The sequence below is a fragment of the Amblyraja radiata genome, chromosome 8 (assembly GCF_010909765.2).
Source record: "Amblyraja radiata isolate CabotCenter1 chromosome 8, sAmbRad1.1.pri, whole genome shotgun sequence".
In the NCBI taxonomy this organism is placed as follows: domain Eukaryota; kingdom Metazoa; phylum Chordata; class Chondrichthyes; order Rajiformes; family Rajidae; genus Amblyraja; species Amblyraja radiata.
The window spans coordinates 31,107,393-31,251,571 of NC_045963.1; the positions used below are offsets into that span (position 1 = coordinate 31,107,393).

Genomic DNA, 144,179 nt, shown 5'->3' on the forward strand with positions numbered 1-144,179 from the left:
AGACTTCCAAAAGGCATTTGATGAGGTACCTCATAAGATTAAAACCTGTGAAATGACAGGGCCCCCGGCAATAGTAGATAGAAAATTAGCTGCGGGCAGGAAACAATGTGGGCAAAAAATGTTTTCCTCATTCTGCCTTTCATCTTTGCCAGTCCATTTCTCTGTTGGGTACCAACATTCACATGAATTTCAAGAACGATACATTTCCCATCATGGGCTGTGCTCTTTAATGTTGTTTCGAGTGACCTAGAGAAGCTTATAACCTCTACCTTGGCCCACATTTACTGAAGATACAAGGGGGAAGTTCCCTACAAAGAGGTTGTGTCTGTTCAGTGCCTTTGCAATAAAACAACACTCTCATGTGTTTAATCAGGGTAAATCGTTATAATATGTTTTGTGATCCGCAGCACTAAATAGCAGGTGATCTTTTTCATACGTTTATGTTTATCACAGGTTGTCAGCAAATTATGGTGACCATGGTTCAGAATACCCGATGTGTGATGTCATCAATAATAAAGACTAGACCAAGTGCACCCCAACGCAAGATGCCACCACTCACCCATTCCCCAAACGCAAGCCGTTCCCCCAATGCAATATTGCACCACTCACGCATAGTCCCCAATAGCGCAGGCACGGCTCATTTCACCTCATCCCCCAGCACTCCCTCCTCCTCCTCTTCAACCTCCAGTTCAATCCCTAGAAAGGGAGGGGGGTAGAGAGGGAGGGGAGGTAGAGAGGGAGGGGGTAGAGAGGGTGGGAATGAGGGTAGATAGGGAGGGGGCATCTCCCTCCTCCGTTCCTCCCCATCTCCCTCCTCCACAACCCACCATCCCCCTCTAGCACCCACTTCCCACCCCATCTCCCTCCTCCTCATTTCCTTCATCCTCCTCCCCTCACTCCCATTCCCTGCCTCAGGACCTACCGAGATCGTAGAGCAGCGCCAGGGCCTGGAACTAGGCCTGGTTCTCGTACTTGGCCCGGCCCAGGCTGTAGACTCCAGCCATCAGCTCGGCCACCACCTGGGCTCCACTGCAGGCACCAAATTCATCTCCGGGCTCGTCTCTGACCCCGGGCCCAGGCTCGTCATTGGTTCCAGTAGTGGCTTCTATTTTATCCCCGGTCATGGCCCCATCCCAAGCCTCGGGCTCGGCCCTCACTCCAGCTCCAGCACCACCCTCCCCACCGGGCATCGGGCGCTGGCAGCTGCCGCCACGCGAGCGCTGTAGTGCCCCTCCCTCACGGAGTGTCCTGTACTGCCTTGCGAGTGCATTGTGACGTCACTCGGGTTTTTTTCCCAAAATGGGTGAGTTTTCGGGCTGTTTTTAAAACTTTAAACGATTAAAAAGTTCGGAAATATAGGTGGGAATGCAACGGGAAGATGTTTATCACCCCAACGGGAAAAAATGTCAGTAGGATGTGGGAAAATGGGAAGGCCGTGGCGTAGCGTTTGGATGAAAATAGGAAAATAGGAAAATTAACCAGATTGACACACAGCCACAAACAAGACGAAGAGTTTTAGTATTATATAGATAATATCAATGAACCTTAATACAATGATGATTAAAAACTATACAGGAGAATAATAATATAATGATATAATGTGAACATCCATACCAACTGAAATTGTACAGGGATTCTGGGTGAAAGGGAGCATGTTCACCCAAGATACTTTCCTGCACATTTGTTGGAAGGATCCTTTTCTCCCACTAGTGTAGAACCAACCACTGCAAATACAAAGCAAGGGAGAAATTTTAATGTTTGTCTTTTGCAGTAACTATACAATTAAATGATTAATAAAAATGAAGGTATTTTTTCTCATAGTTAAAACAGCTCCTGTACATTTAGATCCAGATTGTCAACCATATTCCCTGGTGCAATTATTCTGATGTTATTTATGTTTCCCCCGATTTATTTTGTGGATCCAAATGTCCCATCACTAACTATTGGGCCAAATGGACTAATTCTGCTCCTATAAGTTATGAACTATTGAACTCCGATAACAAATTGTATGTATGCGGGTATCTGACACTGCAAGTCCTGCAGTTTTGCTGTTTCTATGATTGACTTTTAATAATCTCAACTGTCCCTGATTTTCATCTTTAAGGTTTCACAATCTTCAATGTATGTTCCAATTAAATTCCATCTTTTGTAGACCGTATAGGAACAAAAGCGATAGCACACAATTCTTGGTCTGAGAGAGGATGTAGGCAGACGGACATGCAACAATCCTATTCACAATCTCTGCTCAAAATACATAAATGGAACCCGAAATTAACCCATTGCACGGATTTAGTACACAACACTAGTCTGATCAGTTTTAACTAGCGCATGTATCTGTGTTGGAATGCAAATGGCACAACACGGAGGCACAAATTCAAGTCAACGCTCATGTAAATGTGAAGGAGAGGAGAAAATATCTCCTGGATATTTTTATATAGAGATAAAAGAACTATGTGATTCTTGCTACTTTTGAAGTTTGCAGCCTTATTTATTTTAGGAAGACTTTGCCATCTGTACAATGATGCATGTTTGGCATTATAACTTTGAAGATGTAAACTGTCAATGCCTTTATTCCTTTCTAATTAGAATCTGTTCAGTGAGCAGGATGAGTGCTGCGTCTCTCATTTTGCATCAGACAATCCAGTGTGTTTGTAATTAACAAAAAAATCAAACCAGGAATTGAATATTTTTTTATACATGCTTTTTTTCTTCCCCTCTACCTGACGAGATGAAGAGTAAGAATATTAACTGTTGACAAAGAAGGCAAGCTCTGTACTCTGGTTCAGCTTTTGTGTTGACAAAAGGTTTCAAGCCTTATCGAAAGCAAACTGTCCCAGCTATTGCCCGCATTTCTATTTTTTTTGCATTTGCAAAATGTATTTCCATTGATTGCAATGGATTGGAACAAGCGATGTGCGTGTTTTTCTCCAAGAAATAAAACTACAGGAGGCTGCATCAGTTGTACTATTTACGAGTGACTTGGGGTGAACTGCAAGAGTGGTGTGTGCTATTTTCTAAGGGGTAATGTGCTTGCATCTTGCTGCACCACTGAATGCAAAATGATTTCTTGTTGCAAGTTGCACATTTATACCAATGATTGTACTTTTATAATTCAATAAAGTCCAAATTGGAGTTTTGATGGTGAATGCTAAAGGATTTCTCAAACGATCTCTCTGAGTCATAGTTTGTCGGTGGTATTTACGTATGAGCGGTTCACGCCACAAGTTTGAATGGACATCAAAACAGTCTGAAATGGGAAACATTTATATTTGAACTTTTTAAAAGCTATTCTAAGTGTCGATTGCTGGGGGTGGCTCGGATGCTCGCTGCTGGAGGAAGGAAGTTCCGAACAGCCGACCTGGTATCTGCCGGCTCGCCCTGCTGCTGCACACGGGTGTTTTGGAACCGTGGACTCGTCCACTGATGGGGCAAGAAGCGGAGGAAGGGGTATACAATTGGGTAAGATGTAACTTAGTGAAGCCCTACCGCTACTTACAAGGGGTAACCATGTGCTCCCAAATGAATGCCTCGTGATTCTCAAAACCTGTCTCGAGAGCGCTTCCATTTTGAGCGGACTTGGGCCAGATGTGATTTACCCAGATTAGGGGAATTGAGAACCAGAGGACATAGGTTTAAGGTGAGAGGGGAAAGATTAAATAGGAACCTGAGGGGCAGCTTTTTCACACAAGAGGGTGGAAGGTTATGGAATGAGCTGCCAAAGGAGGTGGTTGAGGCAGAAACTGTAATGTGTAAAAGACATTTGGACAGGTACACACATAGAGTCAAGAGTGTTTTATTGTCATATGTCCCAGATAGGACAATGAAATTCTTGCTTGCTGCAGCACAACAGAATATGTAAACATAGTACATAATGGGAGAAGAAAACAAGTTCAGTGCATGTATATATATGCACACATACTCAATCTCAATAAATAACGTATATAGTACAATAATGATAATCTGTTGTCTGTTGTAGTTCAGAGCTTATTTGTTGTCGTGTTTAATAGCCTGATGGCTGTAGGGAAGAAGCTGTTCCTGAACCTGACGTTACAGTTTTCAGGCTCCTCCTGTACCTTCTTCCCAATGGCAGTGGTGAAATGAATGTGTGGCCAGGATGGTGTGGGTCTCTGATGATGTTGGCTGTCTTTTTGAGGCAGTGACTACGATAGATCCCTTCGATGGTGGGGAGGTCAAAGCGGTGATGCACTGGGCAGTGGTCACAACGTTTTGCAGTCTTTTCCGCTCCTGGACATTCAAGTTGCCGAACCAGGCAACGATGCAACCAGTCAGTATGCTCTCTACTGTGCATCTGTAGATGTTAAGCAGAACCCTCTTTGACATACCGAATATCCGTAATCTTCTCAGGAAGTAGAGTTGCTGATGTGCCTTCTTTATAAGTGGGCTGGGTCCAGGAAAGAGCTTCGGAAATATGCACGCCCTGGAATTTGAAGTTTTTGACCCTCTCCACCATTGTTCCATTGATGTAAGCAGGATTGTGGGTCCTCATCCTTCCCCTACCAAAGTCCACAATCAGTTCCTTGGTTTTACTGATGTTGAGAGCCAGGTTGTTGTGCTGGCACCATTTGGTCAATCGGTCGATCTCACTTCTATACTCTGACTCATCACCATCTCTGATTCGTCCAACAACAGTGGTGTCATCGGCGAACTTGATGATAGAGTTCGCACTATGTCCGGCTACGCTGTCATAGGTATTGAGGAAAGGTTCAGAGGGATTTGTTCGGAACACAAACAGATGGAACTGATGTAGACAATAGACAATAGGTGCAGGAGTAGGCCATTCGGCCCTTCGAGCTAGCACTGCCATTCAATATGATCATGGCTGATCATCCCCAATCAGTACCCTATTCCTGCCTTCTCCCCATATCCCCTGACCCCGCTATCTTTAAGAGCCCTATCTAGCTCTCTCTTGAAAGTATCCAGAGAACCGGACTCCACCGCCTTTGAAGCAGAGAATTCCATAGACTCACAACTCTCTGTGAGAAAAAGTGTGTCCTCATCGCCGTTCTAAATGGCTTACCCCTTATTCTTATACTGTGGCCCCTGGTTCTGGACTCCCCCTACATCAGTCAGCATGGGGAAACTGGGCTGAAGGGCCTGCATCTGTGCTGTATGACTCTATGAACCAGTGGGGGGGGTTTCATTTCTTTAAGGAAGCTTGAGAACAAAAATAAATAAAATCAGGAGTATAGTATTTTGAGTTTGTTTGCCATTCAATTCAAGCATGGCAAATCATTCAAATTCATTATCCTGTTCCAGTTTTCTTTTTGTACCCTTTGATAATTTAAATCATAAAATTTATATCTAATTATATCCAACACCTTAAAGATATTAATTGATGTGACTTTAACTGCACTCTGTGGTAGAAAATTCCACAGGTTCATCACTCTCTGGGTAAAAAAAAACACCCTTCACCTGAACATACGATTGTGGTTAAGGAGGAACTGCAGATGCTGGAAAATCGAAGGTAGACAAAAATGCTGGTGAAACTCAGCGGGTGAGGCAGCATCTATGGAGCGAAGGAAATCGGCAACGTTTGTGGTCCTTGGTCTTGGGCTCCCCACCATCGGAAACTCCCCACCATTGGTCTTGGGCTCCCCACCGTCGGAAATACCTTCCTGCATCTAGTCTGTGTAGTTCTACAAGAATTTTATCGGTTTCCATGAGATCCATTCTTATTCTTCTAAACCCTAGTGAATATACTGTAAGCCTAATCTTTCCAATTTTTCTCTTCATATTATTGAATCTTTGTCGCTGTCTGCCTGATAAACTTCTCCCATGACCGTGCTTCTGTCATTCACATTGTTCTGTTATCAGGGCTGCTGAGAACAATTGTACCATCCCACCAACTCGGCTGAGACCAGCTAACGCAACATGGCCTACAATCAAATCCATGGCCCTTGTGACTTTGATTGGTTACATCCACGCTCCATACTCACTGCTCAACACTGGGAGAGATTTCTAATCTTTCAATTTTTTAAAAAATCTTCCATTCCAGTGTTTAACTTGGAGCTTGTATCTCTCAATTGTCATGAGCCAGTGTGATTCGCTAACGTTGCAGCATCACGCTAGTCCATTGGTGGTTTTATCCTCTATTGTTTAGGATGCGCTTTCACGGTATAATTAAATACATTCAACCGTTTTGTCACTTCAGTTTCAAAAGTGGAGCTGACAATGGCTAATGAAAAATGTAGCACGTATTCAGTGGCGGACTGGCCAGGGTGTCAGCTTGCCCGATGGCAAGTGGGCCCCTGATGAAGTGATAGCAAGTGATGGCAAGTGGGCCCTTGTTAAATGATAGCCTTGTAGTTGTGGGTGGGCCCCCTTTGTCTCCTGGCAACCAATATTTTTAGACCCAGTCCGCCACTGCACGTATTGCTAAAAAATTGAAACATTTTTTTTAAATCTTGGATTGCTTGGTTCAGGTATGATTCCGTGTGAGTGAAGTAATGGGAAAAAAAACATTTGAGAGCATCAGAGGTTGAGGGAAAACTTGATTAAAGTATATAAGATTATGAAAGGCATTGAACAGTCAGAACCTTTCTCCAAGGGCAGGAATGTCCAAAACTAGAATGCATAGCATTAAGATGATGGGAGCAAAGTGTAAAGCAGATGTGTGGGGCAAGTTTTTTGCAGAGAGAGTGGTGGATGCCTGTAACATGCTGCCAGGGGTAGTGGAGAAAGCAAATACAATAGCAGGGTTTAAGAGGCTTTTGGATAGACACATGGATGTGAAGGGAATGAAAGGATATGGATCATGTGCAGGAAGAGGAGGTTACTTTAACTTGGTATCATGTTCGGCAAGGATATTGTGGGCTGAAGGGCCTGATCCAATGCTGTACATTTCATTCTATGATAGCATTGAGAGATGAGCTCAGATTCATACTCTGTTGCAGAAGGTTGATGATGAATCAGGTGAAGGTAACTACTAATTTACAGCATTTTGTCAGTAAATAAACTCACAAAATGATGTTTAAACTGATGACAGATGTTAATAATAAACAATGTCTTCCTCGTGTAGATTATAAGAAAACCCCAGTTTTTGTCAGTGATATCTCATTGCTGTTGTGAACAGATCCATCTATAACAAGCACTGCAAAAGTTCCAATAACGAGAATCAACTTAAAATAAAAGCAAAATTGTGTTATTGGAATAGCAGAAAGACACGCTGCAATAACATCAAAACAATCCATCCTAATTAAATTGTGCCCTTTAATAGTGTGGCATGTTTTCTTACTGTTCTCTCACTGTTTTCATCATTGCAAGCAATGAATCACACTGGTATATAATTGCATAGGAAGAGAGAACCTCCAGTTCTCAATTACTCAGTGGTAAAAACAACACACAATAATACTCACTGTACGCAGATCTATCTATCTATCTATCTATCTATCTATCTATCTATCTATCTATCTATCTATCTATCTATCTATCTATCTATCTATCTATCTATCTATCTATCTATCTATCTATCTATCTATCTATCTATCTATCTATCTATCTATCTATCTATCTATCTTCCCTAAAACTCTGATCATGTGCCCTTCCGGTTTGCGCAGTTTTAATATTTGCACAAAAACGCTACGAGATACCTCTACAAATTATTTTTGCCAGGTTACTCATTGTTCTCCTGTGCTGCGAGTGCAACAAGTTTCGTTCCGATCTGTGGTATATTGTAAAAGTTATCGAGGTTTAAAAATCTTTAAAACCGCACGTGTGCAGATGCTTCGGGGGGGGGGGGGGGCGGGGGTTCAGTGGAGGCCCATCTTACTCTCCCTCATCACTCACCCCTCTCCCCCGCCCGCCGTCTGCGGCAATGGTGGTCCCGTCTAACCCGTCCCCCCGGGTCCGTCTCCTCCGCCGCCGTCGATGCGGTAACTCACCCTCACGACCCTCTCGGAGGAGAACTTCTCCACCAGCTCATCGAAACTCATGGTGCCTAACGAGACGGACATCGACTCCATTCCCCCCCCCCTACCCCCGCGGCCCGGCAGCAGCAACGAGCAGGCAGGCAGTTAGGCAGGTGGCCAGGGCGGGGATGGGCTGAGCGGCAGCAGCGGGCGGGCAGGCAGGGCGGGGATGGGCCGAGTGGCAGCAGCGGGCGATTGGACAGGACGAGGATGGGCCGAGCGGCGGCTGAGCCGGAGTGGGTAGAGGGAGGGACGGAGAGTCGGGTTGCAGGGTGGCCGAGCAGTTTGTGCGGAGTTTGAGTAACACACACACACACTCACACACACTCACACACACACACACACACACACACACACACACACACACACACACACACACACACACACACACACACACACACACACACACACACACACACACACACACACACAATGCCAACAGGTCCAATCGTCACGTCAACGGGATCTAAACCACAGCTATCAATGAATGACCTGTGGAGGAAGGAACTGCAGATGTTGCTTTTTATGGATGGAGGGAGTGACTGAGGGTAGGGGAAAGGAGAGGGAGGGAGTGGTGAGGGAGGGATTGGGGGAGCAGAGGAGGAGAGGAGAAAGATCCTGGGGAGGTGAGGAGGGAGGGTGGGAGGATTGAGGGAGAGGAAGGGGTAGGGAGGGAGAGGGGGAAAGTGGGGGAGGTGAGGAGAGTGGGGGAGGAAGGGAATAGAGGTAGGGAGTGGGGAATAGAGGGCGAGGAGGGTAGTGGGGGAGGTCAGGAGGGATAGTGGGGAGGATAGGGGAAAGTGAGGAGTGGGGGACAGATGGATAGAAGGGGGGTGGCTGGAGGAGTTAGGGAGGGAGGGAGGGAGGGAGGGAGGGAGGGAGGGAGGGAGGGAGAGACAGGGTAGGGGAAAGGAGAGGGAGGGATTGGGGAGGGGAGGAGGAGAGGGGAAAGAAGAGGGTGGGTGAAGAGGAGGGGGAGGGAGTGCTGGGGATGAGGGGAAATGAGCCGCGCCTGCGCAGTTGGGGGCTAAGCGTGAGTGGTGCAATATTGTGTTGGGGGAACGGGTGAGTGGTGGAATATTGCATTGGGGAATGGGTTGCGTTGGGGAACCAGGCCTGTGTGTCAGGGACCCAACGGTTCCCACTTAATCTAATATCCCTCTAAACCTGTCCTACCCATGTACCTGTCTAAATGTTTCTTACAGGCTGTGATAGTACCTGCCTCAACTACTTCCGCCGGCAGTCGTTCCAGATACCTACCACCCTATGTGTAGAGAGGTTGCCCCTCAGGTTCCTGTTAAATCTCTCCCCCCCCCCTCACCTTAAACATTTGCCCTTTGGTTCTCGATGCCTCTACTCTGTGTAAACGACTCTGTGCTTTTAACCTATCTATTCCTCTCATGATCTTCTACACCTCTATAAATCACCCCACATCCTCCTGCACTCTAAGGAATGCCTGCGCGGAACATGATGCCAGGCCCAACTCTTATCTGCCTGCACTCAATCCATATCCCTCCATTACTAAAGCACCTAACAAAAAGCTTCTTAAATGCCTTTGAAGCAAAGTGTACAAAATGGGGACCAAATTGAGCTGTACAGATAGTTTACCACCAATGATATTGGCAAAGACCATATCAATGTCTTGTAACAGGTGTTAGGACATTTTCAAAGTCAGGGAGCAGCCCTATACAAGTGGAATTTCTTTCCACAACTGCACTGTTCTGAATGCAGCAGATGTCAGGCCTGTTACATTCAGCATCACCATGTATATCATGGCTAATGCTGATGTGTAGGAAGGAACTGCAGATGCTGGTTAAAACCGAAGATAGACACAAAAAGCTGTAATAACTCAGCGGGACTGGTGGCATCTTTGGAGAGAAGGAATGGGTGATGTTTCGGGTCAAGAGTGTTTTGATGTCATATGTCCCAGATAGAACAATGAAATTCTTACTTGCTGCAGCACAACAGAATATGTAAACATAGTACACTGGAAACAATATGATATCGAGAGAGAGAGAAAAAAGTTCAGTGTGTATATACAGTGCATTCCGAAAGTATTCAGATCCCTTCACTTTTTCCACATTTTGTTATGTTACAGCCTTATTTTAAATTGGTTAAAATTCTTTTTTTGTATCATCAATCTACACACAATACCCCAGATTGAAAAATCGAAAACAGGTGTTTAGAAATTTTTGCAAAGTAAATAAAAATAAATAACTGAAATATCACATTTACATAAGTATTCAGACCGTTTGCTATGACACTCAAAATGGAGCTTAGGTTCATCCTGTTTCCATTGATTATCCTTGAGATGTTCCTACAACTTGATTGGAGTCCACCAGTGATAAATTAAATTGATTGGACACGATTTGGAAAGGCACACACCTGTCTATATAAGGTCCCACAGTTGACAGTGCATGTCAGAGCAAAAACCAAGTCATGAAGACGAAGGAATTGTCCGTAGACCTCCGAGACAGGATTGTGTCGAGACACAGATCTGGGGAAGGGTATAAAACAATTTTTGCAGCATTGCAGGTCCAGAAGAGCACAGTGGCCTCCGTCATTCTTAAATGGAAGACCTTTGGAACCACCAGGACTCTTCATAGAGCTGGCCGCCCGGCCAAACTGAGCAATCGGGGGAGAAGGGCCTTGGTTAGGGAGGTGACCAAGAACCCGATGGTCACTCTGACAGAGCTCCAGAATTCCTCTGTGGAGATGGGAGAGCCTTCCAGAAGGACAACTATATCTGCAGCACTCACAATCAGGCCTTTATGGTAGAGTGGCCAGATAGAAGCCACTCCTCAGTAAAAGGCACATGACAGCCCGCTTGGAGTTTGCAAAAAGGCATGAGAAACAAGATTCTCTGGTCTGAAAAAACCAAGATTGAACTCTTTGGCCTAAATGCCAAGCATCATGTCTGGAGGAAACCAGGCACCACTCATCACCTGGCCAATACCATGCGTACGGTGAAGCATGGTGGTGGCAGCATCATGCTGTGGGGATGTTTTTCAGCGACAGGAACTGGGAGACTAGTCAGGATCGAGGGAAAGATGAATGGAGCAAAGTACAGAGAGATCGTTGATGAAAACCTGCTCCGGAGCGTTCCGGACCTCATACTGGGGCAGAGGTTCACCTTCCAACAGGACAATGACCCTAAGCACACAGCCAAGACAATGCAGGAGTGGCTTCGTGACAAGTCTGTGAATGTCCTTGAGTGGCCCAGCCAGAGCCCGGACTTGAACCCGATCGAACATCTTTGGAGGGACCTGAAAATAGCTGTGCATCGACGCTCCCCATCCAACCTGACAGAGCTTGAGAGGATCTGCAGAGAAAAATGAGATAAATTACCCAAATACAGGTGTGCCAAGCTTGTAGATAAATAGATCCTTTATTGTCATTCAGACCTTTCGGTCTGAACGAAATTATGTTGCCTGCAGTCATACACAGAATCAATAATAACAAAACATACAATAAACACAAATTAAACATCCACCACAGTGAGTTCACCAAGCACATCCTCACTGTGATGGAGGCAAAGTCTTAGTCTCCGTCTCTTCCCTCCTTGTTCTCCCTCTACGCTGAGGCGATCGATCCAGGCCGAAGATGTCGCTCTCCAGTCCAGCGGACCTCCGTGGTGATGTCGCCGCCGCCGAAAGCCGGAACGCCGTCTCCACTCCGAGACGGCCCGCCACAGCATCAGCTCCGGGCCGCCACCCCAGCTCCGGGCCGCCGCCCCCGCTCCAGGCCGCCGCCCCAGCTCCGGGTCCCGCAGTCTCCGCTCCAGGCCGCCGCCCCAGCTCCGGGCCGCCGCCCCAGCTCCAGGCCGCCGCCCCAGCTCCGGGTCCCGCAGTCTCCGCTCCGGGCCGCCGCCCCAGCTCCGGTCAGCCGCCCCAGCTCCAGGCCGCTGCCCCAGCTCCGGGTCCCGCAGTCTCAGTTCCGAGCCCCGCTGCATCAGCTCCAGGCCGCCGCCGAAAGCCAGAACGCCGCACCAGCAAGTCGGGCCACCGCTGCCTTAGCCCCGAAGACGGCCAGCCTCTCGTTGGTAAGTCCTGGCTGGCTCTGCCTCCGGAGCCTCGGGGTCGGTCGCAGGTTCGAGGCCGCCAGCTCCGCCATTAGGCCTCAGCGCAGACGGAGGCAGAGAAGGGGGATACGACACGAAAAAGTCGCATTCCCCTGAAGGAAGAGACAGAGAACATGTTTCACCCCCTCTAACACAACCCAACAAACTAAAACTTAACCAAAACAACTGTAGCGTTATACCAAGAAGACTTGAGGCTGTAATTGTTGCCAAAGGTGCCTCAACAAAGCACTGTTTAAGAAAGAACTGCAGATGCTGGAAAAATCAAAGGTAGACGAAAAAGCTGGAGGAACTCAGCGGGTGAGGCAGCATCTATGGAGCGATGGAGTAGGTGACGTTTCGGATCGAGACACTTCTTCAAGGGTCTCGCCCCAAAACGTCGCCTATTCCTTCGCTCCATAGATGCTGCCTCACCCGTTGACTTTCTCCAGCTTTTTGTCTACCTTCAATAAAGTACTGAGTACTTATGTAAATGTGATATTTCAGTTATTTATTTTTAATTACTTTGCACCTGTTTTTGCTTTTTTAAATTATGGGGTATTGTGTAGATTGATGAAATTTTGTTTTAATCCATTTTAGAATAAGGCTGTAACGTAACAAAATGTGGAAAAGGTGAAGGGGTCTGAAAACTTTCTGAATGCACTGTATACACATGCTCACAAGTACACACACACACACATACACACACACACACACACACACACACAATATGTATATATACACATACTCAAAAAACAAACAATAGTAGTGCAATAATAATAATAATAATTTATTGTAGTTCAGAGCTTATTTGAGATTGCAGTTTTTAATAGCCTGATGGCTGTAGGGAAGAAGCTGAACCTGAACGTTCCAGTTTTCAGGCTCCTGTACATTCTTTCCGATGGCAGTGGTATGATGAGTGTGTGGCTAGGATAGTGTGGGCCTCTGATGCTGGCTGCCTTTTTGAGGCAGCGACTCTGATAAAACGAGTGAGAGCTCGTGGCTTTAGATGGTGCTGGCAATCTTTAGTTGCCAGATACGTTTTACTTGTACTACACAGTACGGCCATTGTACACTAATGGTGGGTGGGGGGGGGGGGGGGGGGGGGGGGGGGGGTGGGAGGGAGACTTTTTAATCTCTTCCCTGTATGGGGACCCGACCTTTTCCCTGTCGGGTCTCCGTTGTCGTTGGGCCTAACATCGTGGAGCCGGCGGCCTCCAACCGGAACCGAGCTGAGGAGCCTGTGGACTCACTATCGCGGAGCTGGCCGACTTCGGAGCGTGGAGAGCTGTAGTGGTGCGCGGCTGTGACTTAGCTTCGGAGGCTCCGGCTGCAGGCCCTGTGGACGGTGACATCGGGAGCTCGCAGGTCCCTGGTGGGAGACCGCTTTTCAGAGCTCCCGCAACGGCAACTTCTGCTGCCCGAATTGCGGGGTCAAAACGACCCAGAGCAGGGCCTTACATCGCCCGCCGGGGGCTTTAACATTGGGAGCCCTGGTCGCCTTGGGAGAAGAATAAAGAACAGGGAAGAGACTAGAGTGACAAAACTTTTACCTTCCATCACAGTGAGGAGGGTGTTTGGAGACTCACTGCGATTAGATTTAGATTTACTTTATTAGATTAGATTAGATTAGATTAGATTAGATTTACTTTATTAATCCCCTTATTCAGGGGAAATTCAGATGTCCTTGCAGCACACTAATAAAAATACAACATAGCATTCAAGAAGTTCAACACCAAAACACAAAAACATCCCCCCACGGCACAAAGTCCAGTCCCCATCCTCTTGTCCACCCAGAGTCGGGCCTATTGAGGCCTCCACAGTCGCCGCCACGGCGCCCGATGTTCTCGCCGGGTGATGGTGCTCCGGCGTCGGGAGAACCCTCAGCGGCTTGGGGTGCCAGGAACGGCCGCCTTCTTACCGGAGACCGCGGCTTCCAAGCCAACAGACCGCGTTTGACGGAGCTCCACACACTGGCGATCTCGGCGAGAGATCCCAGGCTCCGGGATGTAAAGTTCAGCGCCACAGCTGGCCGCTCCACAGAACCGCGGCTCCACAATGTTTTCATCGGCGGTCCCAGCATACTGGAGTTCCAACGCGGCGACCCAGGAAAGGCATCGCCCGCTCTGCAATAGCGCTCCAGCGCTGTGCCGCCGCGAAAGCCGAGGTTCTGGCCAGGTCCCCTCAGGAAACGTCGCTCCAGGACCCGCTGGTAGGCCGCGAGGACAGGTCGAAGGTGCTGCTCGGAGGAAGGCAGCCTCTCCGACCAGGTAGGGACTTGAAAAAGCAGTTTCCCCCTTCGATGGATGTTTATGTAAATTTTGTTAATTTGTGTAAAATGTGAGGTTATCCACTTTGGTAGCAAAAACAGGAAGGCAGATTACTATCTAAATGGCGTCAAGTTGGGAAAAGGGGAAGTACAACAGGATCTGGGAGTCCTTGTACATCAGTCTATGAAAGAAGGCATGCAGGTACAGCAGGCAGTGAAGAAAGCGAATGGCATGTTGGCCTTTATAACAAGAGGAATCGAATATAGGAGCAAAGAGGTCCTTCTGCAGTTGTACAGAACCCTAGTGAGACCACACCTGGAGTATTGTGTGCAGTTTTGGTCCCCTAATTTGAGGAAGGACATTCTTGCTATTGAGGGAGTGCTGCGTAGGTTTACAAGGTTAATTCCCGGGATGGCGGGACTGTCATATGCTGAGAGAATGGAGCAGCTGGGCTTGTAAGCTCTGGAGATTAGAAGGATGAGAGGCTATCTCATTGAAACATATAAGATTGTTAAGGGTTTGGACACGCTAGAGGCAGGAAACATGTTCCCGATGTTGGGGGAGTCCAGAATCAGGGGCCACAGTTTAAGAGTAAGGAGTAAGCCATTCAGAACGGAGACGAGGAAACACTTTTTCTCACAGAGAGTGGTGAGTGTGGAATTCTCTGCCTCAGAGGGTGGTGGAGGCAGGTTCTCTGGATTCTTTCAAGAGAGAGCTAGATAGGGCTCTTAAAAATAGTGGAGCCAGCGGATATGGGGAGAAGGCAGGAACGGGGTAATAATAATAATAATGATAATAATACATTTTATTTATTGGGCGCCTTTCAGACATCTCAAGGACACCTTACATAGGTTAACAGGAATATAAACATATAATCAGAATAAAATAAATAATAAAGACATCACAGAAACACAAATTAAAAACAGAATTCAGTCCAAAAACAAAAATCAAAAACACAATGTGAAGAGAGAGCAGCGGCAGCTAAAGCGCGCCAGCGTCCACTCTCCCTTCACGGCAGCCATCTTGGACAAAGACTAACAGGATTACCTTACAGACAAAAAATCATCCCCCCACAATGGACACCACTGTGGGGGAAGGCACAATGTCCAGTCCCTATCCCAAGTTCACCCCAAAGTCAGGCCTATTGAGGCCACCGCAATTGCCTCTACGGAGGCCCGATGTTCCTGGCCGTTCTCACCGGGTGGTCTTGCCCCGGCGTCGGGAGAGTCCTCTCAGCGGCTGGGCCACCTGGAACGGCTGCTATCTAGCTGGAGACCGCGGCTTCCGAAGCCGACAAGGCCGCGCCGGTTTGGAGCTCCCAGGCTCCCGATGTTGAAATCGGCGCTGCCCGCTCCGCTCCGCAGACCCGCTGCCCGGAGGTGTTGAACACGGCGGTCTCAGCTCACCAGAGCTCCAGCGCGTCGATCCAGCGCGGCGACCCAGGCAAGGCATCGCTCGCTCCGCTCCGCGATAACGCTCCAGCGCTGTGCCGCCACCGAGGCCGAGGTGCTGGGCGGTCCCCGCCAGGAAACGGCGCTCCAAGCCCGCTGGTAGGCCACGAGGACGGGCCGACGGGCAGCCCGGAGAAAAAGCTGCCTCACCGACCAGGTAGGGACCTAGAAGTAAGATTGACCCCTACCCCCCACATTAAAAAGTCCATATCTCCAACGGACAAAAAACAGGACTCACTAAAAACTTTTTAAAAAGCGAATTAAACGGACGGCTGCTGGCTAGCAGCCGTTCCCCAAGATGGCTCCTCCTCCATTGATTGGGGTACTGATTGGGGATGATCAGCCATGATCACATTGAATGGCGGTGCTGGCTCGAAGGACCGAATGGCCTACTCCTGCACCTATTATCTATTGTCTGTTGTCTAATTATGTGTCTTGTTTTTTTTTATGTTAGGACAGCAGGAACAAAATTTCGTACGAACCATGTCTGTTTGTATGACAATAAATGGTGGTATTATTATTATATTATTATTCAGGTAAGTGGAAAGAATTCAATCGCACTTCTGGTTTATGCCTTGTAGATGGTGGAAAGGCCTTGGGGTGTCAGAAAATGAGTTATTTGCTGCAGTATAACTAGTTTCTGTTCTTCTTATTCTTTCGTGTCCATCTTCCATGTTTCAAATGTTGACTTGGCTGTCATCGTCCGTCCTGAAAAGGACGCAAGCTTCCGGCGACAATCAGTGGAAGCCATCACTTGTTGCAGTAGATGATGGTGATAGCAGAATTAGCTCGGGATACTTCCAGTTTCCAGCCCCGCGACGTGGACGCTTCTGCTTTGGAGCCACTAGTTTCTGTTACAAGCATGTTATTTATGTGGTTGATCCAGTTGAGTTTCTATTCAATGGTGACCTCCAGGATGTTAATGGTGGTGTACCTGGCGATGATAATGTAATTGAATACAAATGTTAATCTCTATCGTTGGTCATAATTACTGTATTCTGATAAAACATCCATGGAAATATTTGTGATTATTTAGATGTTTAATGTCAAAAGTGAAATGCTCAGGATAAAACTATTTTTATATATAAAGAGTTTAATCCTGAGCATTTCACTTTTGACATTAAACATCTAAATATTCACAAATATTTCCATGGATGTTTTATCAGAATAAAGTAAATGGCAGGGGGATGGGAGCATGAGCAGAGAGACAGAGGGGTGTAAAATGAAGGTAGAAGAAATAGGTAGCAAGGTGAAAAGTAAAAGTGGCAGGCAAACAAATCCAGGGCAAAAATCAAAAAGGGCCACTTTTCAACATCATTGTATAAGGGGTAAGAGTGTTGTAAAAACAAACCTGAAGGCTTTGTGTCTCAATGCAAGGAGCATTCGTAATAAGGTGGATGAGTTGAATGTGCAGATACTTATTAATGAATATGATATAGTTGGGATCACGGAGACATGGCTCCAGGGTGACCAAGGCTGGGAGCTGAACATCCAGAGATATTCAATATTCAGGAGGAATAGACAGAAAGGAAAAGGAGGTGGGGTAGCGTTGCTGGTTAGAGAGGAGATTAACACAAATAGAAAGGAAGGACATTAGCTTGGAGGATGTGGAATCGATATGGGTAGAGCTGCGAAACACTAAGGGGCAGAAAACGTTAGTGGGAGTTGTGAACAGGTCACCTAACAGTAGTAGTGGAGTTGGGGATGTCATCAAACAGGAAATTAGAAATGCATGCAACAAAGGTAAAACAGTTATAATGGATGACTTCAATCTACATATAGATTGGGTGAATCAAATTGGCAGGGGTGCTGAGGAAGAGGATTTCTTGGAATGTATGCGGGATAGTTTTCTAAACCAACATGTAGAGGAACCAACGAGAGAGCCGGCTATTCTAGACTGAGTATTGAGTAATGAGGAAGGGTTAGTTAGCAGTCTTGTTGTGCGTGGCCCCTTGGGCAAGAGTGACCATAATATGGTTGAGTTCTTCATTAGGATGTAGAGTGACATAGTTAATTCAGAAACAAGGTGTTCTGAACTTAAAGAAAGGTAACTTTGAGGGTATGATACGTGAATTGGCCAAGATAGACTGGCAATTGATTCTTAAATGGTTGACGGTGGATATGCAATGGAAGGCATTTAAAGACTGCATGGTTGAACTACAAAAATTGTTCATGCCAGTTTGGCAAAAGAATAAATCAGGGAAGGTAGTACATCCGTGGATAACAAGGGAAATCAGGGATAGTATCAAAACAAAAGATGAAGCATACAAATTAGCCAGAAAAAGCAGTCTACCAGAGGACTGGGAGAAATTCAGTCCAGCAGAGGAGGACAAAGGGCTTAATTAGGAAAGGGAAAATAGATTATAAAAGAAAACTGGCAGGGAACATAAAAACTGACTGCAAAAGTTTTTATAGATATGTGAAGAGAAAAAGATTAGCTAAAACAAATGTAGGTCTCTTGCAGTCAGAAACAGGTGAATTGATCATGGGGAACAAGGACATGGCTAACCAATTGAATAACTACTTTGGTTCTGTCTTCACTAAGGAAGACATAAATAATCCGCCGGAAATAGCAGGGGACCGGGGGTCAAATGAGATGGAGGAACTAAGTGAAATCCAGGTTAGTCGGGAAGTGGTGTTAGGTAAATTGAATGGATTAGAGGCCGATAAATCCCCAGGGCCAGATAGGCTGCATCCCAGAGTACTTAAGGAAGTAGCCCCAGAAATAGTGGATGCATTAGTGATAATTTTTCAAAACTCTTAATATTCTGGAGTAGTTCCTGAGGATTGGAGGGTAGTTAATGTAACCCCACTTTTTAAAAAGGGAGGGAGAGAGAAAACGGGGAATTACAGACCAGTTAGTCTAACATCGGTAGTGGGGAAAATGCTAGAGTCAGTTATTAAAGATGGGATAGCAGCACATTTGGAAAGTGGTGAAATCATTGGACAAAGTCAGCATGGATTTATGAAAGGTAAATCATGTCTGACGAATCTTATAGAATTTTTCGAGGATGTAACTGGTAGAGTGGATAAGGGAGAACCAGTGGATGTGTTATATCTGGACTTTCAGAAGGCTTTCGACAATGTCCCACATAAGAGATTAGTATGCAAACTTAAAGCACTTAAGGTATTGGGGATTCAGTATTGATGTGGATAGAGAACTGGCTGGCAGACAGGAAGCAAAGAGTAGGAGTAAACGGGTCCTTTTCAGAATGGCAGGCAGTGACTAGTGGGGTACCGTAAGGCTCAGTGCTGGGACCCCAGCTATTTACAATATATATTAATGATTTGGACAAGGGAATTGAATGCAACATCTCCAAGTTTGCGGATGACACGAAGCTGGGGGGCAGTGTTAACTGTGAGGAGGATGCTAGGAGGCTGCAAGGTGACTTGGATAGGTTGGATGAGTGGGAAAATGCATGGCAGATGGAGTATAATGTGGATAAATGTGAGGTTATCCACTTTGGTGGCAAGAACAGGAAAGTGGACTATTATCTGAATGGTGGCCGATTAGGAAAAGGGGAGATGCAACGAGGCCTGGGTGTCATGGTACACCAATCATTGAAAGTAGGCATGCAGGTGCAGCAGGCAGTGAAGAAAGCGAATGGTATGTTAGCATTCATAGCAAAAGGATTTGAGTATAGGAGCAGAGAGGTTCTACTGCAGATGTACAGGGCCTTGGTGAGACCACACCTGGAGTAGTGTGTACAGTTTTGGTCTCCTAATCTGAGGAAAGACATTCTTGCCATAGAGGGAGTACAGAGAAGGTTCACCAGACTGATTCCTGGGATGTCAACACTTCCTTATGAAGAAAGATTGGATAGACTCGGCTTGTACTCGCAAGAATTTAGAAGATTGAGGGGGGATTTTATAGAAACTTACAAAATTCTGAAGGGGTTGGACAGGCTAGATGCAGGAAGATTGTTCCCGATGTTGGAGAAGTCCAGAACAAGGGGTCACAGTTTAAGGATAAGGGAGAAGTCTTTTTGGACCGAGATGAGAAAAACATTTTTCACACAGAGTGGTGAATCTGTGGAATTCTCTGCCACAGAAGGTAGTTGAGGCCAGTTCATTGGCTATATTTAAGAGGGAGTTAGATGTGGCCCTTGTGGCTAAAGGGATCAGGGGGTATGGAGAGAAGGCAGGATACTGAGTTGGATGATCAGCCATGATCATATTGAATGGCGGTGTAGGCTCGAAGGGCCAAACGGCCTACTCCTGCACCTATTTTCTATGTTTCTATGTTTCTATATATACACACACATACATATACATATATATGTGTATGTATATGTGTGTATATATGTGTGTGTGTGTATATGTGTGTGTGTGTGTGTGTATATATATATGTGTGCGTGTGTATATATATGTGTGTGTGTATCTATATGTGTGTGTATATATATATATATATATATATATATATATATAAACATAGAAAATAGGTGCAGGAGTAGGCCATTCGGGATTGATCCTGACTACGGGTGCTGTCTGTACAGAGTTTGCACGTTCTCCCTGTGACCATGTGGGTTTTCTCCGGGTCCCTTCCACATTTCAAAGACATGCAACTCATCAGGATTGTCATCACCCTTTAGTCAGAGGGTGGTGAATCTGTGGAATTCATTGCCTGTGGAGGCCAAGTCAATGCATATTTTTAATGAACTTTAATGAATTTATGAACTTATATACTTATGTAATGCATACAAGACTCAACCATGCCTGCAAAGAATATTTATAATACTCCAACAATAATGAAAAATTGACTTCTTAGAAGAGAAAGTGGCCTTGGTGGACCATAAGACATAGGAGCAGAATTAAGCCATTCGGCCCGTCAAGTCTCCTATACCAATCAACCATGGCTGATCTATCTTTCCCTCTCAACCCCATTCTCCTGCCTGCTCCCTATAAACTTTGGCATTGTTGCTAATCACAAACCTATCAATTTCCACTTTAGGGGAATGACCAGACTATGAACCACAGAAACCCTAGCCTGGACCTCAAAGAGCCTCTGATAGTTTATCGCACTTGACACCCAAGACATTGTGCACAGTCAATCATGTCACAGAAGGCAGTGGGGTGATCGTGTGGAGGAGTATGAAATCATGACGGGAATAGATAGGGTAGATGCACAGAGTCTTTTTACCCAGAGTAGGGGAATCAAGAACTAGATGGCATAGTTCTAAGTTCAGAGGCGATAGATTTAATAGGAACCTTCAAGGTCCACACAGATGGTGGTCGGTATATGGAATGAGCTGCTGGAGGTGGTAGTTGAGGCTTTGATGGGGCAATTGGTGGGATATGGACTTTAGAGATACAGCATAAAACTAGGCCCTTCAGCCCAGCAAGTCTGTGCCGACCAATGATTATCCTATACTAACAATATCCTACACACTATGGACAATTTTACATTTTTTACTGAAGCCAATTAACCTTTAAGTCTATACATCTTTGGCAGATAACATTAGAATTTCTTGGTATCATGTTCGGCGCAGACATTGTGAGCCAAAGGGGTAAATTAGTTTAGTTTAGAAATACAGAGAGGAAACAGATCCTTCGGCCCACCGAGTCCATGCCGACCAGCAATCCCCATACACCAGCACCATCCTACAGACTGGGGACAATTACCGAGTCCAAGCCGACCAGCAATCCCCACACACCAGCACCATCCTACAGACTGGGGACAATTTACAATTTTACCAAAGCCAATTTACCTACAAACCTGTATGCCTTTGTAATGTGGGAGGAAACCGGAGCTCCCAGAGAAAAATTACATGATCACAGGGAGAATGTACAAACTACATACAGACAGCATCCATAGCCAGGATCGAACCCAGGTCTCTGGCGCAAAAAAAAGGCAGCAACTCTACCGCTCGACCACTGTGCTGCCCCATTACGTGCAGGCAAATAACATTAGAATATCTTGGTATCATTTTCGGCACAGACATTGTGAGCCAAAGTGCCTGTTTCGTTTAGTTTTGAGATACAGAGCAGAAACAGGCCCTTCGACCCATCGGGTCCATGCTGACCAGCAATCCTTGTACACCAGCACCATCCTAAACACCAGGGACAATTTACAATTCTTACCAAAGCCAATTTACCAACAAACCTGTACGCCTTTGGAATGTGGGAGGACACCGGAGCACCCAGAGAAAAACCACGCGGTCACGGGAGAATGTACAAACTCCATACAGACAGCATCCATAGTCAGGATCGAACCCAGGTCTGTGGCGCTGTGAGGCAGCAACTTTACCATTGCGCCACTGTGCTACCCTTTCTGTGCTATCCTGTTCAATATTCTATCACCTGATCTGCACTGCACTAACCCATCTCAATCTGACCACTCCTTCTTTCTAACCCACCACAGTGCAGTTGCAAAGACTGCCAGTCATGATACACAGTTTTAATACCAAAATGAGGAAAATATGAAACCTAAATAAAAAGCCTGACATTTGTCACAATCAGGAAAAAAATAATTTAAAGGTGTTCAAAGCAAGAAAGCATTTACAACTACTGCTGGCAAGATGGAAAATACAATTAAACAGCATTTCTTGGGCTCTGCAGTTTTACGGGTTGTTTGCAGTATAATTATTTAATGCACGGGAGCTGAAATCCTATTTAAAAAGTAATGCTTGTTGGATAAAGGAGGTAGTGAAAAGGTTGGCAACTCGTCAAACCTTGAACCATAAAGAGATTAGTAGGGTTTTGATACAATCCTGAAATCTATTTCAAGGCATATTATTCACCCATTGCAATTCTAATCATTTCAGTTAATTACTGTACTCCCACTCCAATCTCACTGCTGCTTCAATAATCCCAATTATTATCCTCCCACTGCTTAGCATTGCAAAATAATAATCTGTAACATGTACTTCTTATTGATACAAAGCACTGAAATAAGTGAGATGCTTTGGTTAATAAAAAGAAGCCCAGACTATAGCATGAGAAAAATTCTATATATTTTGAGAAGCATAGAAACATAGTAAATAGGTGCAGGAGTAGGCCATTCGGCCCTTTGAGCAAGCACCGCCATTCAATATGATCATGGTTGATCATCCAGAATCAGTAACCTGTTCCTGCTTTCTCCACATATCCCGGTTCCGTTAGCCCGAAGAGCTACCGGTATATCTAACTCTTTGAAAACATCCTGTGAATTGGCCTCCACTGCCTTCTGTGGCAGAGAATTTCACAGATTCATAACTCTGACTGAAAAATGTCTTTCCTCATCTCAGTCCTAATTGTGCATTCTAATCCCCAAATTATATTTCACAGAGAAATACAGCATGGAGACAGGCCCTTTGTCCCACTGAGCCCACACTGACCATTAACCAACCATTAATACTAATCCTGTATTAATCTAGTCAAAGTTTTTATTCTCCCAATATTGTCATCAACTCCCCACAGATTGCACAGTCCAAGCTGCAGCTGACCATAAAGGCTTGTTGCAGCCATCACTTCATTCAGATCGCCAGCTGGCCTCTCCTCTCTGAGCCTTCAGCCTTGGTGTCTTTGTTGAAACTCAGTTGGCAACGCATTTATTGATGAAACCTATGAAGGCTGAGGAACGCTCATTCTGGCATGATGAAGTGGTCCTGACCATATTCCGGTCCACCGACTCAAGGCAGTACTGAAGTGGACCCTTGGCCCCCTGTTCTACATGCTGTAGTACTCAATGTCAATGGTTGCATTTCAGTCACAATCTGTAAGCCGACAGAACCAACACTGACACACTGGCCAACATGAGGGTGAGGGATGGAGTGATTATGCACACATGATCTTGGCGTGACAATGATCAATACCCAATGTGAGACAGGAGACAAAGATTTGCCCATGAATCTTGCCTCACTTGCAAAGGCTGTTTAGGTCCCAGGATGATGGTGATGGAAGAGGTGTAACAACAAGTGTTGTACCTCCTGCGGTTGCAGGGGAAAGGGCCAGGAATTAGGGTGAGGTGGATGTTGGGGGGGGGGGATGAACGGGCCAGTGGGGGAAGTGGTCCCTGTGGAAGGCGGAAAGGCGGAAATGTGGTTGGTGGTGGGAGTCTGTTGCATCGAGCGGAAATGATGAAGGAATTTGAACTCAATTTTAGCTGCAAGCAGTTAATGAGGCATATGCCGTCATTTATTTAATTATGATTAACCAAACGGTCTGATGGGAACATGGGAGGATGATGAGATGGATCAAGGATAGACAATTAAGCTGCTCCAGGCTGTGATCGCGTTTCCTTAGACAACGATTGCTTAAATGCTCAATTTTGTCTAACTACCTTTGATCCACACTGTACAAAACTAATCAATACCATTTTTTTAAAATTGTCAGTTTTGTCTCAGCCTCCATTTCATTTTATGAGAGTTCCATAAAACTACAAGTGTTCGTGTGGAAATAGTGATTTCTATACAACTTTTATATTATTGATTATGCACTCTTATTCCAATTCCATCTCTGAATGAAATTACGTGCGTACATTTATTACCAATTCACTTCTTCATTTTAAAGTGAAATATTTAATAGGATCAGTCCTCAACCTTGCTAATTTGAAGGACTGGGACCCCATTCCGGTTGGGACAAACGCCCGCAATTCAGATGAGATTAACACCTACTATTGACAGGAATTGTAGGCAGGGATCAGAGCTACAGTTCCGAGGCACTGCATGGTGACATATCTACCCAATCCCCATGGCCTGACCTTGTCTGGGCTACTTAGCGCAATTGAATATCCAGGTCCTATTTCACACATACCCAAATATTATGAAACTCTGTCACAAAGAATTGCATAAAGAAAATATGTCTATCCTGGTATATAATGTGGATTTTTTTCCAAAATAATATTTGAGAGCGCTATTTAATAGTCAGAATCCCTGAATATCGACCAGTCCACTGACTCAAAGCAGTCTTGCAGGATGTAATCCATGTCCGCCAACCAGCATTGTACGACTTTCTGTACTGAGTCCTCTGCTTCAGTGCTGCCAGGGGTGATGATTGAGGCAGATAGTTGTGGCATTAAAGAGGCTTTTGTCCCTTATTTTTGTCCCTGTGGGAGGCATTTGGGGAAGGGAGGTAGGGAGACTGAAACATAGGAAGGCATTGGGGTGTGAGGCCAGGGGGAACCAAGGAAAAGTTGTGGTCCGGGTCCACAAGGGCCACATCTAACTCCCTCTTAAATATAGCCAATGAGCTGGCCTCAACTACTTTCTGTGGCAGAGAATTCCACAGATTCACCACTCTCTGTGTGAAAAAAAAATGTTCTCATCTCGGTCCTAAAAGATTTTCCCCTTACCCTTAAACTGTGACTCCTTCTTCTGGACTTCCCCAACATCGGGAACAATCTTCCTGCATCTAGCCTGTCCAACCCCTTAAGAATTTTGTAAGTTTCTATAAGATCCCCCCTCAATCTTCTAAATTCTAGCAAGTACAAGCCGAGTCTATCCAGTCTTTCTTCATATGAAAGTCCCGCCATCCCATGAATCAGTCTGGTGAACCTTCTCTGTACTCCCTCTATGGCAAGAATGTCTTTCCTCAGATTAGGAGACCAAAACTGTACGCAATACTCCAGGTATGGTCTCACCAAGGCCCCGTACAACTGCAGTAGAACCTCTCTGCTCCTATACTCAAATCCTTTTGCTATGAATGCTAACATACCATTCGCTTTCTTCACTGCCTGCTGCACCTGCATGCCTACTTTCAATGACTGTTGTACCATGACACCCAGGTCTCGTTGCATCTCCCCTTTTCCTAATCGGCCACCATTCAGATAATAGTCTACTTTCCTGTTCTTGCCACCAGTGGATAACCCCACACTTATCCACATTATACTGCATCTGCCATGCATTTGCCCACTCACCCAACCTATCCATGTCACCTTGCAGCCTCCTAGCATCCTCCTCACAGCTAACACTGCCCCCCAGCTTCGTGTCATCCGCAAACTTGGAGATGTTGCATTCAATTCCCTCGTCCAAATCATTAATATATATTGTAAATAGCTGGGGTCCCAGCACTGAGCCTTGCGGTACCCCACTAGTCACTGCCTGCCATTCTGAAAAGGACCCGTTTACTCCTACTCTTTGCTTCCTGTCTGCCAGCCAGTTCTCTATCCACATCAATACTGAATCCCCAATACCTTAAGTGCTTTAATTTTGCATACTAATCTCTTATGTGGGATCTTGTCTGAAAGTCCAGATATAATACATCCACTGGTTCTCCCTTATCCACTCTACTAGTTACATCCTCGAAAAATTCTATAAGATTCGTCAGACATGATTTACCTTTCATAAATCCATGCTGACTTTGTCCAATGATTTCACCACTTTCCAAATGTGCTGCTATCCCATCTTTAATAACTGACTAGCATTTTCCCCACTACCGATGTTAGATTAACTGGTCTTTAATTCCCCGTCTTCTCTCTCCCTCCTCTTTTTAAAAAGTGGGGTCACATTAGCTACCCTCCAATCCTCAGGAACTACTCCAGAATCTAAAGAGTTTTGAAAAATTATCACCAATGCATCCACTATTTCTGCGGCTACTTCCTTAAGTACTCTGGGATGCAGCCTATCTGGCCCTGGGGATTTATCGCCCTTTAATCCATTCAATTTACCTAACACCACTTCCCGGATAACCTGGATTTCACTCAGTTCCTCCATCTCATTTGACCCCCGGTCCCCTGCTATTTCCGACAGATTATTTATGTCTTCCTTAGTGAAGACAGAACCAAATTAGTTATTCAATTGGTCTGCCATGTCCTTGTTCCCCATGATCAATTCACCTGTTTCTGACTGCAAGGGACCTACATTTGTTTTAACTAATCTTTATCTCTTCACATATCTATAAAAGCTTTTGCAGTCAGTTTTTATGTTCCCTGCCAGTTTTCTTTCATAATCTATTTTCCTTTTCCTAATTAAGCCCTTTGTCCTCTTCTGCTGGACTCTGAATTTCTCCCAGTCCTCTGGTAGGCTGCTTTTTCTAGCTAATTTGTATTCTTAATCTTTTGTTTTGATACTATCCCTGATTTCCCTTGTTATCCATGGATGCACTACCTTCCCTGATTTATTATTTTGCCAAACTGGGATGAACAATTGTTGTAGTTCATCCATGCAGTCTTTAAATGCCTTCCATTGCATATCCACCGTCAACCCTTTAAGAAACAATTGCCAGTCTATCTTGGCCAATTCACGTCTCATACCCTCAAAGTTACCTTTCTTTAAGTTCAGAGGGGGGGGGGGGGGGGGGGGGGGGGGAGATGGAAGAAAGGAGGCCAGGGCAAAAGCTGGCAGGTAATAAGCAGATACAAGTGGTGGGCATTTGTGACAGGCAAATGTTTGCACAAAGACCAGAGATGAAAAGGCAGGTGGTGTGAGACAACAGGATTGAAGAGTTGCGAAATGTGCAGCTAGAGGAAGGATTGTAGATGGAAGTTAAGGGGGAGGAGAGAAATAGATGCAAGTCCAGATGGGGCACAGGGAAGGGGGTTGTGGGGGGTGGGGGGAGAGAAAGGAGAGGAAAGGTTAGGGGGAAGAAGGGAGAGGGGGAGGGATTTGTAGTTACCTAAAATTGGAGAATTTCTTTTGTCAGGAAAGATAACTATTATCAAATTTCTGACCTGCAAACTCTCCAGGCTAGCACCATAAATGAATTGCAATTGCATTCTATGCTGAGAATTGTTGTGAGAAAAATGGAAATGCATTCATTTCAACACCACTGTAGAAACATATAAAACAATCAAAACACTCTTGCGAATTGGGCCATTGAGATAATGGGATGAGGCAGTACAAGAAACACATTGCAATATCCTTATTGCAATATCCACCATTGCAATAAAAAACTGCTTACAATGGTGCATATAACTTGATATACCAATAGATTAAAGTACCTACCAATTCGACTAATACCTTGAATGGATAGGTTGTCTGATGAAGAAAGGTGGATAGGTTATGCCTGTGTCCACTAGAGGTGGACAAGGTGAGAAGGGACTTGTATTGAATCATATAAGTTCCTCGTACATTGAACAAGGACATTCAGTCCATCAAGTCAATGGCAATTCCCAGAACCTATTTATTTTCCTCTAACCTATTCTTTTGACTAAACACTGTTACTCACCAGTAGGGTTGCCAACTTTCTCACTCCCAAATAAGGGACAAAAGGTAAAAATAATGGACAACTTCCCTACGGCAATTCGTTGACTGACTCGGCCGTGACTGGGAGAATGATGAGGTGGCCCGGGTGCTGGACTGCACACAAAGCCCAGCCGGCGGGCCAGCTGAGGAGATTTGGCCCAGGCGCGGGACATTGATCGTGATGTCCCGCACCCCTTCCAACTCATGAACCGATGATCGGCCAATAAGAAGGATTGGTGGTGGTGTCGGCGATAAGCGAAGGTCCGAAGGTCGGACAGCTGGGCAGGCTGCCGACCGACGGGGCCACGGGCGAGGCGCTGCTGCTGTACTCCATCGGGACGGGTGAGGCAGGGCCGGACGAGGGGCTCCGACCAGACGGCCCCCTCGACCCGAGTAGTAGCAGTCAAATACGGGACAAGGGCAGTCCTGTAAGGGACAAACCAATTTAGCCCAATACACAATGGCAACCCTACTCACCAGTGATTATTCAACCAACACCTTTCACTAACTTGCCAGCATGTGTTTGGGAGTGTGAGGGGGAAACCAGAACTGTGTGGCAGCAGCTGCACCTTTCTGTTGCCCCATGATGCCTAGACGGGGTGAAAATGCCTCAAGACAGCCACAATCATCCCTGTGCCAAAACAATCAGCCATCAGGTCCCTCAACGACTATCGGCCAGTGGCGCTGACTCCGGTGGTGATGAAGTGCTTCGAACGTCTGGTACTGGGACACTTGAAGAACAGCATCCCCCCCCTCCTTAGACCACCACCAATTTGCCTATAGGGCAAACCGGTCGACGGAGGACGCAGTGTCACTGGCCCTCCACTCCACCCTGACACACCTTGACCAGCGGGACAGTTATGTGCGGATGCTATTCATAGATTATAGCTCCGCCTTTAACACCATCCCCCCCCCATAAACTAGTCACCAATCTGGACCACCTGGGCCTCAACACACACCTGAGCAGCTGGGTCCAGGACTTTCTCACCGGCCGACCACAGACTGTGCGCATGGGGAGGCAGGTCTCCTCCAGCATCACCCTGAACATCGGTGCACCACAGGGCTGTGTGTTGAGCCCCTTCCTCTTCTCCCTCTACACTCTCGACTGCAAACCCACCCACGAGGCCAAAACCATATTAAAGTTTGCAGATGACACCATCGTGGTAGGCAGGATCACGAGTAACAACGAGGCCGCCTACAGGACAGAGGTAGAGAACCTGGTGAGCTGGAGCCGTGAGAACAACCTGATCCTCAACGCAGCAAAAACAAAGGAGATGATCCTGGACTTCAGGAGGAGACCGAAGACCTTCGTCCATCAGCCCATCACCATTAACGGCGAGACAGTGGAGGCTGTGCAGAACATCAGGTACCTCGGGGTCAACATCAGCCACGACCTGACCTGGACCGTCAACATCACGGCGACGGTCAAGAAAGGACTTCAAAGGCTTCACTTCCTGAGGTGCTTGAAGAGGGCACGTCTCCCACAACAGCTGCTGGTGAGCTTCTACAGGTCAGCCATCGAGTCAGTTCTCACATACTGCATCACAGTATGGTACTCTGGCTGCACCGCAGAGAACAGGAAAGCTCTCCAACGCGTCATTAAGACTGCTGAGAGGATCACTGGCACCCAGCTCCTCAGACTGGAGGACATCTACCGGACCCGCTGCATCCGGAGGGTCAAGGGCATCATTAGAGACAGCACACACCCTGGACACTGCCTCTTCACCCCCCTGCCCTCAGGAAGACGATACAGGACACTGAGCGCCCGCACGACAAGACTAAAAAACAGCTTCTACCATAGAGCTGTGACACTACTGAACTCTATCCCCCTCTCTCTCACACACCCGCCCATACTCCTATATGTTTATAGTCTAATTTTTTAATAGTTCTTTTTTAAACGTATTTTTATACTCGTATTCCTGTGCAGCTGGAGGACTGCTCCAACAATATGTCGTTGTCTTGTACAATGACAATAAAGATTATTATTATTATTATTATTATTAATGGCAAAGATGTTTGTTCTAGTGGGAGATTCTGGAACGAGAGGGCCGAGATGCCAGGTGGCGGGTCCCCGCTGACAGACTCGGGGTCGGAGCCAGGGAGCCATCAGGAGTAACCCGGCGGCAGTCAAGGAAGGGGCCGGCAGTCAATATAGATGGCCGGCGGTCGTGGAAAGGCCCACTTGAGTGCCAGAGGTCAGATGGGTCCATGTGGGTGCCGGACACACTGCAAGAGGACAAAGGAGGAACCAGCTTGGGGGGGGGGGGGGGGGGGGGGGGGTGTGGGGTTGCATCGAACCAAGGGGGATCCAGCGTGGGATGGACCGTCTGGAACAAAGGAGGAACCAGCGTGGGGGGCATCGGGAACAAAGGGAGAACCATAGACAATAGGTGTAGGAGTAGGCCATTCGGCCCTTCAAGCCAGCACCGCCATTCAATGTGATCATGGCTGATCATCCACAATCAGTACCCCGTTCCTGCCTTCCCCCCATATCCCCTGACTCCACTATCTTCAAAAGCCCTATCTAGCTCTCTCTTTAAAGTTTCCAGAGAACCGGCCTCTGAGGCAGATAATTCCATACTCACAACTATGTGTGAAAGGTGCAGCAGTTAGTGCTGCTGCCACACAGCTCTGGTTTCCCCCTCACACTCCCAAGCACATGCTGGCAAGTTACTGATGGTCTCTGTGGGACCATTGGAGATTCAAGAGATTCATGAGAGTTTATTGTCCAGTGTCCCAGATAGGACAATGAAATTCTTGCTTTGCTTCAGCACAACAGAATATAGTAGGCATGAATACAGAACAGATCAGTGACAATAGACAAAAGACAATAGGTGCAGGATTAGGCCATTCGGCCCTTCGAGCCAGCACCGCCATACAATGTGATCATGGCTGAACATCCCCAATATACCAGTGTGTCCATATACCATTATATAAATATATACACACATGAATAAATAAACAGATAAAGTGTAAATAAACAGATAATGGGCTATTAATGTTCAGAGTTTTGTTTGAGTTGAGTTTAATAGCCTGATGGCTGTGGGGAAGTAGGTATTCCTGAACCTGGACGTTGCAGTCTTCAGGCTCCTGTACCTTCTACCTGAAGGTAGCGGAGAGATGAGTGTGTGGCCAGGATGGTGTGGGTCCTTGATGATGCTGCCTGCCTTTTGAGGCAGCGACTGCGATAGATCCCCTCCAGATTGCAAACATCATCTAACTAAACCTGTAAGAACATAGGGCAGCTGGCATTTTCATCTGGAACAAAGGGGGACCATTTTAGGACTAAATGGAATACTTTGCAACTTTGTCGGTGCCCTATATGTGGCTGCTCTTTGCATACGTGTATGCAAAACAAAGAATCTCACTGTAACATGTCACATTCATTCATTTATTTATTTACTTACATTGTGCAGTCTGGTACTAAATTATTTCTGAATGTTCAGACCTTGAGATTACTTTATATCCATGGTATGGTGTTAAGTTTGAGGTGGAGAAGAGGACAGGATTTTTTTGACGTTCCTTACGCTCTCCCACGTCGGAAACATTTTTTTCAAATGCAGGTGGGAGGTGACCACATAACCGTTGGAATCGATTGGGAAAATCCTTTGTGATTATATTTGGATTCAACGTTGCCCTCTGGTGCTCAGCAAAAACAAATGCAGCATAAGGGGCTTACTGTTCTGAGGTAAGGAATCAATGGAAATGCCAGCTGCCCTATGTTCTTACAGGTTTAGTTAGAGGATGTTTGCAATCATTTTGATTCCTCAATTTTATTCCACAGTCCAAAATGTATTTTTATTGATAACAAACAGGTGATCATGAAGTATTCAATTATTTTTGTTATACAATTATCATTTAAACAATTGCTAAAATAATTTTAATATTAAATAATTATAAAAAAGCAATATTTTATTTGAAGTCACATTAACAGTCATGGACATGCCTTCAAATCACACATAAAACTCACATTTAACCATCAGAGTTTTTTTTCATAATTTGTACATAATTAGATGGCCTTTTATTGATACAATATTTTAATATAACCAAAAAAACTATACTTCCATGTTATTTTGACTAATCTTTGACTGCATACTCTTCCTGGCTTTTAGCTCATTTAAATATACATCTTCTGTTCTATATTCATATTGAAATAATCTGGTTTTGCTTAATCTAATCCATTAATATATCTTCCTATCATACACTTTCCTCAGTTTATTCTTTTAATGCTGAGATCAATATGAATTCACACTCATTTACATATGCATATATTTGATGTACTGCAATCAGATTTTGAGAAATGTGCTCCCACTGCCTTGACAAGAGACTTACTATATTTTCAGCTTAACCTCTGCAGTCTGAACCTCCAATATTTTGAGTACATGCTCTTTAAATGTCCAGGTAAAGTTCCCTGACATTGAAACTCCTCAATTTATTAAAGACACAATCTCCCAGAAATACTAGGGGTCCGATGAGCTAGTGGGATGTAGAAATTGAAGGGAATCCACATTAGTCAGGAAATGGTGTTAGATAAACTGTTGGGACTGAGAGCAGATAAATCCCCAGGGGCTGAGGGGCTGTATCCCAGAGTACTCAAGGAAGTGGCCCTAGAAATCACAGATTCATTGGTGATCATTTTCCAATGTTCTCTCGACTCTGGATCAGTTCCTGTGGACTGGAGGGTAGCCAATGTAACCACACTTTTTAAGAAAGGAGGGAGAGAAAACAGGGAATTATAGACCAGTTAGCCTTACATCGGTAGTGGGGAAGATGCTCGAGTCCATTGTTAAAGATGTTATAGCAGCACATTTGGAAAGCAGTGACAGGATCGGTCAAAGTCAGCATGGATTTATGAAGGGAAAACCATGCTTGACTAATCATCTGGAATTTTTTGAGGATGTAACAAGTAGAATGGATAAGGGAGAGCCAGTGGATGTGGTGTACGTGGACTTTCAAAAAGCCTTTGACAAGGTCCCACACAAGATGGTAATTGAACCTTTAGCTGAAAAAATTAGAACACACCCGGATATTTACGGTTATAATACAAAATATTCATATTACAAAATATCCTTATATGCAGACGATGTATTACTGTATATCACAAAACCCCAAATCAGTATACCAAACATATTAAATCTAATTGAGGACTTTGGATCTTTCTCAGGATATCGAATAAACTGGAACAATAGAGAAATGATGTCGATAAAACCGAAAGACTCAACACATCTCTTGAAATTCCCCTTTAAAATAGCCACAGAAAAATTTAAATATTTAGGAATTGAAATCACTAGAAACTATCACGCTATGTTTAACGCCAATTATAGCCCCTTACTTAAGAAACTAAATAATCTAATCAAATTCTGGAAAACGCTCCCAATGTCTTTAATAGGTCAAATAAATGCTATAAAAATGATCTTTTTACCACAAATCCTATATTTATATCAATCAATTCCAATATATCTTCCAAAAAAGTTTTTCAAAAAACTACTCAGACATTACAAAATTTATATGGGATTATAAATCCCACAGAATACAAAGAGCACACTTTAGTAAACCAAAAGAGATGGGTGGTCTAGCGCTCCCTAATTTTATGTACTATAATTGGGCAGTAAATATTAAAAATATGATTCACCTGCTGGACAATTCTGCCCAGCAGGTGGACTGGATTGTAATGGAGAGAGAGGATTGCTCTCCGTGTAATACAGGAGTGACTCTCCTCTCACCAATGAATCTGAATAACAAAAATTATAATAAAAATCCAATGATACATAGTACAATTAGAACTTGGAAACAAATAAAACAGAATCTAAAATTAAGAAATCTATCTCTTTTAATGCCAATAGTCAATAACCCGTCGTTTAAACCTTCAATTATAGATAAATCATTTACACAATGGGAAAGAATGGGAATCAAAACGCTCGGAGACTTGTATGAATTAGGAAAATTATTATCATTTCAACAATTACAACTGAAATATAATTTGAAAAATAATCAATATTTTAAATATCTTCAAATCGTGACTATCTGAAAAAATATACAAAAGACTATCATAACATGTCCCCAGACTTACTGGATGAAGCCATGAAGACAAAGGCTGAATCAGCAAATCTAATATCATACTTATACAACATTATTTTAAATATAGAAATACCTACAACTGATGGTATTAGAAGAGACTGGGAACAAGAACTAGCTATAAAAATTTCAAAAGAGAGCTGGGATAAACACTTACTATATGTGCATAAATGCTCGATCAACGTACGACATACTCTAATTCAATATAAAACATTACATAGACTATATTATTCAAAAACTAAAATAAATAAACTTTTCCCCAATGTCTCACCCATTTGTGATAAATGTCAGTCACAAGAAGCTAACATAGCGCACCCTTTTGTTTTTTGTATAAAAATCCAAAAATCCAATATTTGAAATCTTCACAAAATTATTTAAAATAAAACTTGTACCAAAAGCAGAATGGATCCTTTTTGGAATATCGGAAGGTAACCCCGAATTAAACGTGTTTCAAAAGAACTTACTTAATTACGGGCTAATAATGGGAAAAAAGCTTATACTCAAATTTTGGAAAAATGCTCCAATACCAACAATAAAAATGTGGATTTCAAACATGTTCGAAACACTACACTTGGAAGAGATGAGACTCCTCCTAGCAGGCAAAGCAGACCACTTCCAAAAGACGTGGTCTGCATTTATGGAACTATTACAAGCATAAGGTGCAATAGTAATTTAAAATATAAATGGTACCAGGATCTGGTAACGGGGGGTATAAAATAAATTTTTTTTAAAACACGGTTGGTATATCCTTTTTTTGCGAGTTTTGTGTTACAATAGAGCGATTGTTTTTCCTTTTTTTTCTTTTCTTTCTATGGTCTTATTTCCTTTCTTTACTTCCTTCTCTAACTTCCTCCCTAAGGGGCTTTCTTTTCCCAACACTTTCCTGCACCTTCACGATTCTTGCTCACTTTCCTTACTTCTTTTATTTCTATCTTTTTTAAAGCCCGAAAAACGAAGTGGTACAACAAATGTAATAAGATATATCGGATAAAAGCCTTTGACAAGGTCCCACACAAGATTATTGTGCAAAATTAGAGCACATGGTATTGGGGGTAGGGTATTGACATGGATAAGAGAACTGGTTGGAAAACAGGAAAGCAAAGAGTAGGAGTTAACAGGTCCTTTTCAGAATGGCAGGCAGTGACTGGTGGGGTACCGCAAGGCTCGATGCTGGGACCCCAATTATTTACAATATATATTAACGATTTAGACGATGGAATTAAATGTGACATCTCCAAGTTTGCGGATGACACAAAGCTGGATGGTAATGAGCTGCAATGAAGATGCTATGAGGCTGCAAGGTGACTTGGATAGGTTGGGTGTGGGCAGATGCATGACAGATGCAGTATAACGTGGATAAATGTGGGGCTATCACTTTGCTGGCAAGAACAGAAGGCAGTGGTGGCCAATTCACTGGATGTTTTCAAGAGTTAGATATCTATATTACTAAATGTCTGATCTTGACCACTTCCTGTTCTGTATATTGATTTTAGAAAAAAAAGCGCTGCCACTTACGGCTGTGATTTTTGGCCATCTTACAGAGTCCCTCTCCGCTGCGCACTCTCAGGCACAGTTTGATCTCACAATCTGCAGTGAGATTAATGATGGCTATGGTAGTAATCGTATTGAGACAAGTTTGAATGCCATTCTTGAAGTTGTGCAATAGGATCTTTCATGTAAACCGTGTATGTGTGTACAATTGGAGTGGAATATTGTGGTCGGTTTTGGTCACGCTGTTATAGGAAAGGTGCCATTAAACTGGAAAAGATGGTGAAGAAAACATTTGGCACGCTGGTCTTCAATTGTCAGGGAATTAATTATAGAAGTTGGGAGGTTATGTTGCAGTTTAAAATGTTGGTGAGGCACTTGGAGTATTGATTTCAGTTAGGGACAGCACTCCAGTTATGGAGTTAGGGATCGCTGGTCGGAGTGCACTCGGTGGGCCGAAGGGCCTGTTTCTCGAAATTAAACTAAACTTTTGGCCACCCTGCAATAGGAAAGATGCAATTACGGTGGAAAGGGTGCAGAGAAGATTTATGAGGATGTTGGCAGGACTCAAAATACTGAGCAAAAAGGGGAGGCTGAGCAGGCTAGGACCTTATTCCTTGGAATGCAGGGGGCTGAGAGGTGATCTTATAGAGGTATATAAAATCATGATGGACATTGATAGGGTGAAAGCAGTCTTTTTCCCCACTGTCGGGTAATTGACAATTACAAGGCACAGGTTGAAGGTTAAAAGGAAAAGATTTAGTAGGAATCTGAGGGGCAACATTTTCACACAGTGGGTGTTGGGTATACTGAACGAGCTGCCAGAGGCAGTAGTTGAGGCAAGTACAATGTCAATATTTAAAAGACACTTGGACAGGTACATGAATAGGAAAGGTTCATAGGGATGAGGACCAAATACTGGCAATTGGACTAACTTACATGGGCCATCATGGTCAGATGTGTTTTTTGGCCAAATGGCCTTTTTCAGTGCTGTATGATTCTATCACTCTGAGTGAAACTAACAGAGTATAGTATAATGTAAATGAGAGCTAATATGTCCCACAAATAGTGTGCGGGATTGAGTATAGCAGTGCAGTTTAAAGTGATGCAGCTGATTCCAATCCATTATTTTGGTTTTGTGTTTCTCGGAAATTTGCATTATTTATTTCTCATGTTCTGTAAAATACCCCCACTGTCGTCACTTCAAAAGTCCAAGGTGCAGCAAATATACTTCAGAGCAATGGGCTGTACAAAGTACAGGGTGTTTTCCCCAACCCCTCCATCAGTGTACTTAAAGAAGTGGCTCTAGAAATCGTGGACGCATTGGTGATCATTTTCCAATGTTCTATAGATTCAGGATCAGTTCCTGTGGATTGGAGGGTAGCTAATGTTATCCCACTTTTTAAGAAAGGCGGGAGAGAGAAAACAGGGAATTATAGACCAGTTAGCCTGACATCGGTGGTGGGGAAGATGCTGGAGTCAATCATAAAAGACAAAATAGCAGCACATTTGGATGACAGTAACAGGATCGGTCCGAGTCAGCATGGATTTACGAAGGGGAAATCATGCTTGACTAATCTTCTAGAATTTTTTGAGGATGTAACGAGGAAAATGGGCAAGGGAGAGCCAGTGGATGTCGTGTACCTGGATTTTCAGAAAGCATTTGATAAGGTCCCACGTAGATTAGTGGGCAAAATTAGGGCACATGGTATTGGGGGTAGTGTGCTGACATGGATAGAAAATTGGGTGGCAGACAGGAAACAAAGAGTAGGGATTAATGGGTCCCTTTGAAAATGGCAGGCAATGACTAGTGGTGTACTGCAAGGCTTGGTGCAGGGACCGCAGCTATTTACAATATACATCAATGATTTGGATGAAGGGATTCAAAGTAACATTAGCGAATTTGCAGATGACACATAGCTGGGTGGCAGTGTGAATTGTGATGAGGATGCTGTGAGAATGCAGGGCGACTTGGACAGATTGGTTGAGTGGGCAGATGCATGGTAGATGCAGTTTAATGTGGATAAATGTGAGGTTATCCACTTTGATAGCAAAAACAGGAATGCAGATTATTATCTAAATGGTGTCAAGTTGGGAAAAGGGGAAGTACAACGGGATCTGGGGGGTCCTTGTTCATCAGTCAATGAAAGTAAGCATGCAGGTAACAGCAGGCAGTGAAGAAAGTGAATGGCATGTTGGCCTTCATAACAAGAGGAGTTGAGTATAGGAGCAAAGAGGTCCTTCTGCAGTTATACAGGGCCCTAGTGAGACCACACCTGGAGTATTGTGTGCAGTTTTGGTCCCCTAATTTGAGGAAGAACATTTGTGCTATTGAGGGAGTGCAGTGTAGGTTCACAAAGTTAATTCCCGTGATGGCGGGACTGTCATATGCTGAGAGTATGGATCGGCTGAGCTTGTATTCTCTGGAATTTAGGATGAGAGGAATTCTTACTGAAACATATAAGATTATTCAGGGTTTGGACACGCTCGAGGCAGGAAACATGTTCCCGATGTTGGGGGAGTCCAGAACCAGGGGCCACAGTTTAAGAATAAGGGGTAAGCCATTTAGAACGGAAATGAGGAAACATTTTTTCACACAGAGAGTTGTGACTCCTGCACCTATTGTATATTGTCAATGATTTCCAATTAGCCAATATCTCAATTTTTAATTCTCGTTCATTTAAATCCCATTATATTTTCATTTCCACTTGAGGGTCCCCTTCCAGGCCTCCACTGCTCCTTGACCTTACCTGCATTTGTTTTCCAACAACAAGCAGTAATCATGTTTTGTGTTGCTAGGGTCCAGCACTGTATTTTAAATCAAACCTCAATCCCTTTTCTCAAAACTCTACCTCTGATCAAAGCGTCAATGATCTTGCCTTCGACATACTCCATTTGCTTAGTTTCATTTGGACTATATCTGGGACATATTTCCACATTAGAAGTAATATATAACCGCATGTTATTTTCTTTTCACAATTTTGACTTTTAAAAACAGTTTGTTTTTTTACAGCTACAATTTGATAGTAACAACAAACAAGAAACAATCAGCTGGGGATTTTTAATAATTTTATTATAAATGTCATCTATAGAAAAGAAAACCATATCAAAATTAAGTGCAATGTGACTCACATTGCAGATACAGTATGCAGAATAAATGAAGTAAAAAAAAAAAAAAGCAAAAGCACACTACATAGACTCCAGTTTTACACTGGCCTTCAGCATGGGTGGTGCACCTCTCAAACTCTTCATATCATGACCGACTTAGCCACAGCCAAGAATAATGCCCTCAGGCACAGTTTATGAACCTGACAGTTTTACACGTTAGTTTGCGTTCACTGTGAAGAAATCTATTCTTCCCATGATTGTCCATGTTATTTGGCTTGATTTCAATTTATAATTTCTTTCACTTTGAAGCTTACTTTAAAGCCATGACCTTGGACTTTGCAATCATCTCATTGACGAAACTGTTATTCTGTGCCAGCACCTTAGATTTCAGCATCACCAACCTCTGCTTTACCTCTTCCTCAGACATGTCAGAAATGGGCAAAGCTTTGATGCTTGACAGAAAATCAGCAATGATTCTTTCACCATCCTACAGAAATGGAAGGGAAATATTATTCCACAGTTGCAAACATTTCTTAGAAATGTTGTGATATTTCAGTCTCTGTAATCACCAGAGGCGCTAGACATTCCAGTGAATTATTCTCCACGTGAGGAAATTGCTCTATTAAATTTAATCAAATAGCTAAAGTGTTGCATGATCTTGGAAATCCTACAGAAAATAAGCAGTCGCCTAACCTCCAACGCATTCAATGGTCTGATACTTATCGGAAATACCCATTGCCATTCTTAAATTATGGGAAAACATGTCTCACCTTGTAGCTACTACCAAGGAGGAATCTTCAGATTTAAAAATTGGAAAAAGGTGGAGCCTGAAGGCATCATTTACCAAGATCGTAAAAACTAAATTTTGTGAATGCACGGTAGATCAGGCAGCATGTGTGAAAAGAGAAAGAATTAGCACTTCAGATTCAAAACCCTTTAACTAGTAGGGTCTTGGACCTGAAACTGTAAAACTGTTTTTCATCCTACTTTTATTTCAGATCTCTAACATCTGCAATAAAAAACAAAGACCTGATGGAACTCAGCAGGTCAGGCAACATTTATCACGGGAAATGGGCAATGATGTCGAGAGTCAGGACCCTTCTACAAGCTGATAGAGTTGGGGAAATCTAAAAAGTGAGGTAGGGGTGGGCAAAGCGATAGGTGGCTACATGCGAGGAAGGATGATTGGCACACCGAAGGAGATGGTGAGAAAGTAAAATGGAAACAAATGGGTTTCAGATAAGGAAGGACAAGTGAAATATAAAGCTGAAGGGAGAGCTATGGGTGGAGGGGGGTGGAGATGGGGAAAGAAGGGGAATAAAAGAAAAATGTGGGACTCAAAGTAGGGCGGAGTGGGAGATGAGTAGAAGGTGAAGGGTAAAGGAACATGGTGACAGGGGTGATGGGATAAGGTGTGCAATACTAGCGTAAGGACGTTCATTTCAGATTGGAGAATATTCTTCATGCTGTTGGATTGTAGACTTCAAGCACAATATGAAATGCATTTTTTCCAGTTTGTTCGAGACCTTACTCTGGCAGTGGACAGAAAGGTTGGTATAGGAGTGGGAAGGGAAATTAAAATAGCTGGCACCCAGAGCTCCTGCATATATGGACAGGATGCAAATATTCAGCTAAATGATCACCTTGTCTATGCTTGTGTTTTTTTTTTAGAGATACAGCATGGAACAGACCCTTCAGCCCACCATGTCCGCGCCGACCAGTGATCCCCACACATTAACACTATCCTCCACCCACTAGGGACAATTTTTACACTAACCAAGCCAATTAACCTACAAACCTGTACGTCTTTGGAGTGTGGGAGGAAACCGAAGATCTCAGAGAAAACCCATGCAGGTCACAGGGAGAACGTACAAACTCTGTACAGACAGCACCCGTAGTCGGGATCGAACCCAGGTCTCTGACGTTGCATTCGCTGTAAGGCAGCAACTCTACTTCTGCGCCACCGTGATCGTCTCGCTGTTTTTGCGGACTCTACTCCCTCCTCCTTTTGCTCACCTCCATCCCTCCCTATTCCGATCCCCCATTTCCCTTTTATAGTCCAGCACTTGTCTTTCCCTCAAGATTCCAGCATCTAGTTTTTATTTTTACTTTCCAAGATAAAAATATTATAGACGGCTGCAATGTACATTCTTCGATAATGCTATTTCTAGTTTAAATTATTTGTTTAAACTGCTAGACTGCATATGAGCTGTGGGGTTTTTGGTTTCAGCATCCACTCTATCTGTGCACATCTCCAACACCTGTAATACTAAAACATAAAAATAATTCCTCTTTCCTCCACTGCAAAACGTGCATGCAATTTGAAATCTTGGCAGATGGGGGGGAAGAATAGTAGGTCCATGTACGAAAATTGCACACGGTCCATGCAAGATAAGTAGAGACTAAATAAAATAATTGATGATCAAATAAGAATATTTGCTGCAAATGAATTGCAGCTTGAAACCAATCATAATGATAGTACAATGTAAATCTTTTCCTGCTGCCCCTGAGGCTTAGTTAAATGAGCATTGGAAGAGAATGATTTAAAAAAAAAACACAATTCATGGCTAATGAGCACCAGCTCGTCCACACTGGGCGAAATAGCAATATTGACTGCAGCACGGATCACTCTTCTTGTCAGGTTTATAGTACATTCCTGAGGCAGTGTCGGGTCTAGCCTGTTCTGTTAAATTAAAACAGATTAGCTTCAGTTACAAACCTGCTTTTCTTGACGAGATTTCTTGGCCATTGGCTCATCATCAAAATCTTCGGTGCTCCCTGTGTTCTGGAACTCCTCAAGCTCCAGGGCTTTGTCTTTGGCACTAAGAATGACATGTCTGGGAAACTGCGCAAGCTCCGCCACATGAATTCCAAAACTCTGATCACAAACACCTACAAGCAAAAAACATCATAGAATGTTTACAAAGACTCAATTCATGCAGTTACTGCATGCTTGGGAAGTAATATCAATATGAAGATTTAAAGCAGCTAACAGTACAACTCATCTTGTTACCTGCAGAGTAGGTACTGCAGAGATGAATGACAGCTTCAAGTTCCGAGGAATCCATATCACCAGAACCCTAGGATGCATCCTATCAGAATACATTCAGTGGCACATCTGCAGTACTTCTAGAGAATCCCTTGTGGACATGCTGGCTTTCACAGTTGTCCAAGAAAGTAAATACATTGATGTATCAGTGTGAAGAGACGACGTTAGGTTGCTAGTGATATGAATTTATAGGAACTTGAAGCTGTCGACCATCTCTGCAGCAGCTCTTTTGGGAAGGACAGAGATGTTTACAACCTCCCACCAACAGTCATCTCTTTTGAAGTCTAGGTTGCTGTCCTGACACCATGAAGCAAGGTTCCCGATCTCCTTCCTGCACTCAGTCTCACCAATGTTGTCGATCTGGCCAAAAACATAAAGATTGAGTTGACGTTGTACATGGCCACACAGCAATGGGTGTAAAGGGAGTAGAGCAAGGGACTGAGGACACAACCCTGAGGAACATCAATGCTGACGGTCAATGTGGAGGAAATTATATGACACGCGATCTGACGGAGGTTAGCCAGCCAAGATGTCCAGAAGCCAATTGCAGATGGAGGCACCAAGGCCAAAGTTCAGAAGTTTAGAGATGAGCTTATTTGGTATTATAGAATTAAAGGGCGAACTATATAGTCAATTAATAGTATCCTGACATTGATGTATTTATGGTCAAAGTGATTCAGAGTTCAATTTAGTGCAAGGAAGATGGCAAACTCCAGAGACCTATTTTTCTTGTATGCACGAGGTTTAGATTGTCCAGGAGACTGGAGCAAATGTGGGCATTACGACTCTTTCAAAGCACTTCATTATTTTAGAGTTACTGGGCAGTAGATTGAGATTGTGGCAAGAGATATCATATTCACTGTCATTAATTAATTGTCATCTAATCATGGATGGATGTTACAGGAAAATGCGTGCAGTTAGGGACCTTTTCTTTAAGGCAATACACTGTGAAAACAATCAAATTTAGGACAATGATCCTTTGGTGCACTAAGATCATTACAGAGACTAAGCAATAAAATGGTTGATGTGCAAGAGCAGTAATTGCCCATCCATGCGAGTCTCCATGTAATACTGCAAAAGAACATTAAATACAGACATTCAAAATAAATTTAAATATGGAAGCACACAAATCCTGCTGATGTTAAATTGAGATCAAAAGTGAAACTGTTGGACAGATCAGGCTTGTAAACAGAATGAATTGTGGTGATGCCAGTCAGTGAAACAGCTAAAATATCAATTTTGAACATTTTTGATCGATGAGGCAAATAACTCAGCTATCCATGGGATGACGATGCTGCTTCTATAATCAGGAATTCACTAGACACTTGTAAACCTTTTAAAGCTTGCACTGACTCATGCATATTTTATCGGCATAATTAATTTTTAAATAGGATTAAAAAAAGATGATCAAACGTCAAATCTTATATCTTGTTGCCTCAGATCCAAGAGATACTATCAGGCATATTGTCAAATCTATTTGAGATGTGAAGCTAAACCATAAGTAATAATGCTACCTGTTGATGGGGATGGCATGCAAGTTGCTTTCTACTGAGCTGGTAACTCTTTCAGAACAACGGTTGAGACAGGGGCATGTCTTTAACCCTGGGTGTTTGATGCACAAATGTTGTTTGGATGGCCAGCTACACCCAAAAATTGAAGTATTTATACAATGCAAATTTACACATTTCCTTCTGGATTCTCAGAGATGTGTAACTGCAAAAATAAGAGGCCCACCATTTTCTCTGTGCACAAGAGAAGAACTATTAAACCATAGATACATATGGGAAACAAACACCATTAGAAAATCACACAATCCACTTCCCCATTTTGTTGTGTCACTTCTGAATAGTGACAACTAGTAATGTAGCTTTTTTTGGCCACAGGAATCAAACTGCATCAATAACTCTCCATTTTGCTTTGATTTCCAAACCATGGGTAGGCAATGAAAGACAATCTTTAAGGTATTTCAGAAATAACCATCATAGTTCACCATCCACCCAGTTTATATATGGCAGGAAGACCAGCAATTTAAGATTAAAATACAGATTCAATCAATGCAGAATGATATTGCATTACAAGTACAAATATTTGGAGCCCAATTCTTAATCCATACAATGCTCGTTAAACTATACTGAATATTGGAATCTGTACGAGGCATTGCAGCACAAAATTTAGTTTCAAATCCAAGAAAATGATAGAGAAAAGCAACAAGGACTATTAATGGAAAGTTATCATCAGAAAAGGTTCCTGAAAAATTAGCTTCTAAACTCATCCTTAGTTGTTGCACATGATAAATGATTTACATGAACAAGCGCAAAAGGGTAGAAAACGTAAGGGAAGAAATAAGCAAAAGTTAACAAGCTTGTGCAGAACCTTTGCAGGGGAGTGGGAGACAAAGCAGCAGCAAAATCACAAGGATGAATTCTATTAATGAGCAATGGTATCAACTAGCATAAGAGGAATTAAGACCAAATCAAATTAACTTTAAAGAAATTGTGACCTCAGTGTTATTTATATTTACGATTGTTGCTTTCCCATGTTAATTATAACCATGAAATCAAGGGTCCACACAGACTTGCCTTGACAGTGCTTTCTTGAAAATAGTGACATTTTTACAAATGGTCAATACGAGCCAAACTATTGGCCGTCCATTAATTGCCCATCACAATTTATTTCTAAAACTGGAGCAGTCTTGCTATCAGCATCACTTTTTAAATAATTATTAAAGCAGCCAACATAATCATGGACCACTCACACACTAGTCGTTCCCTCTTTTCCCCTCTCACATAAGGCAGAAGATATAAAAGTTTGAAAGCATACACCACTAAATTAAAGAATAGATTCCACCCCCTTTGTTATCAGTCTCTTGAACAGACCTCCCATAAACAAAGGGTGTATACCTGATATCTCAATCTAGCACATAGCAGCCCATGCGCTTTTTTATCCGCACATTCTCCGTAGCTGTGACACTATATTCTGCATTATTTATTTCCTCTTTTTGCACTACCTGTTGTACTTATGTATGGTTTGATTGTAATCAAACCATCATTTACCTATATAGCACACAAGACAACATATTTCACTGTATTGCAGTACTTGTGACAATAATAAATACAATCCACCACAGATTTACCGGCACCCTTGGTTCCAGAGCTTTTCTGGTTGACACATATTGCCAAACCAGAGAGAGTCCAAATGTATCAGAACAGTCTGCCTAAAGGGCCTGTCCTGTCCCACTTGGGTGTCATTTCCGTGTCATTTACGCGACATCCTAAAAATTGTTTGGCGCGTGGTGGCGTATGCAGTGTCGCGCGGCAACGCGCGACGCCCAAGGGTTTCGAAATGCTCAAAACCCTCGCGTGCCACCTGCGTGACGTATCCCTTGCTCACGCTGACATACGTTTAGCGCGTGGTGACGCACGAACATTGCCTATGCTAATTTATTATGCGTCATCTTGCATCAACGTCCGTAATCATGCGCCACCCGTACGCCATCGGCGCACCATTTACACGTCATTTGAGCGCCGCAACACGTGACCACCCGGGTATAAAGCACGCGTAGTTTTGAAAAGATTTCACTGGAAAAATCCTTGCCACGGAGAACGGACTAAGTACGAACGACATCGCAAATGGCTCCCAAAAGAAACAGGGCCCTCAAGAGCACTTGTCGCGCGACTGTCGTACTGCTAGACAATCTTCGCGTGTCAATCACTACCGGTCTGTCTCGTTAATGACATGCAAATGACACCCAAGTAGGACAGGCCTTTAGGCCACCCAAGGGCCATGATAATGGCCCGCAAAGTCGGCTATGGAAATGAATCTGCAAGCTCTGACCAGGCTGGAACTCCAGTGCCCTGGTGGTGGGTGGCAAATTCGACCTGCCAATCTGCTGCGGTTGGCTATGGGAATGGATCTGCCAGCTTCGACGAGACCGGAGTTCCAGAGCCCTAGCCGCAGGGAGAAAATTCGACCCACTGATTGGCGCAGAAGTCCCGATGAGGTCGAGATCGGCCGCAGCACCTGGCATTGGCGCCACATGTGGGGCATTTCAAGTGTACTCTTGTAATTTTGTCCAGATTAAAGGAGGTGCCGGACCACCAGCCGGAAAACCGGTGGTGGACCTGTACCATTAATGTGCTTTATGCCATTGAATGAACAGAGCAGATAACATTTCAAATTAAACTAATGCCACTGTATGTTTATACATTACCTTTCTTCACACGGTACAACATGGTTAGTGTTTCATCTGTGGTGAGGGCAGTCACATGCAAGTTATTCACTGTTGGTACTTGATCAGCCAGGGCAGTCAACTCATGGAAATGAGTGGCAAACATACAAAATGCACAAATCTTGGTGGAAATATATTCTGATATGGCCCAGGCCAGGCCAAAGCCATCATAGGTAGAGGTTCCTCTTCCCAATTCATCAATAATGATCAGTGAGTGTTCAGTTGCCGATCTGAGAAAGAAATAACACATTAAAGTTAATGATCAAAAGAATTGTCACAGATCTCTACATAGCTGGTGATTTTCATCCCCCATTAAACACCTGCATTATCTTTGATGGCATACAAGAAGCTTGTCCTCTCTTCCACTCAAATTGATATAAAACTGAACTTTTTTCTTTACACGGTCCACAGTGCTCACTGTCGTTCCCATAACTCACTGTGGTGAAATCAAAAACCTGATTAATGTGATCCAGTTTTTTATTTTCTGTGATCAGGATCTGAACTATAACTGTTTCTTCCTCTACTTAACGCTCTTTAAATTGGAGACTTGGAATAAATGCAAGAAGTTTATTTCCCCCCTCTCTCTTCAACATGCCAATCTGTTGTTTTTTTTAAATTATAGAGCTGTACTACTCACAGCAAAATAAAATGAGTGGGGCATTTTTTTTAAACATTTAGAAGACGATTTCTCTCTTACAATGTACAGGGGGAATTAACATGAAAATGTTCAATTTCCAAAGCTCCACATACTGGAACAATGCCTGGGTGTTTGGGGGATAAGTAAGGGGGGTGTGTCTTTCGTCTTTCGTGAGAAAGACACCCAATAAAGCTACGGAAAGGAGTAATGAACCACCATGGCCTAAAAATCCATCAGGCGAGAATGAAATGCTCGGAGAAGGAGAAAGAGGTGCAGCACACAGGCCTTGAACCTGGTGAGGCGCAGGAGGAGCCCTGCCCAGGACTCACCCCATAGAGCCCAGTCCCTCCACGCATTAGAATCTCCCAACCCCTGCAGAGTAGTTATTTAGGTGGCTGATCCGTGGGCAGCTGCTGCTGAGACGCAAGGAAGAGGAATATCAGCTGCTGTGTCTAACCACCTGTTCAATCGAGCCCTCCAATTCATTGACTTCACTGCACTGATTTTATGGACTGGTCAAGCAGGCTGGAAGAGCTGTATGAATGTACCCACTCTCATTTTAATGAAACTCATGAGTCAGGTTTCTAGAGCATGATTTCACTCAGCATGAATTGAGCTGCAACAATTGTTTAATACCCAAGTAAAAACATATGGGTCTTATCCAGATATGCTGGGAATTTGATTGAGTGATTATAAAGATCAATAAAAAGCTAAACACCGAGCAGCAGCTGAACGTTTATTCTAAATTACGGATTTCTAAGATTCTAAATTATCCACTAGGGTAGGAGGCCCTCTGCTACTAAAATAATTAAGTTCCACATTTTTAGCTCTTTTCTATGAAAGCCATTTTCAGAACTCACAACTTAAAAACTAAAGTTGTTAAGTCATAGGAGCAGATTAGGCCATTCAGCCTAGCGTCTACTCCACTGTTTAATCATGGCCGATCTATTTTTCCCTCTCAACCCCAGTCCCCTTCCTTCTCCTCATAACCTTTCTAAGGGTACATCCTAAAATCAGATTGAACACGTGCTGACTGATTTAGAAACATTTTCATTTAAAAAGTCACTCAGTTAAGGTGGAGCACCAAGGTAGCTATGAGAAGCATTCTTACCTCAAGATAGCTGCAGTTTCCAACATTTCCGCCATGAATGTTGAAACCCCTTTGAGTTGACTGTCACCAGCGCCCACCCGAGCAAGGATGCAGTCAACAATACTTATCTCCGCAGAATCACAGGGTACAAAACAACCAATCTGGGCCATCAGAACCACCACACCAGTCTGTCGGATATATGTTGATTTACCACCCATATTGGGACCTACACAATAGGTACAAACAAGAACCAGATCGGCATCATCAAGAAAAGAAGATACAAAGTCAAGATGGTGAATCACATTTCCAATCAACCACGTGTTTGCCTAACTTTGACCATATTTGCTAAGCTGCTTTGGAGCACCTATGTGCTTACTTTGCCACATTTAATAGGGCAACAATATTCTGACCCAGAGTCTTCAGGGTTTCTATCTTGTCTGTGCCCATATGGACTTGTATGGACAGGTTACAAAGCTGGAATATCCATGTCTTGCAGTCAATCGCTGTCAGTCAAGTTAAATTACATTTGGTTTCCATAGACTTCCTAAAAACGAGGGAAAAAACATGGAAAATGTAACGTCATATAAAGTGGATTTACTCATATAAATGATCAATGGACAAAGCAGCTGTGATTGAATCAGCAGCTGCTACAAGCCAAACATGGCAAATGATATTAAAAGACATTTGGAAGGGTTTGGAGGGCATTGGGCCAAATGCAGTCAAATGGGACAAGCCCAGTACATTAACTTTGTAGGTACGGACAAGGTAGGCTGAATGGCCTCTTTCTGTGCCTTATTTCTCTATTACTTTGTGACTAAATCTGAAATAGAAAATGCTGAGAACTACTTTTGACAAAAGGTCATTAACCTTTAACGTTGGCTCTGTTCCTCTCTCCAAGGATGCCATCTGACTTTACTGTTTTTAGCATTTCGTGTTTTTGTGATATTATTTTCAGTTTCAGATTTCCAGCATCTGCTACACTTTGTTTTCGCTCCAGCTACAAGAAACTAGCAAGGACCAGTAGGCAAGGACCTTCACACCTTTGCGCAAACAAAATTGCTCTCTTTCTAAGTTAGGTCAACCATTCTTCAGGCACCAAACCATTTCCCCCTAGTTTGGAAATTATTGCACTGTGGACAGCGCAGGGCAGAATTAATCCTCCGGCTGAGATGAAAAACAGGATAATAGATACTGTGACAAAATTGTCAGAGGCCTAATTTATCAGGACAATGACTCTCAATGAACTTTCAACAGCACGCAGTGACCAGAGCAGAGTTGTATGTGGCAAAATCACAATTAGATGAATTATTAACTTATCTTACTGTTTTATCCAGTAAAATCATCAACATCACCTGTTATTATCTGGAACATCTGTTTATCTTTTTCAAATGTAACATCATTGGGTATGAAGGCCACATCATCTTGGACCTCGATACATGGATGCCTGGAAGCCTTCAAGACAATCCGACCTTGACCTTTTTCAAGGATTACCGGCCTCACATATGGCACAGGGGCTCCATTGGCTACATGGGCAAAGCTGACCACTGCATCCAGTTGTGCAATCACATCATTTAGAGTCTGTTGAGGTTCCACATACCCTGTTATAAAAAAAAAGGGGGGAGATATTATGGTAAACCACAAACCTTTTGTCGGATTTTGGATAGCTTCACCGAAAAGGTTAAGCAGCACAGATGGAAAATAAATAAATTAGTGTTTTAGCTCAATACCTTTTTATCATTAATTCACATGAAGCATCAAAGACTCAAAACATTACTTCACTTTGATGTTTGCAGATGCTGCCTGGCCTGCCATGCATTTTCAACATTTTGTTTTACTTTAGATTTAGTGTTTACTTTTAATATCTGGGTCTGGAAACACACTTTTAATGGAGATTTGGGGTTGGTTGGGGGAAAGGTACTGGAGAATATGAAGGCCTTGTTATATAAAACAGTACAATCTCACCCTACCCACAGGACAGATAAACTGACAGTCTGGCTAATTGAGGTGGGGGGGTGATAGCAGGGAGTCTGGTCACAGCATCTTCCCACAATGGGGAAGAAAGTCTGTGACTTCTTGGTGTGGTCTGGAGAAGCACTCTGATCCCATTACAAAAATAACTTTTGGAACCAAATTTTGATAGGACATTCCTTCTATCATTCCATCCATCCATCTTCAATCTATACATTACTAAAGCTCTCATCTTGTTATCTTCCGGTTTGCTTTGTTTTGACATTTACGCAAAAACAGTACAGGATAGCACTACGATTTTTCGCCACTTTACTCAGCATTCTCCTATGCTGCAAGTGCAACAAGTTTTGATCCGATTGGTGGTATATTTTAAAAGTTATTAAGGTTTAAAAATCTTAAAAACCGTGCATGCGCAGATTGGTATCCTCTCCTGTCAGTCACCGCCGGGATGGCGACGCCTCTTCCTGTACCATCGCTGCATTAATTGGCCGTGTCCGCTGTCAGTCACGGTCGGTCGGCGCGGACTCCGGTCAGAGGAGCGGCAACCTCAAGATCCTGGGCAGGTGAGGAGGGAGAGTGGGGGATTTTGTGTACGGACGTGGCGCCGACGGATGAGAAGCTGAAGCAAAGAAGTGGAAGCCAAATAACCGAATGGAAACGAAGCCGAAATGCCAAATCTCTCTCATAGTTGTTAGTAACAAATCGAGCTGCCTGTCTTTGGACACGTTCGATGGAAGAATTTTTTTTATTTATGTATGGGTCCCATGCTGCAACTGCGTAGTCCAAATTAGGTCTAACGAGGGTGAAGTATAGCTTCTCCTTGACAGAAGTTGAATTTGATGATTGATCAATGCCGGCCAAGGCACCTGGAAATGAGCTTTGTCTTTTCTTTAAATATTGAAGCGTATCAATGCACACAAGCAAACAGACCAACCAGATTTCCATTCAATGCCTTAAAAAGTGAAATTTCTTCTAGAACATTTTACCTGCAGAGATATTAATGATTTCTTTAACAATTGCATTCTGCGCTTCTTCATATTCTCCTCTGTTCTTCACGTATTCCTCATTGTAGGAGCTCAGCTTACTAGGAGAAAGATCCACAAAATAAAGTTTCACAAACTCCGTTCTTGAAATAAACAGCCTCCCATTTTTGAAATAAGCAATGCATTTGGAAAGGACAGTGCATCTTTGCATTTCAGATCAGATTCAGATTCAGATTCAACTTTAATTGTCATTGTCAGTGTACAGTACGAAATGCAGTCAAGGCAGCTTGAAAGCAGATGGCAGTTTGGAATTGTAATACTGAAGGGAAAGTGGTAGGGACAATATTTCACTTTTGTACTAGCAAGAAAATAATGTCCAAGACGGATACAAACTGGAATATTTAAGGTAGAGCCCTTCCAAATTTGTGACAAGGTATGCAATCTACTGTACAAATTCAAATTTAGACAAAAGGGATTCAGAGAGAACAGAATAAAACAAGGTTTTCATTTACAGACACAATGTGCTGGAGTAAATCAGCAGATAAAAAGGATGGGTGAAGTTTCGGGTTGAGACCCTTCCTCAGACTGAAAGTCGGGGGTGAGGGGTGAAGAGCTGGACGCGAGATGAAAATCAGGACCAATCAGGGCAGGCCACAAATGACCTCAGGCACAGTGTGCCTGGTAGGCTCATTGTTGGTTAGGGAAGGTGTGATCTCAAGGGAAACAATGTAGAGAACTGTGGAACTGGTAAAACAACTAGGGTTGTGGAAGGGGGCAGGGGGAGGGGAGTGCAAGTAGACGTTATTTAAAATAAGCAAATTCAATGGTCACACCACTGGTTTGTAAGCTACCCAAGTGAAATATGAAAACAAGATCCAAAACGTCGCCTATTCCTTCTCTCCATAGGTGCTGCCTCACCTGCTGAGTTTCTCCAGCATTTTGTCTACCTTCAAGTGAAATACGAGGTGCATTTCTTACAATTTACATGTGGCTTTATTCTGGCAGTATAGCAGGCCCTGGACAGAAAGGCCAGTATGGGAATAGGATTAACTACTCCGATTGTGCAATGTAGAAAATAAGTAAAATAGTGGGAACTGGCTGCATCAAATTCAGGGGTGTTGAGTAATTTCAGAAAGTGCTCAACAAGGATTTGGATACACAGAAAGAGGATATGTCCTACATTCCCAGACAGCAGAAATAACTAAGAAGAACACACAAATAAAAAATGTTCGAGGAAGTTATTGCTTCAACTTTGTAACCTTTCATCAAACTGGGAAATGTTTTTCCAATAACCCTCATCTTTAACTCCACATTTGTTCCGATAAGTATATTACATTAATTTTGTGGAAAAACGCAGGTCTTTTTGATTTTGTACTCTGTCCTACATCATGAGATTGTCATCCAGCTCCTACTGACTTTTCCTCTGCATAAATCGTCTTAATGCTGTGCATTAAGACATTACCTAACTAAAAATATGTGTCCTGTAGACTAATGAAGCATTAATAATGGAGAAGCAATACCTGGTCATGCTCTAATAGTCAGCTCCCTGTCCCAAATGCAAAAAGCAACATCCTCAGTAGTTAAATTGACTATAGAGTAATTAGAGGTCTCAACCTACTTTGCTCATCAATAGCACTAATACATATTCATTTTTTGGAATTCAAAGATAACATCCTTCCCTCCCCTAACTCAAAAAGTGGAAAAACATAATTATACCAGGCAGTATCTTACCTTAAGGAATAAAATATTGCATTCTATTTTAGACTTAAAAGCGAAGGTATAACTGGGCTGAAAGAGGTTACAGAGATAGAATGACGCATGAAGGAATGACTGTGAAATCAATGTCTGAAAGATGGGGCAATCAGAGGTGGACATGAATTGAATTGAATTGAATACCTTTATTGTCATTCAGACCTTACGGTCTGAACAAAATTTCGTGCCTGCAGTCATACATACAATCATACAATAATAAACAACAATAAACACAAATTAACATCCACCACAGTGTATCCTCCAAGCACCTCCTCACTGTGGTGGAGGCAAAAATCTTAGGGTTACTGTCTCTTCCCTCCTCTTCTCCCTCTGCGCTGAGGCGATTCCCCACCGGGCGATGGCACAAACAGTCCCGCGGCTCACCGAACCCCGCAAACGGGTCGGCTCAAACACCGCGGCCCGGGGTGGTCGAAGCTGCCGCCCTCCAGTCCAGCAGACGCAGCCGCTGGCCCGCGGCTGAACCCCGGACTCAGGTCACCGCCGCCAGAACGCCGTCCCAGCCACCGGAGCACCGTTCCAGCCCCGAGCCGGATCGCCCTCACGTGAGTACCGTTCTCCCTTGGGCTGGGCCACTCCGACGGGAGCGCCGTTCCTCCCTCGGGCTGGGCCACTCCGACGGGAGCACCGTTCCTCCCTCGGGCTGGGCCACTCCGACGGGAGTACCGTTCTCCCTTGGGCTGGGCCAATCCGACGGGAGTACCGTTCTCCCTCGGGCTGGGCCACTCCGACGGGCCACAGCCCCTCACGGGAGAGTCTCTCAGCCCCTCGCTAGGCCGCTCTCACGAGAGCGCAGTTCCAGCCCCGGGCTGGGCCACCCTCACGGGAGCGAGCCCAGGGCGAGTCCTGTCAGCTGCCTCCAGAGTCCCGAGGTCGCCGGCTCCGCCATTAGGCCTCAGCGTAGACGGAGGCAGAGAAGGGGGATACGACAAAAAGGTCGTATTCCCCCGAAGGGAGAGACAGCAAGCCCCGTTTCATCCCCCACCCCCCCACATAAACACAACCTAAAAAACAAAAACGTAACTAGACAAAACGAAAAAAAACAACACAAAAAAGTAAAAAGACAAACGGACTGCAGGCGAGCCGCAGCCGTTCCCAGCGCCGCCACTTCCGGATCACATCAGAGGAGATAACATAGAACAGCACAAGAACAGGCCCTTCTGTCCAAACTGTCTGTGCCAAACATGATACCAAGACCATCTCTTATCTACCTGCACCAATTCCATATTCCTCCATACCCTGCATATCCATAGTCCTATCCAAAAGCCTATTAAAAGCACTATTGCATCTGCCTCAACAACAAACCATGGCAACGTGTTCTAAGTACTCACCACCCTGTGTGTAAAAAATTGCCGCATATCTCCTTTAAGCTTTGCACCTCTCACTGTAAAGCTATGGCCATTAGTATCTGATTTTTCCATCTTGGGGGAAAAGATTCTGACTGTCTATGCTTCTCATAATTTTATACACTTTTATCAAGGCTCCTGACAACCTCAGGCATTCCTGAGAAAACAATCTAAGTCTGTTCAACCTCTCCCTGTAGCTAATGCCCCCAAGAAAAGATGAGGAGCATTTAATGCAGGTGACTCTATAAATCGACACAATGTGATTGCAAGAGGCCAGCCAAATTGGCAATGCCATAATCGTGGGTGAGTTTGGCTGAAACAACCGGCTCTTCTGTAATGCCAGACATTGCTGCCAGGCATCACAGCAGCAATTGTGCAATCCAGGGCAAGAAATATGGCTGGGTACCACCAACATACTAAGCATAGCTGCAAAGTAGCAGCATTAAAATGAGAAATACAAGGCTGCCAAGTAGCAAAACATCCCCCCCCCCCCCCCCTTCACCCAACCCTCGCTTCAAGTTACTTACTCACCATCTTACCACAAAACTGAAGCATTAAAACCAACTGCAATATGCAAGCTGTACCTTTACCTAACTTGGCATGTAGCACCAACTAGTTTCTAGACTAAACAGCTCGGCTCTTCAACCAAATAACATATTTGGAGGCCATCCCAAAGAGCATTGAGTTGAAAGGTTGATGGTATATAGTCCTTGCATACTCCAGCTGGGTTTCATCACTCCAGAAATGTACCCAGGATCTTTCAAAGAAGTTCAACTTCCGTCCATGTAGCTCAATACAAACATCTATCCGACAGTGACAAGCACAATGCAATATGACCCTCAGACATGTCAACATTCAAAAAGATGCAAAGTGTTGTTTTGGTTACAAGCCAAAGCCAAACACGTGACAATAGCACCAGAAAAGAGTAAACAAAATAAAATTCTAACCTATTTGTGAACCGGACTCCATTCTTCTGGATATCTATAGTATTAAATTTCTTATTGTTGCGAAGAGCCTTTTCCTCCTTGCAGGTGACGCGGAAGTAATAACCCAACTGAGCGTTTGACTCCAGTTTCACAGTCTTTCCAGCTTCAAGACCTACATAAATCAACAAGATTATCAAAGGAAACTATCTCACAGATATCCAATTACAAAGTATTCACTTTTGATTCATTTCTCTTCTCCACTCCCAAAACCACCTTTCTCAATCTTAATCCCATTTATTAACACTCTAAAGGTCAGTGTTTCTGGTGTTACCTATGGCTCATCGAACCTGCTACCCACAATATCTTTACAGGGAAGATAAAGATGTAGAACTCAGATTTGGATTGTCAGCCAGGAACCATCCTCTGGATTCAATATTATTAATTTTGATTTAGTATTCAAATGGAAAGTGCACTGATATCTATCACTGATGGATTGATACTCATGTAAAACATCTTGCTGTTTTTAATTATGTTAAAGCCACAATACCATGAAGTTGTTTATACGAACACAAAAAAAAGTCATATAGCTATTTTGTACCTAACTCTCTGACAGCTTGGTTGAGAGCTGACTGCATGCTTTTCTCCAGGTCATCCATCTTTTCTCTCAGTTCAGTTAGATTTGGGTCAAATGATGGTTTTACCAGGTACTCGTGATTTTCCACCTGTTAAAGAGAGTGCTTTTAACATTAAAGTAATTATAGAAAAGCCATGAATCAATTTATCACCAGAAAAACTGGTGTTAAAACACTTATTATCAGTACACTGGTAAGCTAGTGTTCATTTGTGAGGGAGTTTGGGAGAAGAGGAAGGGAAAAATGGCAAAAGCAGAAGATTCTGGAAAGACTCAGCAGATCAAGCAGTGTCGATAGTTAAGAGTTTAATTGTCATATGTACTGAAAACAGAACAATGTAATTCTTATTAACAGCTCAGTAACAGCTCCTATAACAGCTCTGCACAGTATGTAGAGATAACATAAATTTTAAAAAGTGCAATAAATAAAAAAACAAAACAATGCTAGTGCAAAACAAAAAGCAAGTTGTCCCTCGTGCGTCCAAGGCAGTTTGTTGTTTTGTTGGTCTTCGCAGCATTCAAGAGCTTCTGTGGAGAGAAACTGTTCATAATTCAGGTTGATGATCTTTCCTCTGATTGAAAGGTCATTGCAAGCAATACCCACATTGTTTCTCTCTCCACAGATGCCTGATCTGAGCATTTACAGCATTTCTGTTTTTGCAGGTTCTTAACAGGGAAGAATCTATCACCTTGCATTACAAGATAAAAATACCAGAAACAAGAACAAATCTCTGTATCTGTCATGGGATGATTAACATTTTAGGTATTCACTGGTCATTATGCGCCAGAGCAGAAACTAAAACCACTAACAAATACATCAAAACCTACTAACCTTAAGGAAATAGGGACCCGAGGGGCAACTGTTTAACTCCGAAGGTGGTGCGTATATGGAACAAGCTGCTAGATGAGGCAGGAACAGCAGCATTTAAAAGTCACTTGGACAGGTACATGGATAGGAAAGGTTTAGAGGGATATGGGTGAAACACAGGCAAATGGAACTAACAAAATGGGGCATCTTGGACGAGTAGGGCTGAAAGGCCTTCTGTGCTCTATGACTCCAAATAAATAAACAAATGGGACTGGATTGATAAAGGGAAGCAGCAAGGTGGCTTCTAAGGAATTAAATGAAAATAGAGGGTCTATCTGCTCTTTCAGATGGATGAGAAAGACCCATATCACTGCATTGAAGACAAGTGTGGAATTATTCCAGTATTTCCAGACAGGAAGTGTCACAGCTGGCGTCCTGGTGCCGTCGCACCAACCTAGAGCTAGGTATGTTACAAAACTTACCTTCAGCGGCGCTGCAGTTCTGCCACTGGCCGTGTGCGCCACTTTGGCGCCTTTGAGAGGGGGGCGGGTTTAAAATGCCGTTTTCTCAAGCCTGTTGAAGTCGATCTTTGTCAGGCTGTTTAGCTGCTGAAGAATAATCGATCCGACTTGTGTTTTATGAAGTTTTTTTAAAAACATCGCTGGATAATTTAATAGGAGTAAAATAAAAGGCGACTTCTAAAACCGTCAATGCCGACAACGGGACGGATCTCACGAACGGGACAAAGCAAGGTAAGCCGTTTATTTTTACATACAAACGTGCTTTTTAGGATGCCTTTAATCAAAATTTCACGTTGCGAAAAGGTGATTTAGGCCCCATACGAACCGGCAGTGTTTTTCCTGCCGATATGGGGTTTAAATTCACCGCAAATGCAACGTTCCAATTGATCGCGTTCCACAAAATCCCACTCGCAAGATGATTTAAATGCCAATTAATTTACGGGAATTAAACACTAAATTCCTTCCATTTGGCCTATAAATTCATGACAATGTGATTTAAAAATCATGTTATATTGTGAATTCTTGTGTGAATGTTATTTTGACACTTCGGCTATTTAAAAATGTTAACCTTTTCTTAAGAAATGGATAGATGTTTAGATCTAGTAATTGAATTTTGTAATTAGCTACAATTAGGTAACTAGCTAATTATATGCTTTAATTTCAGGTCATCCAAGTAAGATTGCTTCATATTTGTTTCAGAATGCTTCAATCTATAATAACTGAAAATTTATGGGCTTTTGACTGTCCTCGATCACGGCTTTAATACTGAAGATATGAAAGTGAATTAGGTGTCAAATTAAACTTCTTTTTATGCTTTATCTGATGGGATAAATTGCAGACTTGATTTTTAAAATCTCAAAATGTTGTAACATTGCTACTAGAGTTCAATGCTCTTAAGACAGTGGAATTGATTGTAGACATTAGGAGAGCTCCCCCTCCCCTCACCCCACTCACCATCAACAACACCACAGTCACATCTGTGGAGTCTTTTAAGTTCCTGGGAACCATCATCTCCAAGGATCTTAACTGGGGGGCTACCATCGACTCCACAGTCAAAAAGGCACAACAGAGGATGTACTTCCTCCCTCCCTTCTACCCCCCCCCTCTCTCTCTCTCCTTCCCCCCTCTCCCTCCCTCCCTCCCTCCTCTCTCTCCCCCTCACCCTCTCTCCCCCCTCCCTCTCTCTCCCCCTTCCAATCCCTTACCCTCTCCTAAACCCCATTCCCCCCACCCCTTCCTCCCCACCTCTCCCCTCCCTTCCCCCCACCTCTCCCCCTCCCTTCTCACCTCATCTCCCCCTTCCCTCCCCACCTCTCTACTCCCATCTCTCTCCCCTCCCATCTCTCTGCCCTCCCATCTCTCTCCCCTCTCCTCCACCCCCCCCCCCTCTCCCCCTGTCTCTTGCCCTTCTGTCTCTGCCTCTCTCTGTCTCTCCCCATTCTCTTTCTGCCCTCACTCTCTACACCCCTCTCCCTCTCTAGACGCGCCTGCGAGTTAGGGGCTATGCGTCAGTGGATAGGGCGGTTATGGGGTAAAAGGATCTAATTAATAATATCAATATAATATCAAGGGGGTAGTTAGCGTAGGGGTGGTTAGTGTGTGTAACGCAGCATGCCGACCCGCACCCCCCCCCCCCCTCAAACGCGCGCATTTAGACATTTTTCTGTACACATTTTTAATAAAATCCTCCCCCCCCCCCCACTCATTTTTTCGCCTCCTGCTGGCCAGCCACCATAACGGCTGCTACCGCCCACCTCTCCTCCGTCACTCTCGGAAAATCCCGCGCGTCAACAGCCTGTCAGCCGGCAGGCGCATTGAGGGCGTACGCAGCGTCTCGACGTCGTACGCAGCTTCTCGACGGCGTACGCCTAGCACGTGGCATTGCACGATGACGTCAGGCCGCCCCCCCCCCTTGCAACCACGCGTTGCGGGAACAGACCCAACGGGTCTGCACTTGGTCTAGTATACTTTTAAAACTGTGTGTGAGTTTGTGTTGGTGAGTGTGTGGGTGAGTGTGTGGGTGGGTGTGTGTGTGGGTGGGTGTCAGCCTTTGATTTTGTCTTTGATTTCTGCCTTTGATTCGTTACTCTGCGAAAACCAGACGCAAAAACGCCGAGATTTTTACCATTTCGCTAGCGATTTTACTTTTACATTCGCAGATCCACTCATTAAATTTCGTCATTTTTCTGTACATTTTCAATAAAATCCTTCACAAAACTTACTTTTTTCTTTAAATCAGCAGCTGCAGACGTCACAATGCCCTTGCGCTCGTGCCACGACTCCCGCAGCCCGCTCCAACCTCCCCCCCCCCACCCCCCTTCTGCAGATCGGGAGGCACCGGAGGTCACAGCCAGTCACCAATTCGAACCGCGGAGGCGTATGGAGCTGGTCCCGACATCAGCTGGGCAGGAGGCGGGCCGACTGAATTTGGACGTCGCACGTCGTCGAGCAGTGACGTCATCACGGAACGGCACGCCAGGCGATGACGTCATCGCGCAACGCCACGCGCTAGGCGTACGCCGTCAAGAGGCTGCGTACGATATCAAGACGCTGCGTACGCCCGTCGAGACGCTGCATACGACCTCAATGCACCTGCGGGCCGACAGGCTATTGGCGCGCGGGATTTACGGACAGTGCAAGATTTTTGGAGTCCCGCGCGATGTCGGAACCAGCCCCGCACAACTCCGTACGCCTCAGCCGATCGGAGTGGGACCGTAAATACGTTGTAGTAAATGGGGGGGCTTATGATTGGCTTGGAGGGGATGGTGGCGCGGTCCACCTAAAAGGTGAGATAGAATAATAACTCAGCTCATGCTGGCGGTCTAATCTTTGTCACACTGCTGTAACCACATGCTGAAGTGTACTACAAGTGATCTTTAATAAAACTATGTTGTACCATGTTGTGAGAGTGACTGGATCATTTACATGGTGTCAGAAGTGGTTGCTAACCCACTCCGCCTTTAAGTATATCAGTTTTTATTTTGTCCACCTAGTTTATTTTTATACTCACTATCGCTACCATGGCTAGCTCGCTTCGCCGTCCAGATCCTCTGATCTTTGACTCGGACATCGGTGAACGTTGGCTCATCTTTGAGCGCGACTGCAACCATTACATTCATCGCAACGCTGCACCTGACGTGCGTGTCTCTATACTACATAATGTCGCTGGCCCTGAAGCAATGAAACTCATAGAACGTTTTAACTAGGCGCCTGCAGTTCTGGACCACAACAACCTGGTTGTGGTGCCTGCTGAAACTATGGATGACCCTGCAGTCCTGCTCGCTAAGTTCAGACTGTTATGCGACCATCGTGCCAATTCCATAATTGAATGTACTAAGTTTTTTGCTCGCTTCCAACAGCAAGGAGAACCTGTTGAAAACTTCATCAGTGATTTAAAACACATGGCTGCAGGCTGCCGTTTCGGAGATTTGTGTGAAGATCTCATCCGTGACAAGCTGGTAGGAGGCCTACTCAGTGACAAGGTATGAGACGAATTACTTCGCGATACTGAATTGCCCTTGGACCGAGCTGCACATGCTTGCAGAATTGCTGAACTGCTTCCCACACAAAGTCTGTGGGCTCTGGGCCACGATCCATGTACAATGTCAATGCTACCGACACCTCCTATCATAACCGGCGTTCACAACCCACACCAACCCGCAGCCCCAGAGATCTATCGAACGGTGCTCCAATTGCGATGGCTCCCACGCTCCAGTTCGTGAATTCTGTGCTGCTTACGGTAAAATTTGCCACTGCTGTAAGAAGATTAACTACTTCAAGAAATGTTGTCGTTCTCGCATGGCTCGTTCGTTACCTGGACAAACTGTACACCTGTTGAAACATGAACCTACTGATAACAAATTCCAGGAGCTGGAAGCGCCATCCCCTGCTCGCTTCTCTGAGTACCAGACATCCACTCACTGTTTGCTTCCACTAATAAGCAACTTGACCCTGAAGTCCCTTTGCTCGTTAACAACATCGCACTTGCAAAGATTGACACTGGTGCTAAATGTAATGTCATGTCTTTATTTGAATTTAAACAAATCCGTAATGCTGAACGTATTACAGACACTAGGCCACTTTCAGAGCCTATGGGGGAGAGGTACTGCTCCCACTTGGAGAAACTGAAATGAATTGCCGTCTGGAGCTCACAAGCTCACAAACTGAAGTTCTTCATTGTCCGTGGGCATTCTGCAACTTTGCTTGGTATTAACGCATGCCAGGACCTAGGTCTGGTTACCTTTGAGTCTGCTGTCCATCAAATCTCTCCCACTGAGGGCTCCACTCAGCAGATACTTTCACAATACAAAGAACTATTTGACGACAAGCTTGGAAAGCTGCCCATTAAGTACAACATCGCCACTGATCCAAATGTCATACCTGTGGTCCGAGCACCACACCGTATCCCGCATGCTATGCGCGACAGAGTATACAATGAGCACCAGCGGATGGTGTCCCACAGTGTCATTGCTACGGTTACTGACCCATCTGACTGGGTTTCCACCATGGTGGTTGCAACAAAGAAAAACAAGGAAGAAATCCAAATCTACATCAACCCCAGAGACCTAAACACAACGATCAAACGCCCACACTACCCAATGCGCACAGTAGAGGAAGTTGCTGCTCAGATAGGCAGTGCATCTGTGTTCTCTGTTCTGGATGCCAAAAGTTCGTTTTGGCAGATCCCGCTGGATCCTGATCTGTCAATCTCACCACGTTCGGCACCCCCTTTGGCCGCTACAAATTCCTGCGGATGCTCTTTGGCATCATCTCTGCTAGCGAGGTTTTCCAACGCACAATGGGACAATTATTTGCGGGGTACCCGTGCGACATCATTGTTGATGACATTCTCGTTGCTGGACACAACACGGCAGAACATGATGCCAATCTAAAAAAAGTACTAGAACGTGCTAAAGACATCCATCTCAAGCTCAACCCTCTAAAATGCAGATTCCGTGTCACAGAAGTAAACTGTGTCAGCCACATTTTCACCAGTGATGGTCTCAGACCGGACTCCTCCAAGACCACTGCCATCAATAAGATGCCCGTTCCCACTGACGTTACGAGTTTACAGAGAGTCCTGGGAATGGTCAACTACCTGGGGAAATCCATTCCCAACCTCACCGATATATCTGCCCCCCTGCGGGAACTGACTCACAAGGACACTGCCTGCTCCTGGTACCCACAGCACCAAAGAGCTTTCGAAATCCTCAAGTTGCAACTGGCCAGTGCTCCAACCCTCGCCTACTTTGCTTTGGAGTTCCCAGTGACACTCACATGTGATGCATCCCATTATGGACTTGGCGCTGCTTACCTACAGACTTCCACCGATGGAAAATGCAGACCTGTTGCTGACGCCTCCAGCACCCTGACTGAAACTGAACAACATTATGCCCAGATCGAAAAGGAATTGCTTGCCGTGGTTTTTGCCTGCACGAAATTCAAAGACTTTAATTATGGCAAATCTGTGATTGTGGAAACAGACCACCAGCTGTTGGCCACCATTCTGAACAAACCCATTCACGCTTCTCCGGCTCGCCTGCAATGGATGATGATGCAGCTACAGCGTTTTGACTTTACCATAGTCTACAAAAAGGGCATGGACATGCAACATGGCTGACACGTTATCAAGAACCCCACGCAAAACCTGTGAACAACAGCCCTCAGAACAAGACCAGTTCGTGGTAATGATGGTGTCGTACGTACCTACTGAATGCCTAAGCAGCCTGGCAGAGCACATGGCTGCCGATGAAACTCTACAATTACTGTCCTCAGTCATCCGGCATGGCGAGCCAGATAAACAACACAATACCCCACTTGCGATTCGCTCATACCACCTAGTTCGTGACGAACTGATACTACAGGACGGTGTCATAATCAAGGGTCACAAAGCAGTCATCCCAGCTGTTCTTTGGGCTAAGTACTTTGATGCCATCCACAGGGGCCACCCCAGTGTGGAAGCAATCCTACAACGAGTGCAGAGCATGTTTTACTGGCCTGGTATGACCAAATATATATGCAAAAAAGTCGAAGTCTGCGCTGCCTGCAACAGCCTAACGCCACACCGGCAGAAACAACCCTTGCTCTCACACCCTGTTCCTCCTCTGCCATGGTCCACAGTCGCTACCGACATATTCGAGTGCCGTGGAAAACACTATCTGGTTCTCGTTGACTCGTACTCGGGCTAGTTCGAAATTGACCTACTCCAAACCATCACATCCGACGCAGGCATCCAAAAGTTGTCATGCCACTTCTCCGTGCACGGTGCCCCTGCATGTCTCCTATCTGACAACGGCAGTCAGTTCACTAGTCAGTGTTTCAAAAACTTTGCTCAATGATGGTATTTTCACCATGTCACCAGCAGCCCTGAATTTCCACAGTCCAACGGACTCGCAGAATGGGCAGTCCGTAGCGCCAAACAATTAATGGAGTGCTCACACCTTGCTAAATCTGACGTATACTTGGACCTGCTCAACTTAAGGAACAGCGCCCACGACCCAATACTGGGGTCTCGTCAAACCCGTGCTGCCCTGCCCGTGACCCAGCAGCTGCTGCAGCCACAGGTTCGTTCACCTCCCGTTGTCCAGAAACTCCAGCTGAAACGTGATGCACAGAAACAATCTTTCGACAAGTCCAGCAAACCATTTAAACCTCTCTCTAGTGGGCAAGTTGTTCGCCTTCAGACCGACAAGGGCTATGGCCGTTTGGGTCACATTCACAGCCCTGCCAAGGAGCCGCGCTCCTGCCTGGTAAGTGCCGGAGGCCTTTACAGACGCAACCATCAACATCTCCTTCCTGTGAAGGAACCATGTCCTGCAGTCTCGTATCCAGAGCTCACGCGTCTGATGTACCCTCCTACTGTCGGACTTTCTGCCCCCTCGCGCTCTGCTGCTGCAGAACACCCACTGACCATGCCCCCTACGGACCACCACAACATTCAGCGCCCTGCTCGCCAGCTTCGCCGCCTCACCCTGCGCCATCCCCAGTTGCTTCCCTTGTCACTTCCCCGGTGAAGGGAGATGCGGTTTTATACCGCACGCACGCGGGACGGGTCTGTAGGCCTTGGATATGGAGAAATTGTGTGACCATCTATACGTCCCTGTATGCGTTATTAGTGTTTTGGGTACTGTATTATTTAGCCATCACGGATTAGTGTGTTTATGCTTATAGGCTTGCATTTAGTTGTGCTTCATTTCATTTCTACGAGGAAAGATGTAGATTGGTTACTCCACACTAACCAATGGTAGTGCTTTATTAGTAGAAGTTCCGCCTACTACAAGGTTTATATTATCAGAACTCAGCTCATGCTGGCGGTCTAATCTTCGTCACACTGCTGTAACAACATACTGAAGTGTACTGTATGTGATCTTTAATAAAACTATGTTGTACCATGTTGTGAGAATGACTGGAAGCATAGAAACATAGAAAATAGGTGTACGAGTAGGCCATTCGGCCCTTCGAGCCTGCACCGCCATTCAATATGATCATGGCTAATCATCCAACTCAGTATCCTGTACCTGCCTTCTCTCCATACCCCCTGATCCCTTTAGCCACAAGGGCCACATTAACCATCTTTTGTTGAATAAGATTGACATAAACAAAAAATGTGTTATGACTGCTGAAATAATTGGTACCCATGTAGTAGATAGTATATCTTCGTATAGTTGTATCTAACAAAAACCAAAAGTTGTTTACTGCACAGTATAACTGTTGGCCAATTCTGCTGTGAAGTCAGAGAACTGGTGAGCAGTTAACTGCCGCTATCTCTCCATGATATCATGCAATCTTGAAGCAAACCTGCTAAGTCTCTGCTTTTCATTTCCCTTTAATTTCCCTCTAAATTAATTTCTTCCACAAACCTCTAACAGTTTTGTACATTAGCTGCCTCAACTCAGCCACATACCTGATTCATATCCAATGTGGTCTCAATCAACTCCTGAAACTTGGCAAAATCGGTGATGAGGTCAGTCAATGGGGAGATAAAGACAGCTTTTAGTAACATCTGGTGTGCTCCTGTGGAAACAATTAGCATCGATTACATTGGATAAGCCAAGGCTTTAACATGCAAGAAGAAAGATTTATCTCAGTGAACAATATATTAACGAGCATTCTATTAGGCAAGATACCAGCATTTCATTGAATGACTTAATTATGGGCCAATGAGGGTATGAGCAAAGATTTTTATTTATGTGTAATTATCACAGCACTATAGCATGACTGCAGATGCAGGGTTAGAGAAATCTATATTTTCTCTCCAATTTATGCCACTTCAGCAATAGCTTTACATAAACACCATCTGACTGACCATTGAAATTGCTGTGATAAATACAATGCACGTTTTCCATAGAAACTCTTCCCCATTTCATGCAAAGCACCCTTTTAACAATTGCCCATCAACCCGGAGTACGAAAGTTAATTAGGTGAGGAACATCATTCCTTTGGGGCGTCATTGATGATTTTACGCATTTTTAAAAAAAAAATTCTTCAGGTCCCTTCTCTCTCTCCATACTAATTATGTTCACTCCCCCTCAATTACTTGTCTTTCGGTACCCAAATTCATCCATCTACACAAATCCTTCTCAGTGCTTGGACTGTTAAAAGATAAAATCTTTCATTTTGCTGGTTAAGGAAACACAGTTCTCCTTGCTCACCCACAGTCCAGTTTTCCCTGATCATTCTGTCCTTGCACTTTCAGCACTCTGCAATGCACTAAAAATAAAGCTCCAGCAACCAACATTGTCAGGTGCACAATCACCTGGTTGAATGAATTATGACTGAATGGACTGTAACTCGTTGTTATTTGGTTTAAATACATGGTCACATGCCTCCAGGTGTTATTCAATGTCCATATCTAAGATTGGCAAAGACTGGTAGCCTCGTCACTGACAAGGTTGTGGGACTCCTGAAAGGCATGATTGCCAGACTAGGTTTGCAGCAGGTTGTGAAGCAACACAAGCATTAATCTGCCCGATGTCATCCTCACTATTTTATCTGTTAAAACTGAAACACCTTTGTATTATAGTATTGCTAGGTGTGACTACAGAGTTAATTCTTGTAAAACAAACACCCAATTTTATACTGAGGGCTTCGAGATTTATGAGGATGTTGCCAGTGCTCAAGGTCTTGATCTACAGCAGAGGTTGAGCAGGCTAGGACGTTATGCCTTGAAGCGCAGGAGGACGAGGGGTGATCTTAAAAGGGTGTATGTCTTTTACCCATAGTGGGGGAGTCAAGAACCAGAGGACATAGGTTTAAGGCGAGGGGAGAAAGATTTGATACGAATCTGAGGGGCAACTTTTTTTTTTACACAAAGGATGGTGGGTATACAGAATGATTTGCCAGAGGTAGTAGTTGAGGCAGGTACCATCACAATGAATAGGAGACATCTGGACAGGTACATGACAGGATAGGTTTGGAAGGAAATAGACCAAACTCAGGCAGGTGGGACTAATGTAGATGGGATGGGGCAAGTTGGGCCCCAAGGCTCTGCTTCCACGCTTTATGACTCTCTCCTTACATTGTTGCCAAGATCATCATGCTATATGAAGGAGACATGGACAGATGCGGATGTTGAAAATGGGGATCCACAAGTTAGTTGGGGCCATCATCAACAGATGTGTGTTCCAGTATAAAATGGAACTGCATGATTAAGCGAGGACCATTACTCAAGGCTTCAATGGAATGTTCAGGAGAGCTTTTCCGGAGCAGCAACAAATGTAGTAAAAATAAAGTGCCAGCTTAATGATGGTGCGACTGGTACACATACACTGAATAGCAAAAGTGACATGGAACAGACAGGGCTAAATAATCCCGCAACAAATGGATGAGAATGAAGTTTTTTCGTCCCTGGATAACCCACAACAAAAAGCTTTATGGGATTAATTATGAGATCAATCATCCCAGCCTCAGTACTTTAATGTAAGAGTTCCTATTTCTCTCTGACCTTTCCTACAAATTAAAACTGATTTATTTTTTCTTTCCCAATTCTGCAAAAGCAGTCTTTGACCTGAAACAATAACTCTATTTCTCGTTTTACAGATGCGGCAAAACCTGTTCAGCTTTTCCAACATTTTCTATTTTAATATCAGATTTCCAGCATCTGCAGCTTTGTTTTAATTTTCAATGCCAAATACTCTGCACACTATGCTGAATATACAAGTATTGTATCTTTTACCTTGGTACCTATCCAACACCTGCACCACATTTGGGAGGTGGTTGACAGCCTGGTAAATCCGGTAGCAATCCTGCAGGACAGCCGCATGACGCTGGAACTTCTTCGCCAGGCGATTGAGGTCAGGAAAGCGCCGAAGAAGATCCTCCTGTAAATTCTGCCGAAGCTCCGTGTCTTCCACGAAAGCCTCCACCAGGTTAAGTCTTGTCAAAGCAAATGACAAGAAATCATTAAACATTTGCTTTAATAGATCAGAGTACAAATTACTTAAATAGATTTAATTTCAAATCAGAAATTCACAGAACAACTTTACATGGAAATAACTATTTGAACCCAATGAACCAGCAGCCTGACACAAGATATGCGTGCCAATCTGAAGGACTATTGCCCAGCCTCAATTAGATATTTTTCAACTTTCCCCCATTTTATCTGTAAAACTGGCAGTCCAAGTCAGTGAACCAGGTCTGACCCAAATTAAATGGGGAAAGATTTGCGACTCCCTACATACTACCTATTGGTATTGTTCATTTTAATATTAGTAGGTACCCGGGAGCATGTTGCTGACTGCAATTCATCTCTGCTCTGCTTGCAGCTTTCATTCATGGCCAAAAAAACGGACTTGAAAGTTATGAAAAATCTTTCTGCTAAAATTTCAACATCTTGTATTCCAGGTTTTAAATCTGCCCACATTGTTGCTCCATCATCAAATTTAAAAAGCCAATATTAAAACTTGCAAGTAAATCAGATGATTGGGTATTATTCTGCCAGTGTGTGGCTGTATTGGTGTAGTACAGATGAAAAATAAAATGAAAGAACCTAATAGAAAAAATAATTTGTTCCTCTTTCCGTTCCCCTGCACCTCATTTAAAAAGAACATATTTCACAATGATACTCCTGTGATCAACATGGCTGGCTGTATGTGGCTCTCGTCTCCACGTTACAGGAAAACAGTGATTGCACTGGAGAGTGTGCAGAAGAAATTCAAGAAATCTACTGCTACGCCACCGTGCTGCCTTCAAGCGCCAGAGAACTGTGTTCGATCCTGACTACAGGTGCTGTCTGTATTGAGTTTGTACGTTCTCCCGGTGACGTGCAAGGGTTTTCTCCAAGATCTTTCAGTTTTCTCCCACACTCCAGACGTGCAGGTTTGAGGGTTAATAGGCTCAGTATAAATGTTAAAATTGTCCCTAGTGTGTGTACCGTAGAGTTAACGTGCGGGGATCGCTGGTCGACGAACTCGATGGGTCTGCTTTTCTGCACTGTATCTCTAAAACTAAAACTAAGTAATGGAAGATTAATGGATGATTTTCATACTTATATGCTGTAAAACTGATCATGTTAATTTCTCTACCTTAACTTGCACTAAGTGCAGCAATACATTACCCCTGTGCATGCTGACCTGCAGTGTAGATCTAACTCAAATTCAAATTACACCTTAATCTAGTTGATCCTCCAGTCCTCAGATACCTACACCATTTCTTGTTTCTTGTATATTCCACAGGCAGTCATCAACTACCCAATCCTAATTTCTGCCATTAACTTTGCTGTTATTCCCTTTGACCAAGCCTTAGCTCAACTGCCCTAATATTTCCCTGTGATTTGATATCACATTTTGCTTGATAAAGCTCCATGGAATGTTTAGCCATATAAAGGCACTTCATATGTGCCAGCTTTTGTAAGTTATTACCTGCTAAAACAGAGGACAAAGGGATGTTAACTGAATGCGGTCAGCAGGGGGTAGCAAAGTCTATTTTCTTAAATTACCTCTCTCTAGTCTCCATTTTGAGAGCTAGACAAGAAATAACAAACTACATTTAAATAATAAATGTGCCTTTACTACACAGCAAGCACCAAGGTACTTTGAGACAGGGGGGTTAAAATGCTGCCGTGCCAAAGAAAGGGTTATGGAAAGGTGACAATAAACAAGTGGTGTTTCGATCAGAATATAGACAACACACACCCACAGTCAAACCACAACTATTTGCAGGATACAAGAGGGAACATAATCCAGCTATAAAATGTTATCTATTATATAACTTCAAAAATGGGAAGTTTACATGAGAAAAGTTAGGCACAGCAATTTGTGCAAGTGTATATGTCTGCAACAGGCTTCTGGACTCCTTTATTAACAGAACTCATTCTGTTAAGGGCCTGTCCCACTTGGGCATCATTTGCATGGCTCGCGAACATTTTGTGAATTCCAAAATCCTGGGGCGCCGCTCGCGACCGATCAACCACGGCTGGGTCGCATGGGTGAGGGTGTCTGATGTTGAAAGACCCGAAACACCCAATGACCCCAGGTTAGATCACTGATGATGTGTTCAGGAGCATCTATCGATGTATTTGTATCAATTGCACTCGTCGTTTTATTACTGTATATGTACTGTTTGTGAGCTTTATATGAATAAGGAATTTCATTGCCCCCTGGTATATGTCTATACTTATAAAACGCTGATCTTGGATATGCGTGTTTTTGTGTGTGTGTGTGTGTGTGAGAGAGATGTTTGTGTGCGTTTCACATCTCCTCAAAAACACGGTGAAATCTTTACATATTCCGATAGAGATTTACGCCAGGTCAAAATTCGCCTTATCTGAAAATTTAATGCATTATTTCTCGAGTTACTTATGAAATGTTCACAAATCTCAAATAACTTAGAAAATAAATGAGATGGTCTCGCTGATGATGTTACAATGGATCTGACTGCCTGCCTCTGCCCGCGCTGCAAGTGACGTCATCCCTGTTCTGTCTTCTATACTTCTTGGTTTCTTAACTTTCACTTCTTTAAATTTATCACTTAGTGTTTGTAAACTGCTGCTCAGGTCGTGCTGACCTCCTTGAAGTTCTAGAACTTTGCGGCAGCGGTCGTTACCGCCGCGCAGGCGCAGGGCATCGCGGTGGGAATGTGGCCGTGGCGGTCATTACTCCCTCTGAGAGAGGCAGTCTATGGAGACCTGCGATTCCTCCTTCGATCGCAGGGACTCGGGGAATCGTGACACCTTTTCCTCGCTGGTGATCCCGATCCCACCTGACGATCTCTGGCTGCCACGGGGAACGACCTCCTCTCCATCTCCCTCGCCGATCGTCTGTCACGCGGGTGGGTGGGCATCCCCTCGCGGAAGCCACGACCGGCCGGCCCTCTGCTGCTTTTGACCGTCCTCAGATAGGGCCCGCCCGCGGCTCCCTTCGAGTCTCCGCTGCCCGCTCGCCGTGGGCACCTCCTCTCTACCCACTCCCTCCCCTCTACTCTCCCCCCTCCTCTCTCTCCGTGGGCCGCTGCCCGCTCGTTGTGGGCCCCGCAGCCCGGCTCCCCTCGTCTCCTCCTCTCCCCCCCTCGCTACTCCCTTCCTCCCTCCCCCTCTACTCTCTCTACCCCTCCCTCCTCCCCTCCCTCCTCCCCTCCCTCCTCCCCTCCCCCCTCTCTTCCCCCTCCTCGCCCTCTCCCCTCTCCCACTACTCCCCTCTCACCCGCCCCGCGTGTGCGGGGGGTGGTAAGTGTGTGGGTGACGCCGCAACCGCGCGTTGAGGGGACGGGACCCAACGGGTCCCACTTGGTCTAGTATAATAATAAACTCATCTGAATCTATACATAAATACTTATACCATAAAACAGCTGCAGCATTTATGCCACCTAAAGCCACAATTTAAAGCGAAGTGACCTAGTTATTTATAGTAAAATGCGGATAAGCTGGTACACACAAGACTTTAGCAGTGTCAGATTGCTTTATTTTCTGGTGTTAACACTTTTAGCTTGCTTTTTTGGATGTTACAAAGTGCCATAATAAATGTTCCATACACGTGGGTGAATGGGAATCTTGGGAATGGGAATCTTACCGCAGTGTTTCTAAGGGGAGCATGGGAAACATCGCTGGGTGAGCCGGATGGCCGGATGTGAAACCATCGGGTTTCAAACAGTCAGGTTTCAAATGATGAGAGATTGTTGTATTCATTCATGGGTGTACGTTATTCAGCCCATTGTTGCTGGTATAAAACAAATATCACTGTCAGGGTATTTGTTGAAACTGGGGGAATGTTTGGAGCTGACTGTTTGAAAAGAAAACTGTGCTGGAACTTGCCAGCTTATCAACTTATTGCTCACCAATTTGCAAGTATCCAACACCACTGAAAATACCCCCTTTTCTCCTGCTAGGACCTGCCCTACAGTATAAATTGTGAGTGCCTTTTCAAGGTATACTCTCAGATCCCCTCAGGCAATGCTGCTTTCTGCAAAATTACAGGAACCAACAAAATAACCTTTATGTTTTGTAAACCAGCATCTGCAGTTCCGTGTTTCTACAGGAACCTACTCATTGCTGTTGAATTAACTGAGTGAAATGCTTTGGTCTAAACACACAGAAATAAAATACTTCAGTCAGTTTAATCAGACTAATTATTACCTTCCAACAGCCCACCCAGAAAAACAAGACATCTCAAAATTTCCCATGACAAATAATTTTGAATGTTTTCATTATAATTCCTCATCCAAATGGGCATGCAAGAATATTTGTTTAATAAATAGACATTGTTGCAAAAAGAGACATGACACAAAATATGGATGAAGTAGTTTGTGCCTGAATGATCTGGATTTGTTCCAGATATTAAAAATGTTTGAACTTGTATTGAAAAGCTGTGTCCCCTTGAAGATGCAGTTTAAAAAAGATACAGCATAGAAACAGGCTCTTCAGCCCATTGACCACCTTCGATTATCAAATAAATGTTTACACAAACACTATGTTATCCCACTTTCTCATCCACTCCCTTCACATTAAGGGCATCTTGTTTTAAGAGAGGTCAATTAACCTACAAACTCGTTGAAGTCAGCCAAGAAGGCAAGCCAACCCCTTTACTTTTTAGAAGGCTTAGGAAACTTGGCATGTCCCCAATAACCCTCACCAACTTCTACAGACACATTAAATTTGCACAAAAATGCTACCCTATATCGCTAGGATTTTTTCGCCATCTTATTCAACGTTCTCCTCTATTCCAAGACACCGAGTTTTGTTCCGATCGGTGAAATATGAGAATAGTTATGAAGGTTTAAAAAATCGTGAGATCAGCAGATTGGTCTTCTCGCCTGTCATTCACCATGAAGGGAATGCCCCTTCCGGCACCCGCTGGAGAATAAAGCCCCGGAGGCGGGGCTGAGTAAACAAGCCATGCTGAATGAGTCAGCAAGAGTGGAGTCGGGAAAGGCGCAGCGTGGAGTCGGGAAAGGCACAGCGTGGAGCCGGGAAAGGCGCAGCGTGGAGTCGGGAAAGGCGCAGCGTGGAGTCGGGAAAGGCGCAGCGTGGAGTCGGGAAAGGCGCAGCGTGGAGTCGGGAAAGGCGCAGCGCGGAGTCGGGAAAGGCGCAGCGTGGAGTCGGGAAAGGCGCTGCGTGGAGTCGGGAAAGGCGATGCGTGGAGTCGGGAAAGGCGCTGCGTCGGGAGGTGCTGTGTGGTGCTGCGGCCGGTGGCGCTGAATGGAGTCCATCCATCCCCACACACACCCCCTCGCCCCCTCCTCCCCACACCACCCCCTTCCCCCACCAACACCCCGCTTCCCCCTCCTCCCCACACCTCCCCCATACCACCACCCTTCCCCTCCCCACACACCCCCCCTTCCCACACATCCCCTCCCCCTCACACCACCACCCCAACCCCCCCACACCACCCCCTCCCCTTCCCACTCAAATGGTCAGGCAGCATCTCTGGAGAAAAAGGATGGTGACATTTTGGGTCGGACCCCTTTAGTCTGAATAGACTTTGTGTCCATCTTCGGTATAAACCAGCATCTGCAGTTCCTTTCTACATAAATTAACTAAATGTATTTAGGAAGCTGTGGGAAACCGGAGCACTCGTAGAAAATCACGCGAGCAGGGAGAACATGCAAATTCCACATAGACAGCACCCAAGATCAGAATTGGGTCTCAGGCACTGTGAAGCAGCAGCTCTACCAACTGCACCACCCACACATGTTTCTTCAGTTAAAGAGACTGTTCAGGAAGATTGTTTTTAATGGTAGACCACAAATTGATTTTTTTTAAATGGAGAATGCAAATAATCACTTCAGCAACTGAACATGGGAGGAATAATAAATCACTTAAATGCATAAGTATACAGCCAACATCTGAACAGAGAACTATAATAATCCCCTATTTTGTGATATTTATTCTTTCCCATTTATTTTCAAAACTGCCACATTTACGATTTCTACCATTGGTTTGTGGGGTTGATGGATTATATGTATGTACCTTAATAAACCAGACAGTGCGGAGAAGATAGGGCACTGATGGCCAAGTTAAGAGGCTGTCTCACTGCGCGCTTAATCCACGAGTTCAGAGGAGAAAGGGGGGGGGGAGAGGAGAAAGGGGGGAAGAGGAGAAAGGGGGGGAAGAGGAGAAAGGGGAGGGGGAAGAGGAGAAAGGGGGGGAGAGGAGAAAGGGGGGGAGAGGAGAAAGGGGGGGAAGAGGAGAAAGGGGGGAAGAGGAGAAAGGGGGGGGGGAAGAGGAGAAAGGGGGGGAAGAGGAGAAAGGGGGGGGAAGAGGAGAAAGGGGGGGGGAGAGGAGAAAAGGGGGGGGGGAGAGGAGAAAGGGGGGGGGGAGAGGAGAAAGGGGGGGGGAAGAGGAGAAAGGGGGGGAAGAGGAGAAAGGGGGGGGAAGAGGAGAAAGGGGGGGAAAGAGGGAGGAAAGGGGGGGGGAAAGAGGAGCAGCGGGGGAGGGAGAGGAGAAAGGGGGGGGAGAGGCAGACAAGGGGGGGAGAGGAGAAAGGGGGGAAGAGGAGAAAGGGGGGAAGAGGAGAAAGGGGGGGAGGAGAAAGGGGGGGAAGAGAAAGGGGGGGAAGAGGAGAAAGGGGAGGGGGAAGAGGAGAAAGGGGAGGGGGAAGAGGAGAAAGGGGGGGAAGAGGAGAAGGGGGGGAGGAAGTGGAGAAGTGGGGGGAGGAAGTGGAGAAGGGGGGGGAGGAAGTGGAGAAGGGTGGGGGAGAGGAGAAGGGGGGGAAAGGAAAAGGGGGGGGGGAATAGGAGGAAGGGGGGGGGGAAAGGAGCAGAAAAGGGGGGAATAAGGAGAGAAAGGGGGGGGAAAGGAGAGAAGGGGGGGCGGAAGGAGAGAAAGGGGGGGGGAAGGAGAGAAAGGGGGGGGAGGAGATACGGGGGTGGGAAAGGAGAGAAAGGGGGGGAAAGGAGAAAGGGGGGGAGAGGAGAAAGGGGGGGAGAGGAGAAAGGGGGGGGAAGGAGAGAAAGGGGGGGAAGGAGAAAGGGGGGGAAAGGAGAGAAAGGGGAGGGCAAGGCAGAAAGGGGGGAGGGAGAGGAAAGGGGGGGGGGAGAGGAGGAAAGGGGGGGGGAGAGGAGAAAGGGGGGGGAGCGGAGAAGGAGGGGGGAGGAGAAGGAGGGGGGGAGAGGAGAAGGAGGGGGGGAGGGAGAAGGAGGGGGGGGGAGGAGAAGGAGGGGTGGGGAGGAGAAGGAGGGGGGGGACGGAGGAGGAGGGGGGGAGGAGGAGGAGGGGGGGAGGAGGAGGAGGGGGGGAGGAGGAGGAGGGGGAGGAGAAGGAGGGGGAGGAGAAGAAGGGGGGGAGGAGAAGAAGGGGGGGAGGAGAAGAAGGGGGGGAGGAGAAGAAGGGGGGGAGGAGAAGAAGGGGGGGAGGAGAAGAAGGGGGGGAGGAGAAGAAGGGGGGGGAGGAGAAGAAGGGGGGGAGGAGAAGAAGGGGGGGAGGAGAAGAAGGGGGGGAGGAGAAGAAGGGGGGGAGGAGAAGAAGGGGGGGGGAGGAAGGAGAGAAGGGGGGAGGAGAAGAAGGGGGGAAGAGGAGAAGGGGGGGGGGGAAGAGGAGGAAGGGGGGGGAGGAGGAGAAGGGGGGGGAGGAGAAGAAGGGGGGGGGGAAAGAGGAGAAGGAGGGGGGAGGGAAGGGGGGGGGAAAGGAGGAGAAGGAGGGGGGGGAAGAGAAGGAGGGGGGGGGAGAAGGAGGGGGGGGAGGAGAAGGAGGGGGGAGAGAAGGAGGGGGGGGAAGGAGAAGGAAGGGGGGGGGGGAGGAGAAGGAGGTGGGGGGAGGAGGAAGGAGGAGGGGGGAGAAGGAGGGGGGGGGGAGAGGAGAAGGAGGAGGGGGGAAGAGAAGGAGGGGGGGGGGAAGAGAAGGAGGGGGGGAGGAGAAGGAGGGGGGGGGAGGAGAAGGAGGGGGGGGAGGAGAAGGGGGGGAGGAGAAGGAGGGGGGGGAAGGAGGAGAAGGAAGGAGGGGGGAGGAGAAGGAGGGGGGGGAGGAGAAGGAGGGGGGGAGGAGAAGGAGGGGGGGAGGAGAAGGGGGGGGGAGGAGAAGGAGGGGGGGAGGAAAAGGAAGGGGGAGGAGAAGGAGGGGGGGGGGAGGAGAAGGAGGGGGGGGGGGGAGAAGGGGGGGGGGGAGGAGAAGGAGGGGGGGGGAGGAGAAGGAGGTGGGTGGAAGAGAAGGAGGTGGGGGAAGAGAAGGAGGGGGGGGGAGGAGAAGGAGGGGGGGAAGAGAAGGAGGTGGGGGGAGGAGAAGGAGGTGGGGGGAGGAGAAGGAGGAGGGGGGAGAAGGAGGGGGGGGGGAGAAGGAGGGGGGGAGGAGAAGGAGGGGGGGAGGAGAAGGAGGGGGGGGAGGAGAAGGAGGGGGGGGGAGGAGAAGGGGGAGAAGGGGGGGGAGAAGGGGGGGAGGAGAAGGGGGGGGGGGAGAAGGGGGGGGAGGAGAAGGGGGGGGAGGAGAAGGGGGGGGAGGAGAAGGAGGGGGGGGGGGGAGAAGGAAGGGGGGGGAGGAGAAGGAGGGGGGAGGAGAAGGAGGGGGAGGAGAAGGGGGGGAGGAGAAGGGGGGGGAGGAGAAGGGGGGGGAGGAGAAGGGGGGGGAGGAGAAGGGGGGGAGGAGAAGGGGGGAGGAGAAGGGGGGGAGGAGAAGGGGGGGAGGAGAAGGGGGGGGAGGAGAAGGGGGGGAGGAGAAGGGGGGGAGGAGAAGGGGGGGGAGGAGAACGGGGGGGGGGGGGGGAGGAGAACGGGGGGGGGAGGAGAACGGGGGGAGGAGTGGAGACACTTTTAGGAAGTATAATAAAGTTTAGCGAGCAATTAACCTAACGATCGATTTTCCTTGGTCCTGAAAACTCCAATGAGTCAATCAAAATGCCCAGTCATCGAAGGAGATTGCCTACAGCTGCCCTCGACTGCCTGTAACTAAACTGCGACCACACTCCACTGTACTACGAGTTAAAAAGAAGCATGCTGAAAGATTTTCCGCGACCTAGCTGAGGCCGCGAGTATTCGGGAACTTCCCTCAAGCATGAAGGAGAGTTCTAATGACCTCATAGGACCTCCTAGGACCACGTGTCGACCATGCTGTGAGTTTGAGTCGAGGGCAAACTCGTCTAAACTCACAGATTAGGTCGCCGCAGTGAGACAGCCCCTTTAAGTTTCTGTAAGGAGAGCAGTCACACTGCAACTGGATGCCAAGATTTCCCTGTGCAACAGCTTGGCTAACATGGAACTAAAAAGGATCCGTAGTTCGAAAGTACAGACCAAATAAAATATAATAAAAAGGGAACTGCAGAAGCTGGTTTATACCCTGGACACAGAATGCTGGAGTAACTCAGCAAGTCAGGCAGCATCTCTGGAGAAAATGGATAGGTGATGTTTCGGGTTAGGAGACTTCTTTCCCAACCCAAAACATCACCTATCCACTTTCTCCAGAGATGCTGCCTGAACCGCTGAGTTACTCCAGCATTTTGTGTCTATCTCCAAATAAAAATAATCTTACCTCTCCTCAATCCTGTTCTTGTCCATCATAGGCTGTTTGATCCACTGGTTGACAAGGCGTTGTCCCTGAGAAGTCTTGCACTTATTCAATAAACCAGCTAGTGACTGGGTATTGCTTGCATCTTCAGATGAGCCCTTGGATTAAAAATACTGCAAGTTATCCACTGTATTGCATGTCAGCTCACCAGAATTATATATTCAGAACAGCAACAGTACAAAATTAAACACGGACTTAAGCAATTTTGGATCACATGTAATATAATGAGTGAATGTGAGTGGAAGGCAAGTCAAAAGTATGAAAGACAGTAAAATAGCAAATCACAAGGCATCCAACTTCAATGAGTTGCCTTATTGCTCCAGAAAGTAAGATATCTGCAACTCAATGGATGTCACAGAATTATTCCTTAAGTGGACCTTGACGACTTTGCTAACATGATTAATCAAAACTAAATTGATATGTTTTATCAATTTTCTTTGATCCAACAGTTCTCTTCCTCAAGAAATGCAACTTTAATGACAAAAGCCTAATATCTTTCTTGATCAAAATGTAGGATCCAGAAATACATGATTTGGTGGGTACCAGTGAAAACATGACGACCTATTATTTTTTTACACCTTTTTGCCCCAATTCTGTCATGTCTTAATAAAAAAACAATTTAAACATTATTGGTTAATGGCAGAAAATACTAGATTCTTAAAGGGCCTGTCCCACTAACGCGACTTTTCAGCGACTGTCTTCGACCTTCAATCTTCGATCTTCAACACTCGCCAGAAAAACCTCAAAGCTAGATCGACCGTCGCACACAAAGGTCAGGGAAAGCGGGGGAGCGCAGTCTGAAATTCACACCCGCGATGAACAGGAAGGTAAAAGACTGCTGGCACAGTGTACGGTAAGTCCTTTAGAGGGCGCAGAGGTGGGGGGGGGGGGGGGGGGGGGGGGGGGAAAGAGATGGGGAGAGAGGGGAGGAGAAGGAGTGGAGACAATTTTAAGAAGCCAGACAACTTTTAATAAAGTTTAGCGGGCATTTAACATTACCGGTTGGTTTTCCTTGGTTTGAAAGCCTCCAATGAGCCAATTAAAATGCCCGGTCAGCGAAGGAGATTGCCTACGACTACCCTAGACTGCCTATAACTACATAGCGACCCCACTCCACTGGACAACGAGATCAAAAGAACCATGCCGACCAATTTTTACTCGCGGAAAATTTTTCAGCATGCTGAAAAATTTTCCTCGACCAAACTGAGGCTGCAAGAATGCGGGAACTTCCCTCGAGCATGAAGGAGAGTTCCAATGACCTCCTAGGACCATGTGTCGACCATGCTGCGAGTTTGAGTCGAGAGCAAATTCTTCTCTTAAAATCTTTTTATTAGTTTTTTTCAAAAGCAAAAACAAGACACAAAAAAAAATGATAAACATAACAATGATATTGATACATAGGGATCAGGGTTACATTAATAGCAGGTATAACCTAAATATGAGTCCAGTGTCAAAATACATATTGAATATAGACCTCTATGTAAATATAGTTAAATGTTTAAAAGGGAACTTATACGTATAAAAACAAAAAGATAAAAAGAAAAAAAAAAGAAAAAAGAAAAAAAACAAAGAGAGCAAATTCTTCTAAACTCGCAAATTAGGTCACCGCCGTGGAACAGACCCTGCTGTTTCAACATTACTCATACAGCTCTCACATATTCCAAAGTATTCAATGCAGAATCATTGAAAGTGATCACAGAAAGGTAGCCTTCCTCACAATTAAACTTCTCCACTTCTAGACACAGAGCTAAAGGTTCTTACTCCTCCTTGTGCTATCACATCCTTCCCACACTATGGTGGTCATAAATGTATCCAATAATCTAGTAGCTTTCTAACTAATACTTTATACAGCTAAAGCACAATGTCTGTATTCCTGTAGGAGAAAGGTGCTGGAGTAGCAAGCATGTTTGAAGAACATGGATAGGTGAAGTTTCAGGTCAACACCCTTCTTCAGACTGATTGTAGGGGGGTTGAGGTAAGCTGGAAAAGAGGAAAGGCAGGTAATAGGTGGACAGAGGCGAAGGAGGGATTTTGATCAGCAGATGGTTGGAAATGACCAGATATAAGAGCAGAAGGTACAAGTCATGTTTGAAGAGTTGAGGATTATGAAGACAGATGGAGGAAAGTAACAAGGGGGAGAAATAGATGGAAATCCAGGTTGGGTACAGGGGAGATAAAGGGGGGGGGGGGGGGGGGGGGGGGGTGTTTGGAGAATGTTGTGTTGGGTACAGTTGGGTTGTAAGCTACCCAAGCCGAACATTGTGCCATTTTGCATGTGGCCTCACTCTGGCAATGGAGGAGGCCCAGGACAGAAAGGTCAGTGTGGGAATTAAAAGGAGTAAAAAATGGTTAGCATTCTTCTTTTATATTCTTTTATTTTGTGCTGTAGAGATTAAACAGGTAAACCATATGGCTGCTTAACAATTTTATTATCTGCCACCTCCAGACATCCATAATCATGTACTTCTTGGTCTTAACCTTCCTCTACACCACAGCAGTTGTGCATGAGCAATGTTTCCCTATTAAGGAGATCCACAGGCCAGTGATAAACCGTGCATTTGATCATAGGATGTACACAGAAGGAAATCCAATGAGATAGGTCCACACAGTGCATATGGTGGAAAACATACCTTAATAAACAAGTCGAACTCCTACCTTCTTCCATAAAACAGTTATTCCCTTTGCTCTACCTGACTCTCCCCCACCTTTGCTGCAACCAAAATCCGACTTGCTTTTTCCTTTCGCAGTTCTGATGAAAGTTCTCGGGTCTGAAACACTAACACTATTTCCCTTTTTGCAGATGGCAAGTGTTTCCATTACTTTTTTTTAAAATATAGCACTCAATGCTTTTCAACCATGCCAACATTCTTGAATGGATGAGCAGAAATACCCTCCAGTTAAATATTTAGATGACTATAGCTATCCTCCTCCGTCGCAGACACAAACTCCGATCCATCCAGCAATTGAACCAGATTGTTCACAACTTTGGTCGCTTACCTTCTCCCAACTCGTTAGAGTTGCCTTATCTTCATCTTCGTAACAGTCTGACTCAGAACCTGTCTTCAAGTCCTCATTCTTGCCTTTGTTACCTCTGAAGTTAACCACTAAAACACATTGTTGACTGGCTTTGATCACTTGAGGTCTGGTTCCAATGTTCTGGCATGCATCAAATCCAGTTCAGCTTCTAGGACTGTGCCTACTGGCCTATAATCACCAGACTCAGTTACGGTTCAATTTTAAACTTCTCATCTTTCTTTGCAAATCCCTCCGTGGTCTCCATAATCTTTCAACCACTTCAATTCCCAGATCTACACTCTTGAGAATCTTAAAACTTTAACTTTTGGGTTTGTATTTCCCTCCCTTATTGGACAAAGTGTTAGCCATTAATTACTCATACCAGCCACAACATTAACATTTCTGTTGAATAAATCACGAGTAACATGGACTACCCGGAGAGCCTTCTTTCATATTCTGAACTGTTACGCATTTGTGACATGATGTACGGTAATTGGAATTCTCTCACCTCTCCTTAAATGAAAACGGTTGTTGATTGATTAGTTGATGGAAGGATACAGCATAGTAATAGGATCTTCGGTCCACCAAATCCACCTATTCTGTTATCCCATTTCCACATCCACTCCCTACACACTGGGGGCAATTTCCAGAAGTCAATTAACCTACAAAGTCACCGATCTTTGGGATGTGGGAGGAAACCAGAACACCCAGAGGAGAACCACACAATCACAGAGAGAACGTATAAACTCCACACGGACAACACCAGAGGTCAGGATCAAACTCAGTTCTCTGGTGCTGTGAGACAGCAGCTCTACCAGCTGTCCCCACTGTGCCACCTGTTGTCTTCAGACTGGGACAGGCCCTGCAGCTCACCTGGAAAAGATTGAGTGCGCTGACTGCTGCATTGTCCAACCTCATGTACTGGTTCAGATCAAAGGTGATCAGCTCAAATTGACCAAAGTTAGTGCTATCTGACAAGAGCTCCAAATACTTGATCACAGCGGATACAGAAGACATGGCAACCTTTAAAACAAAAAGCAAAATGTTTTTAATCAGTTGGTTGGTCACTTTCAATCTACAGCTATAGACAGCATGACTAAAATAATGCACATTCATGTCCAAGAGCGATTCTTGAAAGAGTACATTATTTGCAACTTAGTAGCATGCAGATTGCAGGCTTTTACACGATCATGCATTTGTCCTCACAATATAATAAAATTAAGCTGAGTTTAACCAACTACAGTGCCCTCAATAATGTCTGGGACAAAGACCCATTATTTATTTATTTGCCTCTACTCCACAATTTGAGATTTATAATAGAAAAAAAAAAGGGGGAAAAAAATCACATGTGATTAAAGTGCACATTCATATTTTAATAAAGGGTATTTTTATACATTTTAGTGTAAAAATTACAGCAGTGTTTATACGTAGTCCCCCAATTTTAGGACACCATAATGTTTAGGACACAGCAATGTCATGTAAATGAAAGTTGTCATGTTTAATATTTTGTTGCATATCCTTTGCATGCAATGACTGCTTGAAATCTGTGATTCATGGACATCACCAGTTGCTGGGTGTCTTCTCTGGTGATGCTCTGCCAGGCATGTGTTGCAGCCATCTTTAGCTTATGCTACCCTACCACCGTGTTTCACAGATGAGGTGGTATGCTTTGGATCTTGGGCAGTTCCTTCTCTCCTGCATACTTTGCTCTTGTCATCACTCTGATATAAGTTAATCTTCGTCTCATCTGTCCACAAGAACTTTTTCAAGAACTGTGGTTGCTCTTTTCAAGTACTTCTTGGCAAACTGTAAAGTGACCATCTTATTTTTGCGGCTAACCAGTGGTTGGCATCTTGCAGTGTAGCCTCTGTATTTCTGTTGAAGAAGACTTCTGTGGATAGTGGTCATTGACAAATCCACACCCGACTCCTGAAGAATGTTTCTGATCTGTCAGACAGGTGTTTGGGGATTTTTCTTTATTATAGAGAATACTTCTGTCATCAGCTGTGGAGGTCGTCCTTGGCCTGCCAGTCCCTTTGCGATTGGTAAGCTCACCAGTGCTCTCTATCTTCCTAATTATGTTCCAAACAGGTAATTTTGTAAGCCTAAGGTTTGGCTGATGTCTATGACAGTTTTATTCTATTTCTCTGTCCAAAGGTGATGGAAAGACAATGTGCTGAGAGCTCTCTTATACCTGCATTAAGGAGGCAATTAAACACACCTGAGCAATTACAAACACCTGTGAAGCCATGTGTCCCAAACATTATGGTGCCCTGAAATGGGGGAGCTATGTATAAACACAGCTGTAATTTTTTACGCAGTGAAACCAAAATGTATAAAAATGGCCTTTAATAAAATATGACAAATCGCACTTTAATTTTGATTTTTTTTCTATTACAAATCTCAAATTGTGGAGTAGAGGCAAATAAATAAATGATGGGTCTTTGTCCCAAACATTATGGAGGGCACGGTATATTTTTTCAGTCAGATTGTTAAATTGATGGGTTGACAAATCATTAAATGTTAAACAATACAGTGCGGGCAAATTTTCCTCCTACCCCCTAAAAAAAAATAGAACAATATACACAACGGTCTAGTGAAAGCCTCCTGCCATCTGCTCTCCCAGGGGCATTGTTGCAGGGATTTCCTGAATAGAATCCCAAGCTTCATATTTAATTCCCCAGGTTCAATTAGAGAGTCAGGCTGCCTGCTCCATGATTCATCGTGCGATTGATCATGTATGTTAACACAATACCCGTCAGGGATCACACGTTTATCATGTAACTAAACTAAGTGGAACCCGTTGGGTTCCAGCATCACACGGGAGGGCTGGTCCCCCAACCCAATATTCCACCTCTCCACCAATTCCAATATTGGTGACCCGTGGGGGGGGGGGGGGGGCTTTCTGGAGTGCTAGTATGGGTGTTGTGGGCTGAAGGGACTGGTTTCCAGAGGGCTAGTATTGACATTGTGGGCCGAATGGATCCTTGGGCTGACGGCTCAGTCACTCGAGCCTGTTGTACTGGCAGCTCACTCACGGCTGGAGGGCTGGCAGTTGACTCACAGCTAGTCCTTGAAATTCCATTTCAAGCAGGGTGCAAGGCCACCAAATTCAAGGGCAGTTTCTTACCACTCAAGCAGGGTGCAAGGCCACCAAATTCAAGTGCAGTTTCATACCATTTCAAGCAGGGTGCAAGGCCACTAAAGACAGCGAGTTGTGACCTCTCCCTCCTCCATCTTGCAGAGACTGAGCCACGCCCACACTTCTGGGTTTTATAATCACCCCCCCCCCCCCCCCAACAGAAGGGGCGTGGCCTTCATGACATGATTGAAGGAGAGAGAATCTCAACATTTTGTAAACACTAATAACTCTTTTATTTTTCAGCAATGGGAAAAAGCCTCGGCACCTGATGAGCGGAGGGGGACTCCGAGTAAGATGGCCAAAAATCACAGCTGTACGTCGTAGCATGTTTTCCAAAATCAATATATAGCGCAAACAGGAAGTGGTCAAGATTAGACTTTTAATTATATAGAGGCAATTTTAATTAGGCAAGGCAACTTTAATTAGGCAAGGCAACTTTAATTAGGCAAGGCAACTTTAATTAGGCAAGGCAACTTTAATTAGGCAAGGCAACTTTAATTAGGCAAGGCAACTTTAATTAGGCAAGGCAATTTAATAAGGCAAGGCAATTTAATAAGGCAAGGCAATTTAATTAGGCAAGGCAACTTTAATTAGGCAACACAGCTTTAGCATTTCCAAACCAAAGGCAACACAGCTTTAGCATTTCCAAACCAAAGGCAACACAGCTTTAGCATTTCCAAATCCAAAGACAACACAGCTCTAGCATTTCCAAACCAAAGGCATCACAGCTTTAGCATTTCCAAACCAAAGGCAACACAGCTTTAGCATTTCCAAACTATATTTTCAAACCACGTTAAGGGCACTGACAGGTCAATAAAACCACTCACAGTTTAGTAGACATGTGTTCAGTGTTATTCACAGCTCAGGCTGAGAGACGTGACCCTCTCGCTCCCCCATCTTGCAGAGACTGACTGAGGCACTCAACACTTTTATAGTCCCTCCGGAAGCCGCGTGGCCTTTAGGAAAGAGAATCTCAACTTTTTTTAAACACTAATAACTCTTTTATTTTTCATCGATGGGAAAAATCCTCTTGTCCTGCACAGCGGAGGGGGACTCTGAGTAAGATGGCCAAAATCACAGCCGTAAGTGGCAGCGTTTTTTTCTAGAATCAATATACAGAACAACAGGAAGTGGCCAAGATCAGATTTTTAGTAATATAGATAAGTAGGAACTGCAGATGCAAATTTATCAGGTTTATACTATAGAACGCCACAAAGTCCCGGAGTAGCTCAGCTGGTCAGGCAGCATTCCTGGAGAACATGGATAGGTAATGTTAGTTAATAGTACAATAAAGAAATGAAACAGATGAGTGAAACAATTTAACAATTTATTCGGATGAAGCATCTCCTTTTCCTGCTTAGGACAAGATGTTATAGCAGAGAACATGCATCTCATGTGGCAGCAAAATCAGAAGACCCTTGATTCATCTGAACCATCAATGAAAGGCTATACTTACTTGTTTTTCCATCTCTGGCAGAGCTGCACTTGACACATGTTCTCCTTTCTTTCCTTTCAGCAGCCGGTTCAGGTCCTGCACTATGTCTTTATTTGTAAACTCGCTCTTCTTCCTATCTGTAATCAAAATGCCTCCTCGCTGCACTATCTGTATCAAACATCAATAAAAACACACTGGCTCAGACAACAGCAGCATAGTTCAAAACAAACAGCATATTGATCAGCACCAGGTAATGGACGTGTGGCATCATTCTTCACCATCATTGACTGGTTTTATGCTACCTTGTGGATACAGGCAATAACTCCCAATCTCCACTACCAAACGGGCAATGATTCCCATGTCCATATCACAAATCCAACGCATCAAGCTTTTGACAGAGCAGACACATAGTGCTGGATTAGGCAGCATCTCTGGAGAATATAGATAGGTGATGTTTTGGGTCAGGACCCTTCTTCAGACTGCCAGACTCCCAGAGATGCCGCCTGACTTGCCAGGTTACTCCAGCACTTTCAATTTGGGCAGAATGTTAAAGAACAAACATCAACAGTCAGAGTTGACAAAACACCAAGAGTGGAGGATTAACACAAAGATAAATGGAATACCACATTGTTAGTGAGAAGAATTCCTTACATTACAGCAGGAATGTAAGCAAGGAAAGAAAATTCAATAGAAGTTGGTGTACGAGGATGGGGTGAAAGAGAGGAAGGGAGACAATGAGAATTTCTGCCAACAAATTACATGCAGCAATCACCCTTGTCAATTAATAAACAGGTTTGTTGGGTGGAGCCAGTCAAGTGCACCGTGTTCAACATACAGAATCAAGCAGCAGAGAAATCAACCATTGCACCCAATCTGTGCTTTATTCTTTAATGCTTTTAGCTTCGTTTAGAGATACAGCACGGAAACAGGCCCTTCGGCCCACCGAGTCCGCGCTGACCAGCGATCCCCGCAATTATTATCCTACATACACTAGGGAAATTTACATTTATACCTAGCTAATTAACCTACAGACCTGTACGTCTGTGGAGTGTGGGAGGAAACCAAAGATCTCAGAGAAAACCCACACAGGTCATGGGGATAACATACAAACTCTGTACAGATAGGACCCAAAGTCAGCACTGAACCCTGGTCTATGGCGTTGTTAGGCAGCAACTCTACCGCTGAGCCACCGTGCCACTTATATATTCTTTATGGAATATGGGAGACCAGAACTGCTCACAGTACCATAACTGTGCTCCAACCAACATGGAGATTAGCAAAGACTGGAGTTCAGTTCTGCCATGTGTTATGCAATTTGCTAATCTTCAGGGTCCAGACTAATGGACACTTCCGTTAAGGCAATTAAAAAAACTGAAATGCTCAAAGCCTCATCCAATCATGGGTGACTGCCTTCAGATAAACTGGAGTTAAAACAAAAAGGACGAACTAAACATTCAACTCAATATTCCAGATGCTTACATTGTCCTGAAGATAAAGATTTACAAATGATTGGATTTTATGCTAAGGCTTGTGTCATTTTAGATCAACCATAAAGGTCATTGTTACCTTGCATGGCAAAGGTTACTGTTGGGCAAGCAGTTCGTGCTATCATTTGTAATTTATTAAGCGTTATGCATACTCAGAGTCCTATTCAATTAACCTTCTTGTTGTCTTATTTTAATTGAATTTATAAGAAAAATACGCCTGCCTTTGCATTGCAAGCCAACATTGTTACATCATTTCTCTCATGCATAGTCCCATTCTTTGTTCCAAACTCAATTCTTTCAAAATCTTGTGTAGGAAGGAACTGCATATACTGGGTTAAACCGAAGATAGACACAAAATGCTGGAGTAACTCAGCGAGACAGGTAGCATCTCTGGAGAGAAGGAATGGGTGAAGACAAAAGGTAGTTGAGGCCAGTTCATTGGCTATATTTAAGAGGGAGTTAGATGTGGCCCTTGTGGCTAAAGGTATCAGGGGGTATGGAGAGAAGGCAGGTACAGGATACTGAGTTGGATGATCAGCCATGATCATATTGAATGGCAGTGCAGGCTCGAAGGGCCAAATGGCCTACTCCTGCACCTATTTTCTATTTTTCTATGTGAAGTTTCGGGTCGAGACTTCAGTCTGATTCCTTCTCTCCAGAGATGCTGCTGAGTTACTCCAGCATTTTGTCTATCTTTCCAAATCTTGATGGCGACTATCAAATTTTGCTCCATGTTCATGGTAGAACTGAAATCAGACACTTCACAACCAAGATCATTTACACAGCACATCAACAAGTTGATTGAATGGAGCGACGAGGGGTTCAATCATAATGTGGCAAAAGGGTAAATATTGGAGCCTAATGTGTCTATGACTAGCTACAAAAGTGTCAACACCTTCCAGACTCCACATTTGCACTACAGTGCAAAAGTACACAATCCATTAGAGGTCAGATTTGGACATATCTCATCCCTTATCACATCTCCAGACGTATCAGATTCCTGGGGGATTCTGCAAGTTACCTGACTAGGGGACAGATACACTTTGATCACATTCATATGAATGGGGTCACAAAACTTCATTACTGGAGGCAAGTGAAATTACTATTTAATTTATTTTAATTAAAATTGAATTCTAATTTACAATGTTTTTATTATTCCCACTCTTTTTCAAACGGCTTGTTCTTGTTCTTGGTTCCTCCAAAATATTCCAACTGGAATTTAAACTGGAGGTGGTGAAGGGAGGGATTAAGCCAGAAAGGGTATAAAGAACACACACTATAGAATTTAACATAAAACATCCCCACACAGCAGAATCAAAGTTTCCCACTGTGTGGGAAGGCACCAAAGTCAGTCTCTTCCTCCACTGTTCCTCGTGGTCAGGGCCTCCCCAAGCCCTCCGCAGTTGCAGCTACGGGCGGCCCGATGTCCAGGACCGCTCGCCGGGGTGATATAAGTCCGACGTCGGGGCTGCGGGACGTCCTCAGCGGCTTGGCCACCAGAGTCGGCCCCCTCCTACCGGAGTCGGCGGCTTCCAAAGTCCGCAGGCCGCGCCGGGTGGAGACTGCTGCTGGCGGCCCTCTGCAAGGCGCCCCAGGACTCCACGATGTTGTTCAGCGCCGCCCGCGTTGGAAGCTCTCCGCACCAGAGCTCCACGATGTTGGAGCAGCGGCCCAACGCTCCGCCGCCGCTGTAGCAACCCTGGTCCGGTTCCCGGTCCCCGGCAGGAAAGGCCGCTCCGATCCAGCTGGTAGGCCGCGAGATGGGGGGCGAGGACGCAACTCGGAGAAATAGTCGCGTCCCCACCAGGAAGAGACTGGGAAACGGTTTCCCCCTTACCCTGCCCCCCTCCCCCACATAGAAAAGTTAAACTTTAGACTAACTAAAAATAAAAAAAAAGATTGAATAACAGACTGGCTGAAGGTAGAGGCTGCTGCAGTGCAGCGCCCCCACCGGATGAGAAGCATGCAGAATATATAAAAGGCCTTTGAGGTCTATAAACTATTTCTTGTTTATAGAAACAAGACTTACTATTTTGTTTCTATAGACCCTCACACGAACAGCACTAGGAACTAGAAGGCCATTATGCAGGTCACGGCTAGGTCTCAGCTTGAACACCTATGACAAATTTATTTTGCCTCATAGAAGATTCACAGCATTGACCAGGATTGCATTTGGATGTCATAGAGCCATACAGCATGGAAACAGGCCCTTCGGCCCAACTCGTCCATGCAGGCCAAGATGCCTCATCGACACTAGTCCCATTTGCCCCTGTTAGGCCCATATCACTCTAGACCGTTTTAATCTAAGTATCTGTCCAAATATATTTTAAATGCTCTTATAGTACCTGCCCCAACACTCTCCTATGGCAGCTCATTCCATAAACCCACGACCCTCAGTGATAATGTTGCCCCTCAGGTTCATATTAAATCTTTCCCCTCTCACCTTAAACATACGTCTTCTCGTTTTTAAATCCCCTACCCTGGGCAAAGGAATTCACCCCATTAATTCCCCTTTCGATTTTATACAAACCTGTAAGTTCACCCTTCATCCTCCTATGCTCCAAGGGATAAAGTCTTAGCCTCCCCAATCAATTTTTCCCTAAAGCTCAGTCCCACAAGTCCTGGCAATATCCTTTGTAAATCTTCCCTGCACTCTTTCCTGAAGTGCAAGGTAGGAGTTGCTGACTGATCCAGCAAAATCCAGACTATCTTAATTGAGTCTGAATTGCGATTAAAAATAACAATGTGTTCATCTACTCACGAAATACAAAAAGTACAAAGCCAGAGATTCACCTGTCTGAGTTTTGTGCCGTCTCCTGGAGTCTCACCACCTGAAAGCACACATTCCTTGGGCCCAATCTGCACCAGCAAAGCTTCCAGATTAGAAAACTGATCATTGTCCGGGAACTCGCACACACCAAGCTTCCGGAGTATGGAGTCGATGTAGCCAACACCGACTAACCTCTGCCCATCTGCAGTGCCCAGTCTAACGCCAACTACACCAGCTGCAGTAGACATATCATTGGTGCCAAAAAGAATCTCTTCAAACTGTGTGAGATTACCTGGAGAAGCCTGGAGAGGGAGATAAGAGAAAAAAAGGATTTTTACCAAGCAGACAATTCTAGACATTTCCAAATTACAAGTAAATCGCAATTATTCCTCTGTCTGTTCAATTAACAATAATTTCAATGGGAATAAGTGTGCTTCATGTTATCGCAACAGTGTGCATCAAAAGAGAATTTCATACATTCAAGATATCTATCCTGCAACTTATCCTGCACATAATCAGTCTCTTCACACCTCCAGTGTTTCCTTTCTTGAAAAATGTGTTCTTTACCCCAAGACTAAAATGATATGCCTCTCTCATACATTTCCATTTTTGTGTTCTGAAATTAGGGAAGCTCTAATCATATGGAATCAGCCATAACCCCCCCACCCTGCATCAGTCTGAAGAAGGGTTTCGGCTCGAAACGTTGCCTATTTCCTTCGCTCCATAGATGCTGCCGCACCCGCTGAGTTTCTCCAACACTTTTGTCTACCTTCAATTTTCAAGCATCTGCAGTTCCTTCTTGAACAAAATATTATTTTCATCACCATTATTTCACAATTGTTTTTGTGGTACTGTTTGAACTTCACTCAACACATTGATAAAACATTCAACACATTGATAAATCATTCTTTGGACACCTCCAACAGCTCTGTCCAATGCATTGAATTTTTAACGTATGCATTCATTACATCTTTCGCACACCAACCCTGTTTTTTAACATTATGCATTAAAGACTCCAACCTGACTTGGAGCTAAGTGTTATATTGATTTCCAACACTCACCTTACAGGCCAAGTGCCAATCATTCTCCTTTGAGCATTTACTGGCAGCTTTGTTTCTATAAACCTCCACACGGTATTGCCGGACTAACAGAAGATCCCTGACCACAGATTCAAAGTTCATTTTGCTCAGCACCACACTTTCCAGCTTATTGCTTCCTGCAAAATGAACAAGTGATAATGAGTTCGCTTCATAGATGCTGCCACACCCGCGAGCTTCTCCACCAGTGAAAGAAGGGTGAAAACTGGAAGAGTAATTTTGTCACCGAGATGATCATTGTAATCCATAGGGCAATCGCTGAAGGGGTGGTGGCGACATGTTGAGGCGTTATTTAAGACATATTTACATGAAATTGAAACGCAATACAAGAGAAGCCTACAGGTCGAGGTTGGGGAATAGGATTGGCACTGATGAATACTAATGACCCGCATGCTTATTTCTGTGCTGAAGAAGGCTCTCGATCCGAAACGATGCCTGTCCATTCCCGAAACAGATGTTGCCTGACCCACTGAGTAACTTTAGCAGGTACACAAAAATGCTGGAGAAACTCAGCGGGTGCAGCAGCATCTATGGAGCGAAGGAAATAGGCAACGTTTCGGGCCGAAACCCTTCTTCAGACTTTAGCACTTTGCTCAAGAAACCAGCATCTGCTGTTCCTCGTGCCTCCAATAAACAGGAGGTGGCGGATTTTATAAACGGATTCCCGATTGAGCAACATAAGAGGTAAAGTCACGATGCAGATGACAATGGCAGCAGATTGAACATGTTTGCCTCAATAATAATAGGGGGGAGGGGAGGGGAGGGGGCTACACATGTATAGCAACGTGTATTTGCATCTCTGCAGGTGAAGCAACAAATGGCAGTGAATGATTCCAGGTCACGCTAGAACCCGCCAATTCAGCAAGCTGGAATCTCCGGTTGCAATGAATGAAATGCAGCCCCATAAACACTGCTCCCAGCGGGCAGCGGCCCCGAGTGGCCTTGACTTCGACCCTGCCTACGGCCTCACCTGAGCCCAGGTGCTTGATGACACCGTTGGTTTTGAAGACTTCTTTGGCGGCGAACAGCGCGTCTTTCCCGTGCACCGTGTAATAGTCGTTGCGGTCGAAGACGCGGAATGTGGTGGCAGGTTGCTCGGGCATAGATCTGTAAAAGGCCACAAAGGCGCCGCTATCCTGTCCGCCGTCCGCGCCGCTCAGCCGGTCGCGGGGTTGCACCGCCATCTTGTCGCGGTCACTGAGCAGCGCGGGAGATCCAGCGGGGGTGGGCGGGACCTCAGTCCACGCGTCATCGTGGAGGTGTGGCAGGCCACAACCGCTCCTCCCCCTGGGGGCGGTGCTAGGACGCGCCGTCACCCTGTGGGCGGGGCCTCGGTTCTGGTGTCATCAATGGGGCGGGGTCTAGATCGTGCCGTCCACCGGGAGGCGGGGCCAGGATTCAACAGTCCATCCCCTGGAGGCGGGGCAGGTGTCGTGTCGTCACTATGGGGGCGGAGTCTAGCACTCACCCTGGGAACAGCAAAGCAAGATACGTCACTCGGCGTCACGGGGGATGTTTCGCGCCATTTTAATGGGCTGCCTCGACGACCGTCATGGCGTCTACATCTAAATCTTCAGCTCACTGTTCTGCCATAAATTGCTCTAATCGTCAATGTAGACGACCCGATCTGTCATTCTTCAGGTTCCCCAGTAACAAAGAAAGGTGAGGATATATTATTATTTTCTGTCGATATTATTCTGTCCTGAAAATGTTATTTTCTGTTCTCCCATCAACGGTCATTTAAGGTAAATTGACATATTGGAGGCAAAATGCATCTTCAATATACAGGTCTCTCCCCACAACTGAAAACAATTGCACTTAAGTGATATATCAATAATTCTGCAGTTATGTAGTTATAATTACATTTTTTCTTATTAGTTAATCCTATATGATATTTTCTGTAATTTCAGATGTCGACAATGGGTCCAGAATATTCGTCGACAAGATCTCCTACACCGAACTCCGGTGTACTTGTCAGCCAACTGTTGTCTTTGTTCTGAACACTTTGAACTTGGCCAGTTTTCCAACAAGCAGACCAAGAGAAGAATGAGAACCTCCCATCCGCACCAAAGCCTTTAAAACAGCAGAGGCAAGTAATTTTTTCCTTATTAAAATAAAATATATTCTCTCACTTTTTTTCCCCTTTCTTTTTTTTTGTCTTGGCAGTGTCACACAACATACAGGCCGAACATTCTTACTGCTCAGCTGCATACTAAATTCATCAGAATGAACTCAGCAATGTCTCTACAACTCCTGATACACATGATCTTCAATTCACACCAAATGTAAATGACAGCAGAGCTCTGAAGAAGGAAATACAGCGTACTTTCCACCTCAAAAAAAGAGTTTTAAAAAAATGCAAGAAGGTTCCCATGTTATTTGACCACATTATCCACTGAATTTAAATATGTAGGTATATATGCACTACATTGTATTGCACTAATATGGAAAAATAACGTGACATGCGTTTGTGGATATTTTATTCACAATATGAGATAGATAGATAGATAGATAGATAGACAGATAGATAGATAGATAGATAGATAGATAGATAGATAGATAGATAGATAGATAGATAGATAGATAGATAGATAGATAGATAGATAGATAGATAGATAGATAGATAGATAGATAGATAGATAGATAGATAGATAGATAGATAGATAGATGTGTGTGTATGTAATATATACATCTATATCACATAGCACACGGAGCAGGCGATGCGGTAAGCTTCGGAGCGCTGTGGCCGCCGACTCCCAACATCGCGGAGCTGGGGCTGCGAGCGTCCGGCTGCGGGCGGCGCTGGATTTGGAGCGCTGCAGAGCCAGGGATCGAGTTCGCCAGGGTCGGAGCTCCGACCGGCGCGGCCTGAGGACTACGAGTGCCCCGGTCTCCAGGGAGGAGGCAGCCGCTCCAGACTTTTCCAAGCCGCTGAGGAATGTTTCACCCGACGCCGAAGTTCCATCTTCACGGCAAGAGGGCCCTGAAAATCATCGGACTGGCTGCAAGGCCACAAATGGGCCCCGACCTCGGGTGTTTCACAGAGGAAGAGGACTTAACTTTCTGGTGCTTTTCCCCACAGTGGAATTTTGTGATTCTGCTGTGGGGGGGGGGACGTTTGTGTTGAACTCTATAATGTGTTGTGTCCATTTTATTCATTTTTTTAACCTTTTTCTATGGTTTGTATGGAAACATTATTTAATTTATGTAAAGCACTTTGGTGTCAATGCGAGTTGACTTAAAACGTGCTATATAAATAAAACTTACTTACATATATATATATTGGAATTGGTGGAGAAGTGGAATATTGCGTTGGGGGACCAATTATGTCAGAAATATATATATTTCTGGCTCAGTCACTCAAATATATATATTGGCGGCTCAGTCACTCAAGCCTGATGTGCTGGCAGCTCACTCATTCACGGCTGGTGGGCTGGCAGTTGACTCGCAGCTATTCCTTGAAATTCCATTTCAAGCAGGGTGCAAGGCCACCAAATTCAAGTGCAGTTTCATACCACTTCAAGCAGGGTGCAAGGCCACCAGATTCAAGTGCAGTTTCATATCACTTCAAGCAGGGTGCAAGGTCACTAAAGACAGCGAGTCGTGATCTCTCCCTCCCCCATCTTGCAGAGACTGAGCCACGCCCACACTTCCGGGTTTTATAGTCGCTCCGTCCCTCCCACCAGAAGGGGCGTGGCCTTCATGACATGATTGACAGGAGAGAATCTCAACGTTTTTTAAACACTAATAACTCTTTTATTTTTCATTGATGTGAAAAATCCTTGGCACCTGATGAGCGGAGGGGGACTCATCAAAAAACGCTTCCACGTACGGCTGTGATTTTTGGCCATCTTACTCAAAATAAAATCAATATAAAGCGCAAACAAGATGTGGTCAAGATTAGACTTTTAATTATATAGAAGGCAAGGCAACTGTAATTGGGCAAGGCAACTTTAATTGGGAAAGGCAACTTTAATTAGGCAACACAGCTTTAGCATTTCCAAACAAAAGGCAACACAGCTTTAGCATTTCCAAACCAAAGGCAACACAGCTTTAGCATTTCCAAACCAAAGGCAACACAGCTTTAGCATTGCCAAACTATATTTTCAAACCACATTAAGGGCACTGACAGGTCAGTAAAACCACTCAGTTTGGTAGACATTTGTTCAGTGTTATTCACAGCTACAATAGAGACCTGCCCCTCTCGCTCCCCCCATCTTACAGAGACTGACTGAAGCACTCAACACTTCCGGGTTTTATAGTCCCTCCGGAAGGGGCGTGGCCTTCAGGAGAGAGAATCTCAACAATTTTTAAACACTAATAACTCTTATTTTTCATCGATGGAAAAAATCCTCTTATCCTGCGCAGCAGAGGGGGACTCTGAGTAAGATATATAATATATATATATATATATAAGATAAAGAGAGAAATAATGTTACTTTAAATCAAAGTTGCTTCTGATCCATGAGAAGAAACTATCTATTTATCTCTAACTTGCCTCTCACACACTGGCACACACATTCATATATGTGTGCGTGTGTATATATATAATGTGTGTAAAATGTAATTTTGTGCACAGTATGTGTTAAAGCAATACAAGGGAAACTGCACAGTACAATACAAGGGAAACTGCACAAAGGAGGGGGCTGGGGAGGAAGATGGCAGGGAAATGGGCAGAAACAGATAGATTAAGCAGGGGGAAAACATTTACAAATAAAATTAACTAAAATATGTGAAGTGATAGATGAGCTATATCACACACTGTTCCCCTACAACACCAAAGATGATAGAGCTGATTGCACTGCGAGAGGATTAACGGAAGTCGCGTTTTGCATTCAAAGATGGCGGCCGTGACGCTCCGTTACGTACTACACCTCAGTGCATTGGATTACGTAGGGGTGGAGTATCTTGCTCCACTCTATCATCTTTGGGGTACAGGGCCCACGTCCTGTCGTCACCCTGGGAGGTGAAGCCGGGGTGCGACCGTCATCGTGGGCAAAGATGATCTTTTATCGTAGGGGCGGTGCGGTGACTCAACCAAAGATCATAGACTCAACGCCTCAGGTCGGGACCCTCCTTCAGCCTGATTGTAGAAAAGGGGGAAAAAACTAAAGTAGAGAAGGGGTGGGACAAATCCTGCTGAGACCCTTCTCCAGTCTGAAGAAGGGCCTCGACCCGAAACGTCACCCATTCCTTCTCTCCAGAGATGCTGCCTGTCCCGCTGAGTTACTCCAGCATTTTGTGTCTATCTTCAGTTAAAAACAGCATCTGAGTTCCTACTTGCACATCACCTATCATGTTCTCCAGGAATGCTGTCTGAACTGCTGAGTTACTCCAGCATTATGTCAGGGCTTGAAATTAACGGTTGCCCGGGTGCCAATGACCACCCAAAGTGCCGCCGGGCAACCTAAACGCCGAATCATTTTGCCCGGCTTGGCACTGCAGATACTGGTTTATGCCGAAGATAGACACAAAAAGCTGCAGTAACTCTGGGTCAGGCAGCATCTCTGAAGTAAAGGAACATGACGTTTCGTGTCGGTGACGGCTGTATTGTGGGGCAAAGATATTAGGCGCGGAGTGACGAACGGTCGGAGCGAATGAAGGGCCCCGCACAGCGGCAGTAGGGGACGCGACAGCAGCTCCACCGCCTCCTCCTCCTGCACCCTGCCTGCCCTGATAGTGGCCGCTGCTGCCACTCTGCCAACGGCGCTTTCACAACAAACCCTCACTCACGCCGAGGCCGGGAGGAGGGAGGGAGGAGGAGGCCTCCTTCCGCCGTCTGAAGCAGCTGCACCAAAGATCCTATAGCTATAGGATCTTTGAGCTGCACCACTCGGCCCTGCACATTGCTGTTGGCTGGCGGAGGAGGGGAGGCGTTGTCGATGAACGTTGCCTATTCCCTTCGCTCCATAGATGCTGCCTCACCCGCTGAGTTTCTCCAACACTTTTGTCTACCCCCATTCATCCTGTACTGATCCCCCCCCCCATTCAACACCACTGACATCCCCCATGCTCTCCCCTCACAATTTTACATACTCTAACCAACAAGTACTAATTCACCTGCCTCAATGCATCCATTCCGCACCGATTGCCTTCTAAACCCCCCACCCCCGCCATCTATCCACCCCGCACCCTGATTCACACACAACCCCCTCCCTGACCCTATTGTGCTGGAAATGTCTTCAGTGAACATTGACTATGTTTGATAACGGAATGCAATCAAATGTGTTTTAATTCCCAATGTTATTTGTTTTAGTCCATAAAGATGGATTAATTAAATTGTGAATACGTGAAACGTTAAAACCGCTCCATTGAGCATAATTACGACTGGTAACTACGTACTTCGTCCGAGCACATTATCGCACGCGTCATGCAAACTGTCTTAAATGACCACCTAAACTGTCATTTGGCAACCTAAAAAGCTGCCAAGGTTGCCGGGCTGGCAACGGGAAAAAACGTTAAGTGAGAGCCCTGTATGTGTCCTTTTTTTAAAACCGAAAACGTTGAAAATACACATTTGCATGTGTGGGAAGAGAAAATTAGCTGCTGTTTCTGTAAAAGTTCACTTAAAAAGATAGACAAAGTACAAATTCTTAAGACCATACAAAGCTTTAATTTAACGTCTGACGAGTGTGGACCTAGAGACCCAGAGGCAACTGTTTTATGTCTGAATCTCCAGCAGCACACACAAAGAAATACCAGAAAACCGGGGTTAATATACGTTCAGCCACCTCCAAATATGGAGTTGTTTTTCACTCTTTGCCAAAAGCCAGTCATCCCAATGGCATCCTCTGGCCCCTTCTTATCTGATTAACCTCTTCAACATATAAAAAACGTACAAAATCTGTGAACTATTCAACTTACGTAAGAAAAAAAACCTTGTCATGATTTTTTTTTCAAATCCCATCATGCATTACAATTGGCTTTTTACTACAGGAAAGCTTAAATATGACAACAATCAATTAATATCTGATGAAAATTTCAGTTCTAAGACTTTGTTCCGATCCTTCCCACAGATGCAGCCTGACCTTCGAGTACATTCGGCGTTCCCCAAGGCTCCGTACTCGGCCCCCTCCTCTTCATCGTCTACATCCTCCCCCTTGGTCAGATACTTCGCCACTTCAACCTGGACTTCCACTGTTACGCCGATGACACCCAGATCTACCTTGGCACCAAATCCCTCCACAACCCCCCCCCCCTCTCCCATATCAACTCCTGTTTGTCAGCTATAAAAACCTGGATGCAACATAACTTCCTCAAACTCAACAGCGATAAGACAGAATTCCTCCTCATAGGCTCCAAAGCCACACTCAGCAAAATCAATAACCCCACTCTCACCATCGACGGCACCACTGTCTCCCCATCTCCCCAGGCCCGCAACCTTGACGTGATCTTTGATTCCACCCTCTCCCTTGAGCCTCACATCCGCCATGTCATTAAAACCTCCTTCTTTCATCTCCGCAACATCGCCAAACTCAGACCCTCTCTCACGCCTCCCGCTGCTGAAAGACTCATCCATGCCTTCATCTCCTCCTGACTGGACTATTGCAACTCACTTCTCCTTGGCATCAGCTCCACCTACATCAACCGACTCCAACTGGTCCAGAACGCAGCCGCCCGACTCATCACCCACACCAAATCCTGGCATCACATCACTCCAGTCCTCAAACAACTTCACTGGCTTCCCATCTCCCACCGGATCAGGGCAGCTCCCAGGCTCTGGAACTCCCTCCCCCAACTGATCCGCAATTCCGTGTCCCTCACCATCTTCCAGTCCCGCCTCAAGACCCGTCTCTTCACCTCTGCCTATCCTTAGCCCCACGTCCCCCTCCCTTTTCATCTGTGCATTAATTGCCTCATATTGTGTTTTGAATTGAATTCTGTCTTTACTTTGTGTACTAGTCATGTCTCTACTATTTATTTCATTCCCCTTACATGTTTTTCCTCTACCTGCTAAATATTTGTAAGGTGTCCTTGAGACTCTTGAAAGGCGCCCATAAATAAAATTTATTATTATTACATTCAGAAATTCCAAAAGTAACTCAGCGGGACAGGCAGCATCTTTGGATAGAACGAATGGGTGGCGTTTCGGGTCGAGACCCTTCTCCAGACTGAGAGTTAGGGGAGAGGGAGACACAGAGATATGGAAGTGTTAGGTGTGAAGACGAGACATCTAAACAGATGTAGTTCAAGGAAAATGTAGAATAGTTAGCTGGGAGAAGGTGACAACGAAACAAAGAGATAAAAAAATTTAATCAGGGGCAGTCAGACTGGTCGGAGATCTAGGAAAGGGGAGTGATGGAGAGAGAGGGGAAACCTTGAAGTTATAGAAGTCTGAAGAAGGGTCTCGACCCAAAACGTCACCCATTCCTTCTCTTCAGATATGCTGCCCGTCCCGCTGAGTTACTCCAGCTTTTTGTGTCATCTTAGAGAAGTCATTCAAACCGCTGGGGTGTAAGCTCCCCAAGTGAAATATGAGGTGCTGTTCCTCCAATTTGCACTGGGTCTCACTCTGACAGTGGAGGAGGCTCAGGCCAGAAAGGTCAGTGTGGGAATGGGAGGGGGACATAGGTAGGTTTAGGCGGACTGAGCGGAGGTGTTGAACGAAACGATTGCTAAGCCTGTGCTTGGTCTCGCCAAAGTGCACACCTGGAACAGCGAATACAGTAGATGAGGTTGGAGGAGGTGCAAGTGAACTTCTGCCTCGTGTAAGAAGACTGTCGGGGTCCTTAGACATGGATAGGCAACATTTCTGGATGGGACCATTCTTCAGTCTGATTGTAGGAGGGGTGAGAATAAAGCCTGGAAAGTAATAGGTGGATGTACGTGAGGTGGGTTTGATTGGCAATTGGGTAGACAAAGCCAAAGATGGGAAGAAGACAAAAGGTTTTGAGATAAGGAGAGGAGACGCACAAAATGTGAAGTCCAAGGAAGGGACAGAAGTGGAAAGGGACGGGTGATGGGGAAAGAGTTTTTCTTGGATGGTCACCTAAAATTGGGGAGCTCAGTATTGTAAGCTACCTAAGCGGAAATGAGGTGCTGTTCCTCCATTTAGCATGTGGCCTCATTCTGACAGTGGAAGAGGCCCAAGTCAGAAAGATCTGTATGAAAATGATTAGCAACTGGGAGGTCTAGCAGGTCTTGGCAAGTGTTCAGCAAAACAGTTGCCTAGTCTATGCTTGATCTTGCCAATGTTAAGGATACCATATCAGGAGCGCCCCAAATGTAGACAAGGTTAGAGGAGGTGCACGTGAAGGACTACCTGCGTCCCTGTATGGAAATGTGGGAAGTGGTGCAAGGACAGGTATTATATCTCCTGTGGTTATACCACACCAGTCACTGCTGCATTATACTCATTTCCCCCTCAAAAAAGTTGATGAGCACATGGTTGTTGATCAAATCTGGAATTATACTTAGCAAACTGGGCCCTTTGGAAAACATACAGGATGTAAATGAATGGTTGTGGTTAAGCTGAAGAAGGGTCTAGACCCAAAACGTCACCCATTCCTTCTCTCCAGAGATGCTGCCTGTCCTGCTGAGTTACTCAAACTTTTTGTATCTATCTTCAAAATCAAAATCAAAATTGTTTGATGATATGAATGCTAAATTTAGGGGAAAAAACTAACTTTGGGTAATTATCTTTGATAAATATAAATAATCACTGCACAATTCACCGTGGGCTGAGAACCTGATGACATTGTTGAAGCAGGCACAAATTAATACAAAAATATAATATTCAGTACATTTCTTAAAATCGAGTGACGATGAAGCGAAGGTCAGACACAACCTTTTATAGAAAAGTAAAGAAGAATTAGATATTTTTAACAGCTGGGAAATAAGACCAAAAGTAAAATATAATGCAGTTTTTCAAAAAATTGATCTTGCAATTCAAGGGAATTGAGGACAGTGATTGTCAAATCCACAAGGAGGAAAGAACCAGAAAAGACAAAGCTGAATGTTAATGAATTTATAAAATAAGTGATAGAAGGCCAGTTGTTGGAACACTACACAATTAATGCTGACCATTGAGCTCAGAAAAAGTCACAGTGATCCTAAAATGGAAGCACCAAGAGGTTTTCTGCAACCAATTCATATATTTTTTCGTTTGTCACTCACTTATTGGATGATATCACAATCCTGTGAAAGTCAAAGAGAACGCTGAATGCATCACAATCCCTTGAAACAAGTTTCAACAGAGTTGTGGAAATGGTGCGCACAGACATTCCACAGCAGAGAGAGAACCTATCATTTTACATGCATTTTACATTTTACATTTCTATTGTGCAGCTCTGTGAGCACCTGAAAGCAGAGGACCTGAAGAGAATGTGTGACCCAAAGAACAGATAGTGGATGAAAGGAGTGCAGGAGAACCTGCAACACACTGGTAGCTAGGACATGCACTGATCATCTACTCAAGCTCCACTCCACGGGAGCCAAGAACAGAGGTGAACTCATCAAGGACGGAAGGTATTCAAAGACCACTGGAAGAAACATTTCCCAGAACTCCCAGGCTCTGTTCTTGATGTGATCGGACTTAACTCCATTCCACAACAGACTCGTTAATCCACCTTTGCTGCCATCCCTGGCTAACAATAACTTGAAAGACAGTATCCCAACTGAATAAACAAGGTTTTGGGAGCAGATGGTAGATATCTCACTGCAGTTCTAAATTTTGCTGGGAGTGAGGTTCAGTCATCAAACCAACTATAGAGGTTCCCTTGAAGCTGTCACTCAGAAACTGATCATCTGAATTTTCAAGTGTCTCCTCCATTCCTGATGGGCTCTTTTCCGAATCACTGTGTGGATTTTGCCTAATGATGCACAATTCCCCTCCAAACTGCAGGAAGAAGCCACCACACATGACCTTTATTGACCTTGCTAAACCTTTAGCACCATTAACCAGGAGGGACTGTGAAGCACACTCCTTCAATTTGATACCCAACAAACGTTTCTCTCCATCTCATGCTTGTCGCACGGAAATAAAGCTAATCTTCAGCAGAACTATAAACTTTGTCTAGGACAAATTGCTGGTGATATTTATTCCTAAGAACGTGAGCCTATCAACCATCTCTACTTCGGCACCATCAACGAATATTGGGATTTGTATGCCACATCACTTCCTGAAGTCAATCTTCTTTGTCTTGCTGATATTGAGGGAGAGGTTGTTGTCTTACTATCAACCATCTCAGGAAGCTCAGGATGATGAACTATCCATAGTGCCTCTAGGTAGAGAGATCAAGGTCAATTTGGTCTCAAAGGTTCAATGGTGCTTTTATTGTCACATGTGCAAAGTGCTAACACACTGTGACATTCTTTATCTTACAAAGGGTCTCGGCAATGCATTGCTAGTGGCAATTAAATTAAAAAAGTGATTATGTACCCATCAGAATGAATGAATGATAAAGATAGAAAGATCTTTATTACAAAAACAGTTTGTGAATAAAGGCGATCATTGTAAAGGTACTGGGACTGCAACACAAGGGAACTGTTCACTGTGGTGACTAACCTCAAAGAGAAATTGCTGCTGGGAATTGCAAGGTTATTGTGCTTACATGAGGAAGTTGCTGTAGTGAGGTGCACACCAGCATCATAAGCAAAAAGTATCTGTACACAGCACAATGGTTATGGTGAGTTTCAGAAACCACCTCTGTAGACATTTATTTAACTTCTGTTTATCTTAGCTGCAAACTCCTACTTTGCCGATTTGTTAAATTGAATCTCTTTAGATGCATCAATGAACTGCAGTTGGGAAATGTAGAAATGTGATAAGTGCACTTGAGGAAATGTAATCATTTTGCAATAGTCCAGCACCTCTTACTCCACATTTATCCAGTAATTCATAAGAACACAAGAAAATAGCAGGGATAAATCACTTGCCCCCTTCAATCCTACCATTTAGTGTGACCACATGGTATTATCTGGCCTCCCCCAGGAACCATCTTCTTCTGTGCCACTAACCCCGAACTTTCCATTCTCAGATATTTCATTTATCTACTTCCTCTTTAAACATTCCTAAATGATCTAGCCTCCACAACACTCCAGGGTAGAGGATTCCAGAGATTCTCTACTCTCTATAGCGGCACAGTGGTGCAGTGGTAGAGTTGCTGCCTTATAGCACTAGAGACATGGGTTCGACCTTGACTACTGGTGCTGCCTGTACAGAGTTTGTACGTTTTCCCTGTGACCGTGTGGGTTTTCTCCAGGTGTTTCGGTTTCCTCTCACATTCCAAGGACGGGCAGGTTTGTAGATTTATTGGCATATGTAAATTGCCCCTAGTGTGTAGGATAGTATTAGTGTACAGATGATCAATGGTCCATGTGGACCCAGTGGGCCGAAGAGCCTCTTTCCACCCTCTATTTTTAAACTAAACTAAGAAAAAGTTCCCATTGATTTCCTTGTGACAACTCACAAGCAGCCTGAGCCAACGTTGAAAGGTGCAGACCCTTGCTCGGTTTCTTCATCTAGACATTGAACTGGATTCTTCTTCTATCACTCGGGATTGAGGATGGAGTGCGTCTACTGTAGTCTGAGGATAGGATGATGTCTCTATGTGAGCTCTTTTAATGCTGGGTGACAGTTGCTCACCAGCCACCATATGTTTCTGTCATATGTAATGGCAAGGGAATAAAGACAAATTTAATTTCTGGGGTCAAACTCAACTGTTGCATAGGACATTAAAGCATAGGAACAGGCCCTTCAGCCCATAGGTTCCTTGCTGAACATGATTCCAATTTAAACTGCACATAAGCCTGCAATCAGTCTATATCCCTCTAGTCCCTGTGTCTATTGTGGTATAATAAGCTGATGCAGACGGTAACTCTCACACAGTGCTAAGCCGTAAACTGTCATCCAGCTTCTACTCCCTGTGGCACCAACAAATTCAATTTAATAATCTTAAAAAATGGGCTGGTGGGAGGAGTGGAAAGGTGGAGGGGAGGGTAACCAAAAATAAAAGCAGCATATGCTAGAAACACACAATAGACATGAAAAGGGGAAGTGGAAGGGCTGCCGCATTTCTTGATTGTAAATTTTGTCGTTTTTTACTTTTTATTCCTCTCACGTCCTTACAGCAAGCATATTCTTTCCTTGCCCAACGCTGCCTTAATTAATTTACCTTAATTATTTTCATTCTTTCGGCAAGGACAATTTTTCAAATCCAGTTTTCATCTCTTTCCAGTTTTTCAAAAGAAACCTACCTGCAACCTGTTTAATCCACCAACACCCACTGTGTGAGCAAAGTCAACATTCCTGATGCTTTAGTTCTCGTCCCTTCCCCCTTCCCCCACTAATGTTAGTGCTTCCCTATTCAGGATTTCATTTAGCCTCCAATTACCTTTGGATGTCCAGGCAATATTTAACTAATCTTTACAGATCCTCAATGTCCCATGAATTTCCTTCCTTGAGTGGTCAAGAGTTTGTTGAAATCAATTAACCTCCGGTAGCTTGGAGCTGAAACAATATCTTGTATTATTCCAGACAACAGATTAACTAATTGATCTACAAACTATTTAGAACACCTTATTTATTCAGTAGGTTGAAAGGTAAAAATAATAACATGGTATTTTGTAGCAGAAAATTCAATATTGCAAATGAATTCAGCTTAAGCTAAATTAAAATTCAGGCCGGAAACATTGTGACCTCTCTGTATACTGCATTCATGCACAGAACAGTAATAATTAACTTTTCATCAGCTGCTTTAAAAATAGAAAAAGAAAATAAGCAGTATGTGCAGGAAGGAACTGCAGATGCTGGTTTATGCCGTAGATAGACACAAAATGGTTCAATGGTCCTTTATTGCCACGTGTACCATTTAAAGTACAGTGAAATTTGATTTACCATAGTCATACCAGAAAAATGCAACAAGCCACACAACCTCATAAAAGTTAACATAAACATTCACCACAGCGGCTTCCCCACATTCCTCACTGTGATGGAAGGCAATAAAGTCTTATCTTCTTTCCTCCTAATTTTCCCGCGGACAGGGCAGTCGAACCGTCCGCAGTTGGGGCGATTAAAGCTTCCGCAGCCTGTGATCGAAGCTCTCACGTCAGAACGATCGAAGCTCCCGCGATTGGGGGCGGTCGAAGCTCCTGCTGCTTGGAGCTCCCGAAATCGGTCCCTAACCAGGGTACCACGAGCTCCACGATGTTAAGTTCGCAGGCTCCACGATGTTAAAATTCTGTAGGCTCCCGCAGTTGGACAGGCAGTATCTCCAGATAGAAGGAATGGGTAATGCCCCTGTCCCACTTAGGAAACCTGAACGGAAACCTCTGGAGACTTTGCGCCCCACCCAAGGTTTCCGTGCGGTTCCCGGAGGTTGCAGGTGGTCGCCGGAGGTTGCAGGCAGTGGAAGCAGGTAGGGAGACTGGCAAAAACCTCCGGGAACCGCACGGAAACTTTGGGTGGGGCGCAAAGTCTCCAGAGGTTTCAGTTCAGGTTTCCTAAGTGGGACAGGGGCATAATTGAGCAAGGGCCAAAATTGTAAAGCCATAAAATTATCCCTTCCACCCTCCCCTCCACACCCCCTCCCCCCCACACACACACCATTGCGTTGGGGGAACGGGTGAATACTGGAATATTGCGTTGGGGGAGCAGACCCAATGGGTCTGCACTTGGTCTAGTGGAATCATAAAGCCATGCAGCACGGAAACAGGCCCTTTGACCCAACTTGCCCCTGCTGACGAAGATGCCCCATCTATGCAAGTCCCACTTGTTTGTGTTTGGCCCATATCCCTCTAAACCTTACTATGGGAGCACATCTTCTGCTGTCTACTCTATCTGTGGCCCTTATATTTTTATATACCTCAATAATGTCCTCCCTTAACCTCTGAAATTCTTCAGATACTTTGACAAACCCTTCACCCCAACCAGCTGGATGTGAATATGCATGGAAAGTCTCATCTTGGAGACAGATGCGATGGAGACGGAAGAATTGAGTCGTCAATGTAGCATTCACTCCAGCTCTGTGGGTTCTGAGCTGAAAGACCTGTGGTGGGATTTGTACACTCTGCCATAGATAGGTACCAGGCACGTGCCGTCAGGGTGGGCAAGGTAGGCACTGCCTACCCTGACTAAAATTATGAAATGGCAATTAAATATAAATAGTAAAGGCATGGGAGAATTATGCCTATCCAAGAGATCGATCTGTTAGGTAGGCATAATTCTCCGTGCCTTTCAACCGCAGCACGTGTAACACGCGAAGGTCTGTGCAGCCCACGTGCTGTCAGCGTTGCTTCAAGCCGTCAATTTAAAGCGGGGCTGAAGGCAGCTGAAATTCTGCCTTTGCAGTACTGCGCATGCGCAGCGCTAGTTTCTTGGCGGGTTTTGTAAATATGGATTGTCATTATTTTAAGAGTATCTCAGGAAACAAAGAGAGAAGAATAGAGTTTGTGTACCAATAACGTGGTAAGTACATTTCTTGGTGCTTTATGGTTTTAAATACCGTATTTCCCGGGGTGGGTGCGGAGAGTTCCTTTCACAGTGTTTGGGGAGTCTGGCCCGGGGTAAAGTTGCGGGGAGGGCAGGAGCGTTGTGAAGGAGGGGGTCGGGGCCAGTAACCCACTTGCGACGCTCCGGGCTCGGAGCCACCACATTGTGGCCGGGGAGTGAATTAGCTCGGGTGGCTGCTGCAGCGCTCCGGGCCCGGACAGCAGAACTGGCCGCCACTTCCGAGGAAGGAAGCAGCTCGGGTGACTACGAGCGGCCGCCGGGACCCGACAGCAGAACCGGCTGCCACTTCAGCCCCTTCTGTTGGTCCCGGCTCACCTCTGGCAGTGCTCTCCGTCTGAACATCTGCCGTTCGCCGGCGTCACTCATGTCAGCCACTTCCCGCAAATCCTTAAATTCCGACTGCGCTCAAGGGACCAATTGAGGTTACTCGGCTGTGGCTATCCTTAAGTCGAACCTGCCAACATGTGCCATCTCCACTAATCCCACCTGCCTGCTTTTGTCTCATATCCCTCTAAACCTGTCCTTTCCATGTACCTGTCTAAATGTTTTTTTAAACATTGAGATAGTACCTGCCTCAACTACCCCATCTGGCAGCTCGTTCCATACACCCACCACCCTTTGTGTGAAAAATGTAGCCCTCAGGTTCTTATCCCCCCTCACCTTAAGCCTATGTCCACTGGTTCACGATTCCACAACTCTGGGCAAGAAACTCTGTTTGTCTACATGATCTATTTCGCTTAATTTTGTATATGATCTTGATTATGATCTTTGTACTGAAGTTGAAGTGACCAACTTTGGATAGTTACCCATTTGTCCTTTAGGATAATTTCACACCAGCAGGGAGCTTGGTGGAGGTGAGGTGAAGTTGTTCAGCAAGGTTTTGAGAGGGTAGAAGCAATGACAAAATCTAACTTGACACTGATCTGCACTGAGATGTAGGTTGGAGGTGAATCTGTAGGTGGGGATCTGTAGGTGAGGAGCATGTCTCTGAGGTGAATCTGTAGGTGGGGATCTGTAGGTGAGGAGCATGTCTCTGACAAGCAGATGAAGGATGCTAATAATATTTTGAAGGGAACCAGAGGAACCCTCAAAATCCCTATCAGCTGACAAGGTCAAAAGTTGATCTTCCCAGAATTTGTACTACGATATATTAGAATCATTTTCTTCCTGACGATATTCATCATAATCATGAGGTCTTCACAGATTCTCACCATGGTGGCTGCCTTGCCAACAGTTTCTCAGTCTCCTCTCTGTTTTTCTTATTTTAAGTATGTTTTAAAAGTATGATTTAGTGTTTCTTGGTTTGTTTTATGTGGGAGGTGGGGGGAGAATCGGGGGAAACCTTTTCCAGTTATTTAACTCGACGGAGATGCGATTTTTCTCAGTGTCGCATCTCCGTCCCCCCCTGCGGCCTACAACGTGGAGTGGTGCAGCCTTTCCTGGAGACCGGCCCGGAGCTTCAAGTCACGGGTGCGGCGCAGACTAACATCGGGAGCTGCGATCCTTTGCCGACGGTCGCCAGCGGAGCTCCGACGGCGGGGCCTGTTAACATTGTGAAGCCGCAGTCTCCGGTAAGAAGCCGACTCGGGAGCTCCATGGCAGTGTTCCGATCCATCCCGACGAGGGCTTGAACATTGGACCGTCGGCAGCAGCAAGTGCAGACGGTTCAAAGGCCCTGACCATGAGTGAACATCGGAGGAAGATGTCTGAACTTTATTGCCTTCCATCAGTGAGGAATGTGGATTCCACTGTGGTGGATGTTTTATGTTAAATTTTATGTGGCTGTGTGTATTGTTGCTTTTCACTTAATATGGCTGTATGGCAACTCAAATTTCACTGTACCTTAGTTGGTTAAGTGACAATAAATGCAAACTTGAACGTGTTTTTATCTTCCAAAAGTGAGATTTAATACCATTTTAATACTTCAATTGTTGATTTATTTCTCTAACTTTCAGATGTTCATTTTGGCTTTGTTGATGCTGATGTTGTGGAAGATGTTGAAGTTGTAGATTTTGGTTGTCATCCTAAAACTGTTTCTGCCAGTGATGCTGACAGCCCGAATCTTGCTGCTGAGATCATTACTATTTGCTTGTTCACGCTGTGGTTTGATAGCAAAGAATCTGTGCATGCCATACTGTCAGCTAATTAGTTATACAGCCTTTTGAGTATTTTTTTTTTACACTTTGAATTACCATGTTGCTTACAATTCATCAGTTTGTTGTGTCTAGACCCAGTCACCTGCACATTCTTGCACGGTTGCTGCCTGACCCAAGTTTCCTTTTTTTAAATTTCATGCATGTTTGCACCAGGATCTTCATCCATCTGCAGAACAGTCTGTGGTAAATTACAGGGCAGACGAGACCTGTTAGCTAGGACTCATCTAATTGAAAAACAAGTCTTACGTTAGGAGAGTGTTACTTGAAATTGAATTCTCTAATGGCTACCCAAGCAAAAAAAACGTTCTTCCAGTTTGTATGTAGCCTTACTCTGGCAGTGGAGGTCGCCAAGGACAAAAATGGTAGATTATGGGAGTTAAAATGGTTAGGGACCAAGAGCTCCAGCTGGCCTTGGCACAGAGTGAAAGTTCAGCAAAATGGTCACTAATCTATGCTTGGGCTTGCTGATGTAGATGAGCACTGAATGTCACAAGGTTGAAAGAGATGCAAGTGAATCTCAGTTTCACCTGGAAACGGTCACGATTCCAGCACCTGTGGCACCGCCTAATCAACTGGTTAGAAAACATGTAACCTGGTGGAGAAAAGCCAGAAGGTGCATTTAAAGGTTAAATTGCAGAGGCCCTTTTGCAATGTTCTTAACTGTTACATGAAATTACTGAAAGTATGCTAGTACTTCGTAGCATTGGTCAGGTTTTGACAATCTATTTAAGAGTTTGAAAGCATCAGAGCCTTCCAATTTTCCCCATTGGATCAAGTTCAGATAGAACTAGGAGAAACAAATTCTACTATTTATTTGAACTAGCTAGGCACCAAGATTGTTCTTCCTAGGATGAACTCTGTTCACCTTGGACAAACAGTTATGATAGTAGCAAGATTGTACTTAGAAATTAATGTCCATTGTCAAGGTTATCCAGAGCTTTGATAGCCCAAGTATCAAAATGTAATTGAATGTAGGTATACAGCACACACCAGTTGAGGGACTTGGATCAAATGCTGCCACTTGCCTTCAGTTCTGCTCTGCCCTTTCTTGCCAGCAGAAATGGTCCCTTCCCCAAATCCCAGTCAACAGAATACAATTAGTGTTGCTGTTTTGGACAAAGAATTACTAAATTTAGCAAGACAATACAGTATTGAAGCTGGATAAATGTTCAGGAAACCCATTTGAGATAGGTGAGATAGGCAAAACAGCAGAGATTGAACAGCAGGAGGTTTGTTACAGTCTTTATTAAAAATTAAAATTTCCATAGCAATAAAAAACAGTACTTTGTACACAAGCTTCAAAGAATTGCTAAACCTATTAAAGTATGGTGACCCAAAACAAGCTGTTCAACTGTACAGCAGCTTAAGAAGTTAACTATTTGCAAAGTTCCTTCAATATTATCCCAATATATGCAATCCTAGTTTTTAAAGGCTAAAATCAATCGTAACAAATTCCATATTTAAATATAAACAAACCACAATCCAGTGAGACCATTTGAGAAATTGCAACCAATTCCTGGGGGGGGGGGGGGGCAAAGTCCTGTAACATTACCATTTTGTATCAAGCAACAGTCTCTCATAGGCAAGTGGAGAGGATGTAATGTAGTTAACTTAAAAGGAATGGAAATTGGAGCTGCACAGCAACTTGTAAATAATCCTAAATGAGACGACTATCCACTTGCTTTGGTTCAAATTTCCCAAAGTTTTAGGATATTGATTTGTACAAGTAAAGATGCTAGTTGTCGGATTAGGTAGTCAGCTGCTGTTTCTGAATTTCATCCAATTCTCTTCCCTGCAAGAGACAAAATGTAAACATTAAATTAGAAGCCCTTCTTAAAAAAAAAGGCAACAACAGCTTACAATGGTGAACAACTTACCTCAGCTTTTTGATAAATGTGAGACTTGGCTGCCCTCCTTTGTGTGAAGAACTGGAAAATAAACCAGAGAAGACATTAAGCACAAAATGAAGCTGCAATTCAATACAAAGGTCTGTGGAGCAGTGGTAAGTTTATGCTAAAGATAAACACAAAAACTGGAGTAACTCAGTGGGACAGGCAGCATATCTGGAGAGAAGGAATGGGTGATGTTGCGGATCAAGTCTGAAGGGTCTCAACACAAAAAAATCACCCCTTCCTTCTCTCCAGATATGCTGCCAGTCCCAGGAGATACTCCAATTTTTGTGTCTATCTTTAGTTTAAACCAGCATCTGCAGTTCTTTCTTACACATGTAAGTTTATGCTAGACTGTTTCATGTGGAGAAGGACTGTAATCATCCATTCCAGATTGTGTTAAAATTTATGTTGACACCATCGACAGGCCACAATTTCAGACATTTATAAAATAAAGTAAGCAGTCCGAACTGCTGATGTCTATAGGTGAGTGTACTCTCAGTGTTGTTTAGGTAGGGTGTTGTTTGAACTGCTAGGTAGATTTATGGGATTGGGGAGGTGCTGTTCAAAGTCTGGAGGATGTTCCAGTGCTACTTGGTTAATTGTAAATGCCAAACTTAAAATATGTAGCCATATAACACAGGAACTAGTTGTTCAAACTATTAAGTCTATGCTGAACATCCAATCTTACACTCTCCCACACACCAAGGGGATTTTAGTGGCAAATGCCTACCATTCCTTATCACAGGGAGAAAGTGAACCACCCAAGGAAACGTGTGTAAAACATTCATATTCCACAACACCCAAATTCAGGATTGATCTAGAGCCGAATCTTTTGTGACTCTATCAGCCACATTAAAAGATAACAAGCTAGCATACTATTTGTACACAAGGAATTATTGGAGCCAATAGTAATATTAAAGATACGAGACTTGAAACTTATCTGCAGACTTCCTACTAGCCAAGCAGTCGACTATAAACCCATTTCACTTGGATTCAAGAAAATCTATGCATTTAGAACAGTTCTTTTTTTAAACCCAGCTTAAATCTGTCTGGGGTTTCTTAACACAAAGATGCATCAATGCAAGCCGTCATGTTTAATACTTACAAGCACAACGAGTCCAGCCACAACTGCCAGGCACACCACCACAATTACTGCAATAATACCAGGGGTCATTCCTTTCATGGAGAACTCTGGATTCTTTGAGTCAATGTAGTATACATAAGCTTGATCAAAACCAAGCCTCATCCCATTATATAGCATACCATCTTCCTTAACGGAGCTATTATAATTGACAGAGAACAATGTGTTGCCCTTGATCTAGCATGGAAGAGAAAAAAGGTTAGTTTCGATTTTGTAGTCAAAATTGTCAATAAAAAACAAATTCCTTTTGGGATAGAACTAGAGGAAAGATTTGAAATGTACTTGCAAGCTTTTTAAAAAAAATTATATAAAAGCCTCCTTTGCATTAAGATTTTGAATGTTACCAGCTTTAAGTTTTCTGAGCAAAGTGCAGTCAGGTGCTTCTAGTTGACATTAAGCAATTAAAAGAAGGTTTTATCTCAATCTTGCTGTCAATCTGAACAAGGACTAAGTTTTAGTTATTACTTCCAGTTAGTTTTGCAGGGTATTCAAATGTCACTTACATCCTTTTCTAGGTAATATGTTGCAGTTGCAAGATCAGTTGGTGAATTCACAGTCACATTTTGTTTCAGGTCAACTATGATATAACGATCCTCGTCATAATACTGAAATAAAAAGTGCACAATAATTCAAACTGCGCCCATACTACTACTTTTTGTAGAGAAAAAAACAAAGCACTTCTAGGCAGGGAATGGGAGAAAAATCTTGAACCATCCCAGTAACCCCAAATTTGCATAGAATCAAGTGACCTAGCCAATTGGATACAAAATTGGCTTGGAGGAAAGAGTAGTTGTGGAAGGTTGTTTTTCTGATTGGAAGTCACAGAATTGAGTACTTGACTGTGTTAAAGCTGCAAAGGACACAAAAATAGTGGTATAGTAGACAGTTAGGAAGGTTATAGCAAGATCTAGATCAGTTGTGTAAGTGGGCCAAGGAATGGCAAATTAATTTAACTCCAAGTATGACAGTTTGGCATATCAAACCAGACAAGTCCTGGTAGAGCCATGGAGAGCATAAACATATGTGTACACAAATGCATGGTTCCCAAAAGAGTCCAATGAACATTGTGGTACCTTCATTGGGATGTACAAATGTCAGGACATTATACTGCAGTTGTATAAGCTGTTAGCAAAACCACACTTGTTACGAGTACTGTGTGCAAATCTGTTCACCCAGCAATAGGCAGGACATCCTTAAGTTGGAAAGGGTGCAAAAGAAATTCACCAGGATGTTATCTGGGCTTAGGTTACAGGAATAAGTTGGATAGGCTAGCATTTTTCTTTACATAGGAGGCTGAAGGATTACCATAGAGGTGTATAAGATCATGAGGCATTGATAAGGTCTTTCCCCAGGATAGAGAATTCAAAAACTAGAGACCACAGGCTTTTAAGGCAGATGGGAGAGATTTAAGAGGAACTTCAGGGGCAATTTTTTTCCACTCAGAAGGTAATCTGTATCTGGAATGAGCTGCCCCATGGAAGTGGATATAATGAAAGCTTTTTAAAAATACACTAGACCCAGGGGGGCCCATTGGGTCCTGTCCCCTCAACGTGCGGTTGTGGGGTGGGGGAGCCTGTGGCTTCACACACTAACCACTCTCTCTCCCCCCCCCCCCCCCCACACACACACACACACAGAGGGGGTGGGAGAGAGGGATAGGGGGAGAACGAGGGGGGGGGGGGGGGGAGAAAGAACCCAGTGTAGAATGGATGAGGGGTGGCACGAGAATCAATGAGAGGTGGATAGGGTAATCAGTGCATGATGAATAGATGGGGGGGGGGGGGGTCAGAGGGAGAGAGGGACACACACAAAGGGCATTATAACACAAAGATGCTAAAGTTCGCCATTTATTTACCTCAACTTTTTCAATGTACTTTTGGTCCACCTGGTAGGATGCAAACATATTTCTGATAGCTCTGTTGAAAGAAGTTGCAATTAAAATATTAGCCAAGCTATTACAATTTACAAACTCAGATTGCATTTTACTTTAAAGCAATATCAAAATTAATGCTGCTTTAACAGCAGAGCAAAAGGTGGCTGCTCAGAAAAGTTTTGCACCGAATTGGGCACAGGTCCAATTCAAGCAGCACCTACCAAAGAGTTCCAAGGTGCTTCTCAGCCAGCAAGTTACTTATAAAATAACATTTTGTACAGATTCATAGTAAAATCTTAAACAGTTACACAAAGGACCCAACAATGGTACAACACTAGAACAGTTTAAAAATTGAGACACTACTTTGACATCCAAGTGTGGCCTTGGTTAAGGCAAAGGGATTATTATCAAACGTCTATGATATTTGAAATGACACAATCCATCAACAAATGCAAACAGTTGTGTGCACTTACTCCTCAAGTTTAGTTTGATCCATCTTTTCCTCCATGGGTTTGTGTCTTAGTTGAACTTGAAACCAACTATCAAAAGAAAAACATAGCATAGGGAGTAATTAGTACATTAACAAATACAAAGGGATCCTTACATTTTGTAGGGAACTTGAAAGCAATAATTACTTATGTTTCATTTAGTCAATAAAGCAATTAAAGCACCCCACCCCCCATCAGTCTGAAGAAGGGTTTCGGCCCGAAACGTCGCCTATTTCCTTCGCTCCATAGATGCTGCTGCACCCGCTGAGTTTCCCCAGCAATTTTGTGTACCAAGCAATTAGTTATGTTCCATTTAGTCAAATCAATGGTCAATGAAGCAATTAGACAAGTACATGGATACAACAGGTTTAGAGAAACATGGGCCAAGTGTAGATGGGTCATGTTGACAGCGTGGGCAAGTTGGGCCAAAGGACCCGTCTCCACATTGTATGACTAATGTAAAAAAAAAAAAAGAATAAAGAACTCTATCAAACCCCGATAACACAAGTGGTCAAAGAGTTGACACTTCAACATTCCCCCCCCTGCAGATTCCCTTTTTGCCATGGAACACCTCACCCCCCCCCCCCCCCCATCTGAAATGAATACTAGTCATGGCAGTGAATATGTGACCATTCCACTTCCACCAATTCTTCACATCCCTCTTTTCTACTATTTATCCCAAGCATTTTGGATTGCAGTATACTTACAAGGTCTCCACAAGCTCAGGGCACTTGAGGGTTGTATCTCCTTTATCAGTTCTGCGAACACCAGCAGTGTTAACACACCAGCACGTGTCAGTCTCATTACATTGTCTGGCATGGAATTTCCCATCAACCTCACATTCGGGATCATAAATCCCATCATTATCCAACATGGCATGCTCAGTGGGAATTCTGCGGGTTCCAATACCATTCTTTTTCCTGTACATTTCATTCTTCATCATCCAACATTTACTGGTCACTGCAATGGTTCAAAATTGTATTAGGCATTCAAAAGACCCATGTTGAAGTAGCAACTTTAACGCACATAAGATTTAATTCTACTGAACAGATGTTTAGTCCTTTGGTGCAGGCATTGTAGAAATACACTTGCTCAAGTTAATCACTTTTACTGTGAAAATTGTTTAACTGACTCAGTTTAATATGGAACCATATGCAATCAGAACCCCCACCCCACATGCACAGCACTATTTCTAGTAACCAAATTTTTAACAAAGCTCTGCTCACCCAGCATGTGTAAAGTAATACACCCAGAGTTAAATTTTCCCATTTCCAGAAAATCTCATCTTGTGTATTAAATACTACTCAGTCAAATATTCTATACTCAAAATGTTTCCCTTATTCTTTCTCAAGATCACAAACACTGATTGCATTGCCCAAATATTTCAAACAACCGTTGAAAACTCTTTCGCACCATGAAATTCACCACAGAGTACAATACAAAAGAGTACTGCCAAAGTGGAAATATTCTGCCAATAGTTATCAAATTGCCCAAATTTGGCCAAGGAGTCATTTTTGTTTAGATTAACAAAACAATTACAAAAATACACCAAGAATTAACCCCCTGCTGACATTGGCCAATGATGCACATTTCATCACCAATGCCAGAAGGGAAATATGGTCACTTTCTTGCTTAGGTGTAGTCGGACATCACCCCACCTTCTCCCTCGGCAACAACTGGTTGAAAGAAGTCTAGTCATATGTAAGCACATCAAGGGGATGTTCAGGTTTATACTAATACAAGTAAGTGTATTGGTACTTGGCATATGCAAGAATCTTGAGCCAAGATGAGGGATTGTTTCCAATATTTCACATTCCATGGAAAAATCCCAGGTTAGTGAAGCAAGATAGTGTATATTAATTTTTCTATTTAATTTAAAATTAGAATTCAAAATGTAGAAATGCATTACTATGCAATGAGCTCAACCTACATAACTGTCTGAAGAGTCTCGACCCGAAATGTCACCCATTCCTTCACTCCAGAGACGCTGCCTGTCCCACCGAGTTACTGCAGCTTTTTGTGTCTATCTACGTAACTGAAGTGATTTAGTGGCTATCAATCACTAATTTCCATAAGTTTCATAGAAACATAGAAAATAGGTGCAGGAGTAGGCCATTTTGGCTCTTCGAGCCTGCACCGCCATTCAATATGATCATGGCTGATCATCCAACTCAGTATCCTGTACCTGCCTTCTCGCCATACCCCCCTGATCCCTTTAGCCACAAGGGCCACATCTAACTCTCTCTTATATATAGCCAATGAACTGGTCTCAACTACCTTTTGTGGCAGAGAATTCCAGAGATTCACCACTCTGTGTGAAAAATGTTTTCCTCATCTCGGTCCTAAAAGATTTCCCCCTTATCCTTAAACTGTGACCCCTTCAGAATTTCAGAAACAATCCATGCACTAAATTTAAATTAGCAGTTTAATTTAGATTGAAGAGCAATGTTGTTAAACACTAACTTAGTATTTCTCAGATTATGTTCGATTGGGAACCATCAGGCAAGCAATCAATTTTAAATTGTATTCATGGTAGTATTACAAGGAAGTTCGAATAATATTCTTAATTATACACTACTTTAAATATACATTACTTCACCAATGCACATGCCATTTGATTTTCACAAATCTAAAACTTACATTTGGTGCAATTTACTGGTTGGCTCGTATCAGTTGATACTTTCAAAGTACACTCACAGGCAGCACCACTACATTTGGCAAACTGGTTTGTCTTGCATTGATTACAGTCTGAAAGGGAAAAAAACCACACAAAATACTATTACAGCTAGAACGTTATCATGCTCAAAAATTGAGGCTATATGATCTAATCGAACAAGCTGCTCAAATTACAGTTAAGGGGATGAACTCTTCTAAACAAATGTAAATTCTCCTTCTATCAAGACATTGGGATTATTTAAAAGACTAAGTTTCAAAAAAAAGTGTCCAATCGTAGAATTATCTCTCGAATCCGGACAAAAATCATAACCTTCACTTACATACAGATAATCCTGCCAGGATCAGTATTTATTGTTAAACTGGAGTATCATTAACTGGTTTCAATGTTAGAATCCTGGAGGTCTGATCGGAACTGAAACTCACGTCCCACGGAAAGAGATCCAAATCTGGGAAGGTCACTGAAAATCAACATTTAAATTGAAGACCAACTAACTAACCCTGGGACAAGAGGTTAGGGGAGACAACAGGCCAGGGTGACACCCAGGGCCACACCCAACGAGATGCTGTACCTCCACAGCGCGCCCCCGCTCGCCGGGCACGGGAACTACCGACCCGCCCCACACCCCGGCGCACCCTGGCGGGCGGAGTAAGTCAGCGGCGGCTGCGGCGTCGAAACTCGACGGTCGGGGCGAGGAAAGTAAATGGAAGCCAAGAAATCAATGTCGACACAAGTTTCGGTGGGAGCGTCGACAAGTAACCCGGGGCCGCAGATTCAGTGAAGTAAAACAATAATCGTTTCACCCGCTCACCTAGGACGCGGCCCGCAACCACTCACTCACCTTTATCATCATCCTGCGCCAAGGCGGCCAGCGAGCACAAGGCCAACACCAAGGGAATCAGCACCCGCATCTCGTCCGCTCACAAAACAAGCCTTTCCGACCACGAACTCCCTCAAACACACGAGTCAGACCAACTCCGCAACTCTTCAAATGTGGATTTTAACCTCCCAAAACAAAAAGGATCTCAGTAAACAAACACGTCTGTCTAGCAACCAGCTCTCCGCTCGCCTCCTGCCGTCTCAATGCTGACTTCCTCTTCCTCCCTAGAATTTATACCTGCGGGTAACTGACGTCGTCATTACCTGGTGAAACTGGGACCAGTCCTGAGTGATACTCTTCCCTTCAGTCACTCCCTCTGTCACACCATATTAGTCTCTTCCTCTTCGTGGTGGGGAAAAGGAGGGCGTGATCACACCTCTGTTTAGAACAATAAAATTCCCCACTTGATCCCACCCAGAAAGTGCATGGTCTTTGAATCATTGAGGTTTCACCATCTTGAGACTTCAGACATCACCTAGTTTCATATTACACAATGAGATCATCGGATCGCCAAGAATAATTTAGTTTACAACAAAAACAGTGTTGGAATAACTCAGCGGCTCAGGCAGCATCTGTGGAGAACATGGATAGGTAACGTTCTTTGTGCCTACATAACTTAGTTTATATTTACTTAATGTCGACTACGTAGGCACATGTACTTACTTCAATTAAGTAGTTTTAAATTGTATTCAAAAATCAAAGATCAAAGTGCCAGGAATCATCAGCAGATCAAAGCGAATCAGGGGAGAGAAACAGTTGGGACAGGTCGATGTCCTTCGGCCAAACAAACGGCAAAATAGGTCAGTTTTAAAGCACAAAGGGGAGGAGGGGCGAACAAAAAAACCCGAAGGTTTTTACGCAAGGTTTTTACGCAAGGCGTAATGCAGTGAGAAAAGAGACGGTAGGCCTTGTAGATTTTTACATTTCATTTTTATTTGTATTGATACAGTAATTACAATAATTACTCGTGTTTCAAGTGCTCTCATTAATACAATCTCTTAAAATGCGTCAGCGCCAACCCTGTTTCCTTAATGCGACCATGAGGCGTTTGTGAGGCTGTTTGATAATCTTTGTGGTTTGGTTCTTCCGCACAGAGTCTGTGCGAGCTGCACCGAGTATCAATCCATCAGATAGAAAAAAAAAGGCTGGAGTAACTCAATGGGATAGGCCACATCTCTGGATAGAAGGAATGGGTGACGTTTCGGGTCGAAACCCTTCTCCAAACGGGTCTCCCAACTGAAACGTCACCCATTCCTTCGATCCAAAGATGCTGCCTGTCCTGCTGAGTTACTCCAGCATTTTGTGTCTATCTTCGGTGAAAACCAGCCTCTGCAGTTCCTTCCCACATATTCAATCCATCAGCATGTACTCCTACACTTTGGAATATGCCAGACGGCAGCATTTACCTGCGGATATCTTACAATGGAAAACCAGTAAGTTTTGCACAGACCAAAGTGTATCTTTCACCAAAATGATGATCTTCCAGCAGAACCTGATGTTTGTCTCAGAATGCATCCCTACTAACAGTTTGTAGATCACCGCGTCATTTATTTGAGGTGAATCTTGACGAAGTTCACAAATTCTTTACTTCAGAGATGCAATATGGAAATAGGCTCTTTGGCCCACTTCTTCTTGCGTATGACAAGCACAGCCTAAAGTTGTAGGACAACTTGTTCTATTTGATCTTATTTGATTGTGCAGGCCGGGTTGATTGCATTGGTCGAAACAAGGTGGACCACGTGAAGGTTGCAATCTCCCATCCCTTTGACCCACTGAGTCCATGCCAACCATCGGACACCAGTCCTATGTTATCATGCTTTCTCATCCACTATCTTACAAACTAGGAGCAATTTACTGAGAGCAATTGACCCACATGTCTCTGGGATCTGGGAGAAAATCGCAGCACCCGGTGAAAACCCACATGGTCATAGAGAGAACGTGCAAACTCTACGCATAGTGCACCCGAGTTCAGGATCGATGTTGCTTACTTTTCAGAAAGCCTTTGATAAGGTGCCATATTGGTTGGGGATTTGATAATGAAGGGACATTGTTGAAAGATTGTTGAAGTGCAAACCAACCTCCCTTCCATTAACTCCATCTACATTTCATGCTGCTTCGGCAAGGCCACCAGCATAATCAAGGACCAGTCAGACTCCAGTCACTCCCTCTTCACCCCTCTCCCATCAGGCAACAGGTACAGCAATTTGAAAACACAGACCTTCAGATTCAGGGACAGTTTCTTTCCAGCTGTTATTAGGCAACTGAACCATCCTCTCACCAACTTAAGAGTGGTTCTGATCAGACTTTAATGGACTTAATCTTGCACTAAATGTTACACCCATTATCCTGTATCTGTACACTGTGGACGGCTAGATTGTAATCATGTGCAGTCTTTTCACTGACTGGATAGCACGCAACAAAAAGCATTTCACCTTACCTTGGTACACGTGACAATAATAAACTAAACCAAAATGACAATTCTACAATTCAAGGTATAGAACTGGCATGTCTTTGGTAGTGAGGGAATTGTTTCTCAAGTTTGTGAATTGGAGAAAGATGGATTTCAACATAAGATAGGACCTGGCAAAAGTCGAATGGGAACAGCTTCTCACACGTAAGTCTACACGCAACCAGTGGGGGTCTTTCAAAAGTGAGATGATACGAAATCAGGGCCAATGTGTTCTGTAAAGGTGATAAGAAAAGCTAAAAGTCCCAGATACCAAGGAAATAGCACCAGCATGCAAAATTAAGGAAAATCTCAAAGCATTTTGCAAGCATATGACAGGAAGATGATAATCTGGGAAGGAATTGAGCACATTAGGTACCAAAATGGCAATCTGTACGTGGGGCCAGAAACGGCAGGACTCTCCCATGATAGGGGTATTAAAATCAAGAGGGCATGGGTATAAGGTGAGAGGCAGGAGTCTTAAGAGGTATGTTTTCCTCTACATCCTTTACAGAGGGTGGTTTAGATTTAGGTTTATTATTGTTACATGTACCGAGAAAAGCTTTGTTTTGTCAGGTCTCTAATCAAATCAGATAATACTATACATAAACATAGTATAATCAAGCCAGACTCAAGTACAATAGCTAGAGCAAAGGAAAAGATACAGAGTGCAGAATATGATTCTCAGGATTGTAGCATTGTGTGTAGTTCCATAGACGTAGTCCAATGTCTGCAATGGGGTAGAGGTGAATTGGACAGTACCCTAGTTTATGGAAGGACTCAAAGCACTGGAGTAACCCAGTGGGTCAGGCAGCATGCTTGGAGAACATGGACATGTGTTTCAAGTAGACCATTCTTCAGACTTCTTCAGAGTTATGGACGGACTGTTCAGAAGCCAGAATTTTTTTTTTACTGAGTCTGGCGAAGCGTGCTTTCAAGCTTCTGTATCTTTTGCCCAATAGGAGCTAGGAGAAGAGGGAATGATCGGGGTGGGACAGGTCTTTGATTATGTTGGCTGCTTTTCCGAGGCAGCATGATGTGTAGATGGAATCAATTTAATAGGCGTCATAAATGAATACTTCCTTAGAAGGCTTAGGAAGTTTGGCATGTCCTCAATAACCCTCACTAACTTGTACGGATGTGCCATAGAAAGCATTTTATCAGGTTGCATCACAGCCTGGTTTGGGAACAAGACCACAAGTAATTGCCGAGAGTTGTCGACGTAGCCCAGACCATCACGCAACCAACCTCCCTCCAATGACTCCATCTACACTTCATTAAACAACCAGCATAATCAAGGCCCAGTCCCACCCGGTCACTCACTCTTCTCCCATCAGGCAAGAGGTACAAAATTTGAAAACGCATACCTCTAGATTCAGGAACAGTTTCTTCCCAGCTGTTTTCAGGCAATTGCATGGTCCTGTCATCAGCTAGTGTGCAGTCCACACCTCTGATCTACCTCATTGGAGACCTTTAAACTTTAATCGGACTTATCTTGCACTAAATGTTGTACCCTTCGTTATTTATCTGTACACTGTGGATAACTTGATTGTAATCATGTACAGTCTATTCGATACACATGACAATAATAAACTCTACTAAACTAAACTAATGCAAGCAAATGGGATAAGTGTAGATGGAAAAAAAAGGTCAGCATGGACATGGTGGGCTGTAAGACTCCATGACCATGACACTGGCTCTTTGACAAACAAGGAAGTTGCCTGAAGTGGAAGCTGACAGAGGTGTAGCAGGTAAGGGGCTGTTTTTCTAACACTGAAGCAACTGTCAATCCTGTATTTTTATGTTTGCCAAGGTGTTCAAGGCCAGTTCCGGTCGAGGACTTCACATTCACAAGAAGATTTTGGACAAGCATTGTTAAAATATGCACTGCACATGGGTGCAAACAGATTTTGGAAGTCTTATATATTTTGATAAAATTCAATCACACAAAAGATTTATAATTCATCATAGATTTTCTACGCCACTGTTTTCTGTGGTGAGTCACCTGGCTTTGACAACTGCCACAACATTGGGACTCAATGTCATAGGTTTATATCTTTTGACTGATAAGATTAGGGAAATAAACAATTGAATCTAATGAGCTGCTTATCAGTGTTGTTACAGCAGTAAACATATTCGAGATAATTCATTTATTTCTGTGTAAACTTTGTTCATCACACGTGTAAGCTCTGTGCACGTTGTGTTGGATAAAACTGAACAAAAAGCTTCTGATTTTCAAGTGAAATTAAGAAATATTTTAGAGACAGGGAACTGCAAATGCTGGTTTACAAAAGAAATGCACAAAGTGCTGGAGTAACTCAGAATTAGTGCTCCTCCAGCTAACAGTCTCAAATAAATGAACAATTCCATTTTTGGGATTCCTGCAATCTTTTCCTCTGCTGCATGTTAGATTTGCATTGATTAAATTGAGGGTATTTGTAGTGCTGGAAATCTAGATACAAATGCATTACATAAAGTTTAGTTTAGAAATACAACAGACCCTTCGGCCCACCGAGTCTACGGCGATCAATGATCACCTGTACACTGGATCTATCTGACACACGGGGACAATTTCACAGAAGCCAATTAACCTACAAATCTGCATGTCTTTGGAATGTGGGTGGAAACCAGAGCACCCAGAGAAAACCCGTGCTGACGTACAATCTCCGTACAGGCAGCATCTGTAGTCAGGATCGAACCCGGATCACTGGTGCTGTAAGATAGCAACATATCGCCACCATGACCAAAGGGTAACTTACTGTAGAATGCGATTTGTAGGGCCTGACGATCGGCAAGTGCAGCTGAATAGGCAGAAGAATCTGGAAAGTGCTAAAGCCCTGACCATAGATTATCAAAGCTAGTAAAGAGTTTTTGGAACTTACCTTTGGGTCCTCCTCCATCAAAGGACATCGGGATTAATTTAGAAACCATAGTTATATATTGCTTGATGTGACTGAGTTATGCAGAAAATTCTGGAGGTACCAAATGGTCTAGGCAACATCTGTGGAGAGATGAATTGAAATAAACATATGTTGAAACATATTATTAGAACTAGAAGAATATGGAGATTTAACAAATGTTATGGGCCTGGATATAAAAGGGAAGAAGTGAAAGATTAGGTGTTAGAGCTAAAATCAACAAACAAAATCCTTGCATAGGTCCCCCGGCGGTCCAGGTACTGGAGGATGAAGTGCAGGCCTAGGTTGACTGTGTCACCCACCGATCTATTTGGCCCAGTATACAAACTGCAGAAGGTCCAGCAGGGGATTCGTGATTTTTTTCAGCTTGGCCAGCACAAGTCTTTCAACGGTCATCATGACTGCAGAGGTCAGTGCGACAGGCCTGTAGTCTTAAGACCAGTAATCCTCGTCTTTTTGGGTTATGGGACAATAGTGGAGACCTTGAAGCAGGCAGGACAGTACAGGTTTGAAGGGACTGGTTGAAAATGTCTGTGTAGACCTGTGCCAGTTGTTCGGCACAGAGCTTGAGGGTAGAGGGGGAAACATTGTCCAGTCCTGGAGATTTCCAGCTTTTCTGTCTTCTGAACAGCCTCTCCACCTCCTCAATTTCTACTGTTTGTGATGGAGAAGTGGCCAGACTGATGCTGGGCAGCAAGGAGGGGGTGGGTAGTGGACGAGGGCCCAGTCTTTGCAGGCTGGAGTCAGGCTGTAAGTGGGTGTTAAGTGGTGATTGGAGAGGGGTGGGTGGGGAAGGGTCCAGTCTTGCAGACTGGAGTCAGGCTGTAAGTAGGTGTGAAATGTTGGTTGGGGAGGGAGTGAGGGGGTGCCAGGGTTAAGTTTCTGTTTATCGAACCTGCAGTAGAACTCGTTCACGTCATTGGTCAACTGACGATTGTCCAAAGAGAGGGGGGCTTTCCTCTTGTACCTGGTGATTTATTGCATGCCCTTCCAAACTGAAGAAGAGTCACTAGCTGAGAACTTGCTCCTCAACTCCTCAGAGTACCTTTCCTTGGCAGCTCCGATTCCTTTTCTGTTGGTTTTGAGTCCTTGTAATAATAAAGACCTCACACCTTGGCAGGTTATACACTGTTTATTTAGAATAAACAACTACAAGCTCTTACTTGAGAGTTAACTTCATACTGAGGAGCAAAGTGCTCCTCTAGTATCTTTGCTGAGGAGTGCAGTAGCTCGCAACACTAAAAAGCTAGTGGGCGTAACTACAAAAGCATAACTGATAACATGAGCCATTGATCTACATCTTCCCAGCTTGTACTTAGCCTCCCTGTAGAGGTCTGCATCAAAGGGTCAATGGTTGTTGAAATAATGCCTTATGTAAATAGTAAAATAAATAAGTGATGATTATTTAATATTTTGTTAAATGTAGTTAATATCAAAGATGTCTAATGCTCGCACTTCTGCATCAATGTAGGTATGTATACACTATATTTATTTACACTAATATAGAATGAAAAAATATCTTGGCATGTGTTCATTTATATTTATTCACAATATTAGGATTTCAGAGAAAGAGGTTGGAGGAAAGAAAAAAAAGTTCAACAAAATTAGGAGATCACAAGAAAGAAACTAGAGAAACATACATATGTGTGTGTTATATATTTATATACATATATATCACACATATATACGCATCATATATATATATATATATATATAATTAATATATGTTATATATATATATATATATATATATATATATATATATATATATATATAAGAAACTAGAGGAATATAAATGTGTTATATAATTATATACATCAATATCACATTGATATATGTGTGTGTATCATATATAATATATAAATATAGGCAAATATATTGGCTTATGGCTTATGTTCCTTATATCTTATAGCAAAATATAAAGGCAAATATAATTGCTTTTATGGCCAATTCTGGCATGGGGCCACCTGAGAAGGAAGATAAGTTCAATGCAATGCTGATAGGTAGCACTTCCAGCAATGAAGTGCCACCTATTGCCATCTATTAATTGATTGATTGATTATACCTTTAATAATCCTTTACAGGAAATTACAGTGCCACGACAGCTTCAAGACAGACATCATGAGAATGGCTCATCTACATCATGAGTTGCTTGAAATCAAAGTTGCTTCTGATCCATGAGGAACTTTGAAATATATTATCTCTATCTTGCCACTCACACACAGAAACACACACATACCGTTCCCCCACAACACTGATTAAACCAAAGATCATAGAATTCATATGGTCCAGAGACCTTTCATTGCGCATTGTTGCTCATTTTATACGCAGTTTCCCTTTTTTTTAAAAGGAGCACCTTATTTATTATCAACAAAGATAATAATGGTCTAACATGGAAGGCTAAGAGACCAAGACAAACTGCAAAATTCAATGGACTGACGTGGATTAAACTGTGAGAGGCATAACAGAGATCGGGGTCTTATTCCTAAAATGGCGGAAGTTCCGTTCCGTTGCGTTCCGATCCATACTACACGTCAGTCCATTGGATTTCGTAGGAGTGGTCTATCTTGCTCCTCTAGAATCTTTGGTTAATATGTAGTTAATATATTAAATGGAATGAATGTCAACAAGCTTTGGAAATGTAACAAAGAAAAGGAACAGACAGTTAACAGCCCATTGTTACATAAAAACTAGGTTACATAAACCCAGTCTGCACTACTTAAAGAGAAGGAGCAATGAGACTGCTAAAGATCATTCAGAATATTAGTGTGGCACACAAATCAACGGTTGGCAGTGGAAACGAGCAGCATCAAGCTTTCAGAACATTGGACTGAAGGGCTTGTTGAGATCTGTGGATAACATAGAGAGGAGAGGAAGGAACAATGGAGAACTCTGGTTCACTGAAGAAATAGGAACAGAAAATAATTCATTTTTAAAGCATTTTCATTCCCTTTCAGACCGCGAAGCACTTTCTTACATTATAATGCCCAACAACCTACATAGTGAAATACTTATGAAGGAAATTTGGTGCTCAAAGAAAATGGCTAGTTTGTTCACAGCAAGCTCCCATATGATAATAGCTAGATGGAAGAATCTCTCCCTCAATGTCAGTAAATCTAAAGAGTAAATGCGATCTAGTCACTGTGTACCTAGACCCAGAAAGCACACCAATATCTCTCAGTATATCATGCAAACCAGTCTTCTTCCTTTGACTTTATAGACCTTCACACTGTCGGAAAGCAGCCACTCATATCCTGATCATCCTCTCTTCTCCCCTCTCCCATTAGGCAGAAGATACAAAAGCTTGAAAGCATGTACCTCTGGATTCAAGAATCTCTTCTTCCCCGCCGTTATCAGTGTTGAACGGACTCCTTCTAAGCAAAGGATGAATTACCAATCCCCTAATCTATCTCATTGAGACCCTTTCACTTTCTTTTGACTGCACTTTTTCTGTAGCTATTGCACTATATATACAGCATTGTTTATTGGTTTATGATACAGTGAAAAACATTGTTTTCTGTGCTATTCAGGTAAAAAAAACATCCATAAAAACGATTGCTGTTTGTATTTGTTAGAATGTTTTACCTGAATAGTACATGAAGCAAAGCTTTTCACTGTATCAAGATACAGGTGACAAAATTAAACCAATACCAATACTAGATGGCCAATTCTGGCATGGGGCCACCTGAGAAGGAAGATAAGTTCAATGCAATGCTGATAGGTAGCACTTCCAGCAATGAAGTGCCACCTATTGCCATTATTAATTGATTGATTGATTATACCTTTAATAATCCTTTACAGGAAATTACAGTGCCACGACAGCTTCAAGACAGACATAACACCACACATTTCCTCAAATGGCTTCCATACTTAACAAGTTAAAATACAAGTTAAAATACAATTAATTAAAAAAAAGTGCAGTTATTTATGCGCATTATATAACCTTATAGCAGCTGGTAAACAGGACTTCCTATGTCTCTCAGTTTTGCACATTGGTGCAATCAGCCTCTGACTGAAGATGCTGCTCTTGATCACCTTCAGGGCATGGAGTGGGTGAGTGGGGTTGGTCATTATTGAACCCAGTTTGTTCAGAGTTCTGGCCTCTGCCACCTGCTGGACCGTTCGTTGCTCAGCCCCAACCACTGAGCCGGCCTTCCTGATTAGCTTGTCCAGTCTGTTTTTGTCCGCTATGCGGGCGCCATCTCCCCAACAGGCCACAGCAAAAAACAGAGCACTGGCCACCACTGAATGGTAGACACTGCACAGTAGGGGTTGGCAGATGTTAAATGACCTCAGCCTCCTTAAAAAATACAGTCGGCTTTGTCCCTTCCTGTACACCGCCTCCATATGACACTTCCAGTTCAGCTCACTGTCAAGCTGCACCCCAAGGTACCTGTGGTTAGCGACCACCTCCACCTCAGTGCCCTTAATGGTGATTGGTGTTGCTTGAGTCCTCCTCCTCCCCCTCCTGAAGTCCACAACTATCTCCTTGGTCTTTTTGGTGTTAAGATGGAGGTTATTGTGTGCACTCCACTCCACAAAGTTACTTATTATGTCTCTATACTCCTCCTCATTGCCCCCTTTAATGAGGCCGACAACAGCTGTGTCATCCGAAAACTTCTGCAAAAAGCAGCTGTTGGTGTTATATTGGAGATCCGCTGTGTAGATGGTAAACAGGAACGGAGCCAGCACAGTTCCTTGTGGAGCCCCTGTGCTGCTCAAGATGGTGCCCGAGACACTGTTCTGTAGGCGCACGTACTGTGGTCTGAGGGAAAGGTAATCCAAACACCACAGTACCAGTGATGTATCCACTTTCATCTTCTCCATCTTCTTCCCTAGCAGTCGGGGCTGAATTGTGTTGAAGGCGCTTGAGAAGTCAAAAAATGTAATCCTTACAGGTTGTTTAGTGAAACCTCTGGAGTGGGGCTAATCCCATATCTTTCGATGACACAGAAAAACTGCTCACTGAGTCACAGATGACAAACATTCATCACTTTCCTGTGAACACCAGGAAAGCTGCAGGCCCAGATGGTATATCTGGGCGAGTACTAAAGTCTTCTGCTACTCAGCTTGCTCCAGTGTTCACCACAACATTCAACCTCTCCCTGGCCCATTCCGTGGTCCCTGCCTGCTTCAAAAGATCCACCATTGTACCAGTGCCAATGAATGCCTCTCCAGCCTGCTTGAATGACTACTGACCAGTGGCCCACACCTCGGTAGTCATGAAATGCTTCGAGAGGCTGATCAAGAACCACATCTGCGCCTTCCTCCCTCGTACCACGGACCCGCTGCAGTTCGCATACCGTCCGAACAGATCCATGGATGATGCGGTCTCCCAGGTTCTGCACACGACTCTCCCTCACCTTGACAGCCAGAAGGTGGGTTATATGAGGATGCTGTTCATTGACTTCAGTTCAGCTTTCAACACCATAGTTCCCACCAGACTTGCTGAGAAGCTGCTGGAACTGGGCTGAACACACCCCTGTGTGCCTGGGTCCTGGACTTTCTCACCGCCAGGCCCCAGGTGGTCAAGATGGAGAGAATTAAATATCACAAAAACTAAGGAGCTGATTGTGGACTTTAGAAGGGCTCATCATCTGAGGACGTACACGCCACTGGAGATAAATGGGGCTACTGTGGGTAGGGTGAGCGGCTTTAAATACCCGGGAGTCTACATCACAGAGGAACTGACATGGACAACACACACTGCCGCACTGATGAGTAAGGCAAGGCAGCTCCTTTACCACCTCAGGCAGCTGAGGAAATTCAGAGTCTTTCTGAGGATCCTTCAGTGCTTCTACTCTGGGGCTGTAGAAAGCATCTTGTCCGGCAACATCTCAATCTGGTTTGGGAACACTGCTGCCCAGGACAGGAAGGCTCTGCAGAGAGTAGGCACGCTGTGAAAACAGAGAGGATGAGACTGAGTTTCTTCCCACAGGCCATCAGGACTGTAAACTCTTATCTCTCCAATGACTAATTTACTGTTGTGTTGTGTCTATTTTAATTTTTTTTCTAAAATGTAAATACTGGTTCTGTTCTGTTCTGTTGTTTTTGCGCAATCCGCAGGCATTGCCACTTTCATTTCACTGCACATCTTGCATGTATATGTGACAAATAAAGTTGACTTGACTTCGACTCTGAGAGGTAACAGAGGGATTTGAAATTGGATCCATTAGGCATCAAAACAGGAGTTAATGCTGAATGACCTCAAGATTTGACTTTTCTACATCTGGTCCAAGTTTGCAAGCCGTTTTACTATGATGGCATAGCTCGCATAGCAATGAATGTTCGCAAACATGCATGTAGTTGCCATTTTGGAATCCTAAAGGCCATTAAGACACTCAAATAGTGGTGTAACCTGTCTCCTATGAGTTCAGGAAATGTTGAAAAGATGGTGTACTGAGAGACATATAGAGAGCATTATAGGCCTGGCACACTAAAAAAATGTGGTTTGATGTTTACATGTGTTAGCCGGAAACTGAGCTGAACAGGAGTTGTGAGACTGGACATACCTGTTTTGGAATTACAGCTGCATTAACATATCATGGTTGTTAGGGCGTAGTCTATAGCAACCATTTCAGAGAGCTAATGTTTAGAAGGAGGTAAGGTTGAATGTTCATTTATTTATACATTGAACGCTTGTAACCCTTTCTTGACCATACAGTGTTTATGCACCAATTTACAAACTAGAATCATGCACTTTTTTATCTACACTTTCTCAGTAAATGTAATGCTATATTACTGTAACACTACATTCTACACAAGATACAAGATAGATTTATTCATCACATGTGCCAGATGGCACAGTGAAATGAAATTCCCATACAGCCATACAATAAAAAAAGGGACACAACACACTATAGGGTTTGACATAAAACATCCCCACACAGCAGAATCAAAGTTTCCCACTGTGTGGGAAGGCACCAAAGTCAGTCTCTTCCTCCATTGTTCCCCGTGGTCAGGGCCTCCCCTAGCCCTCCGCAGTTGCCACTACGGGCGGCCCGATGTCCAGGACCGCTCGCCGGGGTGTTGTAAGTCCGACGTCGGGGCTGCGGGACGTCCTCAGCGGCGTGGACACCAGAGTCGGCCCCCTCCTACCGGAGTCGGCGGCTTCCAAAGTCCGCAGGCCGCGCTGGGCGGAGACTGCTGCTGGAGACCCTCTGCAAGGCGCCCCAGGACTCCACGATGACGGTCAGCGCCGCCCGCGTTGGAAGCTCTCCGCACCAGAGCTGCACGATGTTGGAGCAACGGCCCAACGCTTCGGACCTCCAAACACTCTGGTATTTTTCTCTTTGCACTGCCCATTGCACTTCTCTATGGCTTAATTGTAATCTTATATAATATGATTTGACTGAATAGCACGCAAGCATAGCTTTTTGCTGTTTCTCAGTACACGTGACAATAATAAATCAAAACCATGTTCAAGAAGGAACTGCAGATGCTGGAAAATTGAAGGTAGACAAAAGTGCTGGAGAAACTCAGCGGGTGCGGCAGCATCTATGGAACGAAGGAAATAGGTAACGTTTCGGGCCAAAACGTTACCTATTTCCTTCGCTCCATAGATGCTGCCGCACCTGCTGAGTTTCTCCAGCACTTTTGTCTACCATAAATCAATACCAATAGACTTGTAATGACACTTTGGTCCACCGAGTCCATTGATCACCCATTCACACTAGTTCTATGTTATCCCACTTTCTTATGCACCCCCTACACACTGGGGCAATTTTCATAGACAAATTAACTTGCAAACCTGCATATCTGTGGGATGTGTGAGGAGACCGGAACATCTGGATGTAACCCACAGGGTCAAAGGGAGAATGTGAAAACTCCACACAGACAGCACCTGAGGTTATCTGCTGCGCCACTGTGCCACCCTGGTGACAATAAGGTAGGATTTCCCCGCATTGTTCTAGGGAATCCATCTTTCTTTTCCATTGACTCAGAAACATCGTCTGTTCATTTCCCTCCACAGATTACTGTTCTTTTTACAAACCATGTTCTCGGGGTATCTAAATCTAAATTTTATTAAGTTGCGTCATAAGTTAATATTATTTAAGTTATGACATCGGATGGAAGCTGCATACCAAATCTCGTTGCGCTTATGTGCAATGACAATAAAAGATATTATTATTATTATTATTAGATGCTGCCGAACTGCTGCGTTCCTCCAACAGTTTGTTTATTACTCCTATCAGACCTGGAGTAGGATTGGAATCCATTTGTTTTCATGGGGGATCTGTCTTGGAGATTGAGGAAAATTGGTTAATCAAATGCTTTTTTACTTATTTTAGATTAACATTTTAATCGGTGGTGGTGGCGCAGCGGTAGAGTTGCTGCCACAGGCGATTTTTCAGCGGACTGCCAGTGACTGTCAAGTTGCCGGCAGTCGCCTGAAAAACTGGGAACTGGAACGGCGACTGTCAGAGTGGCACACATAAACACATCACTTCCTTCACCAGCCCTGTCTAAAAAATTAACACGGTGCAAATCCAAGGTGATACAGACGCACACTGCGATGAACAGGAAGGTTGGCGCTGTAAATAGACGGCTAAAGCACAGTGTACGGTAAGTCCTATAAAAGAGGGGGTAAGAGGAGGGGGAGAAGGGGAAAGAAGGAATGGAAACAACGTTTAAGAAGCCAGAGATACACGGCTGTGAAGCTCGGCGGACATTTAACATTACCGATTATCCTTGGTTCTGAAAAATACTGCTTACATTTTTTTTCCCAATGAGCCAAAGAAATTCACCAGTCAGCACTGCTACAACCTACAAGACCCTTCGAGAACCTTTGACCTCCTGGCAACCCACTAGAAATCCTGGCGACCCACCTACGGCACGAGAATTCTCGCTACTCTCCATGGCGGCTTCATTCTAGTCGCCGCTAGTTTTTCAACATGTTGAAAAATTCACGGCGACCATAATGAGGCCGTGACTAGTTCCCGGAATGCGGGAACTGCTCACGACCAAGAAGGCGACCCCCCGGCAACTGCAGTTGCCTAAAAAGTCGCCTAAGTGGGACAGGCCCATTACAGCGCCAGAGACCTAGGTTTGATCCTGACTACGGGCGCTCTCTGTACCGAGTTTGTGGGTTCCCCCCGTGACCCCATATGTTTTCTCTGGGTGCTCCGATTTTCGCCCACACTCCAAAGACGTACAGGTTTGTATGTTAATTGGATTTGGTAAAAATTGTCCATAGTATATAGCGTGTGCTAGTATAACAGGGATCGCTGGTTGCCACAGACCTGGTGGGCCAAAAAGCCCGTTTTGCGCTGTATCACTAAAAATTAATGTTCTTTAATTATTTATGGCAATGTTAACTTTTTAAATGTCATTGTCAAACCCAGTTAGGCCACTTTGAGGATGAGTGGGTGAGTTATCTGACACATTCCTTGCTATTCTGTTTTCATTTCACCTGGCTGTGTTCCTGTCATGAAGAAGCAAGATGATTAATGCCTAGAGACACAAGAGGCTGCAGATACTGGAATCTGGAGCACAAGCAAACTGCTGGAGGAACTCAGCGGGTCAGGCAGTGTCTGTGGAGGGAACGGAATGGTTAATCTTTCAATTTGGAAAGGCTCAGTGCCTTCCGGCTTGCTCCTTCCATGTCTCCTCCTTGGGTGCTGTGCAGGCATCATGGATTTATGTGACTAGTTGAAACTGTATCAAGAACATGCTTAGAATAGTCAGATAGTGTGGATGGTGCATGCAGCATGGAAGGTATATGGATGTGAAACTGCAGCAAATCTGAGGATAGGGGGGTCCAGTGTGTAGGAACAGGATAAAAAGTTGTAGTGGGATGTGATGCAGTAGCGGTAGAGAGAGGAGGAAAGTGGGGAGTATTGTGAGTGTTGGTGGTGACAATATGAATGTGAACAGAGTAGCTGAAGGAAGGGATTTGTCTCAGTATTTCAGCCCACTTTGAAAACCTGGCTCTGTACATTAATCTCTGCTTCTCATTCATGGATGTCCTACATTTACTTTGCACCCTGATACATGCCTCTGAGAAAAACCCCCAAGAATCTTACTCGCAACCCAAGTGGACAACTTTATTTTCTACTTTACAAGTGCAATATGCGACCATGGTATTCATCTACTTTATGCAACAATAGGGACGTCCAAGTTGTGACCCCCACACTTCAACTCCCATCAAAGGAAGTTACTGTATTCAACCAGTAAGCATTAAGGTAGATCGGGAAAACCATTGGCCCATAGTACTGAGGCACAGTTAGAAATTCAAGGGATCTTTTGTAAACAAGAATATGTTGCATTGTTTGTGAATACTTTTGAATCTTCCTGAATTTCTAGGCTCATTATATAATGTATCCTGATGCTTTTACGTTTGATGGATAAGTAGCTCCGGTCTTGTGGGAGAGCTGGACATAGAATCATTTGCTAAAACAAAATCATCTAAAACTGGTTCCCTTACTCTAATGATAGAACTCATGCACACATTTTTAAGGGTCTACAGTCGTTCTGGCAGGTTGAACAAGTGCAGATGGTTCACGCAACAGAGATTCAAACTATAAGTGCTTAAAGAAAACAATGAAACCAGAATGCCTTTGCAATTTGGAAGCACTGCTTCACCTATCCCCAAAGCTCATGGCACAAGCAACACAAAGATCTTTCTCACCACCAACTTTCTTGAACACCCCACAGTTTCTGTGTGGATAAAAGGCAACGTGAGAGTGGGAACGATGGAGTAATATGGTAGGCAGCAACAGTCAGCAAAACAGTCACACAATTTGTCTTTCATCTCTCCTTTGCCTAAGTCCTGAAATAACTCCACATAGTAAAACTGATTTGTTTTCTATTTTGTACATTTTATGTACCACATGCAACGTTCAAAAAACAATGAGGTACATGGGTAGGACAGGTTTAGAGGGATATCGGCCAAACGCAGGCAGGTGGGACTAGTGTAGATGGGACATGTTGGTCAGTTTGGGCAAGTTGGGCTGAAGAGCCTGTTTCCACGCTGTATGACTCTATGACACTCTCTGTGGTCTTCTCAACCAGAGACTGGGCGGTTGCTTTGCTGAATTCCAGCATTGAGGGGCCGCCAAGAACAATAAGGGATCCAACATATAGGGGGAGTCTGCCGAGAACAAAGAGGGACTGGGGAGGTGGGGGAGAAGGAGGAGGGACTATATTGAATACTTGTCGACGCCCTTTACATGACGAATCTCACATACTTTTACCAAAGATCCTATAGTGGAGCAAGATAGACCACTCCTTCTAAATGCAATGGGCTGACATGTAGTACGCAATAGAGCGGAACGTGGGCCTTTTTTTCATCCATTTCAGTAACCTGACCCGACCCGACTCGCAATGTAATCAACGTTGCGGGGGAACAGTTTATGTTAATAAATTATAATTCTGAAAATGAGGAGAAGATTTTTACCAAAGAACTTTTATTTTTACGAGGATGTTTCCGTAACCGGCTTCCGTCTCGCACTAGTTATCTTTGCTCTGCTATGGGATCTTTGGTGCGGACCAGAAGCCAGTTACGGAAATGGGGCCGAAAATTACCCATGAATCTGCCCATGACCGTACTACGTCTTTTTCGTCGAGTGATCTATCTTGCTTGCTATAGGATCTTTGCTTTAACTGTATGCAAACAAAGAATCTCACTGTACCAAGTACACTTGACTATAAAGTATCAATGAATCAAAGGTATCAATCACTGCAACTGTCTTCCCCTTTGCTCCATCTATTGTACTGTACCTCGGTACATGTGACAATAATAAACCTAAACCATATTCCCAGATGTTTAACAAACTCAACACTGACATTCTCTTCCATGTTCCATATCCATGGTCCAGAGCAATCAGAGACGCTGCCTGATCCAAAGTTCTCCAGCACTTTGTGTTTTGCTTTCACTTCATCAGCTGAAAAAGCATTGCTGCACGTTAAAATGTCTCCAAAGATGCACAACTTTATTAATCAAAACTACAACATAAGGAAACCATTTGCAGTGTAGACAGGCAAGACAGTACAAGTTTTACGAGATTTACTTGTGGGTGTGTCCCATAGGTATTCAAAGCATTGTTCTTCCAGCAGTTTATTTGAAGCAGTGCAAAATGCATTTCCTGATTTTTTTTCAGGAAGACAAATTAACATTCAGCTTTTAATTTCAATTGGTGCTGACGTAAAGTTATCCCAGTATAGCATAAAGAGACATTCCAGAAGATGGAGGGTCGGACAAAATACATGCATTTATAAATGCAAACCTATTCAGTGTGATGATCTAAATACAGCAACTTAGCTATTCGTTTTACCAGGGGAAAAAATTGCAATCGCAAGTAAGGCATTCTTGTGAGTTAGAAAGGAAGAAGTCATGTACCTGTACATGCTTCCACAAGTAAGTTTATTTCCCCTCACAATCCTGTGCCCATCCCTCTATCAATGTTCATCCAGATTCAAGATAGCAAAGATAAGATGAGCAGGATTATAATTTTTTTTTAAACTGGAGAGGCAAGAAATAAAATAAGATAAAAGGAAACAGAAAATGTTGAAAATACTCAGCAGGTTAGCGGAATCTGTGGCAAGAGAAACAGTTGCCTGACCCGCTGAGTTACTCCAGCACTTTGTGTCTTTTCTGGGTAAACCAGCATCTGGATTTCCTTGTGTCCACATTTTAGAGTTGGAAACCTTCGTCAGAACTGTGTATTCAAGAGGCTATTCCACATATTCTGTTGGTTAGTTTACAACCCAATGCTGTGAACATGGAATTTTAGTTTCAGGTAACCCATCTGTTCCTTTCCAACTCTTACCAGTCTAGTTGTTGGCTTTTGTCGTTGTCTAACATGTTGGACGCAAAACGCAGCTTTCCACCTCCGGAACCGGGATGCGAAACGTCAACTGCAGGTGCGATGGAATAATGTCCTGTTGGAACGCTGTAAAGCCCCAAAGTACCTAAGTGGTCCTCGATTCCACGTTATATCACCAACATGTTGAGAAAACCAAGGCAAAGGTCAACACCCAGAACAATGTCATCGAAAAATTGGGAAACAGCTCATTTGGAAGTGACCCAACAACAATCTGCACTGCAGCACTGGCGCTCTGTTTCTCATTGGCAGAATATGCAAGCCCCGTCTGGTGCCGCTCTAAACATGCACGCAAGGTGGACTCTGCATTGAACACTGCCTGCAGGAAAACCACAGGATGCCTGAAGCCGACAAAGGTTAAACATCTGTACGGGCTGGCTGGCATCGATGAACCATCTCGAAGACGTGATCAAGCAGCTGCAGTAGAACGTTTCAATGTGCACACAGACCCCCGTCACCCCTCACACAATCACCAACATGCCAAGAAACGCCTGAAGAGTCGGAACAGCTTCATGCAACTAGAGCCAACCATACCAGGCACCAAAACCAAACAACAGATGACACCAGGACACCGCCTGCCTTATACTACCTGGAAAGACCTTAACCTTCTCCGCACTGCAATGGGACGTTGCAGACTCAACCTAATGAAGTGGGGCTTCTCGGACTCTGATAAGTGCAACTGTGGAGTGGTACAGACAATGGCCCACCTACTGACTTGCGGCGGAGAGGCATGCACTGCGGACGATCTCCGCAGAGGCACATATGTGGCACTGGCTGAGGCAAAGCAATGGCAGAACATCGTCTGACGCACGAGCGAAGTGAACCAGTCTAGTTGGAGTCTCTCAACTTTTTTTCCTCTTTGATCATAGTATTCCATCCATCATCTACCTGGTTCTCTCTGTCCATCATTCCCCTCCTCATCTTGTTCATCCACCACCTTCTGTCCTACTCACCCCTGCTCTAATATTTATTGGCCATCTTTTCTCTCCCCACCCACAACTAACAAAGGGTCTTAGTATTGTTTTGAAATGTTAACAGATCCCTTTTGCTTCCCCCTGTGGGATTTGATCAGCTGAGTTGCTCCAGCAATTTATTTTTTGTCACAGTACTGGGAAGTTAGCTTTCAGTGGGAAAGAAGGTGGAGGCGGGATGGGGAGAACAAAGGAGAAATAGTTCAATATTAGGACAAGCCCACAAATTAGAGTGCCAGTGTTAAGGGCCTGTCCCACTTTGCGATTTTATGAGCGACGACGTGCGTCAGTGACTGATGCCAGATGTCGCCTAAAAACCTTCAAGTAGTGCGACGCAGCCGTGTCAAGGTACGACACTCCGTGTCACCATGCGTCATCAATTTCCACGCGCCACCATAGGACAGGCACGCGTCACCATGCCTCGCCAGAGGACGGCATGCAATAGCATACGACAGCATAGAACAGCACCTGTGACGGCACAGCCGTCAAGCGGCGTCAATGTATGTCCACCCGCGACACGACGCGGCAAGACACGGCAGGTTGCATCATCTGGGGCAACATTGCGACGCATCATGTCGCATGGTGACACATCATGACGCACAATAAATTAGCATAGGCAATGCCCGTGCATCACCACGCGTCACCTGTACGTCATCATGCGAAAGGGCGCACGACAAGATAAGACACGTAGATGTCGCGCGAGGATCTTGAACATTGCAAAATCCTGAGGAGGCAGGGAGACACCGTGCATCACACACGCATCACTAAATGCATCACCACGCGTCACAACCAGACCACGACGTGACAACCTCTTTTCAGGCTGTCACCTAAAATGTCGCCCAAGTGGGACAGGCCCTTAAGAGTCAAGAGTGTTTTATTGTTATATGTCCCAGACAGGACAATGAAATTATTACTTGCTGCGGCACAATAGAATATGTAAACATAGTACATAACGGGAGGAAAAATAAGTTCAGTGTGTGTATATACACATGCACACATACTCAATAAATAAACAAATATAGTGCAATAATAGTAATAATGGTCTGTTGTAGTTCAGAGCTTATTTGTTGTCGTGTTTAATAGCCTGATGGCTGTAGGGAAGAAGCTGTTTCTGAACCTGGACGTTACAGTTTTCAGGCTCCTGTACCTAGCGATGTTACAAAACCTACCTTCAGCGGCGCTGCAGATCTGTCATGGGCTGTATGTGCGACTCTGACGCCTTTGAGGGGGGGGGGGGGATTAAAATGCAGGTTTGTATCGCTTGTCGGAGCGGGATTTCCTCGGGGTGCTAATCGATGAAGAAATATCGATCGGACTTCCGTTCCCGGTTTTTTTTTTAAATCGCTGGACAATTTAATGGTTGGAATAAAGTATAAAGCTACTTCTAACGCCCTCAACGCCTTCAACATGACAGATCGTAATATCACAACAAAACAAAGGGTAAATCGTTTATTTCACATATAATCTTGCTTCTTGGGGTGGCTTTAGTCTAATTTTACGACGTGAAAATGTTATTTAGTCCCCAAACGATTTGGCCATGTCTTTGCCTACCGATATGGGGTTAAAATTCACGGCAACGTCAACGTTCCAATCGATCACATTTCAGAAGCACCGACTCACAAGATGATTAAAATTCTCTTTTTTTTTGGACAATCGTGTCATAAATCATCTATATTTTGTGTTATTGTCTATCCATAATCAATATTTTATACTAAATATCCACAACAGTTTTAGTCACATATATTGTACAAAAAATAATAATTTTGATTATATTGAGAGTGGATGTTCCTAGATTAATGTATGGGAATTAAACATTAAATTCCTTCCATTTGGCATATGTTCATGACAGTGAGATTTAAAAATCATGTTATATTGTGAATTCTTGTGTGAATGGGATTAGTTTGTTATTTGGTTACTTAGGCTATTTAAAAAATTTAGCCTTTTCTTAAGAAATAGATAGCTGTTTAGATCTAGTAATTGAATTTAGATGAATTTAATTGATTAGATGAATTTAATTGATTTGATGAAACTGATGAATATGAATGTTTTGTTGGGTATTTACTATTTGTTTTAGCGTTTAACTTTATCATTTCTACCTTTTTTCTAAAACTGCAAATAATAACTTGTTTCTGTTAATGCTGTTCAGTGTTTTTTTTTCCTTTACATTTTAAACAGATGTCTCCGAAGGAGAAATGGAAAATTGTCAATCCAAATGCCCAGCAAAAGAGATTGATTTAGAGAGCATTTGCAGATATTATTCGAATTTGGACTACTCCAAATGTGATGATCTACAGGACATTCTTAATGGGAAAGTAGTGGGCAGAAAGGCATGTCAGGCGTGGTTTGAGGAGCAAAAACTTGTAGGTTACAATGCCAAAATTGAAAAGTTGAGGAAAAACAAGGTGTACAGAGTTGTTTATTGGTTACAATCTGAGGAGTATGATGATGCTACTGATTATGATATGCCAATGTACCTGATAGCAACTGATCTTCTCATAAAGACTTGGTCTATTGCTAGAAATTGTGCTCCACCCCTGCCGTTTAAGCCCTCTGCTGCTCCTGCTGCCACTAGTCCCCAGCGTGTGCTCTCCGCCTCGGTTGGCTACCCCATCTAACCACGTCATCTCTCCCGCATGCTCACCCCGCCGGTCGCCTCAAGTGTCCCCAGCTGCTTTCTCCTTTTCGGGTTCACTGCCTCCTTCCCCCACTAACTTCTCTAGTATGGAGGGAGAGGGGTTTGTCCGTACGCGTTCGGGTCGTATTAGTAGACCGTCTGACAGATATGGTGAGTACGTTTAATTCCGTGTGCTTTACATTTGCTTTACATTTGCCTAACAATCTTTTCTCTTTACGGGGAAGGATGCAGATTGGTTATTGCATTAAACCAATCAGAGTAGTGTAGCATCACTAACTACACCTTACTGTACACTTTATATTTACACCCATTTCCTACATGAGGTAGCCTTGGAAGCGGTAGTGATGAACTAACAACCTACTGTACTCTGCTATATGTTATGATTAAAGATGATTTAAACTTCAGACCTGTGTTTATTAAGTCATTTACACTCTCAACAGTCAGTATTATGCTCTTTACTGTGTTACTGTGTAACAGTTTGTTATTGGTTCATTGTTGTCACCTAGATGCAGTGAAAAACTTAGCATGCAATTACAGTCAAATAATAACATACATGATTACAATCTAACCATATATGAGTACAACAGGTAGTGCAAACGGAGAAAGGAAACAGAGTGCAGAATATAATGCATCCTCTGCTTAGAGAGTTCTGTTCAAGAGTCTGATAATAGGAAAGAGGCTGTTCTTGAATCTGGTGGTATGTGCTTTCAAGCTTTTGTATCTTCTGCCCAACAGGAGAGGGGAGAAGAGGGAATGGCCTGGATGTGGATGATCCTTGGCTACTTTCCTGGGGAAAGTAATTTGATTGAATGGGAGGCTGGTTCGTGTGAAGGACAGGGCTGCATCCACAACTCTCAGCAATTTCTTGCGGTATTGGGCAGCTACCTAACCAATTTAAGATGCACCCCAAAAGGATGCTTTCCACAGGCTTCTGTTCAAGGATTGTACAAATTTCCACCATTAAAGTAAAAGACATTCGCCTCATTTTGCGACAATATTCTTTCCACGCCTTAAGATGTAAATGATCAGTCGAGACCAATCTCCAGTTATATATGCTCACATTTTGCCTGTTAAGAATTTTTTTTGCAGGACTGGAGTATATGTAGCTGACTCCAGTAATCCACTGCATTGTGGGTGGGATTGTCTTTCCTGCTATCTAGCCCACGGGCGACCATTCATTAGCTTCAGTTAACCCAGTCTGCATTATACTGATCAAAGTCCCACATAACATCACTGTGTTATAGTTATAGTTCTAAGGTTATCACTGTACCTAGTTTCTCATTTACATTCTCCCTCTACTCATCAATGCTGGATACAGAAGAGTAGAGGTCATTCAGATGCTAAGCACTGCAACATGGCTAGTAATGATACAACAGGACTGATGTGATGTTTTTGAACATGGGTAGGCAGCATTCTAGCAGACAGTGCTGCAACTGGCAATGAAACATGATCCAGCTGCACTTTATCATCTGTCCAAAAACCTAGCAAAGGCAGTAATTCTGTGGAGAAAACCACTTCTGGTTTATTTAGATCATGTATTTGTGAGGGAAGATTTCCGTCTGCAGACAGTGCAGACAGAGACGTGGACCTCTCGTTCACCTGAGATACAAGAAACTGCAGATGCTGGTGTACAAAAAAAGACAAATTGCAGGAGTAACTCAGCGGGTCAGCATAACCTGTTGAGTTACTCCAGCACTTTGTGGCTATAGTTCAGTCATGGGTTTATGCTGCATGCCAAAGAAGGTGGAGCAAGTGCAGTGAAGTTTACAGCTGAGAAACAGGCTAATTGGCCCATTTGTGTTGGCTCTTTGAAAGAGATTTCCAATTAATCTCACGCCTTTGTTCCTTCACTGTAACTCTGCAATATTTTCCTTTACAAATCATTGCAATCTCCCAGATATATTGGGACTGGAGACGGCTCAATTTAATTTATTCTTCCAAACAGGCAACATTCGAAAACACAGAGCAAATGAAAACAGTATTAAAATAGGTAGAGCATTACAGGCACACAGCAAAAGTTATATGCAGCAGTTAAAAACTCTGCTGTGAGAGCACTGCCATTGCAAACAGTTGTAAGTTACTCCGTAGAGTGCTCAGCAAGAAGAGAAGTGGCATGGACAAAGGAGGTCTGTAGCTGATTCTGATTGTATTTGCACTGACAAACGAGCACACAACCACAGAAACTGGATTCGAGCCCATAGGAGATTTGCTATGCTGCAAACATGTCAGGATTTGACAGTTTTGGTGAAGGCATGTTTGAACAGTGAGGCATGGGCTAAAAATGCTGAAGTTACCAGTGACGCAATATCCTGTAAATGTCTAGCATTCGCTCTCTTCCAGGAAGGGGGATGGAGGCAAAGAGAGACAGGGGGAGGGAATGTAGAAAGTGAATGAAGGAAGGGAAGGAGAAAGGGGAGAAAGAGGAAGCGTAAGGAAAAAGAGGGAGGGGGAGGAAAGAGGGAGGAAAGAGGGAGGGGAGGAAAGAGAGGGAGGGAGGGGGAGGATGGAGGGGGGGAAGGAAAGGAGTGTGTGTGTGTATGTGTGTGTCTCCCTGTGTGTGTCTCCCTATGTGCGTGTCTGTGTGTGTGTGTGTCTCCTTGTGTGCGTGTCTGTGTGTGTGTGTGTGTGTCTCCGTGTGTGTGTCTTCCTTTGTGTATGTGTCTCCCTGTGTGTGTGTGTGTGTCTCCCTGTGTGTGTGTGCATGTCTGTGTGTCTCCCTGTGTGTGTCTCCCTGTGTGTGCATGTGTGTGTGTGTCTCCCTGTGTGTGTGTGTGTCTCCCTGTGTGTGTATCTCCCTGTGTGTGTGTGTGTCTCCCTGTGTGTGTGTGCATGTCTGTGTATCTCCCTGTGTGTGTCTCCCTGTGTGTGCGCGTGTGTGTGTCTCCCTGTGTGTGTGTCTCCGTGTGTGTGTCTCCCTGTGTGTGTGTCTTCCTTTGTGTATGTGTCTCCCTGTGTGTGTGTCTGTGTGTGTGTGTGTATGTGTCTCCCTGTTTGTGTGTTTGTGTCTGTCTGTCTCCCTGTGTGTGTGTGTCTGTCTGTCTCCCTGCGTGTGTGTGTCTGTCTCCCTGTGTGTGTGTGTATCTTCCTTTGTGTATGTGTCTCCCTGTGCGTCTGTTGTCACATCCTGGCCTTAGACAGGGCTGCCAACTCTCACGCTTTGAGCGTGAGAGTCACGCATTCTCACGCTGATGACAGAATTCTCACGCTGTCTTCAGTCCCTGCACAATTTGTCTTTTTGCGCCATATCACAACGATCTGTGCGGTCTATGGAAGCGCGTCAGTTGGCGGCTGTGAGTGACGTCGCATCTCTTCTCTTCTCTTCTTTCTTGGTTGGATGTGCAGCCGCCGACAACATGAAGCAGCCGGAGATAAAACTAACCAGGTGAATCGGTTGTAAAACATGGGGAGGACCACAATGAGGCCAAACATCTAGGACAGGGTTCGGCAACCTATGGACACGGGTCGTAACCCAAAAAACCTGAACACCCACCTCCCATCCACCCCCCCCCCCCCCCCCCCCCCCCCCCCCCCCCCGTCGCGACGCTCCCTCGCAATTTCTCACTCTCAACTCTCATCCAATGTTGGCAGCCCTGAGCATGTACATGGTAAAAGTCTCCAACTGGGTCTACTCAAGAAGGCCAGAACTACAAACAGCCCATAAATACATCAACTGGCATTAACCCTGGCCCCTAATCCAAGTCCTTCCTATATGCAGTGACTTTAAAATGTGACAGTGCTAAATGGTGGCTGTGTCATTTTACGCCACGAGAGTCCAGACAAAATTGATGTACAAATCCTATTGTGAAATATTTGCTTCATATTTTCTTGTTGATGTGAGCTTGGTTTGCTTATGAGAATAAATCTGTTCTTTTTTTTGCAATAGCAGCCAACTTTAATAAAACATCTGCAAACTTCAAAAGGACTTGAATACTTTCTAGTTCTGGATTCACTGAATCCACAAACCTTTTCTCCCCTAACCGACAACTAACTACTTGACTTTATTTAATACTATGAAAAAATTAGAAGTAAGACAGGTTGTGGTCTATAGCAGCCGGCTGCAGTCTGCTGGGTTTTACTGCTGTTGCTTCGGCTTAATGAAGAGTCGGATGAAAGAGGATATTGGGTAGTGAGTTATCACTAGATACTTATTATTATCTTTATGGAACCTACATTACAGTAACTTTCCAGCTTCTGCAAAAGTTATCATTCAAGGGATAGCACTTATATTGCTTGAGTGAAACATTTTATGTGGATTTAGAAATTACACCTATTGCCAATATATGCAGATTCCGTTTACTGTAATATAACAGGAAATAAAGCAGTTCCTTTACATTTATAATCCAGGTAATTTCTATGATTTATGGGATTAAAATACATTTGCATGATATAGCAAGGCAAAGCTGCACTATTCATTTGCTTTGGAGGATGGGATGCAGCTAAAGAGGAGTATACTCGAGCTACAGGCAGGAACTAATACTCCTGAACAAATAATAGGCTGCTAGACCTACTGACTGAATTGCAAGTTCTCGGATACTGCACCACAGGCCCTGTTCGAATTGATTGAAAGATAGATCAGAGACACAGGCCCTTCAGCCCATTGAGTTCACGCAGACCATCAATCTCCCATGCATGCTGCACACTAGGGACAAATTTACAGCGGCCAATTAACCTATTAATCCTCACGTGTTTGGGATGTGGGAAGAAACCAGAGGAAATGCACACGGGAAACCTACAGGGAGAACATTCAAACCCTGCACAGACAGCACCCGAGGTCAGGATCGAACCAGGGTTACTGGTGTGATGAGGCAGCAGCTCTACCAGCTGTGCCACCCTGTGCTAGGAATGGAACAGGAAGAAGACACTATATTCTCCACTGGAACAGGAAGATCTCAAGCTCATCGCACATGTACTGCATTTCCAGCTACTGATGCTTTTGCCAGCCATTCTTTCTATGTCCCTTCACTCCACATATTTATCCTTGTGTATCCATCTTGGACAGTTGCACTTACAAATTGAACTTCAGGAAGTGGGGGCTAGCATTCCAGAATCTGCCTGAATTTTACCTGCCCCCAATAAGCACCTTCCATCTCCCAAAATTCCAGAGTCTAAAATGATACATTGGAATGTGCAAATTTAAGGAAGAAAACAGTTGGCCTTCCAACAGTATTGGGGAGAATGCTGGAACCTATTATTATTATGGAACGGTAACAAGACGTGTTTAAAATAGCAATAGGATAGTGCAGAGTCAACATGGATTTATGAGAGAGATTTCTGTAAAGTTTTGCAGCAGTCACAAGCTTTATTGCTTAGATGGTTCATGCGGTGCATTTGGATGTTCAAAAGACTTTCAACTAGATGCCTCCAAACAGATTATTAAACAAAATTAGAGTGCAAACATTGGGAATACTGGATAGAGAATTGGTTATTGACACTAAACAGAAAGTAAGAATTAAAAGTTCTATTTTCAGTTGTGAGGCAGGTGATACAAAGATTGAAGCTGGAACACCATCTACTCATGATATGTACCACTGATTGAATGGCATGATCTCGTGTAATCCACAAAGGACACAACGTGCTGAAGTAATTCTGCGGGTCAGGCAGCATCTCTGGAGAACATGGATAGGTGATGTTGTGGGGAGAAAGCTGGAAGTGGTGAGAGTGGAAGAGGGAGAATTGTGAAACCAGAGGAATGAATATCAGTGGAAGGGGGGGGGGGGGGGGGGGGGCAGTAGCTATGGGTCCAATTCCAGGTGGGGCACAGGGAAGAGTGGGGAAGGAGGGGGGGGGGGGGGGGGGGGGGGGGGGGGAGACAGGGTGAAGGGAAAGGTGAGGGTTGGGAGAGTTTGGTTAGTTACCTAAAATTAGAGAATTCAATATTCATACTGTTAGGCTGTAACCTACCCAGGAGGAGTATGAGGCGCTGTACCTACAGTTCGTGAGCGGAGTGGTTGGGAAGGGTTAAGTGAACCAAGGAGTTACCGAGGGAGTCATCTCTATAGAAAGCAGAAAGTGGGTGGGGATGCGAAGATGTGACTGGTGGTAGAATCACGTTGAAGATGGTGGAAATGTCAGAGAATGGTATCTTGGTTGCTGAGGCTGGTGGGGTGAATGGTGAGGACCACGGAAACTCTATCCCATATAAGTTTACTGATGATACTGAGCTGGATGACAGTTTGACCATAATAAGGATACCTTGAAATTTCTGGGAGATACAGCCAAGTTGAACAAATGAACAACAGCATGGCACAAGGAATATAATGGGTGGAAATGTAAAGTAATCCAATTTGATAGAAGAAAATGGAAAGGTTAAATATATATTTTTTAAATGGTGAGAAATTGCAAGTTATTGGTATTTCAAGGGACTTTGGTACACAGGCACACAAATTACAGAGGTGCACTTTCTACAAATAGTAAAGATAGACACAAAATGCTGGATTAACTCTGGGAGTCAGGCAGCATCTCTGGAGAAAATGGATAGGTGACATTTTGGGTTTGGAGCCTTCTTCAGACTAAAGGAAAATGGTAAGC

At 44.3% G+C, this 144,179-nt stretch overlaps 2 protein-coding genes and 1 long non-coding RNA gene across 3 annotated transcripts; 1 reads left to right on the top strand and 2 right to left on the bottom strand.

The window, feature by feature from the left end:
• Positions 1-38,422: 38,422 nt before the first annotated feature.
• Positions 38,423-90,546, bottom strand: msh2 (mutS homolog 2). Its single transcript, XM_033025497.1, has 16 exons — positions 90,273-90,546; positions 89,267-89,421; positions 88,229-88,507; positions 83,970-84,116; positions 80,245-80,394; positions 76,321-76,454; positions 66,610-66,809; positions 64,339-64,448; positions 55,074-55,197; positions 54,497-54,647; positions 50,437-50,534; positions 48,835-49,080; positions 47,504-47,708; positions 45,738-45,985; positions 41,198-41,370; positions 38,423-38,965 (listed from the first exon to the last, which is right to left on the bottom strand). The coding sequence occupies exons 1-16, from the start codon at positions 90,484-90,486 to the stop codon at positions 38,789-38,791; spliced, it is 2,811 nt and encodes a 936-aa protein (XP_032881388.1). The 5' UTR covers positions 90,487-90,546; the 3' UTR covers positions 38,423-38,788.
• A 910-nt stretch (positions 90,547-91,456) lies between these two features.
• Positions 91,457-102,791, top strand: LOC116975747. The gene is made up of 3 exons (XR_004412745.1): positions 91,457-91,647; positions 95,176-95,177; positions 102,780-102,791. It is a non-coding gene; the product is annotated as an uncharacterized LOC116975747 (long non-coding RNA).
• A 5,344-nt stretch (positions 102,792-108,135) lies between these two features.
• Positions 108,136-116,082, bottom strand: epcam (epithelial cell adhesion molecule). Its single transcript, XM_033025499.1, has 9 exons — positions 115,819-116,082; positions 114,944-115,051; positions 113,011-113,263; positions 112,289-112,354; positions 111,798-111,858; positions 110,446-110,547; positions 109,907-110,119; positions 108,787-108,837; positions 108,136-108,701 (listed from the first exon to the last, which is right to left on the bottom strand). The coding sequence occupies exons 1-9, from the start codon at positions 115,886-115,888 to the stop codon at positions 108,657-108,659; spliced, it is 969 nt and encodes a 322-aa protein (XP_032881390.1). The 5' UTR covers positions 115,889-116,082; the 3' UTR covers positions 108,136-108,656.
• Between the last annotated feature and the right edge of the window lie 28,097 nt (positions 116,083-144,179).

What these genes read in the sequence shown, in the direction of transcription:
- msh2 (XM_033025497.1), bottom strand. Translation starts at nt 90,486, where the DNA reads ATGGCGGTGCAACCCCGCGACCGGCTGAGCGGCGCGGACGGCGGACAG. An exon ending in GCGCACTCAATCTTTTCCAG is followed by an intron (nt 76,455 to 80,244) that starts GTGAGCTGCAGG and finishes TTTTAATCCAAG; the next exon opens with GGCTCATCTGAAGATGCAAG. An exon ending in AAGAACAGGATTGAGGAGAG is followed by an intron (nt 66,810 to 76,320) that starts GTAAGATTATTT and finishes TGCTTTGACAAG; the next exon opens with ACTTAACCTGGTGGAGGCTT.
- epcam (XM_033025499.1), bottom strand. Translation starts at nt 115,888, where the DNA reads ATGCGGGTGCTGATTCCCTTGGTGTTGGCCTTGTGCTCGCTGGCCGCC. An exon ending in ACCAGTAAATTGCACCAAAT is followed by an intron (nt 113,264 to 114,943) that starts GTAAGTTTTAGA and finishes GAACCATTGCAG; the next exon opens with TGACCAGTAAATGTTGGATG. An exon ending in GATCAAACTAAACTTGAGGA is followed by an intron (nt 111,859 to 112,288) that starts GTAAGTGCACAC and finishes TTCTTTCAACAG; the next exon opens with AGCTATCAGAAATATGTTTG.